Source organism: Amblyomma americanum, chromosome 11 (genome assembly GCF_052857255.1).
Source record: "Amblyomma americanum isolate KBUSLIRL-KWMA chromosome 11, ASM5285725v1, whole genome shotgun sequence".
NCBI lineage: Eukaryota > Metazoa > Arthropoda > Arachnida > Ixodida > Ixodidae > Amblyomma > Amblyomma americanum.
In genome coordinates this window covers 17,766,930-17,874,888 of record NC_135507.1, presented here as the reverse complement: position 1 = coordinate 17,874,888, position 107,959 = coordinate 17,766,930, and the positions used below count along the sequence as shown (strand labels likewise).

At 46.7% G+C, this 107,959-nt stretch overlaps 3 protein-coding genes and 1 long non-coding RNA gene across 4 annotated transcripts; 3 read left to right on the top strand and 1 right to left on the bottom strand.

The window, feature by feature from the left end:
- The first annotated feature begins 243 nt into the window (after window positions 1–243).
- On the top strand, window positions 244–39,787 carry LOC144111322 (ileal sodium/bile acid cotransporter-like). Its single transcript, XM_077644586.1, has 6 exons — window positions 244–726; window positions 8,138–8,675; window positions 17,896–18,132; window positions 35,804–35,975; window positions 36,601–36,838; window positions 38,139–39,787. Exons 1-6 carry the CDS (start codon window positions 608–610, stop codon window positions 38,620–38,622), a joined length of 1,788 nt encoding a protein of 595 aa, XP_077500712.1. The 5' UTR covers window positions 244–607; the 3' UTR covers window positions 38,623–39,787.
- Window positions 39,788–49,053: 9,266 nt separating this feature from the next.
- LOC144111504 (ileal sodium/bile acid cotransporter-like) lies at window positions 49,054–68,867 on the top strand. Its single transcript, XM_077644826.1, has 5 exons — window positions 49,054–49,933; window positions 55,187–55,423; window positions 59,555–59,726; window positions 60,157–60,394; window positions 65,585–68,867. Exons 1-5 carry the CDS (start codon window positions 49,496–49,498, stop codon window positions 65,928–65,930), a joined length of 1,431 nt encoding a protein of 476 aa, XP_077500952.1. The 5' UTR covers window positions 49,054–49,495; the 3' UTR covers window positions 65,931–68,867.
- An 11,780-nt stretch (window positions 68,868–80,647) lies between these two features.
- Window positions 80,648–82,836, bottom strand: LOC144109907 (uncharacterized). The gene is made up of 2 exons (XR_013309643.1): window positions 82,415–82,836; window positions 80,648–82,141 (listed from the first exon to the last, which is right to left on the bottom strand). It is a non-coding gene; the product is annotated as an uncharacterized LOC144109907 (long non-coding RNA).
- Window positions 82,837–84,510: 1,674 nt separating this feature from the next.
- LOC144111171 (glucoside xylosyltransferase 2-like) lies at window positions 84,511–107,322 on the top strand. The gene is made up of 6 exons (XM_077644336.1): window positions 84,511–85,101; window positions 89,012–89,159; window positions 89,679–89,810; window positions 93,861–94,053; window positions 97,855–98,168; window positions 106,335–107,322. The coding sequence occupies exons 1-6, from the start codon at window positions 84,905–84,907 to the stop codon at window positions 106,515–106,517; spliced, it is 1,167 nt and encodes a 388-aa protein (XP_077500462.1). The 5' UTR covers window positions 84,511–84,904; the 3' UTR covers window positions 106,518–107,322.
- Window positions 107,323–107,959: the final 637 nt, after the last annotated feature.

Genomic DNA, 107,959 nt, shown 5'->3' with positions numbered 1-107,959 from the left:
CCGACTGCCATTGCGACCATTTCAGTACGACACCTTCTTCGGCCACATACCGTTACGTATACAAAAGACACATTCAGAGGCGTAGTGCACACGCTCAAAGCGGGGCTAACTTCGACGACAGTGCAGGTGGGCGAGAGGGAGGCTCGGTTTTGAATAGAATGGGCGAACCCGATACGTCCATCGAAGCCCGCCACTGATGACGTAATATCCTCGGCATTCAGCAACCCAATCCTTCCCGCATTCGCTTCGGCTTTCCCCCTGCGGTGACGTCGCTCTGCCGCAAGCTGCCCAGTCGTGCGAACATCGTTCCTTCGCGAACTGTTTTCCGAGCGCAAGATGGGAGCCCCCGCAAGAGCAGCAGCAGCAGCCCGTAGACGCGTGTGCGTGAGCGATCTCGAAGCGATACGGGAAGGCGACGTGGAAGCACAACCACTTCCTAAGTGTCTATCTTCGGTCCCCCTCCACCGTGCTATCGGCCCAGTGTATGCGTGCGTCTACGCCGGAGCAAAAACGGAAATCGCGCTGCCATAACGGCCCTTCCTAACCTGCGCCCATCCTGTGCTGCCGCTAAAAGCGCCCGGACAAGTGTGTTCGCCGTTTACTGTGGATGCGACGAAGACGACGACTTCTGATACTGGATGGCTCGAGTGGGTGTCCCTCGGTCGACGTCTTCGCGCGGGTCCCAAGGGCGTCTTCGGGACACCTGTCGTCACCCCGGTGTTCTGGGTTAGTGCCAGGCTTTTCAACTTGAGAATGTTTGCTCAACGGCGCTATTAGTCGCGACCACTTCTTCTGAAGCGGCTACACGGGCGGACGAGAGGCTCAGAGATAATTACACGCGACAGACATTATGCTTGAAGATGTAGTACACCCTGGGTCAAGAATAGGTAATATACCGTGGGTTTCTAGGGGACCACTCAGTGCGGCTCTTGTGGTATCCGCCGAATCTTTAACCTGTGGGCGGTGAGGGCGAAAGTCCTGTTCGTGCTATAGAGTTTTTTTGTGTTTGTTGTTTACAGCATTGTCGTCGTAGTTGGAGCATGCGTGGTGGCTCTTGAAATGGGAAATCGAATTAGGTCATTGGTCTGAGTGGACGCGATAACTTCTTGACCAATGAGCATGCAGTATACTTGCTCTACTAGCCAGTGAAACATGCCGTCTTCGGCCTTGAGATCCAAGTTAGTAGTCTGTGGCCATATGAAAGCCCACTTTAGGGGTTGAGAAGTAGGGGGGGGGGGGCAAAGCTGTCGTTTTTACTTTCCTTTCTCCTACGCCGAGCGAAACTTTGTGATCATTTTGTGTTAAATCAAGCGAAGCAATATGGGGCGGAATTCGCGGACATCCTTTAAGCACAGTGTAGATGGTGCAGATGACCCTTGGAAATTTAATAAACGGGTATCGAAAAAGTTCTAAAATTATTTGCTGTTTGAATTACGGGAGTCTTTTTTATACACTAGATATCGATGGGACTAGAGCGTCAATTTCAGTAAACCGGAACACCGATTTAAGCGAATTTGAGTTGGCCAACTTGCACTGCATTTATTTGTGTATACAAATTCAGCTACAGTGGGCGCCGTCGTGTTAATTACGCGCTCACTCAAGGCACTGGAACCCCTGTACAGGCGATAAAACACGCTCTGGCGTGTCCGTCATAAAGGAGCAACAAAAACAAGTTCCTTCTTTTTGCAAATTAAAGCGCAAGCTTGAAGCATGACGCCAAGATTTATGACACGGAGCTGAGGGTTCTTCGGCAGCTGTGATGACATGACAGGTCACGGGAGTCTCCTGCTGACGGCTAAGGCGCAGCTGAAATGGATGAACAATTTCGCGTCCCCTACAAAACGAACACCCGCGCGCAGGCGCTCGCCGCGGTAGGTCAGTGGCTGGGGCGCTCGGATTCTGAACCCGATGATGCGAGTTCAATTAGCCGCGTTTCGATGAAGGCAAAAGGCAAGACGGTCATGTATTGTGCGTTGTCAGTGCACGTTAAAGAAGCCGAGCTGATTACAATCAAGGCCTTATACCTGTATTCCCTGCTCTAGATTATTCCGGAGCCCCCGACTCCGGCGCTTGTTTTCTTATGCCTCCTTTAACTCCTACCTTCATCTTCTCCCTCACGACGCTGTTGAGGTGGCCACCGAGAAGTGAGACAGCTACTCCGCATGTAATTTTGTCAAGAGTAAATTTTTTTCGCTGCCGAATACAATTACGATTAATTCGTCTGAAATGTAAATGGTTTCAGTGGTAAGCTACAGCCCACCAAAAGTAGCCGAACAATTACAGAAGAGTAGTCTAATATTATTACGTTAATTTCTTTGCCGCTTTTATTAGCTTAAACTAAATGCTGCTTGACGGGGGTTCGATCCCGGCCATGGCTGCCGAATTTCGATGTACGCGAAATGTAAGAGGCTCGTGTACTGTGCGATGTCAGTGCACGTTAAAAACTCCAGGTGGCCGAAGTTCCCCTGGCGGGCGTATGATCAGTGAGTTATGCACGCAGAGCATAACGGTAGGTCTTAAAACTAACATACAGAAAACCAAAGTAATGGTCAACAGTCTCGCAAGGAAACAGCAGTTCACAATTGGTAGCGAGGTGCTGGAAGTGTAGAAGGAATACTTAGGGCAGGTATTGGCCGCTGATCCGGATCATGGAAGGGAAATAACTAGAAGGATAAGAATGGGCTGGAGGGCTTATGGCATGTTCTCTCAGCGCATATGGCAGGTTCTCTAGATCATGAATGGCAGATTACCAATATCCCTCAAGAGAAAAGTATACAACAGCTGTATCTTACCGGTACTCACCTATGCGGCAGAAACATGGAGGCTAACGGAATGGGTTCAGCTTAAGAAAGAGGTGCCGTAGCGGAGGGCTCCGGAATAATTTCGACCACCTGGGCTGGCGATCTTTAACGTGCACTGACATCGCACAGCACACGGGCGTCTTTGCGTTTTGCCTCCATCGAAACGCGGCAGCCGTGGTCGGGTTCGAACTCGGTCACTCCGTCTCTCTAGCCGAGCGCCCCAACCACTGAGCCACCTCTGCGGGTATGCACTTTCAGATCTGTTTGTGGAGTAAAAGCTACAAGCCTGAGGCAGTGACTTCCTCGAATGGGCTGTTCTCACGCGCTTGCGAGCCAACCTCAGATCAGGTGTTTGGGATGTTGAGATCGAATCCAGGTGGCGGTGGCTACATTTCTGTGGATGCGAAACGAGACAAAGTCCGTGTGCTGTGGTATACTGGCGCACGTGGTCGAAATAATTCGCCAGTTCTCCACTACGGCAGTTCTTTCTCCCTTTCTTCTCTCAGTCTATACTTTAACAATTCCATCACGGCGCCGTTGATGTGCCCACCGAGAAGTGAGAGTTACTGCGCCCTCTCCTTTGTTCATGGCTTTTGAACGCACTTTTATTCGAAAGAAGGGCATACGTTATTCTTACCTGTGTGTGTGCGTGTGCGTGCATGTTTCGTGGGTTCCAACAAATGAGTAACATTCCGCTTTTGTAAATTGATAGCTTTAAAAATTCGCTATCCTGTACTACAGAAAATTATCTTTAGCATGCAATTCCATTAACTCCTAAGCATTTAACAACCTCATGTGTAAACAGTCAGCGGTGACTGAGAAACACAACTCTGCGATCGGCTCTGAAAGGAATTCATGGAGGATGTAAGAAAAGTTACAGCACTGTTTCGCAGTCGTTCGATGAAAAAGCTGAAGGCGGGGGGGGGGGGGGGGGTACGCTGAAGCTTTGCCTTTAATAGTGGAATGCGATAGCGTTAATGGATTATTGCCCATACTTTTCATTCATAGATCCCTGGGAGTCCTTGTATCACTCCCGGCGCAATATTTAAGTGATGCGCCACTTCCCTGCGATGGCAGGTGCTGCCAACAGGGTACGTCATAACAACCTACCCATCGGACTGTGACCATACTGCCCTCCGTGGCAGATGGCTGTTACATAAATCACTGGTTGCGAGAGGTAGGCGGCCCACTGAAGACTCAGGCGACGACGACGACGCATGGTTTTCCGCTGGAGGAGCCCCTAACACTATCGCTTTAAAAACTAGCGGCAAATACGGGCCGGAAATGCAGATAAACGATAAAAAAGTGCCAACGGGGGTAAGCCGGAGGCCACTTGGCACATGTGTTGAGTCCCGGCGGTGGTTGCCCAGAAGAGCGCAACTCGGTGTGTATATACGCACTGATACGGCGTGGTTTGCCGTAGCATCTTCTGACAGGACTTTCCGCGACGCAATCAGTTTACCGAGGTCGGCCATTGTCACGGCTGAGACTGTTGCTTTTGAGGCGAGGTAGAAAAAAATGGCGTCACGGTGGGCGCTACCTTGACATGTCATCCTCCCGCAGGTTAGGGAAATTGTGCTGCCTGATTATTTGTTTTGCCTTGAGGATATGTACACCCTTGATAAAAAGAATTCATTCCATGCGGTTTGGTTTTCAGTTTTGTTGTGGGAGTGTAGGGCACCCCTGCGGCTCTAAATCTCGGCAGGGTGAGAATGACCTTTGTCCTCACCTATCGAGACATTTTGATTTCTAGGGCCTTGTTAGGGCTACTCTATAGGAATCATAAGCAAGCCACGCCACCCGAGGATTTTTGAACTAGGCGTTGCATTACATTGGCAAACTACGAGTAAACATTAGAAAGATAAATTTCTTTCTACTTGAACAAAAAGTTGCAAGAAAATGTGCAATCACACGACTCAAAGCAAATCAGTAAGAAAGGTTTTAAAACTAGCGACACCGGCGATCGATGAAAGTAGTAACAGATTTCTACGGAAGGTCATGGAAGGGTCCTCATATGAAATAAATTCGCGGAAATATATCGCAGTTTTCTATCGAGGGACATCATGCATTTTTCTGTAACTGTAGACCATATGGGTGATGCATCATATGGCTCATATAGATGCATCATATAGATCATATGGCTTAATCCACAGCTCGCGAAGGAGGCTATTTTGATAGTAGATTTTATTCAAGAGATGGAAGGGGATGGCGGTGGTTGCTAGGTTACCGAAGACAAAGTCGACTTCATCGTTCTGAACCTACGATGCGATTATAATTGAGTGAGGTGAAGTGAGTGCAGCCGTTTTGCAGCGCTCCCAAATGACTTATTTAGTTTTTACGGCGTTTCACACAGTGCTAGCTGTGCATCTGAAAGAGCCGGACGGATGGAGAGCGGCATGTAACGCCTTGGACGACTAAATTCGTTACAGAATCCAGGATACGGCTTTGCCGCGTGTTAACTAGAAGCCTGTTGTGCCATAGAAAATCGGCGCCGATGATTGACGAGCGCACGTCCGCGATGAGAAAAACCGAGCGGCGGAGCCCGCTGTCGAGAGTCACCGACTTCTGACCATATATATGTCCGTATGGTCGATCCGTTGACTGCGGTCAGAGGAGGCGAGTTTGAAGGCCGGCATCGGTCGGCCAACGTAGGAGGATTCACACAGATGTCGGCGCCAGTGTCGATGAGGTAGCGAACCTTGGTAACAAGATCGGTAACGTTGCAAGAGGCGACTGGATCTTGGGCAAAGAACATCGGTCGCCTTCAGTGTTCGGCCCGACAGTTTCCTGCGTATAGGCGCAGGGCTGGCGGCATTGGCATGTGCGAGAGCTGGAGCGACGGTGGTACCAACAAAGGGCCCTGGGGACGGAGAAAGGTTTGCCAGGAGGACTGCACAGGGCACGGCGGGGTGGGGACGAGAAATTCGGCCGGCGCGTCCGAAGGGCGGCAACATCAGCTGTAAGCCGCGCTACATGCCGCGCCAGTTCCTCGTTAGCAGCGATGAGACGCGCATAGCAGTCGTCAGCTGCTGCGCCGGGAAACTAAGGGGCAGGAGGGCGATGAACTGTGGCCATGGAGTGGAAACCGAGGTCCATAATCTTGTCGGCCAGCTAGGCCAAAGATTCTAGGGTCTGAGACGAATATGCGCTATAGGAATAATGCGCACCTGCGGAGGCAGGCGCTGCAGGAACAGTTCCCGCAGAGGTGCGCTGTCGTGTGAAGTAGCCAGATCTCCAGCCAGGGCGTTCATGCAACAGAACAGCTCGGTAGGCTTGCGATCTCCGAACTCCTTCGAGGTAAGGAGCTGCTGCAGAATACGTTTTTCCGTTTCAGAAGTGCGCTGGTTGAGCGTCGCCTTAAGATGACCATATGGGCTATCGGCAGGCGGAGAACGTAGGACGTCGCGAACAACCGCAGCAGTTGTAGGCGTGAGCGCACCAATGACGTGGTCGAACATGGTCATCTGCGAAGTGACACGGTGCCGACGGAACAAGGCCTCGATGGTCAGGAACCAAAGTTCCGAATCTGATGACCAGAAGACGGGGAGCTTGAGGGCGGAGACCGTGGGCTCACGAGGCGGTGGCGTAAGAGGCGACGGAGACGGTACATGAGCGGAGGAATCCATGGCTATGGCTTACACGATGGATGGCAGGCAGGCGAATGCAGTGGGGTCTCAGGCTCCGGGCGGCGGTAGGCCTAGCGAAGCGGCTGAGGCAAGTGCAGGTGAGGAGCAGAGAGCGAAGAAACGAGAAGGAGAAATGAGCGGGGGGGGGGGGGGGGGGAGGCGGTGTTGTATTATGCAAAGACAACAAAATCGATGGCCGTTAAGGGCCATCGATTATCGAGTGGGCGGATGAGATTAGGAAGTTTGCCCGAATAAGGTGGCCGAGCCTAGCCCAGGACGGGGTCAAAGTGGCGGGACAAGGGAGAAGTATTTGTGCGGCAGTGGACGTGAGTGGTCTTCTGCTGATGGTGATAATGAAACACAAGAGGCTGCCGTCTGTCAAGAGTTTGCCACTGCTGAACCATGTTTTCCCTCGTAAAACTCAGCGTCATTACACTCTGATAACATAATAAGGTTATACATGAACGAACAAGGGGACAAACAGACAAAGGTCTTGACACGCGAAATGAACATACACGACTCAGGCGAATCATGTTTACTGCCAGATACTGGACACAATATGTCATTGGACATGAAATGCACCAGGTTTCTCAAGGAAGAATATGACGCCTTAAGGGTATGACGCGATAGCGTTAATGAGCTAATGCCCATATATGCGGAATTGATCATTCTCTACTTTACATTCACATGTCGCTGGGAGTGCTCATACCACCCCTGGCGCAGTGGAGCAGCAGTTAAGCGATGCGCCGCTGCCATGCGATGGCAGGTGTTGCCACCGACTGGGCTTGTGAGACTCAGGTTTCTCTTCCCGAGCAACCCATCGCGACTTATCATTAACTGAAATAATTTAACTGTCATGTGCCATGGTGGGCGGTTTGTTCAAAATCCGGTCGGCAGGTTTGATGGCCTCACAAGGTGACGTGATTTAGGTAGCCCACCTGCCAACTAGAGGGGCCACGTAGGTCAAGTCAGAAAGATGGTGAAATTGATCAGAGCGGGTCTTAAAGCTAGCGTACGAAAACATCGCGTCATCCCAGCAGCCCACTTAGGCATGAGTTCAAGAGCTGTACGCTGAAGTAGGCACTGCTCCTTTTAAAGTGTCCTGACTTCACAAAGGCTAGCAACGAGCGTAGCTATTTCTCACCATTTTTCAATAGTCCAGCCGATCAACAGCAGTGAACTGGACAGTCAGTCCTTTTTCTTTCCACTGGGGGAGCAGTCATGACACGAGAACACTTATTTGTTACAATATAAGACAGCACAACGAAAAGCACTGTGAAAGCAAAATAGCGAAATTACACGATGAGCTTTCACTGAAGAATGAATACTTTACATTTCATTCGAAGATTTCTAGCAAAAAAAAAAAATCTGATGCCTTCTTCACATGGTACGGTGAGCAAACTTCGCACTTTGACTTGAATTGAAGCACCACTATAACTTTTAGCACGAAAAAAAGGTGGCAGAAAATTTTATATTAAGGCTCATTGCATATACTAGAAAACGTAATTCCAGAAAATCGCTGCTTTAGAGTGTACGTGCAGCTATGCTAAATGTACACGTGTTAAAAGTTTGAGCAACAATAGATGGCCTCGCGCTCTTGGACCCGCAAGTACGCACGCTTCGGTTTTCCGTGATGGCGATATCTTCCGAAGCTGATAAGGTCAATGGGCGCGTCGTATGGAAGCGCTCGCCGCCTATCGTCCCTTTCAGGCTCCAACGCCTCCGGAAGCCAACGGGGGCTCCCGAGACAATCAGTTCCCTTGCCGAACGGCGGAGGGACAGACCACGCACTCCTTCATCCGCAATGCACGTCTGCCATTGCTCCGCCGCCGTCCTGTGCCTGCTGTCCTGGACCGCGCTTCTGGTCTTGGCTTCTAGTCTTGACGTCAACAGGACTCACGACTTATTCATCATAAACAGTGACGCCGCGCCAAGCAAGCAGGCTGTTGAAGTCCAAAAAGAAGGGCTTGCCAACGGGGGCGGCTCCTACGGGAGCAATGCCGGGAACAACGACACCATTGTGCTCTTCACACCGCCACAGCGCATTGACGTCGAAGAAGAGCGGGAAGTCGTGGTGCAGGTGACGTTCGCGACGCCCGCGAACCGCACGATCACGGTGAAGAGCGCTGACACCGAGGTGGCCACAGTGGAGGTGTCCAAGGTGTACCTGGATGCCGAGACCAATGGCACCGGTTCCAACGTCACCGTCCATGGAGTGTTCGTGGGCTACACCAAGCTCTACTTCAAGGTGGGTGATTCTTCTTTCATCAACGCAGCAGAAGTAAGGTAAATGAAAGTGAAAATTGCTTTTGGGGGAAAGGAAATGGCGCAGCAACTGTCTCGCATCTCGGTGGGCACCCGAACAGCGCCCCAAGGGAAGGGATACAGGAGGGACTGACAGAAGAAAGGAAGAAAGAGGTGCCGTAGTGGAGGATTCCGGAATAATTTTGATTACCTGGGGATCTTAAAGTTCACTGACATCGCACACCTCACGGGCGCCTTTTGCGTTCCATCTCGATCGAAACGCGGCCGCCGCGACCGGGTTCGAACCCAGGAACTCCGGCTCAGTAGCCGAGCGACCTAACCGCTGAGCCACCGCACCGGGAGCAGTAAGGTATAAGAAAACGTGTCTGGCTGGATACCTGTGTTCAGCTTCTGTTTCCATGAGCGTACTCCCATGTTTGGACATGCATGTGTCATGCATGGTCACACCACTGATCCTACATTTTTCTGGCGCTAAATAGGGTGTCACTGTGCTGTCCGCGTAGCTTAGTTATCTGTTTGTGTGTCTCTGCGGTTCACTTTGTAGGGTATTCTTCAAATGCTTCAACGTTTCAGCCCTGAATATTTTTAGCCTATGCGCGAGTAATATTGTTTTCATTGAAGGGTTTGTCGTGCGGTGCATCGAAAAACTGAAGCGGAGCATTAAGTAGTTCTTGGCTCTCATTGCAAGCGAAGCTTGACTGGAGGTGTGAAAACATATACCCAGAAGCAGAAACATAGGCCACAAGCGAACAAATGCAGAGATACTGGGGAAGACCTGTCCACCTCTTTGCATGCAAGAATAGCTCTTATGTGCATAGCGAAAATGGAACGCAGGATTCCTCTTAACTTTCTTTTGTTCCATATACGGTATCAGCGACGATGGCCGTTCGGCTGATGTGCAGATTAGAAACCAAGTGCTGTGAACAGGAGTGTGGCGAAATAAACGAGGAAAAGATAAACACACGAATAATGTTCTATCGCTGCATCAACTTTAAGAGATTGAACTCTGCAGCATTTCGGCGCACCTTAAAGTTGATTTGATTTGGGCCGTCAGCCAAATTTTTGACAAATCTTAACCCCGTGGTTATTTTTTCAATCGTCCTTGCTTACTGGCTTGGAACAAGTCTTTATTTCGTCCTCGTGGCGTGCACCCACGTAATGGTGCATTGGCCAGCCGTGCGAAATATATTCCCGAGGCAGCAGGTTTAGCCCAAGCTGCATTGAAGCCACGAGAAGTAAGGTTTGAATGACGTCTTGTACTCTGCCACATCGGTGTGAATTTAAAATAATTACATTCCCGATTACGCACTGCTGCAATGACGCCAAGGACAATTAACAGGACATGGGTTTCATGGATTCAGTCAATATCCAGCAAGGTTGTGCGTTTACTGTTTGTTTTAATATGGCGCTAGTTATTCAAAGCAATTAAAAAATAAGGCGTCCATACCCTTCCCACTGAAGTATAAATAGCTTAAAACAAATTAAAAGAAAGGGGATGGCTAGAAAAATGAATTTCTCGCATAAGAAGATAAATAAGCAGATAAAAGAAATCATTACCAGACAATGCAGAGACAAAGCCAGTTAAGAGAATGTAACGGAATCGCCAATAGTGGCACGGAGCCCAGATTCTTCTCGGCTTGGCCAAAACGGCGTAGTGTTTAGGCGAAATTGTTTTGGGCTCCAATGTTTCTTTCGCGCAGTGCTTCATGATGTTTGTTATTTTTTACCATTTCCTTGTTCTTTAGGCGTTCTCTCTGCAAACTGCGAAACTGAAGAATTCGCGGTATAACCGCACGAAAGAAGGAACTAAATGGGTGCGGGGGTTGGGAAAATGGTTTTCAAGTATTGTGAAACGAGGATCTTCCACAGCCTCCTAGATTTCAAGTTATGCGAGATTAGATCAGCATGGTTTCGTCACCATGATGCGCCGTAGTTCACCGGAAAGCAAGTTATCGTCCAACTGAGGAGAGTCGTCGAACTGGCTCTCTGCCTGGGCCGACGCTCGGTCAGTCACCGTCAAACCGCTTCAGAGCGCGCTACGCGCGCTTTTGCTGACTGCGCAGCGATATGCAAAGTGTGCTTACGTGACACAACTTAGGTGCAGAAGAACGAGAATTTAGAGACTACCGTATTTTAGCCATTATAAGCATTCCTCCTGCTCTTTTAAAATTCGTTCCAAGAGCAACGTGTCCCCTTTGCTCATTTGTGAAAAACCCTGAGATACTCTATATAAATTACGCACAGCTTTACAAAGTTCGCAGCTAATTTCGATGAAGTCAGACTGCTTGGTCCCTTGTGTGAAATTGCGACGCTGGTTTATTTGCATTTTCTCTTGCTTAAAATGGACAGTACGCTTACAGTAACGTTACTCGTATCGTGGCGCTTTTACTAAATATTATTTCGAAGCACTCTTAGTGAAATTTCGTCGAAAAAGAGTGCAGTGAGGTAGCGGGAAAGTAATGGCCGATGAAAATAAATTTCCCTGTGCAAACACAAGTAGTCCTTGGAAACAGACAACAATGGAGATGGAATAGTCAGTAGGAACTGCCATGCTTTTTTCGCGTTAGCTTTTGTTTTCTGCTTGCGGGTTCCCGAAGGTTCGGAGGCAGTTTTTTCTATGACCATACCAAGCGCACACGGGCATCCGTAACTCTCCACTACGGCGCTTTTCATAGGCCACGTGGAGCCGCAGGATAAACTCCCAATACCATTACGCACAGTACCACGGCATACCATACCTTAGCATATCGCATCATACCTTACCGCAACAAAGCGTAACCTACCGAGCTAAAACATACCATACCAGATTCAGGTATCATAACGTGCCATACCATGCCACCTATACTGTATAGCAACAAACACTAACGTACTGTGGCGTACCATACCACACCATACCATACTGCAACAAATCTTAACGTACCATACTAAAACGTACAGTAGCACATTATATTATACCATACCGTATCAACACAAGCCATAATATACCATACACACAGCGTAACCTACCATACCATAACATATACCATACCGCGCCATGCCGTTCCACCCACCGCGGTAGCTCAGTAGTTACGGCGCTCGGCTGCTGACCACGGCGCTCGGCTGCTGACACGAAAGACGCGGGTTCGATCCCGGCCGCGGCGATGGAATTTCTATGAAGGCGAAATTCTAGAGGCCCGTGTACTGCGCGATGTCAGTGCACGTTAAATAACCCCAGGTGATCGAAATTTCCGGAGCCCTTCACTACGGCGTCCCTCATAGCCGGAGTCGCTTTGGGACGTTAAGCCCCATAAACCACAAACCATGCCGTTCCACAACAAACCTTAACGTACCATGCCGTATCATATCACACCATACCATATCGCACCGCACCGCACCATACCGTAGCGTTGCACAATGAACCGTAACGTACAAAACCACAACATACCGTACTTTACTCGAACAAATATTAGTTTTAGCGCAGCCGGACAGCGGTGCAGCAAATACGGAAACGCGTTGCCGTTGATACCGTTACCTGGTTTGCCTAGCCACATTTGCCGCACGCTAACAGTTAGCGTAGCTTCCACGTTTACCGTACGGCGGTGCTAAAACTCGCTAGCAAGGTACTGTACAACATGCCTTACCACAACAAACCGCAAAATGCCATGCCACAGCATAGCGTACCATACCATACTGTAATATACAATACCACAGGATACTTACTCTACCGTACCATAATATACTAAAATACACAAGAGACGACCGACACTCTAGTGTCGAGCAGTGTACTGGAAACGTAAACACGACACGATTTAATACGGTTGTCTTTATGTGGCTTCTCGTGGGAACAGCTTCGCGACCAGGGTCAGTGGCCAGGGACATTGAGCTGGCACGTCAGAGGTCACAGGTTTGGCGCGTGACCACTCTCAACAATGAGTAGGCGTTCGCTTTGCAGAATCTGGCGCTGTGTTCTGGCTACTGGAGTCCACCGTGAGTGCACCCGCCATGATAATCTTTCTATGTGGCTACCAGCCGACTCCACTTAAATGTCTATACTCAGCTTGCAAGCGTCTATTCAACATTTAAACGAGTACCCAATGTGCATTTAGACATGGGCTCTAATGTTTAGGTCAATTCATGAGTCGGGCATCTCTCCACTCAAAATTCAGGCTAGTAAATATTTAAACCTCTACTCAACAATTACTTTGCTACCAACATATTTAAAAATTCTCGTAATACTTTAATGCGCATTCACGGTAAAACGTACACTTAAACACTAAACACGCACTGAAGTTAAAATGGGCACACTGATTTCAAAACTTCTGCTCCAGATTCAAGCGTGCACTGTACATTCGAAAGTGCACTGAATACCAGAAGCGTCCGCTAAACATTAACCCGCTCTTTTACACTACTCACTGAACACGATCAAAGAGCTAGGTCATCGGGGGAGCGCCATATCCGCTTATTTGTATCGGTGCTTACGCCCTTCGTACTCAAAGCCGTAGGACTGTTAGGCGCATTCAACCGGATGCCCACTCCCATGGGCAGTTGTCGGTGTGCGCAGAGTCCACTGCGGTTGCACATTGCTTGCGACGTTGAAGCGCCACTGCGAAAGTAACACTTGAAAGCAAATGAGAAAACCTCGCGGAGATAACGCCTGTTGAACGTAACGTAAGGTGAGAGGACGCAAGACAAAGCACTGATAAGAGCCGCGGGCCCGAAGGGCCTCGCCAATGATAACATTCAAACAATTCCAGTGGAAAGAGAGGGGGAGGCAGACGTTGGATTCCTGTAGTTTGGGTGTTATCGCCGATCGATTGTCTGCTGTTAGGAAGGGCCGGAAAGGCTGCTGCCAGGTGTCTCCTGCAGAATCCGCCGAAGGGTTTCGTGAGAGGTCTTCGTTATACAGGCTCAGCCGCCATGGCTTCCTTGAAATGACGCCATGCCCCCAGAGCAGCAGGGCGTCACATCCATTGCTAAACCACAGCTCGGGGCCACATGGTCGATACCCAGAGCCGGAGTTTTTCTTGGTCTCTATAGATAACTCATCTTAACGACAAAGCGGCTCCTCTCACTGAAAACAGTTTTTGTAAGCTAGAAGAGGCCGAAAGTTAAATACAGGTGTCGCTGTCAACTGCTGTTTTCTCAAGCTAACCGCGACGTCAAAAGTTTTTGTTGTTGTTTTTTTGCTCGCGGATGCTAGAAGTAAAACTACTCGCCCACTTCTTTCCATACGGGTATCAGAGTTCTTTTCGCTCGTGCGTCACAAGGTTTAATTGAGAAGCGGAATAAAAAAGAATGTTCGTTTTGAAGTGCAATTTTATACCGCAATACATAAGCATTTTTTCTACCGAACATCTACGTAGCACGTGCTAGCAGGCTGGTAACTAATACTGAGAGCCACCACTGTGGCTCAGTGGTTATCGTGCTCGGATACTCACCCGAAAGACGCGGGTTCGATCCGGCCGTGCCGGTTGCATTTCGATGAAGGTGCAATGTTAGAGGCCCGTGCACTGTGCGATTTCAGTGCACGTGAAAGTACCCCAGGTGGGCGAGATTACCCGAAGCCCTGTACTACTGCGTCCCTCATAGCCTGGATTACTTTGGGGCGCCACCGCGGTGGCTCAGTGGTTATGGCACTCAGCTGCTGACCCGGAAGACGCGGGTTAGATCCCGGCCGCGGCTGTCGAATTTCGATGGAGGCGAAATTCTAGAGGCCCGTGCACTGTGCGGTGTCAGTGCACGTTAAAGAACCCCAGTTGGTAAGAAATTTCCGGAGCCCTTCAGCGTCCCTTATAGCCTGAATCGCTTTGGGACGTAAACACCATAAACCAAACTTTGGGACGTTAAACCTCATAAATACAAAACAATAACTAATATTGAATAGTCAACTTTTCAAGTGTTACCGTTAGGCTCCTTGTTTATTGAAAGGATTATAGCCAACGTAAGTAATATCAATATCACTTTTCGAAAATCAGGTTTTCGAAAAATCCATTTTCGTCGCCGCAGTAGCGCAAGCAATTTCGGGGTCGCACATGGCCAAACCCGAAACCGTGGAGCCAGAAAGGGCACTAGCCGCACCAAAGAGTGAGCGTCACACATCGGCGTGCCTGTCACGTGCACGCGTTAAATGGCAGCAAAAGGTCAGTAATTCATTCGGCGAAATTATTATTTGCCGAAAAAAACAACAAAAACCTGGGTTATAAAATAAACACGGAAAAAAGTGCGCCGAATTTTCAAAAATTGAAAACCAAAAAGTCCAACCCCTGGTTGCAGCCCCTTAGACACCATGGCTTTTCTGATATCAGCCATGATCTAGGGGCAACTTGCGATGCACTGTTGAAAAACGCGCCCCCAAGACAACTTGTAGTCTGTTGCCAATCTTCGAGTGTGCAAAAAGCAAAACAGCGACACATACTCCACATGCTAATCGCATGTCCCCTTTCTAAACAATGACGGGAAACCATATCTCACTGCCTAAATGTGGAGTCTGTATCGCCAACCGCAGTGGTGGCGTGCTTCCAATAACAAATTGCGGGCTAAGGACATCCGATCTCTCTGTACTGAACGCAGACTCCAGTGGCTTGGCAAAGAAAACTTGTTTTAAAGGATTCTTGTCATTGTGCCTCCGCTCGCGCATCAGTCATCTGCTCACCTTATCAATATTTTCAAATAATCTGCTTGGTACGATCAGAGTACCTGGGCCCACAACGACCCTACAGGTACTTTCGAAACAAGGGCAGATTGCTGTTATCAGCGGTACACAGAAACCAAGAAACCGCAAAGAAAATACAGTAGCAATCACAGCGGCTGAACCTCGCACGCGTAGAGTGAAGATAAGTGCCATGCTCTTGCACCACGATGTCACGTCGTAGGCGTGGCGGCAGCGTGGCAAATGATACGGGCGTTCTCGAAGCACCGATATCTCGGCGACGAGCGACTGACGAACTCGAGGGTCTCGGGTAAAACCACTTTGTGTGGCCGCTTTCCAGCCACTGCCACCATTAGCACTCTGGAAGAGAGCATACTGCTGCTTCCGATGACCTCGCCTTATAGAAAGGCTACGGTGCGGACGTCGACCTTTCAACACGAGCGTCGCGTTCAAACAGCACGCAAAGCTTGTTTGCGCTCGGAGTTCTTACGAATGCTCCTGGCTCTGTACAGATCTGCGTTCAGTTAGTTTGGACAGCCAAACAAGAAAGACAGGGAGCGTCGACCTCGTGGTTTGAACGCTACCTCCTAACATTGAGGGAGAGGATACGATCCTCAGTGCCACCTTGCACTTCGAGGTTTTCGAATAGGTACAGCTGGGCTTTCCCGTAAGTTGGTGTTCGGTTGCTCTGGGGAGGATAATTTGAAAACTTGACGTCGTGAAAACCAAGAACGTAACTGATGGCGGTCTTTGGCAAAACTGTCCTTGCGCCGTTAAACTCAAATAGTGATCAGAGCTGCGAAGAAATCGTGACGTATTTGTGCGTTATCAGTGCGTGGCAGTGGTGGCAGTGGGCATCGCGAAGTAGTTGCTGCTGTAGGATAGCGGTGAAATATGCGCGTTCTTTTGTTTAAATTTCGAAATAATGTCAGTCCTTATAGGGATTTTTACACCAGTGGCACAAGAATATGTACTAGAGTACAATTTCATTGGCTTCGATCACTTTGGGTAACTCATCGATAACTCCTCGATCACTCTCTACCACTCACGATAACTCCTCGATCACTCTCTACCACTCACGATAACTCCTAGATCATTCTCGATAAATCCTCAATCACTCTCGATAACTCCTCGATCACTCTCGATAACTCCTCGATCACTCTCGATAACTCCTCGATCACTCTCGATAACACCTCGATCACTCTCGATGAATCCTCGATCACTCTCGATGAATCCTCGATCACTCTCGATGAATCCTCGATCACTCTCGATCACTCTCGATCACTCTCGATCACTCCTCGATAACTCCTCGATAACTCCTCGACAACTCCTCGATAACTCCTCGACAACTCCTCGACAACTCCTCGATCAGTCAAGATAACTCTTTGAAAACTTATCGATCACCTTCTCTCTAAGCGTACTGACTCTAGTCGCTACACATTTTTAGTATTTTTATCTGCTAAGAGTTTTACACGAGGGCACTGAAGCATGAAAACAAATAATTTTATGCTTATAAATGTTTTACAGTTGACACACTAGGAGCGTGAAATATGAACAAAAATCATTCGAGACATCCCTTTTTTTCAGAGCTTTCTGGCTGATACCTTACCTTGTCCACATAAAACTTCCCGCGAACCGAGAGGCAAGGCAATCCATTGAAGTGGCCGTTTAAGAGCTACCCCACTTTAAGAGAATAGATATTTGCCTAGCAAGTCAAGCCCCCACAAAGACGGCACTTGCTTCACAAGGAGTTCCGTGAGACAATAAGAAGCCCTCGTGTGCCTGCCGGCGAAACTAAGAACACGTAGAGCGCACTCGATTTCAAGCACGGCGGTGCTTGTGGCCCTCTCAAGGTGGAAAAGAACCTGCTTTGTGTATTTTCCCAGAAAGCGAGATAAGCAGTCAGCGTTACGCGATCTGGAAGCTGTGCGGGTAAACACGGCCTTGCCATTGCCGTCGCAGAGGAGCGCCGTACATGTGAGGCGTAAGGCGCGTCCGCGGCACAGGCCACGGTGAAGACGTATCTCTGGAGTGTTTTCAAGCACAGTTCGAGAACGTCCTATCTTGCGCTGTCTGTCGGCGACCCAAAACAAAGCGCCCCTGCAGTGTGTCGAGAAAACGGAGACAGCGATAAGCATGTCTTGGTTGCATCAGCAGCAATGTTAGGCTTGAAACACATGGGTCAGGGCCAAATTGAAAGGACACGGTAACTTAAAACGGTTTGTTGAGAACAGCGAAATCTAGAAAGAAAATTTGGGCGCTATAGAAACGTACAGCATGTTTCACCTGAGACTTCGCATTGTCAGTGATGTAATTCCTCAAAATACAGCTAAGATGTGCTACTAGCAGGCTGTGCCCCCATAGCACAGGTGAAAACGTTTAAAAAGAACGCTTGTTAGTTTGCAGCGAGCAATTGCTGCCAAAGTGACATGCGTACTCTTATTTCTAGCCAGTTACCTCTCCGGATCACCCTTTTTAGCGCCTTTTTCTGTTTTCACGAAGCAGCAGTAATGAATTTGTTTACTGAGTACAAACTAAGCATACTTCTTATGCATCTCACATGGTACTTTCGCAGGTATGCCTGCTGGAAGGCGACAGCGAAACAAACTGCACGGAGAACAGTTACCTGGTCGCTGTGCACCGTGTCCCTACGGCGCTTCAGAGCTCATTTCCCTTCCTTATCGCCACCATCGTGTCCATCAACTACATCAGCATGGGCTGCCAGATCGACCTTGGACTCATCTGGAAAACTCTCAAGAAACCGCTCCCGCCGCTCCTGGGCTGCGCCTGCCAATTCCTTTTTATGCCCCTCGTGAGTACTTGTTTCACGCTTGCTTGCTTGCCTGCCCCCACTCCCGTACAAAGGACACTTAGTTGCTGTCAGGCTCTCGACTTATCAGGCCGGAGTCTAAGCATGTAATTTATAGAAACGTCTCCCCCCCCCCCCCTCTTTCTGAGCACTCTTGCCGTGGTCTCGGTAGTGCGACAAATTCCTGTTGTTTAGGGCTGAAGCAGAGCATGACAAGTATTGGCTTGTTTTAGTCAAATGCATTCAATCCAAGGTATGAAGAAATCGCCGAAGGTAGAGTAGATTACAATCAACAAAGCAATCGCACCCGTTTCGTTGAATGAATTGCTACTTAGGGCGATTCACCATATACCTTGAACGAAGTCCGTTTCCACTTGGAGTTACTGATCAATCGGTCTCGCCGGGTTATCTGCTAGCTTTCGTGGTTATCTTAGTTGCTAGAGTGACTAGCACGAGAAGTCGGTGGTCCCAGCGTTCAGCAACGGACATGGACGAATATTTCTACAATTACGAAGGTTGTGAGCTCCCACCTTTCCTTTGTAGCCATATTGCCGCGATCAGCTGGATTAAGAGTGATTCCTCTACTGATGGGCTTTACCACAGCTTAAAAACTGCTGTCAAGATTTAGCTCAGTTTGTTCACTTGTCCTCGATGGCACACCTGAAAGGGCTTTGAACCAGCTGGTGATCGCTGGAGCAACTGTAGGCACTAAGACGTCCTGTGCACCTAGCGTCCAATGGCCTAGATGCTTCAGCGTACGCCGAATGCCTTGAAGAAGGCCAACATGCCGCGACAAATGTTAAGCAGAGGTAAGCGCAGTCATACCACAAAGAATGAACTCATAGCACCGAGCTCATTTCTATTCCAGAACCTGCGGCTGACTGAACAGCAGAAAACGCAGCTGCTTACAACATTGATATTTCCTTTCCCTCTCCTGCCAATGGAACCTGTTCCGTTTTCTTTGCAGCAACTTTTCAGTTCGCGAATCATCAATGAACATAAAGAGTGGCCAATAATTAATTCCGATCAGTTTGACCGGCAGGACTTCGGCTCACAAACTCGACGGAAAATAGCACAATGTAGCGCACTAAGCTCTTCTTAGGATGACATTTGGTTTCCCTGCACATTAGTTGGTGAAAGAAAGGCTTTCGATGGGCTAGGGCGATAGCGTAAGCAAAGTCCTCTCGTGTTTTCTACATGGCAACGTCATTTTGAACAAGATACACGTTATAAAACACACACTAGACGTTCCTGCATCCAGCACTATTGTGACACCTGTGTCGCATTTCAGATCACGTGTAACACAGGATAAGTGACGTGTTCATTGAAAGGATGCTGCATCCGCTCGCCCTATCTTCTTGTTGACTTCCTGTGCACGATAGGTAAGCGTCTATTTGCACGCGATACTTTGCAGAAAAGCAGAGACGGAAAGCCAACAAGTTCATAAATTTCCCTGCAGTCAAAACACGACAAAAGGGATTTTGTTTCAGCATAGATTACGAGCAGACATACACTTGATACACCACATTCGCACGTCACAAACAGGGGCAGTAGGGTTATCTAGCGGACGGAAAAACCCCTCGGAGAAAACAAAGTGAAGAGTGAAAGTTTGCCGGGGAAGAGAACAACGCCATCGTTGCGCTTGAACTGCACCGATGGCAACATGCACTGACATCCCGTGGAACTTTTTGCATGATCCAATGTTTAATGTGTTTAAAAAATGTTTCTTTGCCACCTCGAGATCGTTGGCTGCCGGCGCTCCTCACTCTTAATGCACACAATAGGTACACAGAAGTGTGAAGAGGTGAAGCTGGGATATCTATTTCGCCATTCTTTATCGTGATGTCGCCGGAGGCGCTTATCACATGCCCTTTGCCTAAGCCACCCTTCGAGTGACAAGGTTTACCTTCTTTGCGACTCTGGTCAAGCAGTGCGAAAAAGCTCGACAGGCAATCACTTCTATCGGTGTCAGGCTGGTCTCTTGGGGGATCGTACAAAAAACCACCGTTGATTATCATCGATCACGTGCACGTCTAACGATAGACACGCGTGCAGGCGCACTGGCAGTTAAGTTGTCTCGCAGGAAGAGATAAGTTCCGTCTCTTTCAGGGAATCGAGAGCATTTTCTGCGCGCTGTAGACAGGCCGCGCTATGCCATGATCATGGAAGATTACCCAACTGGAGCTAGTAGTCATGGCGGAGATTTTGAGCAGTCGCGATCGTTGCGCATGACGCCGTCAAAAAACTGAATTTGCAAATTGAAGCGAATACAAGCCAACGTGCGCCGCCATGGTTGTGCCTTTCTAGATGCAACAACGAGGTGTCATAGCTGTGGCCGGAACGATGAAGAGCATTTGACTGGTGGTGTGCATCACTCTACACGTGCATGTACGCTATAGGTGCTGGTCAATACCAGCTACAAGACTTCTGAAGTCGTTTCAATGGAAAAGACCACTTTGTGCCGCTCTATAGGTGCGCCGTAAACGTACTTGCATGCCCACAATGCCACAGCGAGCAAACAAACATGCCCGCGCAACGTTGTGGCGCACTCGACAGGACTCCATATAAAAACAGTAAATGCGTGCTCGAACAGACTCGTGATTACTAACTCATTCTACGTTGATAGCTATTAGAGCGAATGCTTCAATCGCCGCCACGTACATAACGACTATATGAAAGTGGTCACACATCCCATCTTGCGAACAAAAAGCGTCCACCCCGAGTACACTTGAGGCTGGAAAATAACTGCCTTATTTTTTATGTCCAGGGTTATACACAAACATCAATGCTTCGGTCATTCTAATTGTATGATTGGCGAATCGCCGTGTGGTACAGCATGGGTTTCTTTAAAAGATTGCAAGCGGTAAATGACGGCCTCGTTTGCTTGCCAGCAACCCGAAGTACGGGCAAAGTTGACCGTATGTCAGAGGTACCACTCGTTGCATTCAGGCTGCCGAAACCTTGGAGTTGAAAGTACGCGTCGGAGAAAAGAGCCTCCGTTCCCACAGGGCGACAATGCGGTGTCTAATCTCCGACCCCGCCACTAAGCGCGCGTGACACCTGGAGTATGTGTGCACCCGTGTCTTTCGCCATCGAACCTGTCAGTTGTGATGGGGCCGGTGGACGTGACTTATCTTGTTTTTGTTTTTTTCGGGGATGAATGTTTGTTTTCCCTCATCGAGTGCTCCTACGCGCCGCCTGGGGAATCGCAATCCATGCCTGTTTCGGGTCGTTCTAGGCTTTCAGTCTTTCTGTTTCTCTCTCTCTCTCGCTCTTGGTGACTAGCCGGGCTACAACTGCGTGCTGTATTGGGTATAGCCTGGATAAAGGATAGCTTCAGTGACGCAGCCGTGGCCGCGTGGTTGAGCATCCGCCTGGCATGCGGGAGGTGCGGGGTTCGATGCCCAGTGCCACCGGGCACCCACCGGTGATGCAATGGTACACGCTTTCCCCTTGTCTGGTGCTCGGCTAATTTAGGGTGAAATGCCTGGGAAATGGATCTATGACCCCACCTTGAGAAGTCGAAAATACATTGTGCCATGGCGCTCTTTGGCCATAGGTGCCCTTGCGCCATAAAAAAAATTCATAACCATCATCAACCATCAAAGGATAGCTTTATGAATCGCAGGAAGCACTGCTCACGAAATTTCTTGTTAAGACAGGCCGCGTAAGAAGTTTTCATGCGAGATATGCAGACGGTGATTGCACTTCTACGCAGCAGATTCAGCTGCTTCACTATTTTTGAGGACTCCGGGATAGCCTTGCCAAATGTGTCGTGATCAAGGTGGGAAGAAAATTTCGCGCACATCATGATTAAGAGTAGAAAGGGAAATTTCAGGACGTTTTCGAGAAAAATTCGATATTGGAGCAGTTTTACTAGGAATGAAAAAATTCCTCCGCTTCTGAATTTTAACTTGAAATCTCAGTTAAACGTTCAAAAGAATTCACTCGAGCCCGGGGAGTACGTATTACTTGTAGAATAACTGATTTGGCGTGCAGATGGAGTAGTATGCAACGCCACGTCAGGATCGAGGCAAGCGGTCCGCGTCCGCTGCTGATGGGCGCTGGTCAAAAAATCATTGCTTTTCGCTTTTGGAAGCTGGTGACCGATGGACATAAATATGCTATAAAAAAATGGCAGCCAATTTGCGTAGTTAGGCCAAATATGAATGGGCTCTAGCATGGTGTGTTCCGCAATTTACCGCAATAGGTTACCACCTGATTACCACACCAGGTTTGTACCCGGTTACCTCATGGCTATCACTTGATATCATTCCGGGTTACAGCCTGGTCACCACCAGACACCACCGGTTACTACCAGGTTAACACACGACCGCCACATGGTTACCACCGGATATCACATCAAGTTGCCGCCTGGTTACCTAGTCACACTTGTTTGTGCTTGGTTTCACTGCGGCCGGCGCAGGCTTCCGACAAACACAAAGGCTAAATGTGGGCAATGGCGACTAAAAGTGCCAGACCACTAAAGCGCAAGACTGCCGGAAGGAGAAATGTTTGCCTCTCTGTTTGGGGGTGTACGAAAATCGGCAGAAACTCTTCATAAACAGGAACGCTTCATACATGCCGAAAGAACAGGCCAGACACGTGTACCGTGGCTAACCGTAGATCCCGGCAGTGACCTGGCTGACAAGAATTAGTCCCTTCTCTCCTCTCCTGCTCTAATCCAACGGGCGAAGGTTCAGAGCTTGTTGGCCGGAGATTTTAAATGTTTGTCACGAAACACGCGACCAAAATCTAGGTATTATGTTCTACGACCCTTTTTTGGACTTACAGACGAAGACGCCACTCTGGAGCGGCGCAGTTAACTACTGATGACTACGACCTGCGTTTGTTTGTCAACAGTATCCATGTTTTAAGCAACTCTAAGTAGCCCATCTGAATACCTGACAGGACATGACATTCACATGCTCCATGCGATGCATGAGCCCTACGGGGTGTATACCCAAATAGCATTATGGTCAGAAAGATCTGTCGGTTGATTTATCATGGTGTTGGGGTTTCGCCCAGCTAATCCAAGATTTGTGCTTACATGACCAACCACGTTATAAAATCCGCTATATAGGCACAGACGATGGCCAGAGATCCGTCGTATCCTCTTCTACGCGGATTGTATGTTGAAACGTTTAGCACCAAAAAAAAAGAAAAGGGAATGGGAGTAGAAGGTTGGTACAAGGAGGTCAGGGTGGCATCCCAAGTCCAGGACACCGCTGGTTAACGCTGATTCACCTACTATATCCGGACTAGCTAGAGCTGTTTGTCCGGCTCTTCGCTGGTCATGGTCGCCTCCCACTGCTCGTATGACTGGTTTGTCACCGCGAGTGCATGGGTTCGGCATAATGCGGGTGCATAGCCAAACCCTCTACGTGGCTTGGTAACGTCCTCTTCGCGCTTGTGTTGAGTAGTTGTAAGAATACAGATCTCGAAATTAAACCGGCCCGACATTCCCTGCATGCACTAAAGTAGTGGACACAGCTTCTATACACGTTACAGAAGAGCCGCACCGCAGGGGTCCAGTGGTCATGGTGCACGGCTGCTGACCCGAAAGATGCGGGTTCGATCCCAGCTGCGGCGGCCGAATTTCGATCGAGGCGAAGTTCTAGAGGCCGGTGTACTGTGCGATGTCAGTGCACGTTAAAGAACCCCAGGTGGTAGAAATTTCCGGAGCCCTTCACTGAGTCGCTTTGGGACGTTAAACCCCCCATAAACCATAAACATGTTACAGAACAATCGGCATCAGTAAACTAAATTTACTTGATCAGTACGAATTTCTCAAAACGCACGAAAGGTCTGTCCGGCCCTGCTCACCACCTAATTTAGTAGAGTGGAGAGCTGGGCGAGTCGGTACATTATTGAAGAAGGAAACCAGCGCAAAAGACGAAGACACAGGAACAAGGAACACAGGACAACGCTGGACTATCGGCTGTATTTATTTGAGAAACGTTTCTCAAATAAATACAGCCGATAGTCCAGCGTTGTCCTGTGTTCCTTGTTCCTGTGTCTTCGTCTTTTGCGCTGGTTTCCTTCTTCAATCATCACCTAAGCGAGAAACCGTAGGCTTCTAGGTTTCGCTCGAACGTTCAGCAAAGAAGTGAAATGCTGCTCTGATAAACGTGAGTTTATTTTTAAGAATTGACGACTGAAAACTGTGCGGCCAGCTTTGATTTTGTGCATGCTATGGGTATATTACACTTCAAGAAGTGCCTGGTGCGTTTCCACTGAATTTCGTCAGTAAAGTGGCCGCCACAGAGACGAAACACTCCAAGGTGGGTGCTATCTATGACAGCCGCTGATATCACTAGCGATACAACAAACAGTACCGTGACAAGTCTGTCACGTTATCGGGAAGCAGTCTTGAAGCTTAAGGGAGTGTCCCAGACGATGTCTCGCTGGCTCTGCAGACGCTATACAGGAGCAAGAACAGCTGTACAGTTCCGTGCGTTACCTTGAATGATTTTGACGAGAGTTCGATGTTCACGCTTGGTTTTTATGCGATTCCTTGTAACCACTTTGTCCGTAGTGGCAGAGCTCGTTTTCGTTTAGATAAATGCAGGGTACATTAACGTACATGGTACATTCGCGAGCAAAGAAGATTAGCACAATGACGTCACCGGATTGGTAAAAATCGCACTGTCCGGCTCACGCTGCGTCGTGCTTTGCGAACAAACCTAGCACTTTTTTTTATCGGCATATTCGTAACCGCAGCGCCGAGCGCTGCTATCTGCAGCTCCTGTGGCGCGTCAGCAGTGCTAATCTGTTTTACTCGCGACTGTATGCGCAATAATGGGCCGATTTTTGTCCTTTAAAACATTTTTAAAAACTTCGCCAGCGTCAACAGTTAGCACATCGGTGCTCAGTGATGTACTGAGAAGATGTATTCACAAAAGGGGCAAAAATATGTACAGAGGGAGGCAGCCAAAGAGCAGAATAGCAAGGGGCAAGCGGCACCGGACACTAACATGCACTTCGCTGTTGTCATCGTACTCGTTGACCTCTCACGAGCAATGGACTTCGTCTCCTCATTGTTCACGCTTATACGGCCGTGCCAAATCCCTCGGAGGCGAAAGCAGCGTCCTAAGTGGCAAATAGCAATTTTCCTTAGCGTACTGCATGACGGCCATAGAGATGATATATTAACTTACTGGTTTAAAATAGATAGCTCTTGGGCTAGTTGTTAGTCTGACTTCATATTTATGATTTAGCGCGATTGGAGAGGACAGCAGAAAGAAGACGCTGTGTTGGGTTTAATGGCACATAGGCAGCTAAGGCCACTACTCACAACTAATTTATTAAAGTTTGAAGCATATATACCCACATGTCTGCACAGGCGCAACCGTACAAGGCACTCAAAAACGTGTCATCTAAAATGTATCGGGCAAAGCGCCGAAGCAGGGCAATCTCGGTGCTATAAAGAACAATTGATGCGCCCCTCGCACAATCTTGTCCCGCTTTTATGATATAAAATGCCTACGAGATTTAATGAAGTTTTTCTCGTTTCTGTACATAATTTTCACGTGATAGCAATGGTTTACAATGGGCGCAAACTATGCAGTGCTCAGAGATGTGCGCTTTCATTACTGTCTTGTTTATCGCACATCGGCCAGACGGGGCGTTGCGCTAATGACACGCAAGAAATCCATAGGTGTTAATAAGGCACACATTTTTCTGACCACTGCATAGATTGCACCGATTGCTGCATATACGGAAATTAACCTATCGCTTCATACCCTTACGGCGGAGCTAACTGTCCCCTCCAATTTATTTACTTCTACCTAAGAATAAGTGGCAGGTTGCATGAGACGAACAAACAACAAACTACATTCTATAAAACCTGTTTTGGGAGAATGGAGATCATGTAAACATCAGGAGCGTTTTACAGAAGTTATTTTGTGTCGACTACGCATTGGAGACACACACCTTAATCACAACTTCTTACTGACAAAAAAAGACAAACCTCTCTGCGAAATGTGTGGCGATGAACTCACGGTAAACCACAATTTAATTTTATGCATAAAACTGGAACAACAGAGGAAAAAAAATTTCACAACATTCTACAATGAATACATCCCACTACACCCCATGTTATTTTTAGGAGATCAAGCACTGGTTGATTTTTCAAGCATTTTTAAGTTTCTCAGAGAAGCCAATGTTTTAAACAAACTTTAGATATAAAAAGCGTAACCTTTAAGAAAAGCTCTAACCGTGTGTTTGGCGCATCATAGCCTCAGTTGCTTTTGCGCCATTAAAATCAATATAACTATAACTAACTAAGAATGAAGAAGCTTTCGTCACACATAAGACAGGGTTGCACCTAAAATGCATCAGTAGAATGGCTATTTAGCATGGCGAAGGGTGGCCTATCTTCAAAGCAGGGCAAAAATCTTTGACGCCCGCTTTGAGGCTCAGGTGCTCCTGCCATGCCGCAAATTGAGAATCCTGAAATGGTTGTAGGATCTGCACCAGTATACTGTTTGCGTCTGAGAAAATTAAAAATAAATATAAAATAAATTTAGATTTTAAATTTAAAAATAATTGCAATTACTGTCTAAAAGTAACCGTAATTTAATTCCTTTTCTGAGAAGTGATTGGTAATACAATATAATTAGAATTTGGCATTCATGAAGATAATCAGTAATGTAGTTCAATTTCTTTTCAACAGTAATTTTTCCATGTACCTATGATAGAAAGCATATTGGTCATTGTAAGTTGAGGAGTTCGGTAAGCCCACTAGACTGGGGTGATAGGCTGTAGTGAACTTGCGGTGGGCGGATTGGTACGTAGGATATCGTCGACGACTATTGACAGAAAGTAACAGCCTCGGTGAGCGAGTAGTTGTCGTGGACTGCCATGGTGAAGAACTACGTCTCGCAGAAGAACGTCCTCGGCATCTGTAGGGCAACTAGTTGGTAACGGACTCGCGATTACATACCTTGTCGCATAGTTAGATGCAACAGCATTCCAGTTATTTCTTGAACGCGACGTCAGAATAAGGTAAAGAAGGTGGAAACCAATGCGATAGAAAATGTCATAAAGGATTTTATTAGATTGAATGTGACCAACAGGCAACAATGTTCACCTATGAGACTGCTTGCAGGTGGTGGCGTATAGCCGGGCGGTTTGGTATAGTCCAGGCCAAAAGAAACTGCTGGATACCCGGTCGTACGAGCGGGAAAATATTAGAACAACAGGGTTAATCAAGCTAGCATTGAGTATGGGGACAACATCATAGATAAGACAATCAGTGAATGCTAATACAAGCAGGTAAAACGTCGTTCAAGCCGTGGCTGCGGCCAAAAGTACTTAAACATAATTACCCGTGATATGAATCAATTGACCTCGTTGTTTTTAATATTTTAAGAAGCGTCGGTTATTCTGAAGACGTTATTCTGATGCGCGTGGGTCTCAGTAAGTACAGAGACCAAAAAGAGTCAGTAGTTATTGCCAAAACAAGAAAGGTTGAAACTGAATCCACTCGTTCAAACTCCAAATAAAAGCTGATAAAAATATCAGGAAACAATTTTTTGAGCCTCAGTATGCGGAAAATTTCTGCAAGAGTAGTTGCGATTTTACTAAAGCGTTCCTGCGTCAAGTGTCTGCTTGCAATGTATTAGCCAATAACACGGCTCTGACAAGTTTGCTTTGAATTCGGCACTTTTTTCTAACAGCTTGAAGATCGTAACCGTAAAGACCAATATATTTGATTTACTTTAGGTTCTTATCTAAATCCGCCACCGTGAACAAGCTTGACTTCAAAACACTCTTTGAGGAGGACCTTGGACATCAGTCCCAAAGGTCGATAGTGCGTGGAGTCTTCTGAAGTGTAACTCTTCGTGTTGGGGTCGTCACAGTTGTAGGACATACGGTTGTGGTGTCCCGTCTCCATCTTGGTGGCAGTGTTCTCACAGTTGTCTTTCCCTTTCTTTCCCTTCCTATACTTGTTTTTGTGGCGGAATGTTCGGGCTCTGTCAAGCTGACGTTGATCCTTCTTCAAAGAGAACCCATGTCTTGCCACAGACCACTCAACTGTCGCATGGCAAAACATTGCGTTTTTTTATCGTATGGGTTCTACACGGCAAATTGCATCATGGCACCTGCACGCTCAAATTTTGTTGCCAAATGAAACAGTGGTATCCTGATTTGTATGCCGTATACTAAAACGGTTTGTCTCGTAGGCGTAAGTACCAAAAGCGTCACATTCGTGGGCATAATTTTGCCATTAAAGTGACCTAGCAGCCAGAAAGCCCACTCCATAGCTTATTACCCGCGCTTTCTTCGTGCAGTGGGGGATTTAATGTGAAGCAAACTACTGAGGACAAGCGCACCTGCGCAGGTTAGTTCGTAGACGACAGGCCGACCTTCGAACCTCTTGATTTGCAACTGAGGAGCAAATAGGTTTTGGCTATCTCCCCCCTGTGTTGTGCGAGCATCGTATTGTCTGATAAAAGGGGAATGTGCTTTAGTTTTAACGGCGGACTGTCTCGTCGCTAGGGAAAACACTTTTAGGCACCTTTCCCTGTCGTGCCGCGTTGCAGTCCATTCGGTACCTGGTTTGTGGCTGGAAGGCGTTACTGCTTCCTGCTAGAGGTAAGCTAACAGCTGGTCAGCATTACCTTTTGCCACTTTTCCCCTGTATATGTAATTTATATTTGTTCTGCTGATTTAAGCGCATTAGGATACAGGATAAGGCCTGTATGATCGCTGCACAGCGTCCCTGGTGTGTTTGGCTAGGTTTTCCAAAGCAAACACATTCACAGATAGACGTTAGTAAACAGCGACAGGTTATCTGATGGTTACCAGGGTCCTCCTGTCAACAGACCCGATAGCCTGTTTTTCTAGAGTCAATCATGACGCAGCGGTGACAGATAACTCGACCAACACTGCAACGTCCGACCAATAGGAGAAAATATGTTCACTGCACCGCAAAGTGGACAAGCACGTCGGGTTTAGCAAGGCTTCCCCCAAAAGAAACACAATGATAGACGTTTGCAAACATCGGAAGATTATCTGCGGTTACCGGGGTCGTCTTGCCAAAGAGCCCGGTAACCGGTTTTCAGACAGTAAATCTTGACGTAGTTGTCTGCCAACTACAGCAACACCCGACCGATCGGAGAACAATAGCGGTGGTCGTTACTCTGCGAAATCTACGTCCGACGTGGAAACAAACTGGGACAATACATATCTGACGATGCACGAATGGCATGACATGCGCCATAATAGGCCTATGTAGTAATAGGCTAAGACAAGTCCTCATGAAAAAAAAAAGTATCTGCCTGTCAAGTCCACGAATCTGAACTGTTCGAAAATGTCGGTCACATGAAAATAGTTTTAATCATGCTGTCATTCATGTGGAAGTACTATTAATTCATGCAAGAAGGTTCCAGGCAAGCCTAGAACATCGCGGAACGAATTGGTTGGAAGGTAAACACGGCTACAATGGGGACTGTTTCATTTTAAGCTCGTTACCGTGTTTTCAGTCATCAGCTAATGAAAGGCGGCAACTCGCCTGCGTGGTCCTCGGCAAATTCTGCTCCGTTGTGAAGCGTACGTGATTTGGCAGACATCCAAAAATGTGGAAGCACCCAGTGTGTCCTTCCAAATTTTTTTCAAGCCATTGCATTCATAGAAGACAACTCCAACAGAACGTCCATAGCTTCAATACACTGAGCCTGTGCTTCCAGAATGTAGTGCTTCCTTCATGGACAATGCTACAAGGCAGAGCAAACATGCGTATTCAACAGTGCAACATGGGTGAAACTCCTAACGTCAATAATATACTCATGGGCAATTTACGCCCTGTGAAGGCTGATTCATTACCCGCAGCGTGATTGCACAGCAGTAATGGTCATGCACTTACCATGCAAGTCAACTGTTATGTTTTTTCGACTGTTACGCTCGACACTGGTTCTGGCAAAAAAATGTAAATTACGGAAAAAGAAAGAATTTTCTGTCTTTCTGGTCAAGGCTGGAACATGTGATTAGTGCAGGGTGAAATTCCAGGCTAAAATTTTTAAAGTTATCGTGCCATTAAACCTCGCAGTGCACATCACGAAGTGCCGGGAAATCTGATGCTGTGGCGATTTCTTCGTGGAGACTCGTAACTTGCATGCTTTTGGGGGAAACCAGAACAGCTCCCTTTAGACTATACTGGACCGTGGTCTGCAACGCCAATTTTGGGTCTCTGAAGCCTAGACTCCTGAGGCAGCCCCAAGGAAATGAAATTAAGTGTCTGTTATGAAAACCATTACCATTTGTTACGGTATCTTATTATATAGTTTACAAAAATATTGGTTGCGTCCAGCATTATGAATTAATGAAACGAACTCAAATGTTCAGTGGGGAACCAGCTTGAATGTCTTGAATAATAATAATAATAATAATAATTGGTTTTTGGCGAAAGGAAATGGCGCAGTATCTGTCTCATATATCTTTGGACACCTGAACCGCGCCGTAAGGGAAGGGATAAAGGATGGAGTGAAAGAAAGGAAGAATAGGTGCCGTAGTGGAGGGCTCCGGAATAATTTCGACCACCTGGGGATCTTTAACGTGCACTGACATCGCACAGCACACGGGTGCCTTAGCGTTTTTCCTCCATAAAAACGCAGCCGCCGCGGTCGGGTTCGAACCCGGGTACTCCGGATCAGTAGTCGAGCGCCCTAACCACTGAGCCACCGCGGCGGGGTTTGAATGTCTTGAATCAAGAAATTCAGTTTCTACCCAGACTGGACGGTCAGATTAGCTCTTATATTTGCACGTGTATACAGATAATCACGTAGTCTCACTAACATCCGGTAGTGGCGACCTTCAGGTCACTGTCTGGCGGTCGGGCAAACAGGTGTGCCGCCAAAGCGCAAGCCTTTTATGTAATATCCGCAGATTGCAAAACCACTCTATATCGTCATGAGATGAGTCCGTCCTTTTCATGGCTGAGGGAACGATTCCGGTCGATGATAGCGCGCGGATTCATCGCAAGGCTTGGCAAGCGCACCTGTTTGTTCAGGCGGCGCTCCAAGCAAGCACCATCTTCTCGGATAGCATTGTTCACGCTTGCAGGCTCCTGTACGCGTGTGCAGACATCGCATACATCTTTGACACTGCGCGGGCTGTAGCGAACCGGATACACTGGTAGCGAACAAACAGCACCTTGTAATTTTATCGTTGGAAGGAGCCCAAAAAGGAGCCTTCCCCTATCTCTGCGATGCCTGCACGCTGAAAGGTAAATGTGAACCTACTTTCACGTGACTTCTTTGGCATACGGCGAGATCGCTGGCAGCCATCTAGCTGCCTAAGCTACTGTGTGACCTATACAGTGATACTGGGTAAAACTTTGGAGGCACTGCAGTCTGCTGCCTTTATATAGTTTCTTACCATTAACTAGAGGGAAAGCTGGCGCCGCGCCTATGGGAGTTTGCATGGAGCTTCCTCGAGACCACCTGTACCACCATGGGCGCTCTAAGCATCATGGGGCGCAGAGTTACCGACTGCAGAACTACAACTTTTGGCCAAAAAAATAATGAAAAAACAAACATTGTTCGATAATCAAGAAGCTCCTGTCATTCAATATATAGTCTATAAATTGCAACAAACGAGCAGAAAAGCATGTAAATGCAAAGTTTGCTCGAAATAAGCGCTGGCTTGCTCTTCTATCGGCCAAGCATTTCAGACTACAAAAGCCAATATTTTGTGCTTAACAGGCGCACTTTTAAAAAGAGATGTTGTTGAAAAAAATGTCGCTTCAACATTTTAAAAGGTTTTTCCACAGCATTTCGGAAAACAAAAACCTTTTATTGGAATCGTGTGCTGTTGCGTTCTCGCTACTATGGCTTTTGCGCACTACTTTTGCGCCGAAGTGGTCTGCGCGCGGAGCGCGCCGTGGATACGGAATGGGATATCTCTGTAGCGCCACTCTGTGTTCCTCAAAAAAAAAAAAAAAACCTACTGTCCTGCACCAAGTAGCTCATCGCCCCATGATGCTTTGCGCACCCATGGAGGTACAGGTACAGTGCCGCCAGCTTTCCTTCTAGTTAATAGTAAGAAACTCTATGGCTGCATTGGAGAAATGCGAAAGCATTGTATTGTTGCTGCTGTTGCGGTGGCTAAATGCTTGGTTTGTGCTACTAGGTATTATCACATGACTTAGAATGACGTTGCAAGTTTCTCAAGTGTATTGTCGCGGGACACTGTCGCATCATTCTTCAGTAATTATTGTCAAGTGACATCACATTACCATTGGACGACGTCACTCTTTTTTTTTTTCATTTTCACAAATCATCGCTAATAACATGGCACTTCTCACATGACCCTTAGATGACGTCATCACTTCTTTACGCAACTCATGGTCCGTCACATGACACTTCATTATAACCATTTATTCTCATTTGCGTTACCAAAACTACACCGACATCACCCAATACTTCCTGCGGACAAGCCGCCGCGGTGGCTGAGTAGTTATGGCGCTCGGCTGCTGGCCCGAAAGACGCGGGTTCGATCCCGGCCGCGGCGGTCGAATTTCGATGGAGGCGAAACTCTAGAGGCCCGTGTACTGTGCGATGTCCGTGCACGTTAAAGAACCCCGGGCGGTCGAAATTCCCGGAGCCCTTCACTACGGCGTCTCCCATAGCCTTAGTCGCTTTGGGACGTTAAACCCCCATAAACTAACTAAACTAACTTCCTGCGGACACATTTTGCGGACACGGTCTGCGGGCAACTTTCGGTGACGGCTTTTCGCTCTCATGAGCCATATTATGCGTTCGCATTAATCACAAGTTCAACTGCTGGCTGCTGCGTTATGACAATTTCATCACTGCCATTGTTACCGGACATCCCAATGCTGGATAATAGTAACTGCGAGCGGTTCACGGTTGACCATCCGTACACCTTCCGCCGTAAAGGCTATTTTAGTAACTTTTCCTAAGTACAGGACTTCACGGGAGCCTGTGACTTCCGTGATCCTTGGTATCCACCTTCTCACTCTAAAACCCCGCCGTTCGTGCGTTCTGCGCAGTGCATGCTGTGTCCCAATCTATATTCATCATTTATGAAGGGATTGAACTAGGTAGCGGAATCTAAAAGCTTTTTTTGGCGGGATAGTGACGAAGAACCGTGAAAACATCGTTTGGTGCACTGATTTAAGCCTATTCATCCGGATTTCTTAGGTAACTCAATCAGGAAGGTATCCACGTTCACACCTCGTTTCCTAATGCCACCGGCCTCATGAATTGTCTAAAATGTCACAAGCGGCCTCTATCAAAATGGCTGCCCGAAGAACTTTGCTCTTAAGGTCACCAATGAAGGAAAAAAGGTTGCACACACAGTGATGAGAAGCCAGTAAGAGCCACAGAGGAAAACCACTTTCCAATTTTGTTTATACCAGAGATAAGCGACCATTTTCCGCGCGTCCTTTTAAAACATGGCGCGCATATTGAATATGCGCCAGCGAGCAGGGAACGCTTGCCGCCGATAAACGTCAAGGGATTTCTCCCTGCTGCGAAGTTCTATAAAGTAATCCATTAAACACTACGCTCCGATTGTGAAGTTGCCTGCCTCGGGGAAACAGACAATTCCGCCCTATTAGTAAACTAACGCTAGACAGAGCATGTGCAGGCCACCCGATACTAAATAGGCTGAGTGTAAACGTGAATAATGGCAAAAGAACACACCAGTCCTTCTTTCTCTTAAATCCGGAATTACCAGGAAACGTCCCACACCCTGATTACGATTGACAGCCATATAACCAGGTATATGACAAGCCATTACCAGGGGTTCAAAGGTTTGAACAAGCTAACTGATCCCACAGGGCTGGTAAGTGACGACTGTAAACGTCTGTGAGAAAAGCAATGACGTCCGATACCCCAAGCAGCCGCGCGTGATGGATCGCCAGCGTTCGAATCATCGTCTTCGTGCGTGTCATTGAGCGAACGTATCCAGAGCAGTAAGAAACAAAGACAAGTTTATAAAAAGGAATCATTTAAAATGAAAGGCAGAGAAGTCAGCATGAACAATGGCTATCTAGCCTGCTACTGTGTACTGAAGAAACTAGGAAGCACTCACTGTTAATGGGCGATAATGTGCTCAAGCGTTACTGTGAATACGTGCAACCACGTCACAGCCGCAAATTGAGACTGGCGCCAAGTAATACAAGAGGGCTTAATAATGACGTGAAACACTCCCCAACTTCGAAGAAACGAACGAGATTGATGTTCACCGGAATGGCTCGTTTATCGATAAAAACGGGCCAAAGAATTTGACAAGGTTGGTTGGTCGCGCACGTGTCATGCTGTTACGGTGCTTGCGTGGACTGCTGCTTAAGGGCGTACGACGCGAAGTGACTCCTCTAGAGTCCAGACGTCGAATATTATTAAGACGCTCTTGATTGGAAGCCGTGCTCATATCTAACTGCGTGAATGATTGGCGTAGATTTCAGCATCTTATTCCAAGCTATTAGGAACTTACGCGTAAGGTCATTGTTATACTGGACGAACAGAGGGGAAAAAATAGAGAACGACAGCTTTCATATACCTTTTCCATACAGGCATAATGTCACAAAAGATTACGTTAGACCCGCTGCCAGTCATATACTGCTTTTTGAGAACAGGCAGTGTCTAGGAGCTTGTCTCCGTTCTTTAAAGTAAATGTGAATGTACAGTGTGCAGTAGTGTGCATTGATTCCCATGCGCCGCCGCGGTGGCTCAGTGGTCATAGCGCTCGGCTGCTGACCCGAAAGACGCGGGTTCAATCCCGAGCGCGGCGGTGGATTATTGGAGGCGAAATTCTAGAGGCCCGTGTAGTGTACGATGTCAGTGCACGTTAAAGAACCCCAGGTGGTCGAAATTTCCGGAGTCCTTCACTACGGCGTCCCTCATAGCCTGAGTTGCTTTGCGACGTTAAATCCCCATAAACCAAACCAAAATCCCCATGCGATTTATCGAAAATTTTACTAGAAGTTAACCTACCAGCCTGCTGCTGAATATGTAGTGTGAAGTAGCGTGCATTGATTCCCATGCGACTGATCGAAAATTGCACTGGAAGTCAACCTACCAGCCTGCTGCTATTTCGAGTCTGTTTTGAATGGTTAGGAAACATACTCTTGGCATTTTGTTTTTTAATAAGTGAAAAACCAGGACCTTTGCCAATTATATCGCCGTTTCTATTGTCCGACACCAGTTTCACTGTTCTAACACTGTTCTAATAAAACCCTGTTTTAGATAGAACATATCCAAGTGGCATATCATCAAGTTAATTTATAGATGCAGACTTCTTTCACTTTGACGTTTTCTTCTTTTTAATACATTTATTCTGGTATAAACAGTCCTGAGATGACCACTAGCATCGGTCAGTCAGCAAATGTGTATTTCCGCGTGCTTTCATATAAATCAGCGCTTCTCTCTGGAAGTCAACTCCGCTACTATACGGGCCAAACTTGCTAGTTTCGTGACATAGATCAACAAAGAAAGGCCCTTCAAAAAGTTCCACGCATTGTCATAAAACCATATTGGAACAAGACAGTTTTTTTTTATAAACTGTCGCGAATGGCGAACAAACCTGTCACTACAGGTCCCGTTCAAACTATCATATTGTGTTACCGTTGCGCCAGCCAGTGACTGTCATGCACTTTGATACCGTTGGAAAAGAGTCCTTACGTTGCTGCTTCACTCTGCAGGTCTCCTATGGCATCGGTCTGCTTCTGCTGGAGAACGCTCTCATGCGTTTTGGCATCTTCATGCTGGGCTGCTCGCCTGGTGGGAACTCCAGCAACCTCTGGACGCTCATCTTTAACGGCGACGTCACTCTCAGCATCACAATGACGTTCATCAGCACTATTGCCAGCATAGGTGAGCACCAAAGAATCTAGTGCTACCACGGTGTTACCACGGTGTCACCTCGGTATCACAACGGTACCTTCACGGAGCCTTCAAGCTAAACCACAATCCCGGTGATATCGGCTCAATAACTATGCTTTTGCTGCGCACTAAATTACAGCCAATTTTTTGCAATGCTCTTGTTATTATTGCCACGTTTATTTCAAGCTAACTTGTACATGAGAAACTTCCCCTTTGCATAAGCTTTTATGACCTGCTTGCCAGATTACCTCGAAGTATTCGTGGTATCTGTAGATACAGCAATTGTCAGTGCGAACGTGATTACTGCGGCGCGCCTATGTTTTCGATCCGACGCCTCGACGAGCTGTGCGACCCGCGCATGCGCAGTAACGATGACATAGCACATTTTGGAGGTGCTGTTGACGCATGCGCTGCTCCGGCAGCAGCTCAGCATGTAGGCACCAGGGGGAGACTGAGAGCTTCGCTAGAGACCTCTTACGATCACCTCCGTGTCCTCCCTTTGTCGTTGAGGTCACTCGCGCCGCGCCGACTATGGGAGTTAAAAGCATTTCATGCTTATTACTGGTCACAACTGTGAACTAAATGTTTGCTTATGTACTCAATATTTTGAATGCAGGTATGATGCCATTGTGGGTGTTTGTCCTCGGACGGCACATGTCTCCCGAGACCGGTGTCCTCAACATTCCTTTCAGCAACATCATCACCAGTCTTGTGGGTCTTGCTGTGCCCTTGGCCATCGGCATGGCCATCAAGAGGTTCAAGCCCAACTGGGCCCTGTCTCTAACAAAGTACATTAAGCCAGTTACTATCATCGTGCTGCTCGCCATCTTAGTGTTGAGCGTCACTGTCAACAAGTGAGTGGCTGTCTTGGGTGCTCTTGATGTTCATCTATATAAAGGCACAGAGGAATTATGAAAGTAGGTAGTATCAGATAAACCAGTGGGAAAAACTACACTTACGCAATAACAAAAGGTGACGCCATTTCCCTTACGACTTTGGTAGGATAGCAGAGGGAGCAGAAAGATTTGATTCTGATTGTAGAGTGGCACTGGTGCTACTATACATAAAGATATAAGCAAATTCATTGTCATTGAAGACGAAAACATTGGAGGCAAACAGAAAAATGGCAGGTCAAAGGACAGCATATTTACTAATGGATGTAAAGATGTGGACATATGTAATCATTTGATCTGTACATTGCCTTATGACTTGAAGTAGAGTGTATATAACCGAAAATGCTAATACAAAAACCGATAAAAAACGCTACGTCGAAGATATGAAAGGTTCTTGACCCATTGTGTACCTATCGTGGCTTCTTATACGAAAGACAGTTGCTACCCTTTTATAAGGTAGCTGTTATAATTATATGAACACTTAATTTCAACCAATCCACCTAAAATTGCATTTTTAGGAAGGCTAGTGCACAATAAACAACCACACCATTGCAAATGCACAGTCTAACGAATTCATATACCTATAAAAGCTGTAAACTTAAAGCTTAATGCAATATACCTTCACTTAGCTTGATATCTGCAAGATCTTTAAGAGCATCTAGCTGCAGTTGTGTGGCACAGATCGTGAAATATTTAAAACACCGTAGGTTTGTCTAGAGAGGACGGCCATGACCGCTCTTCGTTCACTAGAGCGAGGAAGCGACAGACCCAAAATTCATAAGACTCGTTTTCGCGCTGCTGAGAGCGAGCGCAACTTTTACTTTTTGCCGCCGCACAGAAGAGGGCAAATCCTATCGCAGTTCCTTCTTGCATGAGAAAGAGAGCGATAAGTTCGGCTGTTTTTTACTCTGTGCATACGCCACAAAGACACTATCTAAATATAGCCTTAAGTACACACGTGTGTTTTTGCAGGCTGGTTTTTCTGTGCGCTGTGGGTAGACATGATGTAACTGCAGCAGTAGGGCTTGTCAGCGTGTGATAGAACTTCAGCTTGTCTTAGCAAAAGATTGAAAGCACTTGAACTACGCTGACCTTAGACACAGCTGTAACACAACACAATGTTGTTGTGGTTTGACATGGCCTTTCACCTGCTTCATCAGCAATCAAGCTGCAAATGTGATGTGTCGCCAGATTTAATACAAAGCCTAGCGTGTGGTTCTTCGACTGTTTCACGCGATAACTTTCTTCGCACCACTCCCAGGTACATCTTTCTCTTGATGACATGGCAAGCCCTGCTGTGCGGTGCACTCGTTTCCTGGAGCGCCTACGTCTTCGGCGCCCTTGCAGCATTTGTAGGCCGCCTCAGCCGGCCGCAGATCATAGCTGTGGCCATCGAGATCGCTTTCCAGAACAGCGGCATCGCAGCCGTCATCCTGTTCTCGTCACTTCCTCAACCCGACGCCGACCTAGTCATCGTGCCGGTCGTGTGTCAGACGATTCTGCAGGGCGTCCCTCTGTACTTCATCTACACAGGGATGCGGATCAAGACATGCATTTCCAAGCGTCTGCACCCGGAAGAGAAGGTGCCTCCGGAATCCAGTTCCGAACCGGAAGTCGAGAGCGGCGTCTTCTCAGCGAAGGCTCTCGAAGCCAGCGGCAGCCCATCCACAGAGTCTTGTCCCAGGGAAATCCTGGAGCTCGACGCTGTGGTCACCGACTATGAAGAGAAGAAATCTCGGCTGTGATAACGGGCGATAGCGGGTTCCCCATCTTGGGAGCGCCGTGCTTTCGGACTACAAAGAATCTTCACGGTTCACCGTAGCATATTGAAGTACGCCCGATCCGAGCGCAAAGTAGGGCGCTGGTTCTGTGGCGCGCGCTGTCTTGATGGTGCTTTCACGATGTAATATATATGTTCACGCACTGGTGGAGAGGCTGCTCCAAAATAAGTGTTGGGTAACAGAGCATACCCACACTCGCGCCGTCTTTTCATACAACCTGCTCTTCGTTTGAACTCTTTGCCCTTTGTTCGATTGGCGTTCCTTTGGTGGAACACGTGTCGCTTGGAAGACCCTGAAAAATATTGATGGTTTTAGACTTTTCAAGTTGTTTTGGCTGTAAGTGATTTGGTGACGTGGAAAAGAGTACGCAGCATTATGTCTGGAAGTTTTACTGTTTGCTTAGACTGGGCTCATAACCTGTTTTTGAAAGACGCCGAAGTCCCAACTCTTACCTGCGTTGCACAGTGTCGTTTCAGGAGGTCGAAAGCCGATCACAAGAAGAGCTGTTTTCGAGTAGCTTGTTTTCGAACTGGTCGGAGTTCTTCGTCTTGTTGAATGCATTGCCATTTTCTGTTGCTTTCAGCATCTCATGCACAATGTTTTTTTGAGCGTGTTACTGCTACACCACCTCGGAGCTTAATGCCACCCTTGCTTCTGGGAGCACTGTGAATATTTTTACACGCGGTAACATGTACAGTATTTTTCTCGCCGAAATGTTCTTCCGACGCCGTACCTTTCATACGGGACCAACTTATCCAGAAGGTGGTTTTTGTTATGTGGTTTGGACTTTTTATCGTTGTTTTAATGAATAAGTATAAAATACGCGAAAAAAAATGTACCCAATAACTTTTAAGATTCCAAGCATTTTATTAAGAAGAGTTGCTTGTTGCGTATGTTTTTCCTTTATTGTTTTATCCATGTTGAATTATAAGTGCATTGGTGTGTGTTAAATGTTGCATAGTTCATAACGTTTAACACGCAATATGTTAACCGTGCTTTAAATGCGTATCAAGATTTGAAAATCCCTGTGAGCTCTGTTACAGCGTGCGTTTTGACGATTCGCGGTTAACACAGACGCCAAGACGAAATATATTATGCTTGCGCAATAAAGAGCATTGTATGACAGAAATTGCTGCGTGAAGCTGCGGCGAGAAACAGCGTTTTCATCCAACTCGTCTGGTGCCGTGCTTGGAGGCATCCCTTACGGCTTCTATTGCGTTATGGACAATGCCTCTGCAACTTTAAAGCTTCATGTACTGGCTTTGCCAGAAGTGACCGAGCAGCTGCGCCGGCCGCCGGAGTGGGCTTGCAGCCGAGCCATGGCACTGCTGTCTTCTTGCTGTCAGCGTTCCGGCTGCGAGTGTTGACTGGCTGACGTAACCTGCGCCCTCGTTCAGTATGGCAGCACTCCAAAGGGGCGAAATTACTCGCCGCAAACACTACGTGCTTACTTCTTATCGTCCAAGGAAGGAGGGCGAGAGTTCTGGCTTACGTCATCCAGTTTGCATTCGAAGCCGGGGAGCAGCAGCCAGCGCCGGGTACCGCAGCGCCGCCGCTCGGCAGAGATCCCGCTCCAGCTGCCGTCTCGGCTGCTCGGTTACTTCTGACAAAAACTGTACCTTTAAGGCGATATCCTGTAAATTTGTGTTTAGTTTTAGGGCGAGGACAAGCTGGGCAAGGCACTGCGGGTTCGACAAACAAAGGTGAGTCGTAGCCAACGGCACTGCATCAATTCTATGAAAACGGATCGCATCGTTCCAAGCTGCGTGTGTATGCGGGCGTACGAAAGCAACACACCGTCAAGGAAACTAGGAAAGCATAGGAAAATATCAGTTTTCTTGCAGTTAAGAAAACGAATTCAATCCTTTCAAATAGAAAATAATTAAACAAGCTAGAAGTAAAGAGTAAATCATAACAATCGCTGTGCTATTCGAAATGAAGCCGGGCGATATTGCTAAAACAGCTCGCCACGACATTTTATTGCAGAAATATATTGTCAGCTAACATCTTCCTACAGCTTATTCCCATTTTAAATGTACTTACGTTCATTTCTATGTAGGCTAGCCTTCATAGTGATCACCAGCACTAATTACACCAAACGTAAAAAATAAAACCTGTAATGACGCGTTTCACGGGTATCTGCCTTGAAGAGATCACCACTACCCATAGAAGCAGAAATAGAGGATATTCACAGTTGGTTCCAATATCTTTTTTAGAGACCCGTGAAACATTCGTGCGAGTATTCGGAGATCATCTGTTATTAGACATCCACTTTACTTGTATTTTGTGGTATGGTAAAAAAAATTGTATATCCGTTTTTGGGGAAAGGAAATGGCACAGTATCTGTTTCACATATCGGCGGACACCTGAACCGCACCGTAAGGGAAGGGATAAAGGAAGGACAGAGAAGGGAAGAAAAAGCTGCCGTAGTGGAGGGCTCCGGAATAATTTCGACCGCCTGGGGATCTTTAACGTGCACTGACATCGCACAACACACTGGCGCCTCAGCGTTTCGCCTCCATTGAGACGCGGCCACCGCAGTCGGGTTCGAACCCGGGTACTCGGGATCAGTAGCCGAGCGCCTAACTACTGAGCCACCGCGGCGCGTTTGTGGTATGGTCATAATAATTGGTTTTGGGGGAAAGGAAATGGCGCAGTATCTGTCTCATATATCGTTGGACACCCGAACCGCGCCGTAAGGGAAGGGATAAAGCAGGGAGTGAAAGAAGGAAGAAAGAAAAAGAGGTGCCGTAGTGGAGGGCCCCGGAATAATTTTGACCACCTGGGGATCTTCGTGTACTGACATCGCACAGCACACGGGCGCCTTAGCGTTTTTCCCCATAAAAACGCATCCGCCGCGGTCGGGTTTGAACCCGGGAACTCCGGATCAGTAGTCGAGCGCCCTAACCACTGTGCCACCGCGGCGGGGGATTGATATGGTCAGCATGTCATTTTGCGAACGTCGCTGCGACTCCAACAGGTGACTTTCTGTGAACTTTCACGATTAGATACAATGTAGTTAGGTTCTGTACATATACAAAAAACTCAACTGCATGTGGCTGGTAAAGCTTTTCAAATGTTTTATGCTGGAGTATACGCTCCAAAGGAGCCCCAAAAGTGCTGTCTTGAGAAGCACACTTGTTTCTGCATTAAGCACTTGCATAATGTTCGTGGATAGACAGCCTATCATATCAATATTACCACAATGCTCGCACAATGTGAGCAGTATAGCACTGCCCTCCTCCTTTCAAGAGGCATCGCCTCGATGCCTCCGGCAAGGGGGAGAAACAGTATGGAGGCATCGAAAGTGTGGAAGCGCGCGTGGCGTCGGCACTGAATATGAACCCCAGCAATGGCTAATGGGCGTAATACAGATTCATGCGCGACACGTGGACGACTTCAGACTTTGTTAAATAAAGGGTGTTGGCAACATGATGTGCTCACTAGGATTTCTTGCTTTTGCAGTCAAGTTCAAAAACGATAAATATAACTTCGATCGATCAGCAAGATTCTAAAAGCGGGGCGTGTTGTGGGCGATATAACCGGTGTTTCATCTCCGATGTTCTGAAATTTTTAAATACAGGCTTTTTGAGTTAGGGCGCTTTTTTCATTCATAGCATTTAAGTCGTGTAGGGAGTCAGAATGCACCTAAGACGTGTTTCAATGTTGTTCTCTACCGGAGAGGGATTTGATTGAGGCTTATCATATTGCGAAGGCTGGTAAGTCGTGCGTTAGTACACCCTGAGTTTCACTGCAGGAAGCAGAAGTTTTTCCTGGACTGTGCCTAAATTTTTTTTTTCTATTTTCTCGACCTTGCGCTCACTTACGCCGTTGCAGTTCCTCTTCCCTCGATGAGCATGACCAGGGCACTTGCTTCTTTTAAAAGATTAGTTACTGCATCTTCCATATCTAATGTGCCCAACATGTTTCACAAATCCTCTTGAATTACACTGCAATATGCTCCCTTGATATCCAGATTTGCTGGAAATAGGGGCCTATGGTCCTTTTCTGAAACAACGATGCACTTCGTCAGTGAGAACAGATTGTCCTCTAAAGCATCTTTTGTTTCCGAAACTCATTTTGTAACTTGTCTTGCTGCATCCCCTCGTCCTCCACCCATGCGTGCAGTCTAGCCTTTATGATCTGCATCACCGCCCTGTAAACCACTTTTGTCACTGCTATGGGACGGTAGCTGTTTATGTCAGCTTTATACCCCATTCCGGCCGTTATATATCATGTTCATCAACCCTACTTAGTCTACACCCATCGGGGGATTTCCCATCCATTATAATTTTAAGCCGCCGAGGTGGCTGAGTGGTTATGGCGCTCTGCTGCTGACCCGAATGAAGCGGATTCAATCCCGGCCGCGGCGGTCGAATTTCGAAAAAGGCGAAGTGCTAGAGGCCCGGTGCACAGTGCGATGTCAGTGCACGTTAAAGAACCCCAGGTGGCCGATATTTCCGGAGCCCTTCACTACGGCGTCCCTCATAGCCACAGTCGCTTTGGGACGTTAAACTGAATAAACTAGACCAAACTATTATAATTTTGCTCACAACCTCTCAGTGTTTGCTCAGATTTTGGGACCAGTTTATTAACATATGTGGAATGCCACCCGGTCTATCTGGTCCTGTCGACGTGCTACTAGAAACCTTTTTATCTGCCATTTCCCACTTCCTTTGTCCACACAATGTACACGCAATATTTTTTTAAATATAAAAATGGTACTGGCAGTGCCATCTCGCAACCGAGGAGGCTGCTGCGTTTGAGTGCTCGTTGCTCTAATAGGCGCGAGATGGTGTTACCTGTACCACTGCTGCCTGTGCGTTAGCTCAAACTTTTACGGCGCGTTCTTCGCAGTTTTATAGTCCCTTGTGCGATATTTCACAACGGGGCAGTGTTTTGTTGCCGCGCAAAGGAATTTTAAAATTTCCCATTCCGTGGCACCAGCCGGGGAGAATTCTAAGGGCATCCTTGTGTGTGCGACGTCATTGGACCCACGGCCAACGATATTCGCTCTGCGTTTGCTCAAGGGAAAAATTTCGAGCTGGCTTTTGGTCACTTCAGACGTATAATGACAGCTCTCACGGTCGTTGGTTTGGCCAATCAACACGCGCACGATAGGTTTTGTGAGAGTACGTGTCATGTCATAAAGCGGTAAGTCGTGACGTCAAAGATTGGTCGAAACTCAGTTTGGGTTTCGATGGGCTTGTTTTAAGTACTTGGTATATTGAACACTTTTTTTTTTCACTGGAGCGAGGGCTCTAAGGAATCTGATGCGATTATAAACTTGAAATGTGCAACAACAAAAACCCCCTGGAGATGGCCTTTAACGAGTGGTTGTCACGGAATCAGCAAAGTACCCCACCAAACTTAGTATATAACAAACTGACTACCAAATGTCACCTTTGTGCGTAATTTGAGCCTGAACAAGCCAGTAATTAAGCCAAGATCATTTTTTTCTCTATTCTCTCTCAGCGACGCGACACTCAATAGATTTCTCTAACCTTGTACTTGGATCTTGTGTCAGATTTGTGTGAGAAGACTGGCAGAACGGAAGCGCATTTGTTCTAGCCAGTTTTCTGAAGTCGCGGTAATGGAGCTTTGGTACGGAAACATATTGTCGTTTTGCAAACACACTTATGGTTGACGGCAACAGCGCTAAAGTTCATAATGGGTTCAACGTGTTCACTACGGCAGAGGCTTTAGTATAATGTGGATTCAGTAATGAGCGCTCATGCCGGCCGTATGGTAACACTGTGCGGAATGGGCAGCCGTTGTGTGAAGTGGCGATATCGGCTCGACGCTAGGCACACCATCTAAGCAAGGATGGCGGTACGTAATGCTAGTTTATTTTAAAGCGAAGCGCCCGTTCCCGTGCTGACCGTAGTGTCTCGCCGCCGATCTAACCGAGCGCGGTGCGCAGCTGAGGATGAAAGACGACCATAGCGAGGAGAGCGCGAATAGGAAAGGGGAGGAGGAGGGTTACTGCGGTAACGCCAAGGCATATTGCGCGGCGACTACCCGCGGCATCAGAGTAACGCGCGCCGTCATCTACTCGCCGGTGACGTCATCGGTAAGGTATGCATCGCTAGTCTGAGATGGCGCCCAGAGTAGCGCGCTCTAAACGCGCTGGCCGTTTGCCCGAGGCGAGACTCATCGGCAGCGGTGAGCTCATCGGCAGAGGTGAACATGACCACCATACGGTGTAACGGGTTCTAGTGCACGAACTGTGGAGACGCGCCCTCTACGTTCGACCCCTTCCGACTAAGATGAACAAGGAGGACCACAATGGCCGGCGCCAGGCGCGGGCGGATGCCCTGCACCGCCACTATGGCTTAAATAAACACGTCTTCTACGTCGACATTGCAGGCCCCTACCACCACTCCAGGGGGGAATGGTACACGGCTGCAGTCATACGCGAAGGAAAACAGGTGGACGGCCTCTCGCTCAAGGCGCCCAGCTCAACACATGCGGAGGAGGTAGCGATCGCCATCGCAGCCTCCCATCCCGACTCTAAATTCATCCTCACAGACTCTCGCGGAGCCAGTCGTAACTTTGAGTTCGGTTACCAAACTCTTCACCACAGTACTCGTGACTGCGATCCAACTCATCGCTCAATCATATGGGTCCCCGGCCACCAAGACATGCCAGGTAACGAAGCCGCTCATGAGGCAGCCTGCGCACTCACCGGGCACCAGGCGTTCCTTGGGAGGACCTTAACCCAGATCACAGCCCTCTTCTTTCTTTTAAAGACATTACTGATCACTATCGTGCCGAACTCCGGTGCTACCCGGTTCCTATGAAGGGACTCGGTAAAGCTGGCGAACCAACTCTCCTTAGGCTCTTTACAAACATCCTGCTGTGCCAGGCGGTTCTCAAACACTTTGACTCTTCTTTTGACGGCCGCTGCTCATTCTGTGGGAAGGTGGCCGACATCTTTCACATAATTTGGGCATGCAGGCAAAATCGTTCTCTCCCCCCCCCTCCCACATCACCCCTTCCCCTACCCGAAAGGACTCGGAGGCGGCTCTTCTCGGCTGCCAGGAACTATCGGCCCAACAGGCCCTGGTTCGGCCGACCTGCGCAGCGGTCAGGACCAACGGGGTCCCGGAATGAGTTATTCCGCCTTCTATTGTAAGGGGCGAGACCCACTAGGGGCCTCTCCGCGAGTACCTCTTTGTACGTATAGATGAATGAATGCTTTTCACCACCACCACTGTGCGCGCTGCCCAAGCCGAAACCCAAAGCCGCCTCCGTTCGGCACTGCGTGTTTCCTATGCGTCGCCTAAGGTTGCAGTACCGCAGCAGCTGCCGGAAGGAGAAACCGCGCGCTTCGGTTGAGCTTTTCGTAACTTCTAAGCAGTCTATCGAAAAAATGGCTAGCAGGAAGGGGTTATTAAGGCCTAGCGAAATTTCAGGATCGCTCACCTCGCGGCAGACAGTGTTGCGAAAAATTGCGCCGGTCATGACGACACCATTGTAAGGTGTTGGAAGCACACTGCGCGAGTTATTCCGCGCGCTGCGAAATATGAGGAAGTGGAAAAGACGACAAATAGAACGCGAACAGCGGGTTAGCAGGAGTTATTGAAAGAAACTCATTTCGACGCGGTTTCGGCGAAGAACCTGAATAAGCGCGGATTCTCGCAGCTTGCAAAATGGCCAAATAGATGACCACAGGAACATGGGCTCTGGTGGTACGCGTTATAAAGGCTTCCTTGGACTCAGATGCTGGCGGGCAGAGTGTCCTCCGTCGCCAAGTTGTCAAGCTAGGTAGGTGCGGCTATTTCTGAGAGATTTTATGGAGGCGATGAAGATCAGACGGCCGAAAGCCCTTGTGCCGCTTCAGCTTCCCTAGCTCAGGTGACCGTCCTGTCTTGAGCGGTGGCTTCGGAGCTGCACAACAGTGCCTCCCACTGTCCAGTTGTGGAGGTTGTTGGGTGGTGAAGGGTAGATGTTAACATTTGATGTTGCAAAAACAAATTTTAAGAGCGTTAGCTCACCCCGCCGCGGTGGCTCAGTGGTTAGGGCGCTCGACTACTGATCCGGAGTTCCCGGGTTCGAACCCGACCGCGGCGGCTGCATTTTTATGGAGGAAAAACGCTAAGGCGCCCGTGTGCTGTGCGATGTCAGTGCACGTTAAAGATCCCCATGTGGTCGAAATTATTCCGGAGCCCTCCACTACGGCACGTCTTCTTCCTTTCGTCTTTCACTCCCTTCTTTATCCGTTCCCTTACGGCGCGGTTCAGGTGTCCAAAGATATATGAGACAGATACTGCGCCATTTCCTTTCCCCCAAAACCAATTATTAAATTATTAAGAGCGTTAGCTCTTATTCATCACGTTTCTCGATTTCTTGGGGTCTGCGCCGACCTCCCTTCGTCATGAAATTTTCCAAGTCCGAGGAATTCAAGATGGCGGCCCCCTAGTAAATTGATATAGCAACCCAACTGGTGATTTATTGGTGACGCCTGCAGTATATCGAATTATTGATTGACTGGTGATGTCACTGATTTTGTGACGTCATAACTAGTCATGCGACTATAATCGCTTATAACTCAGTTATTAATGAGGTCATCATAAAACGAATTAGATATTTGGAATCCTCTAGATGAATAGAATACATAAGATACGTACCAATATAAAAACTAATAAAGTTAAAGTTTAGTTATCGTTAGGCTTAAATTTAACTGCTTGTAATTATTTCACCAAAGACGTCGTGATCTAAGGGCATATTCGTAACGGTCTCGATCAGTAGAACATATTAAACACAAATATCGTCTAATTAGGTTAATATTTAGTTATGGCTAGGCTTAACATGGCTGCCGTGACGTCAGCACTCGGCAGCTCACAAGGCGGTAGGTGTCCGCTCACCGTGAGGTATGGAAAAGTAGCCTAATAACGTGGTAATACATCTCATGGACGATAGACTGCGCTACCAAACAGCCAACGCGCGTTAGTTCAACGTCTTCCAGACTGTGACGGAATAAATTTTTTGTTAGTTTTAAAGCCACTCTCGCCTTTTTGCTACCTTGTCATGAGCAGAACCCTGCTGAAAGACTGCGCTCCTGGCCGCTGCCAGGTCACTCGAGCGGACCAAGTCCGCGAGTCCTGAGCATGCTCGAAAAGAACTTCCCCTTATCCCAGCAATCCACTGCTTCGACGTTTCAAGTGTTGTACATACACCACAGTAGTCAGTGCTCATTTTAAAGTGCCCAGAAACCACACAGATTTACGACCGGTGGTGCAACTGTGTCCATAATAAATTAGGCCAACTGATAAGCAGCTGTGAACTTCTCAGCCAAACACTTTTCCCAGCACACTGCGAGCAGACTTGCCCTAAGAACACTTCTTTTGCTGCAATGAAGCGCAGCTTAGAAGTGTTAGCGAAGAAAGAGCAAGTTGATCGAATAAATCTTACTAAATAAAAACACAATTTTGCACAAGGATCTTTAAAAGAAACAAAGTGGGCATTATCGGTGTGGATGAGCAAGGAGCTTGTGCACGTCACATTGTAGCTACCAACCACTTGTAGAAAGCACGACGTCCATGGGTACTGAACTACGGGGCGGTCGTCGGTGACTTTTGAAACTTCATGGCTATCTTATTCGATTTGACGCCAATTACCGTGATTTCCGCTATACAGTCGGAATCTGGTGTGTAGTCCCCAAGGCTGAATTTCTGCTGAAAAATGTTTTTTGCCACACTTTCTGCACTCGAGCAAAGTGTTCCACCAGCATTTAAAAGCATTATGTATGCGTGCACAACGCAAGTATCACAAAACCTTGGAGAAATTACGTTAGTGCTTAGACATGTATAGTCCACGGACAGTATACCGAAAAGTACCGGTTTATCAGCCTAAACGTTTTCAGAAGCCAGAAATATTTAGCAGAAAATTTTAGATTAAGCTGCAGCTGACAAATAAGAATATAAAATACAGAAAGATCGCACTCACGGAGTGCATGAGCATACATGCTCAATACACGTGTGTTTTTTATGATCAAAAACCCCGAGCATTTCACCCTGAATAAACCGGGCACTAGGCCAGAGGAAAGCTTGTACCCATTGTATCACCGGTGGGTGCCTGGCGGCACTGGGGATCGAGCCCAGCACCTCCTGCATGCGAGGCGAATGCTCAACCACTCGGCCACCGCTACATGTTTCTGCCCCATTCGTACTGTCTAAGCTGCGCTATGTTTATAGCTGTTCGCCATGCAGAAAGCGCCGTGTTAATGGTCTATGTTTCAACGGATGGCTTCGCATTTTTGACCCCGCAAATAGGCATATTTAGGTCTTCCCCGATGGCGATATCTACCGAAGCTGATAAGATCGACGTAGTCACCGAAGTGTTCGAAGCGTTCACCGTCTCTCGGCCTTCCAACGGCGCCGGAAGCAGAAGGCGGTTCCTGAGCATAGCCTCCTATACTATGAATGCCCGGTCATCCGCTCTGGCTCGGCCGTGCAGCCAATCTTATCTACCCTTTCTTGGATGCGCTCGCCTCTTGCGGGAAGATTCGCGCAGGTCAGGAGAGGGCATTTCACCGCGCACCTAAAGGAGCGTGTTAATAGTTCGCGCACATTTCTGACACTTTGCCAGGACCTGCGCTGCGGACCATACGCAAACGCACAGCGTGTAGTGAGGTGCTAGTTCAGACACTCGCCACGATGGCGCGCTTGCATCCCAGACCACTCACTCACCCATACTACCTAGGTGCAGCGGTCGGCATCCTTTGATTTCGACGTCGATGAGGGGACGTGGATAATGTAGGAGGCTATATACTGAAGGAGTCATTTCCTTTTCTGAAAGGCGTACGGACGGACTGCACGCTCCTTCCTCCGCAATGCATGTCCATCGTTTCTCCGCCGCCATCCTGTGCATACTGTCCTGGACCGTGCTTCTGGACTTGGCTTCTAGTCTTCACGCAACTGACGAGTCACTCTTCATAAACACTGCCGCCGCACCAAACAAGCAGGCTATCGAGTTCCGGAAAGACGGGCTCGCCAACAGAGGCGGCGTCTACGGCGGCGATGTCTCAGACAACGACACCATTATGTTCTTCATGCCGCCACAGCGCATTGACGTGGAAGAAGATCGGGACGTCGTGGTCAAGGTGACGTTCGCGACGCCTGCAAACCGCACGATCACGGTGACTAGCGCTGACACTGAGGTGGCCACAGTGGATGTCTTCAAAGTGTACCTGAACGCCGAGACCAATGGCACCGGCTTCAATGTCACCGTCCACGGAGTGTTTGTGAGTTACACCAAACTCTTCTTCAAGGTGGGTGTCTGCTATGTGATATGTCGTGCGAAGCATTATTCTGGAACTTAACAGCAAGGCCTAAGAAAGTGTTTTTGGCAGGATACCTGTGATCGGTTTGTGTTCCTATGAATATACTCCGATGTTTGAACGCACAAGCCTCACTTGGCGTTTTGTTGTCACCGCACCCGTCTGGCTACGGTTTTCTGGCGGTAAATAGGATGCCACTGGGCTGCCGGCATATCTTCTTGGATTGTGGGGGATCTGGCTGCCTGTTTCTCTGTACTACTTGCTTTATGGCGTGTGCTTCCAGCAGTTCAGTGTTTCAGCGCAGGGTTTTTTATACGTCATGCCCACTGATGGGTTTGTCGTGCGATGTGTCGTAATCTAAAGCGGGTCATCAAGACATTCTTGGCTCTCATTGAAAAATCGAGGCCGGTCTGTACTAGTGAAAACGTTTGTCCGGAGAAGAAACATAGGCCGCAAATGCAAAGTTTCTAAAATACCTCGAAAATTGTGTCCATCTCTGCCTACAATAATAGTATTTGTGAGTACCAGGTAGAGAAAGCAGCAGAAATGGAACGCATGATGTCTTTCGCTTTATTTTGTTCCATATACGGTATCATAGATGATGGCAATTCGGCTGATGTGCAGGGTAGAAAGAAAGTGCTGTGAACAAAGGTGTGGCGAAATAAACAAGGGAAAGATAAATGCGCTAACATTATCCCCTAGCTGCAATCATCTTCAAAGATAGAAGCAGAATGATTTCGGTTGCATTTCAGTGCCATTCGTCGATGCTGTGGTTTTCAGCCTTCATACAAAGGCTCGGCAAATCTTGCCATCACGTCGTCGATCATTTAGTGCGGAAATGGAATCGATGATTTGCATCTTTATTTCGTTCTCTTGATTTGCAACTGCCTAATCGTACATATCCTAGCCGTTCAATATATATTCCCGAAGCATCAGCTTTGACATAAGCAGCATAGACTCCCGCCACATAAGCGTGTACATAGCTATGCATGTTACAGATTACGCATTGCTGCATATACGCCAAGCGTAAGCTACAGTACAGAGTCGATCACACTTGCCTATAGATTGCTCGAGAGGTGCCATTCGGGGGAAATAAAACAGAATTCTAAAGCAGGTATTCACTTTCACCGATATTGGTTGCCTTGGAGAGCAGCAGAATATACACGTGAACCGCACAGGCACCAGCACCTTACCGCTACCAAAGCAGCTGAGAAAAGATTTCACTTCATTTGTTCCGCAGCACACCACCCGATCGCTCTAGACAAGTGTGATCGACTCTGTACACAGATGTCAGAGATGCAGTTAGGTTATGTGTTTACTCTAACCGAAATCGCTAAGATTGGCAGTGTCGAGTGGCCGATGCGCGCCGTCTTAGGTCAAAACGGCACGTTTGTAGACTAAAATATTCTGGGTGCCATCAGACAACGCAGTGAAAAGAGGTGCTCATTATGACGTCATATTTGGGCGGCATCGTCACCTTTACGCAATTCTTCATGATATTTGTTATTAATGTGTGAGCATTAGAACGCTTATGGGAAAATCCAGTGGTGGCCACCTGTCATTGACCAGTCACCAAGAAAGCAGACTAAAATTTTCCAGTAGTTATGGCATCGAGCGGGATTTGAACCCGCGGCGGCGCAAACAGATCATCTTCACGCCACCGCTATAGAACACTCGGCCACCGGCGCAGCCTTTTGACCCACGTGGTATGCTGCGGAGGAAAGATAACAGATGGTCCTTTAAGGTAACGTAGTCGATTCCAAGAGAAGGCAAGCGTAGCAGGGGGCGGCAGAAGGTTAGGTGGGCGGATGAGATTAAGAAATTTGCGAGGACAAGAAGGCCGCAGCTGGCAAAGGACAGGGTTATTTGGAGAGGTATGGGAGAGGCGTTTGCCCTGCAGTGGACGTAGGCTGATGATGATGTTATACTGCCAGCATGTTGAGCTTTGGACATGGTTGTCTTCATCAATTTGCACCGGTGCCATTGGCACTGTGGTTTGCAATGATTGTCTTAATTAACATCCACTTCCAAACGCTGCATGCATCAAGTCACACGGCACGGCGGTAGACTTGGACCACCAGTGCTATTTGACGAGGGAGCAAGTCACACGGAATGGCGGGAATATAAGCACGCTAGCAAGCTTGGGTTTTGCTCACTTTTTCAGCTGTGTACACTTTGAGGATATGTTGCTGTCTTGTGATGGGGCATATGTTACGTGGTATTTTTGTGTGTGTGTGCAATATTTACTCAAACCACTTCTCGATCACCGTCTTTCTCTAAACGTGGTGACGATAGTCTCTTCAATAGTTTTGATATTTTTATCTACCAAGAGAATTCAGCAGAAGGGGACTGAAGTATGAGCACAAATCCTTCTAGGCATCTCTTTACGTCAGTGTTGTCTGGACAATGTTGTAATAACGTGAAGTATGCAGGTGCAAGTGCGTATGACCCTACCTTGTTCCCATATGACTTCTCGGCCAACTGAGAGAAAAGGCAATTAATTGAAGTGGCCACTTAAGAGCCAGAACACCTTTAGATAATAAGTATTAGCAAAGCATAAGCTAAAAGCCCGCAAGGACGGCCCTTGTTTCGCAAAGAGTTCGGTGAGACAATAAGGAGCCCCCGTGTGCTTGCCTGCACAGGAAAGAGGTTACGTAGTGCGCACTCAATTTCAAGCACGGCGGCGACTGCGACTGTCTCAAGGAGGTACGCTGCCTTATGTTTGAATTTTTCCTGAACGCCAGATAAGCGGTCAACGCCACGCTATCGCTAAGCTCTCTGGGAAGTAACTGCCTTGGCATTTCCGTTGCGCTAGAGCTAACGGAGTGTGCCGTACATGTGATGTATGCGGCGAGGACTCCGTGCAGGCACCGACGAAGACGCATACATGTCTGGAGTGTTTTCAAGCACAGTTCGAGAGCACCCTATCTTCGGCTCTCTACTGGCGGCCCAAAACATAGAGCCCCTATAGGTTACCCAGAAAACGGGGACAGCGATAAGAACGTCTTGGTTGTGTTAGCACACGTGTTGCGCTTGAGATGTGCGCGACGGGATAACATGAAATAAAAAGGCAACGTAACCCCTTACTGCCAAGCGCGGCAGATTTTCAACATAGCGTTCGCATGCCGTGTACTCATTGCTACGTGGAGCTTGGATATGAAGCTTGATTCAACATGTTCTCGGAAGCGAGCACTTTCCTGCCAGAATGTTCGACGCCCCTGTAAGCAAGCTGTGCGTAAAAAAAAAAAGGCAGCGTGAATTGCGGTTGGCGACAGGTGTTCTAAAATTCCTCGTCTCTGATTTTCTCGGAAATGTTTCGGAGAATACAGGAGGACAGTAGATCGATAAAAAAGTGTTTAATGTCTCTAGGCCTTCGAGTCGGTTCGCGGCCTGGATTTTCATTTTATCTTTGTGACATGCAATTATTTTATACAACTACAAGCTGCCTAAAATGGGCCAAGTACTATAATTCCTCGTAATTGGAGATGTACCGATATCGCCATGTTTAGCTGCGCTACAAAAATATTGGTGTTGACTTTTGAATGTGGGAGCATTAGCTATGATAATGTAAGGGTAATGACTTTAATGCTACAGCAATGAAAGCCTTACCGGTTAAAAAATGGGTTATTGATCATAAAAATTCGTTCATCCATGGTTTGCAGAGAACTGACGTCACCTGACCGGCAAAAGCGTTATTCCCGGTAAAGGCGTCAGCACTTTCTAATGCTATCGCAATGCCAATAGATAAGGTAATTTGGTGTCCCAGTTATTTTTTTCCTTTGACTCCTTAATATCTGCATTGAAGGGCTGAAGGAAATAAAGGTGTCGACTGGGTTAGCGGCGCAGAAGTGGACAACAGAGAACTAAGTAAAGGGTTCACTAGAGAAAATTTGGGGTCGATGCGAATATATACGTCCGCATATTCAGACACCGAGGTAACATCATGCCTTGTGAAGCTGTTCTGTATTGTGCGTAATTGGTACGGCATTTCCAGACACAGAGCAAACTGACCCGACAGCCAGAAAATGGCATGCCCCATGCCCCCCGCCCCTCAAACAACCTTGTGTATGTTTCGTTTCACTACTGTCGCGTGTGTGCGCGCTGCTTGCTTGACGGCGAGGAAACAACAGGGCCATACTTCTACACAAGCACTGGAAACAAATTTCATTGTCTATTTCATTTTCTGTCATGTATAGTATGCTCGAGCACTATTCAAGCTGCTTGAAAAAGCTCGTTTGCAGTGAGCTGCTGATAACCCAGCGGTGGTCCCGCTGAATTTTTCTCTCGTGTTTTCTCTAGTTGGCTGACATCGCTTTGCCGAGCGAAAGCTGCTTGAACAGCCTCAGGCTGTTTGACGTTACTCTAACCCTTCTTGCTAACCATTTCTTGTTATGCACAGCGGAGGTTCGAGCGTAAAAAAGGGCCCTCATTAGTATTGAGTCAGGAATTACTGCCAAATGAATATTCGTTTCTAGAGGTAATCTCTTCGCCTTATAACTCTGGCGCCCTTTTCAAGTTTCACGCAAAGGAAATAATAAAAGTGTCTTAAATGCCAAAAACTAATACTTTTTTTTAAAAGGCAACTGCACCGCTTTTTGATAATTCCGCGCTATACAAGGATTCAGATCTATATAGGCCGCAGGTAAAGCACGTAAAGTGTTTTTGGGCTTGAATTTAAAATAGTGACGTAATAGACGATTAAATTTTAGGCTTCTTTTTACCGCCCCACAGGAATGCAGAGGAGTTTGGTGTGAAGGTATGATTCCAAATTTCCGCTGCCGCCAACCGAAGCCTGCCGTGTCTTGTTGGATGCCGCCAAACAACACTCGAAGGCCTTTGCTTTCGGTGGCGTAGGTTTTTTTTTCTTTAAAATCAAGTGTTCAGTCGAGTGTTTGACGGAATCCCGTCTGGCGAGGAGGGAACATAATAGCAGAAAAAGAGGGGCACTCGCCAAAAGAGGAGCACTCCTCTTTTTCTGCTATTAAATCAAGTGTTTATACGTTGCAAGTGCACTGTTGCATTCAATGGCGTCATGACGATCCCCCATTTGTAGTTGTGCGCTGCAGAGAAGCATGGTGGTCATCTCGATTTAAATCGCCGATTACGTCACCATTTCAAATGCTAGCCCAAAAGGACTTCCCATGGTTTAGCTGCAAGTTTCATGAGTTCGACCCCTTGAAGCTCGTCGACTTGTAAAACCTACGCAGTTATCCGTTAATACTTCCTGCATGTGTACATTCGCAGGTATGCCTGCTGGAAGGCGACAGCGAAACAAACTGCACGGAGCACGACTACCTGATTGCCGTGCTTCGTGTGCCCATGGCGTTTCAAAAGGCATTCCCAATCCTTATTGGCGTCATCGTGTTCTTCAACTACGTAAGCATGGGCTGCCAGATCGACCTAGGACTCATCTGGAACACGCTCAAGAAGCCGCTCCCGCCGCTCCTGGGCTGCTCGTGCAAATTTCTCTTCATGCCCCTCGTGAGTACTTGCTTCAGGCATGCTTGCTTGCTGACACGTGTGTGCACAGGATACCTAGTTGCCGGCAGGATCTTCACTTATCAGCGAGACCTCTCGGCCTGTCAGTTCAATAAACATCATCGCCCCCTTTCTGAGTACTCTTGCTGCGATATGGGCAGTGCGGCAAATGTTTGATGTCGGAGACTGAACTGCAACATATCATACATAGGCTGGTAAGTGTCAGCTATTCAGGGGAATATCCTAAGGTAGAGTTAATTTCAATTGATAAAGTAACTTCTCCCTTCTTGATTAAATAACTGCTTAGGAGGATTGTTCTATCTTGGACTAATACTGATCCCGTTTTGAGTTCTAGATAAACAGAGCCTTGACCCGTTGTGTGCTAGCCATCGTGGGTGGCTTAGTTTCTAAACCGACTGCCCCGAAATGTCGCTGGTCCTGGTCTCGAACCCCGGATAAGAATTTTTCGTCGATTACGAAGGTCTTCGGAACTCTGTATAGCTTTCGTTTGTGGCTACAAGGCTGTATTCAGTTTGATAGTAATGAGTGATTACACCATTAATTGGCTTATGCACCACGGCTTTTAAAATTGGCGTGTTATGTTTGAGCAGGATCTGTTTACCTGAACACCTGTACGGTAACATTGCTGAGAGGGCTTAGAGCCGAGATTTGGTCGCTGGACTAACAGTAGGGATTACGACACCTCTACACATAGTGGCCGACATCCTTCACGTTTCAGCTTGCCTCGCAGGCTTCGAAGAAGCCCAATGTTCCGTGACACATGGTAAGAAGGAGGCAAGCAAAGCCATATGCCACGAAGCACCAAGTGTATTCTCTACCCCCGTATCTCCTACTGACTGAGCAACGAAACAGGCAGCTGTAAACCATAAACATGTGTAAGCCACAACATTTCCTTTCCCGCTCTTTCTATTTTAACATTTTCTGGCGTCTTTGCAGCAAACGTTCAGTTCGCGAATCTTCAGAGCAACACTAAGAGCAGACAAGGATCAGTACAGGTATTTTTGAGTGGCAGGACATGGGGTCGCTAACTCGACGAAAAAAAAAAGTCAGAATGCAGCGCACTCAGATCTTAGGGCGACTGTATTCGTTGTGATTACACATGACGGACTTTAAATAAAGTCATCTGGACGGACTATCACGATAGGGTACGCTCAACTGTCCCCTTGTTAATTTCATGGCTTCGTCATTTCGAGACAGGTACTTTATGTGAAACGGGAAATAAACGTTCTTGCATCAAACACTATCACTTCTTAATGGATGGATGCTGCATCTACTCGCACTATATTGCTCTGTATTCCTGCACGCGATAGTTAGGCGTCCACTTGTAGGCGGTACATTGCAGGGAAGCGCAGTCATAAGGTCAGTCAGTCCACAAACCTTCCTGCAGTCAAAGCAAGACCAAGGGAATTTGTTCCAGCGGAGAATACGGACCGATACGTGGTAGCATTAGAAGGGGTTGACATCGTTACCGGAAAGGGCATCACTTCCGGTCTGGTGACGTCACTTCCTTCCAACCAATGGGTGAACTTTATGATCTGCGACAAGTTTTTTTTCCCCCGTTGAGGATTTTAATGTGTTGACAAAGAAAATAGAAAGTTCGCAAGAAAAAAGAGCAATGTCATCGTTGCACGTGAATTGCAGTGACGGCATCATGCCCCGAGATCCCATGTAATCTGATGAAATGCCTTATTTCATCTCTATGAGAGCGTTGGCGGCTGGCAGTCCTTGCTCTTAACGCACACTATGGGTACACAGAAGTATGAGGAGGGGAAGCTGGGATCTCCTCTGTGCAATTTTTTTAATCGTGACTTAACTGAGGCGCTTTATGCCCCTTACCTAAACCCTGCTTCCAGCGACAAAGTTTACTTTCCTTGCCAGTCTGGTAAGACAGTGTGAAGGCGCTTGGACAGGCAACTATTTCTATCAGTGGCAGGCTGTTCCCGTACGGAAATCGTACAGTTCAGCGTCGTGGTCCATCATCACGCACATGTAACGATGGATAGGCACAAACTTCCAATCAAGTTTCCAACTAAGGGAGCAGAGGAGTTCCTTGTCCTTGAGGGAGTCAGAAGCCGTTGTTGCACGCTGTGGAAAGACCGCATTGTGCAAAGATCCCAGCAGATTACTGAACTGAGGCAATAATCGTGACATGATTTTAACGCGATAGCGGGCATGGTGGTCTCCAGAGAGCAACCTAGGAGGCGGGTGAGTCATTTAGGGCACGTTACCTAAACATCGCAACCATCACAACTGCGCATCTAATAGTGATTAAACAACTCACCGTGACAGGTGGCAGTTAGATTAATGATTGGTTTACGGGCGCAACCTGAGTCGCACTAGGCCGATCCCTGGGAGCACCTGCTATCGCAAGGCATCCCAAATTACCCTAACTCGCATAGCAGAAGAATGTATGGTGAGGCCCCACGGGCATTTCATGTTCAATCTAGAATAGATCTAAAAAAACGCTGTTTCTGGTAAAATATATTTAGGAGCCATATCCTGAAGATACTTTATAGATGCACACTATTTACAGATTAGCGGGTTGGTCCCTTCTAATAATTCATTCTTGTATAAATATGATGCAGTTTTATGGAGAAAAAACGCTAAGGCGCCCGTGTGCTGTGCGATGGCCGTGCACGTTAAAGATCTCCAGGTGGTTGAAATTATTCCGGAGCCCTCCACTACGGCACTTATTCCTTTCTTCTTTCACTCCCTCCTTTATTCCTTCCCTTATGGCGCGGTTCAGGTGTCCAACGATATATGAGACAGATACTGCGTCATTTCCTTTCCCCAAAACCAATTATTATTGTTATTATTATTATTATTATTATTATTATTATTATTATTATTATTATTATTATTATTATTATTATTATTATTATTATTATTATTATTATTATTATTATTTATAATTCCATTAGTTATACCAGGGGGAACCGCGGTATTACCGCGTGTTTTCTTTTAAATCAATGCTTCCGTCAGCAAATAGACGACGTAGTTATACGCGTCAAGCTATCTATAGTTTCTTGAAACATGTCAGCAGCGAAAGGTGCTTTGAATATTTTCACGCGTGAACATAAAAGCATATTGCAACAATAGACAAATTCTTTTATTATTGCCTTGCGCAAGTAAGAAAACATTCGCAGACTATCGCATGAAATGCACTGCAAAAAAATTCTAAAATGGCTCATCGGTACCGATAGCGGCACACTATTCTTGGAGAGAGTCCCTAATCAGCGGCTTCGCTTGATTTAGCTTTTCTTCACGAGCCCGGCCCCGGCTTTCTTTGCCGCTTTCTATGCGTGACGCCCAGCGCTCGCCGCGTGCTTGGTGGCTTGGTTGGGTGGTTGGGGTAACAATGGGGTTATGGATGCGGTATTTGGCTGCCCTCTAGGGGGACACTGCACAGCACCCGGGAGAAGGGATTGGGAGTAAGGGTGGGGATAGAGGGTCGCCACACGCCAAAGAAGAGGGGACGTGCCAATTCGTGCTTCACAGAACGTTGGGATTTGGCTGGACGCCGCCGTTACAGTCTCCGCCGACCGATCAGTAAATCAAAGATGGTTACTTTTCGTGCTGATAGATGGCGCCACGGGTCCTGTGTTGTATTTGCGCGTATTATGTGATGACGGCAACTCGCGCGGCATAGTCGCCTCGCTTGCCAAGTGCCGCCAGAACTGCGCGTGCGCATCTAGGACTATTGTTTCTTTATATGGAGGAGCATATACAGGAACACTATCTCGGGCTGCTGGGCAGAACATCGGCTTCTCCGCGCCGCGCGGTGGTTTCGCCCACCGCGGGACCACGAAGACGCTGTTGACGCAAGTGCTGCTACGCCGGCTGCATACGACGAAGGCACCAGTGGGAGAAACTGAAAGGTTCGCTAAAATTCGTTGCGAATCGCCTCCATGTTCTCCCACCGTCCTGGCGCTATGGTCACCCCCGGCGCACCCACCGACAAGAGGAGCTAAAAGCATTTCGTGCTTAAAACAAACCTGCAACTACATGTCCGGTTCAAAATACCATATTGTGTGACCATTGTGCCAGCCAGTGACTGTCATGCACTTTGATACTGCTGGCAAAGAGGCCTTAGGGGTCTACTTCACTCTGCAGGTGGCCTATGGTGTCGGTCTGCTTCTTCTGGAGGACCCTCTCATGCGTTTCGGCATGTTCATGCTCACCTGCTCACCTAGCGGGACCACTAGCAACCTCTGGACACTCCTCTTTAATGGCGACGTCACTCTCAGCGTCACAATGACGTTCATCGGCACTATAGCCAGCTTAGGTGAGAAAGGGAGTCTGCTCCCTTCATGTTGCTGTCACAATCTCTTCACGGTCCCTTCACTGTGCAAACATGGTCCATTCAGTGTGCCATCACGGTATCTTCACTGTGCCAACGTGATCCCTTCACTGTGCCAATACGGTCCCTACACGGTCCTTTCACTGTGCAATCACGGTACCATCGCGGTGCCATCACGACGCGATCACGGCGAAATCACGATGTCTGCATGGTGAGACGATGCCCTTATGGGGAAATCAGCGTTATCACGGTGAAATTACGGTGCAAGTACACTGTGACCACGACCAAAAAGAGTTACAGCAACAGAGCCTAATTCCTGCCTTCAGAGACATTTAAGATGCATTGTATCTTTTCATAGATACTGGTTTTAGATGTTCTCCCTTGTTTGCTTATATAATCTTTGTTTTCTATGCAGGTTTGATGCCACTTTGGATGTTTATCCTGGGACGCCATATGTCTCCCGAGACTGGCGTCCTCAACATCCCTTTCGGCAACATGGTTGCTAGCCTTGTGGGTCTCGCCGTGCCCTTGGGCATCGGTATGGCCACCCAGAGGTTCAAGCCCAACTGGGCCCTGGCTCTCAAGAAGTACATTAAGCCAATTACTATGATCGTGCTGATCGCCATCTTAGTGTTAAGCGTCACTGTGAACAAGTGAGTGGCTGCTTTGAGTGAAGTTTATTTTATTTACTCTTCAGGGAGAGAGGTCATCGGGAGTTAAAAGCTCCTGGCAGCTTGACAAGCTCTCCAGCCCTAAAAAGTGTGGCAGCACTCCAACCATATATATACGTAAAGAAAACATGAAAAACACAGCAGAAGGGACGCAGGGGTGCAGTAAATATACCGGAACACAAGGTTTATTGACATAATTGAGCGGAAAAAGTAAGTTGGTTGATGAATAAGGAACACAGTGTTATGCTTAACAGATTTTGACAAATCAGGATGTCTAAATTAATACAGGGGTGTGATAACAACGTGGTATACAACATTTAAAAGGCAAGAAATGGAAGTGTCCGGCAAAAAGAAGCAAAATGAACACTGAATTTCTCACAATAACAGGTGACCACACACTATTGAACAAATATGATGAAACAAACTGTATTGTCTATGAGCGGAAATGCTCAGCCCAGCATCTGTGATATCATTGAGAAAGGAGGGAAGGCAATGTCTCAGCATCTGCAAACCATAGTTTGTTCGAGGTGTACTGGTGCAAAACGGCTTTGTGCGGCGTAAAGTATAAAGACTTTCGCAGTTTACAAGTCCGGTAATGTTGGAGAAATACGTTATTTCTTAATTCACGCTTGTAACGAAAGGATAATCTTAAGTTATGAAGATGGTACATTTTGGGCGTCTTAGTGGGATTGAAGAGCTCATACTTGGTATGGTCCCAAGGCAGATTATATATTATCCTTACTACTTTCTTTTGATAGAGCTAGGTTGAGCTCTTGAAGATTTGTTTAAGTAGTATTTCCCCATACGAAGTGATAGTAATATAATTGAGATATAAATAGGGATTTAAATAATGCAAGTTTAATTCCACTCGGAAGAAGGCTACTGTGGGGCAGAAGGAGACCTACCAGGCGAGCAACCTTTAAGTCTATGAAATCTACATATTTGTCCCAAAAGTTACTTTTCTGTAAAACAGACACCGAGGGTTTTGAAAGCTGACACGACTTCAATTTGATGATCAGCATAAATCATAAGGCGGTCAAGGCTCAAAACTTTACCCTTAGGATGGAAAAACATAGCTTTTGCTTTAGAGAAGTTAATCAATAATGCATTGAAATTTGATCAGTGTGCAAGATTCGACAGTGTTCGGTTTGCTTCTTCCATGAATTCTGTAGGGTCACTACCACCAAACATATACTGCTGTTGTCTGCATGCATGACGAAAAATGCATTCTTATTTATATTGGCGGCATGCTGACATCATTAATATACAAATTAAACAAGAACGGGCGCAGAATGCTACCTTGTGGTCCACCACGAGATATTTGCGATGTACATGAACGGTAGCCATTGACATCCACTTCTGGGTTTGCTTAGAAAGATAGGAACGTATGACGTTTAGGGCATGACCTCTAATACCATATGCAGAAATTTTTGAAACAATAATATCATAGTGTATGCAGTCAAATGCTTCATTAAACTCCACAAAAAGATTCTAATACTAAATTTTTTGGCCTCCAAATTACGTTAAATGAACCCCTTTGGGCCAGCAATGCAGTTTCCATTGAAAACTGTTTCTTTAAGCCGTGTTGAGCACTTGTAATAATATTATGCTTATCAGCAGATCGTGAAAACCACGAAAAAATATTTTCCAGAACTTTAGAAAAAAGCGGAAGCAGAAATGTAGACCTGTAGTTAATAATAATAATAATAATTGGTTTTTGGGGAAAGGAAATGGCGCAGTATCTGTCTCATATATCGTTGGACACCTGAACCGCGCCGTACAGGAAGGGACAAGGGAGGGAGTGAAAGAAGAAAGGAAGAAGGAGGTGCCGTAGTGGAGGGCTCCGGAATAATTTCGACCACCTGGGGATCTTTAACGTGCACTGACATCGCACAGCACACGGGCGCCTTACCGTTTTTCCTCCATAAAAACGCAGCCGCCGCGGTCGGGTTCGAACCCGGGAACTCCGGATCAGTAGTCGAGCGCCCTAACCACTGAGCCACCGCGGCGGGTAGACCTGTAGTTACTGTTATCATTTTTATGATAACAGAATTGTAGTTACTGTTATCATTTTTATCACCGTTTGCTTTAAAAACAACAAAGGATAACTGTTGCAATTTGCATTAAAGCAGGGAAAATAGCCGACGTCAAATATAGATGAAATATATGGGCCCTTGACATTCGTCAAACTGAAGGCACAAAGGAATCTTGAAAGTAACTAGAATGGCATTGCCCACTGGAAGAACTTACACTTTCGCAGTGGGAAAAGATGTCATTTCCTTGAGTATTTTGGCAGTATAGAACAGGCACCGCGAACATTTCATTCGCATTTGTAAAATAGCCAGTGAATTGCGGGGCTATTCTTAGAAAGGTAGATAAAACATTCCATTGTAACTAGAGAAGAAAACGTAGAACACAACACAAAAACGGAAAAACGACAGGAGATCAAAGGACAGAAGGTTTACTAAAGAACGAATAAATGTGCTGGGAAGCCTTGCTATCACTTATATAGTGTCTTAAGTCGTGTCGCGTAGATAGCCAAAAAAATCTGACGAGATACTAACCAATAAAAAAAGACCTGCTAAGCTTATGGCTTGGGCTGACTTGTCTTCGTATAGGCGAGAAGTCCAGACGAAGCCTAGTCCTCTTGTGGAAACGTTGGCAAGCTCGCTGAGATTGTCTTTGTCTGGGGGAGAAGTCCAGACTAAGGCTACAGTGCTCTATAACCTTGGGTTCTAGAGCACTGTACTAAGGCGCTCAGACCAAGACAAGTCCTCGTGTCGAAACGTTGGCAAACTCCCTGAGGCCTCCACCGCCCTTGTTCGCTTTTTGTTTACCTCCACTGTCTCGTTAAAATGAATGGTAAAAGGCGCACAAGAACTCGTGCAGGGTTATGTGGTAGCTCTTGAAAACTGTCGATTTAATAATGTTTTTTACTTCTTTCTTTCTGGCTGCCGATTCGGTCCGAACGTATTAACAAACCTATCCGAATGCATTAACAAACCTATCGAGGAGTAATGTGGGGACACCTTTGATGAAATCCAAGGTTCGGCGATATTTCTCCTGGACGAGTGTAAGTTCATTTCAATATTAAAGAAAAGGAAATGCCGATCAATGGTTTGGATGAAAAATAGACGGACGTTTCGGCTTCAGTACGGAAGCCTAAACGCTTGACGGTCCATAAGGAATGTCAATCTTCCTTTGTCCCAACCCAATAGTCGGCACTTGCTTTTTTTCTCTTGAAAGAAAGCCTGTATGCATGTTGTGAGTGCTTAGCACTGAAGAAAATTTACAATTGAACGTGTACGCGCACGTGAAAGCAAGCTTGTTGCCCAAATCCTATTTCTGAGGCCGCTGATATCCTGGCTTTGGAAGGAAGACAACACACGTTTCTAAATGCCGCACTCTGCGGCGTTCGCCTATGGTCTTCGGAAATATTAGTGCGGTAATTTTTCAGTACAGTTTGGGCGGCTCTAAATTCATAGTATAGCTGGAATTATCTGAAATATAAAGAACCCTGTAATGTGCAGTCTCACCAGTGTACGGCATACTCACGTCGTTCTACAAGCATCACTTATTCATGCACTGTATCGATGACCTCGAAAGCGACCTAAGTACGTCATGCGCTTTGTGACCTGCCTTCTTCGAGTGACGAATTCAATATTTCGGCGCTCGAAATAATGACTTCAGCAAGTTCTTTAATAAACACTGAGCGACAACGCTGCGACGTAAGCAGTAATATATCTGTGCTCTTTAGATTACCAACTCGTTAATTCCCATAGCTACTGCCGGCTCTGAATTTCCCGTCTTATGCAAATGGTGGGATAAACCTGGAACCTCCCGACAACGTTTAGACCAGAAAATTCCTCCCAACGAAACGTTGGCCAACGGACTGAGGCTTGTCTAGAAATATTGTTCATATTTCTTTATTTAAGAAGTTAATCTTCCCTGATTTCTCTCTGCTGTCAAAAACAAAGCCATGCAAGAGAGTCCTCGGAAAGCGAATGCCTGTGCCTGTGCCCGGATGTCAGGAGCACCTTCGGTCTTTGCCCTAACTGGCCAAATCAACATTGTATAGTTATTTTATTCGCAGGTGCTTCAATAATACACTTGACAACCTTACGTAAGCAACTGAACAGCTGTTCGCACTCCGTGCAGATACTGCGAACGATGGTTCAGGAGGTGGCATATGGCGACGGTACTAGGTACTAGTGGCGCCACCTGTCAAGCAAAGCCTGAACTGCTGCTTGTAAAGGGTCTGCAGCGTCGCCGCAGTAGGTTGTCTATAGAGAGGATGCCCATGGCTGCTCGTCCTTTACCGGAGCGAAAAACGAAAGCTCCATTCACTCTGCAGAGGAGGCTGAAACTTTTTCTTCGTCGCATGAAGTGCAAATCTTAACCAGTTGAAATCAGTTGCCGGGCGAGTTGGTATTTCTTGATTTTAATCACACAACGCGATGACGAACACAAGAGGGTAGACACAGTTAATTCTTCGATGCGAAAGAGGGCGGTAAGTGTGGCTGTTGTTTTGCTATGTGCATAAGGCAAAAAGAACGGCATAAAAATCGGCTCAATTAGACACACACGAGTTTTTCAAGACTTGTTTTTATGACACCGTGGATAGACGAGGAGACTGCCGCGGAAGTGCTTGTCAGCGTGAGATAGTCGGAACATCAATTTATACCGCAGCAGTAGCCCTGTCGTTTAAGCATCCGCCTTGCACGTGGGCGGTCCGGGTTTCTATACCCAGTGCCGCTGGGTACCCACTTACTTTCCTACGATAAAAAGCTTTCTCTTGGCCTGGTGCTCGGCTTCTGTGAGGTGTCAAGTGGTTGTGTAATGGGTGCCTGACTTCATCTGGAGTAGACCAAAATATCATGTACTATGGTGCTCTTTGGCTAATGCTGTCCTTGCACCATTAAAACCGATAATCAACACCTTCAGCTTATATTAGTACAGAATTAAAAACTCTTGGACTACGCAGACCTGTGACACATTTGCATATTACCGGCCTTGTGTTTTGACTCCCTTAATTCTCCGATCTTGACTTCGTTCCTTATGCGCATATTTTCAAGCAAGCTACAAGTGTGATGTGTCGCGAGGTTTAATACAGAGCCTGGCGTATTCGTTTTCCCGAGTTTCACCACATAACTTTTTCCGCACCCCTCTCAGGTACATCTTCCTGTTGATGACATGGCAAAGCTTGGTTTGCGGTGCGGTAATTCCCTGGAGCGCCTACGTCTTCGGACCCCTTGCAGCGTTTGTGGCCCGCCTCACCCGGCCACAGTTCATAGCAGTGGTCCTCGAGATCGCCTTACAGAACAGCGGAATCGCCGTAGTCATCGTGTACACGTCACTTCCGCTCCCCGACGCCGACTTAGTTATCGTGCCGGTCGTATGCCAGGCTCTTCTGCAGGGCTTGCCTCTGTACGTTCTCTACACGGTGATGCGGATCAAGAAGTGCATTTCCAAGCGCCTGCACCCGAAAGAGGAGGTGCCTTCGGAATCCAGTTCCTAACCGGAAGTCGAGAATGACCTCATCCCAACGAAGGCACCCAAAGCAGGCAGCAGTCCATCCACCGAGCCTTGCCCCAAGGAAGTCCTGGAGCTCGACCCTGTGGTCTCCGACCACGAAGAGAAGTCTCGGCTGTGGTAATGGGGGTTAAGCGATGATAAACGGTGGCCTTATAATAGAGCATCCGCCTGCAATTCGGTAAAAGGGTGGGGCACTGAGTTCGATTCCCACTGCCGAAGGGTGCCTACCAATTTTCCCATGGGTACAATATATCCTCCGCTCTGGTGCTGAGCTCCTACGGAAGGAAATGCTTGGAAAGGGCCTTTGGGCAACCACTCCCCTCCCTCGAAGGAAAATCAATACTCGAGAGACCGAAGTACGCCTTGTGTGGTAAAGCCCAATGTGGCCCTTTTTCACAAGGTGGGGTCAGAGAGCATTTCTGAAGCAGTCATCCTAAAGAAGCCGTACACCAGGCAACGAGAAAGCTTGTATCCTTTATCACCGGTCGGTTCCCGTGGGCACTTGGGCGCAGGGGCACAACGCCGCAGTCTGCATGTGGTATTCACCGTTCCTGCACTTAAACGCAGCCATCCTTTGTGGTCTTCAGTGCTGCGCTGGAGAACCAGTTGCGTAGCCAGAAATATTTTTCGAGGGGTGTTATACGCTCCGGTAAAAACATAAAAAGAAAGAGAACCAGTGCCCAAACAATATCTTAGCCATCTTTCTGCTGTAATAAAGCTGAAGGGTTTGTTGTTTTGTTTACTGCAATATATTCATAATACCAATACACACAGGACTCCGAGGACTTGATTCGTAAAGAGCATTTATTTTCTCACAAAAAAAAAATTCTCGTATCAAAAATCGCAGATATTTGCAATATTTTCACATAATATACAAAAACAGAAAAACTTCTGATCGAAAACAAGGTCAACAACTTCGAACGATTAGCATTTGTCAAAACTTCTACCCCATGCATGTGAAGGAGGAGGGGAGGAGGAGGGACTTCAATGGAACAGGAACCTGCGCCAGGACGCAGAGGCGCTTAAAAAAATCACTATTTTCGCGATAGTTTATTATTATTTGAGGTCAATGCAAAGCATGAGAAAGTAGGCTGACGTCAAAGGTATGTTTATTTGGGTGAACCGTGCCTATAATTCAAAGGAGCGTCATACGTCGTGCGATGGCGAAGAAGGGTGACTGTTTTCTGCAAAATCTTCCGCTTCCTATTAGAACAGGAACTGTTTTTGTCTACAAACTGACACTCTTCTTATTTTCGTTTTTTACATTTTAATATATCGATGCGGTGGGTATATCATGGGCGACAAAAAGGCCGAAATGAAGGGTGGAGGGGGAATGCAGCACTCAGAAAAACTGCGGGAGGTATTCCGACACCGAAACACCCCCTGGCTACTCCCCTGTGAAGAATCGTGGCTTCCCGGTATGGACGACCTCGTCCGGCATAGAGGCAGGCCAATGCCACATGGTATGAGGTGGCCGAAACAGCGGGGTAATATAAGGGATAAAAGTACCGACGTTTAAGCAGTGGGAGTAAATGCTTTCCAGCTCACAGACGAAAGTACAACGGGGGCAAGATCCAATAGACACCCGGGGTAGGGGGACCAACCACCAATTTTATTCCCAATTAAAGTGCTGTAATCACCCATCATCCACCTTCATTGATGTGTGTTGGCTGGATTTGACCGCTCCGGATGCATTCGTCTGGCCCCGAGGGACCCTATCTCGGATGCAACCGGTGGGGTATATAAACTTTCACCATATGAACCACTCTACCGTAAAGGAAGGACTAAGGAAAGTGTCATAAAGATATGACGATGCTGAGAATCGACTGTGACGGACTAAGCTCCGGTTCTTCGACTTCGAACACGACAGTAAAGAGGACCGGGCTTCGTCCGAAAAGAAAATGGAGACTCCACTCGGGAAAGCTCGGCGCCTCAATGACTAGCATTCAATTTGAGCGTGCTCACGGCCTTTGTAGCTTTTCACCACATAAATGCAGGCTATATGAAGCAAAATTTACGTACTTTAAAGTTAAAGAAAACGATCTGGCCTTGGCCCACATGTTTAGAGGTATTTCGTTTTAGATCGGCGAAGACTTTCTGGTGCCCACGCGACAGGCTAGCAAAAAATATATTTTGTCATGGTATGTATTTATTTTTGGGCTTATGCTGTTAATGTGTGTAGGAGCCTATAAGTTGCATTGAACAAGGAAATAAATAAATAAACAAATAAATAAAGATCGTCGACTCCCCATGTTGTATGGGCCATGCTTTGTGGCAGAGCTAGAATCTTTACGGTTCACCACATATCGTAAAGAAGTACACCCGATCCGGGCGCAAAATATGGCGCAGCTTCCTTGTCGCGTGTTTTCTTGTTGTTGCCTCCACAAGGTAATATACATGTTTGTCTCTTCACGCAAACTTATCTTCATCTGAACTCTTTGCTGTTTCATATCGATGGGTGTTTATTTTGTGAAACAGGTATCAGTACAGGAAGACCCTGTTAATTATTGTTTTAGACGTTTCAAGTTGCTTTTGTTATCCGTGATTTGACGACGAGGTGAAGGGAACGTAGGATTACGTTTCGAAAGTTTTATTTGCCTAAACTGGGCACAACATCCCTTGTTGAAAGACATCTAAGTCTCGGCTCTTTACTGAAGTCAGCAATGTGATATACTTTGTGCCTTATTTCGAAGCCTTTGCTTTGAGTCAGGGAATAATTAATACTGGTCCTTTATAAGTAAAATATTCAAGAAAAATGAAAAAATGAGCTAATCCAGGATATACAAAGGGAAAGCTATCAGTGTTCATTGTGTTGATTGGCGTTGGCGTTGACATTGTTCTAGACGCCGATGATTTTGAAAAAATAAAAGGCGCATAACCGGCCCCTGGGACAGTGGACACATCAGTCACGCTTAACCTACATGGCGGCGGTAGTGTCATCTGCGCTGCATGCGTTGGCATTCACAACGTTGTAGCAGAAACGTGGCACTCAAGCTGTAGACCGTCGTTCATTTTGAGGAAATGAAGGCGCATAACTGGTTTTCTAATACAGTGGAAATTAAAATCTGTTTTTTTTGGGAAAGGAAATGGCGCAGTATCTGTCTGACATATCGGCGGACACCTGAACCACGCCGTAAAGGAAGGGATGAAGGGGGGAGTGAAAGAAGAAAAATTCCTCAATCGCGCTTTGAGGTACGTGGTGGTGGTGAGAGATAGAGAGAGAGAGAGATGTGGGCTGCATGTATTAGCGCTGACAGCGTTGTGGCAGACACGCGGCACTGCAGAAATAGGCCGCAGTGCTCATTGCTTGACCAACTTCTCGCGATCAATCATTAATTTAATTGGAACCTACCAGGGTAACAGGGTGGACGCACTGCCTATCGAGTGTGCGGAACACACATCCTCTCTTCCTGCCCCTCACCTCTTTCATTTCATTTCTCCATTCTGCCTGATATCCTTATTTCCGCTGCCCCAGCTCAGGTGCTTCAGTATCGATGGCAGATGCCGGGGCTAGCAAAAATCTTTTCCTTCCTTTTTACTATTATTTTTAATAAAAGCACTACCACTGCCACATACACAACGTTACAGACGCCAAGCCGGGGCTGCTCGGCTAGATCACGCGGTCAGGCAGCAGCCGCTCCGCGGCTGTAGTTTGGTTTTGGTTGATTTTTGGGTCGGAAAAGAAATGGCGCAGTATCTCTCTCACATCTCGGCGGACACCTGAACCGCGCCGTAAGGGAAGGGATAAATGAGGGACTGAAAGAAGAAACGATGGGCAGAGGCGCCGTAGTGGAGGGCTCCGGAATAATTTCGACCATCTGGGGATCTTTAACGTGCGCTTTCATCGCACTGCACACGGGCGCATTTGCGTTTTGTCTCCATCGAAACGCGGCTGCCGCGGTCGGGTTCGAACCCGGGTACTGCGGCTGTGGAGCCCCGGCTCAGCGATGGCGAAGACTCGACTCGGCGGCGCAGATCAATGGATGCTGTGGGTCCACGTTGTTCGTGCTCTCCGATTTTAGCGCTGTTGAATCATGCTTGTACGTTTAAGTCATATTTGTAAGCTGCAGTGGATGGTGTCACAGAGTTTCTTTTCATGCGGTTGAAAGCTGATCACATGAACTGCTGTTTTCGAATGGCGTGCATTTAAGATGTTTTGGAGTTAATACAGCCTTGTTTGAATACGTTGGCTTTTCTGTTTCTTTCGGGATCTCTCGCACACACATTTGCTTTGAGCAAGTTGGTGCTGTGTTTTCCCGGAGCTGAATGCCACCCTTGCTTCTGGGAGCACTGTGAAGTATTTTTCCGAAGAGTGGGGTGCTATACGGCACCTTTTTATCCTGTACTGTGTGACGTCCGTGCGCGTTAAAGAACCCCAGGTGGTCGAAATTTCCGGAGCCCTTCACTACGGCGTCTCTCATAGTCTGAGTCGCTTTGGGACGTTAAATCCCCATAAACCAAACCAACCCTTTTTATCCATTTAAACTGCGCGCGATGTCTTCCAGTCATCGCTCCGGGGTGCAGCGCAACTGCGCATGACAAAGCTACTGCTTGCGAGATGCAGCGTGTGATAGCTGTGCGCTGACTCGATAAGGGCGGGGAAAGCAGCGCGCGGTTGATTCTGGAGAGAGTGCTGCTGAGGCGCAGTCACGCTTTTGGCGGCCGGCGCGAGCTGTCGCGATGTGGTACACGGAGGACGGCACGACACCTTACCAGGAAGACGGAATCGGCGTTTTCGACGATGGAGTAGCTGTTTGGCGTGAGTGGTTACTACGCGAGCAGCCTGGTTTCTTATACCGCTTCGAGCCCCCCTTTGTCTGTGGTGCTTAAACTTGTCCCATTCGCGCCTCAGCGTGTTATAGTTTTGGTAGAGCTCAGGCCTTAGCATCCGTTTTGTTGTATTCCGAGCACTGCGCTCTCGAGAGACTATAGACAGCATGTTCTGCTTCACCGCTACGTTCGTTGTTGTGTCCGTTGAAAGCGTTGGTTTGGTCCGGAATAAACCGGTGTCTTTTATGCTGACTGAGGGTGCGTCACTAGCGAGCGAGACCACGGCTCGCGAAACCCGTTCTCTAGAAGGCGAGGCCTTCAGCAGTAAGCATGTACGTACTGTCGTGAGCTCGGCGCGTGGTGGAGCGAGCGAAAACTGCATCGCAATGCCATATACAGGCGACGTCTGTGGTCGAGACAGGCGATCAGGAACCCTTCCTAATCTGCAGGCATGTCGCCTGACTCGCTTGGTTGCAACGCCCTGCAGCACGCCGAAATGCCGAGCATCGCCGCTGTAGGAGCGATTCAAGGATCTTCCGCTTAGTTTTTGTTTTCGCTGCTGTTTCGGTAGATATGTGCTGGCGCGCCGCTCCATGACTGCACAAAATTTGCGCCCTGGATCGCTCCTACAGCGGCGATGCTCGGCGTGCTGCAGGGCGTTGCAAACAAACGAGTCAGGCGACATGCCTGCAGATTAGGCAAGGTTCCTGATCGCCTGTCTCGACCACAGACGTCGCCTGTAGATGGCATTGCGGTGCAGTTTTCGCTCGCTTCGTCACGCGCCGAGCGGAGTATACCACTTTTGCTCACGACAGTACATACATACAGTACTTTCTTAGCGTAACCTTTTTCCGGCATCGTACCTTTCACACGGCACATCAATAGACCTGTCCAGAGGGTGTGTTTGTTAAGTAGGTTGAACTTTTTATGGTGATGCAAGAGAGGGAGAGGGAAATACGAACAGAAAGGCAGGGAGGTTAACTAGGCAACGCGCGGTATGCTACCCTGCACGTGGGAGGGAGAATGGAGGGAGAGAGCAAAGTAATAATAATAATAATTGGTTTTTTGGGGGAAAGGAAATGGCGCAGTATCTGTCTCATATATCGTTGGACACCTGAACTGCGCCGTATGGGAAGGGATAAGGGAGGGAGTGAAAGAAGAAAGGAAGAAATAGGTGCCGTAGTGGAGGGCTCCGGAATAATTTCGACCACCCGGGGATCTTTAACGTGCACTGACATCGCACAGCACACGGGCGCCTTAGCGTTTTTCCTCCATAAAACGCAGCCGCCGCTGCGTTTTTATGGAGGAAAAACGCTAAGGGAGATCACTTTTCCACATGTCCCTTGGCCATTATTTGCTGGGTACACAGAGCACACACTGATAGATCACAACCTTGCACTCAGTCCTGAGTCCTTTAAGAACTTGAAAAGTGCCTTCAAAGATGGTGATGCAAAGTACGTGAAAAACGTGGAGGCTAGCGAAAAGGGTTCAGCTTAAGTTAAGGACAACGCAGCAAGCCATGGAAAAAAAATGATAGGTGTAACGCTCAGAGACCGGAAGCGCGCAGAGTGGTTGAGGGAACAAACACGAGTTAATTGCATCCTTATCGAAATCAAGAGGAAGAAATTGGCTTGGGCAGGGTATGTAATGCGAAGGCAAGATAACGATTGCTCCTCAAGGGTAACTGAGTGGATTCCAAGAGAAGGCAAGCGTAGCAGGGTGCGGCATAAGTTAGGTGGGCGGATGAGATTAAGAAGTTTGCAGGCTTAGGGTGGGCGCAGCTGGCAAAGAAAAGGGTTAATTGGAGAGACATGGGAGAGTCCTTTGCCTTGCATTGGGAATAGTCAGGCTGATGATGATGAAATACTTCTAAAATTAGAGGCATTTTAGTCGGGAGATTCGCTTCTTGTATGTTTTCTTGCCTTGTTTTGTCAATGTTGAAGTAATTTAATTTGTGTGCGTTAAATATGAGAAGTTCATAAAATTTTAACACGAAAAAAGTTCACTCTGCTTCAAACGAGTATGAGGAAATTGAATTCCCTGTCAGCTCTGTACTAGCATGCGTTTTGCCGATGCCAAGATGATAGTGTGCGAAAAAAGGGCATTATATTGCAGAAGTTGCTGTTGCCTGAATCTTAAGTGGGGAATGGCGTCGTCATCCTCTTGAAGGCAACCTCTCCGCTCTTAACGCGCTATGAACAATTCCGCTGTCGCAGTCAACCTTTTTGTTTGTTTTCGTGGGAAGTACCATCGTCAGCACGCTTAGCACGAAAGCTCCGCAGCGTGGCTTGGACCAGCTTGTACTGACGCCAGCGCCTCTAGTGTCGGGCGCTGTTAATAATAATAATAATAATAATAATAATAATAATAATAATAATAATAATAATAATAATAATAATTGGTTTTGGGGGAAAGGAAGTGGCGCAGTATCTGTCTCATATATCGTTGGACACCTGAACCACGCCGTAAGAGAAGGGATAAAGGAGGGAGTGAAAGAAGAAAGGAAGAGGTGCCGTAGTGGAGGGCTCCGGAATAATTTCGACCACCTGAGGATCTTTAACGTGCACTGACATCGCACAGCACACGGGCGCTTTAGCGTTTTTCCTCCATAAAAACGCAGCCGCCGCGGTCGGGTTCGAACCCGGGAACTCCGGATCAGTAGTCGAGCGCCCTAACCACTGAGCCACCGTGGCTGGTCGGGCGCTGTTGCCGAGATAATGTTTGCGGCGGCTGACGATAGCTGAAGCGCAGCTCTATTTGATTGGTCAGATTGTCGATCTTTCGCATGTGTCTGGCTGGCAGGGTGAGTGCGCACACTTCCGTCACGTTTCACTCGTGGCTGCGGTCTTACGCAGGCCCAGAAAACTCGTTGCGGTTTCTTTTCTCAACAAAGCGGCATGGCATGCGACAACTTGCGCTCCTTTCGAGGTTGGACTCAATGCTGCCGCTTGACAGAAATGAAGATTTGAAGAGCAAACGCGGGTTTGTGGCCGTTCTAAAGGGTGGACAATACATATGCAAATTCGATGGCATCGTTGTGCAGGTTCTTCATTCTTTATATTCTCGAACAGCGCGCAGCGGTGAGTTCTCGAGGGTTAGTGTCTGGCTTCTTGCTTAGTCTACACTGCACTGGAGATCCAGTGCAAGGGCTGTCCGTGTCCTGAGCAAGAAATACGCATGGATCTGATTCAAATAAAGCTTTTCATGCCTAATGCCTGGTCATAAGCGAAAAGTGCTAAGTGGCATTGTCAGATAAGAAACAGGCTTTTTAAGTCACTTGAATGACTCTGGTCACAGATGCATTGTATCGAAAGCAAGCAGCTTATAAGTGCACATAAGGTGCTTCGACGCCCGGTCGCATCTTGGTGCTTTAAACACCGGGTTCCCGATCTTATTCACAGCGGAATTCTTGAGACTTGAATATAAGGTTAAAGGTAACAACACGAATAAAATTTTGCAATGCGCGTTTTCTATATGGTTTTTTGCTAGTTTTAAAAAAGGCAAGCTGCAGTTAATATTTTAATAGCGGAGATAAGAAGCTTCTGAACGGTTGCATTGTGTACTTGGCAAGCCCTCATATTGAACTTAACCATTTCAGTAATGCACGTTACAACAGCCGGCAAAGGAGATTGCGCAGTAAGAAGGCCTTCGGTCCATTCCGTGATCCCCTTGAAAAGTTTCTCATACGACTTCAGCATACTCATTACTTCAGCACTGGGGTAATGTAGGTTGTCGCCGTTCAGGATGTATCACAGTATACCACTGCGATAGAAGTTCTATAAAACATGCTGTGGTTTCGGCTTCCTGCTTCAGTATTTTTTCTTTCACCAAGTACTGGAATGCAGCGGGGGTCTCTGAAAAACTACACTGCAAGTCCCCCTTTCATCTTTGTGAAATGTTCTGAGGAAATTTAACGTGTGTTTTAGAAAGCTTCGGCACGATCTTTAGCTCCCCTTTTTTCGTCCAAATCTAGGACCGCACGTATATGTTCTAGTTTCGCGAGCAAAGTGGTATGAGGCTTAAAATAGTGGAATACATGGGCTAGATTACGCAAATGTGACAAATTCTGTCAGAAGTTATTGACAGTGACGTCAAAATGACGTCGCGATGAGACATCACCACGTGACGCAACGAGGAATCAGTCAATTACAGCAGTGCGGTGCCCCGAAAGCATTCGAGGGACCGTCTGCTTAATTTTTTTGTAATAAAAAATAAGCCACCATGAAAATAACTATTATTTTATTTTGTCAAAACATTGCGTTTAAAGTTCGAAAATATTAAGCAAAACAAAAAGCGTTCGAAATTGTGCTATTAAATTGACTGGTGGGTAACTTTCGGTGCCGCGGGGATGTGCTGACGGCAGTAAAATGGCCGCTCTGCACTAAAGCAGCTGTTTCAGGCCGTGTTAGTTTTTTTTTTTTTTGTGCGCGGCGTCTTGAATCGAGCTACTGTGCGGTTGACCTAAGTGCGCAGAAAAGTTTCAACGAATGCAGTGAATCTACGTGACTACCGAGCGAACTTGCAAGAAGCGCTCGGTACGAAATCGACGAAGACAACTTGGTCTGTGTTGTTCGGCTCTTTCGATCGATGCCAAAAATGCCCAAAGGTCAGGTGTTGCAGTATGTGATGCGTGGTGGTTTCCCCCTTGGAAAACAGAAGACGACCACGAAGTGCCATTTTCTGGGAAAAATAAAGTGCTTTGCTAGCTTATAAGCGTGTCTTATTTATATGTAGCTGTGTGTCAGAGGTAACGACGGAACCCGCCCCTTCTGCGCACTAACTTTACAAATTGCCTCCAATACGTGCCGCACGCATTTGCTCACCGTCGGTTGTGCGATGCCGACGTGCGCCTCGCTACCAACGGCAGCCTAAAAGCCGCCCGTGGCAAAGAACCGCAGTGCACACAGCACCTGCCGCCGCACCGACAGCGCACTCGCACGCAAACCTCCCAGTTCATCGGCGACTTCGTCGCACAGCCTCCACACTGCCTGTTTCTCCAGTCGAAAAAGGCGTCGAAACAGCTCGTCCGGCAAGTCAAACGCGTCTTCGTGCGCCCTCCTTCGCTGTCGATCGCGCCAGCGCATCCGCCTCAGTCGTATCGCTGCGTACACCGCCGCCATTTTCTGTCACAAACTCAACGGTCAGATTGACAGCCTCAAAACTGTGACAAAAACTGTCAATAACCGCCTGCATAATTAGGTGTGCAAAGTCTTCACTTGTGACGTCATCAGCAGCCACCCACGACGCAGAAAAGCAATATGGCTGCTGGCCACAACCGACCAATAGGAACGAGGCTTATTGACACCTTTGTGACAAGTTTTTGACAATTTTCCTAATTGACAGTTACGTAATCTAGCCCCAGAGCTGCACCCAACTTCTAGGCCGGGCCGCCGTGGTGAAGGGAGATTGCTGTACAGGAAGGTTGGCTTTCGGAATTTTGCAAATGGTGTATAAAACAATCACTGTCTAGTATTCTACTAATCCCCACACAGGAAGTAAAAATCAACAGCTAGAAATATTTGGATGCCATTATACTGGTACTCAACAAATGGAATATTAAACTTGAATCAATTTGCCAAGCAGCCTTTACCTGTTTTCTTCAGAACCTCGGATAAAACCTACGGCGTAACGATCCCTGATGGGTTCTCTTGTCCATTTTAAATCAGTCACGAGACATTTGCTGGTTTACGCAAACAGATTACGAGCGACAGACGGCTAGAGCGTAAACGTCCAGGCGCCACTGCAGCCCACACATGCATTTCAAGTGTTCTGTTAAGATCTTCACTTCACTTCACTTTATTCACCTTAAAGACCCCCTTCAGGGGGTATTACATAAGGGGTGGGTTAATATGTTTATCAACAAGTACAAGTCATTTCTTTGTAATAATTGCTTAGCGTATCTGAAAATGCAGACAGGTGTGTGATGGCAGCGATATCGGTGGGGAGGCCATTCCAGTCCACAACAGTTCGGAGAAAAAATGAACCTGAAAAAGTTGCAGTACGCGACACAGGGCGGGCGATCTGAAACGGATGGGCAGTGCGGTGAGATATGCGGTTCGGATGAGTAATGTAGGGTGGTTGATTTAGAGAACTATGGAAAAACTTGTGGAGCAAATAGAGGCTGGCAATGCGGCGGCGGTCTGCGAGGCTTTCAAGAGCGGGATTCTTCTTCAGAGCTGAAACGCTGGTGGTATATGAATATGCAGAGTGAAGGCGCGGTATTCAGAGGCGCGGTTCTGAACTGATTCGAGTGCATTTGTTAGGTATGCATGGTGTGGGCTCCAGATGGGGCTGGCGTACTCAAGTTTGGGTCTGATGAGGATTTTATAAGCGAGAAGCTTCACGTGTTGCGGCGCATGACGAAGATGACGCTTCATGAATCCTAGAGATCTGTTAGCAGATGATATGATTGTGGTAATGTGTGTTCGCCAAGAAAGATCGCTGCAGAGGGTGACACCAAGATACCTAAACGATTGGACGCTTTCTATAAACGAGTTAGCAACTGCATAGGAAAAAATAAGAGCGTTGTGTTGTCGATGAAAGGAAATGAGTTTGCATTTGTTAGCATTTAGCGTCATTAGCCAGAGGTCACACCATTTATGGACGCTGTTAAGGTCGTTTTGAAGGGCCATTTGATCAGAAATGTTAGTGACAGTGCGATAGATTACGCAGTCATCAGCGAAAATACGAATTTTACATGACACATGTGAAGCTAGATCATTAATATATATTAGAAACAAGAGTGGGCCGAGCACAGATCCCTGAGGGACGCCAGATTTAACAGGGAGAGCGCTTGAGCGGTGGTTGTTAATAGAAACGAACTGAGATCGGTTAGCTAGAAATTCTTTAATCCATTGCAGGATATTAGGGTGTCAAGGGACATCAAGGTCCCTTATTCCTTGCAACTTAGTCTCTACAGTAAATATGCGATTCATAACCGCCGCTGCGCGTCCTGGAGTGTACGTTGGCTAAGCATTTTAAACACAATGCCCGATTCTGCGGTATATGTTGGCATAAACGATCGTACCCAGTATCATGCATGAAATAGAAATGTCTACATAAACTCTAACGCCGGTTTTAGCTCATACGCTGAGTATTAATTTAAAGCAGTGCACGTAACTAGTACACGTAGCAAAAAAACGAAACACTGCATAGGCGTGAAGTGTTGGCCGGCTGCCACTCGTGACGTTTCACCTTTTACAGTCCACAGAAGCCTTTTTTTTTTTCGGATCTCTCCGAAATACAAACATTCTCCAGCCAGTTCAGGAGTGATTCGTGCACGCAGTACCCCGGCATGTCTTCCCCGTCTTGCGGCTAAGAAAAATTGCAATCGACGAGAAACAGGCGGCCGCACATGCAACTAAAGCAGGCGGGAGTGGGCACAAACATGGCGCGCGCCTTCACCGAAGCAGACCCTTTCAAAGGATGTCCGCACTCTCCACAAAAAGGGTTGTTGGTAGTAGTAGCCATAGAGCTACTACTCTATGTGGTGGAGGGGGCGCACATCGAGGCACCTTACTTTTCTTTTGATTGAACAGTTATTTATAGAAGTTAGTGATCAGGGCCCGGATTACGGAACTCGCTCCGACCGCTCTACAATTGAGAGCGCTCTAAAATGCCCGCTCCTATTGGTCGCCGGCGCCATTTTGAAAAGTTGCGTCACGGGAAGCTGCAATGGCGTCACGGACAAGAAAAAACGCATGACGTTGAACACCTAATTATGCCCGCGGTTTTAGACTGTTTTTTGCGACCGCGAAGAGTCGGTCTACAGAGTTTTAGAGGGAAAATGGCGGCGGCGTCGTCTGCTGTTTATTGGTGGCGGAGGCGGCAACGTCGGCGCCAGCAACGACGAAGGACGGTGTACGAGGACGAGCTGTTCCGTCGGTTATTTCGACTCGATAAGGAGAAATTGGAGTGGTTGTGCGGCGAACTTGCAGACGAACTGCGAGGCGTACGGACGAGCGTTTTGTCGGTGCGGCGGCAGGTGCTGTGCGCTCCGTTTTTTTTTGCCTCCGGGGGCTTTCAAGTGTGCGTCGGCAACGAGCAGACCGTCGGCCTCGCACAACCGACGGTGAGCAAGTGCGTGCGGCGTGTGGCTGAGGCCATCTGCAAAGTCGGCGCACAGAAGGGATGGGTGCGTTTCCCGGCGCACCCCGAGGAAAAAGCGGCAGCGAAGGCGACCTTCCTTCCCCGCGGCACCATCCCAGGCGTCGTCGGCCCGCTGATTGCCATAAAAGCGCCGCGGGGAGACCCAGCAAACCGGGCAGCATTCTGGAGCCGCAAAGGATACTATGCGATGAACACCATGATCGTGAGTAGACTGGCTTTCTGACCGCATGGGTTCGAAAGCCGCGACCTCGACAGTGGAAGTTCACGTCCAAGATTGTCTGCCTGTGTTTCTCGCAGATCTGCGACGCAGACATGAAGATCCTTGCGGTCGACCCTCGCTGCCCGGGGTCTTGTCACGATGCCTTTTCTTGGCGCTACTCACGGCTGCGTCGGAAGGTGGAGCACGGGCTGCTGGAGGATGGAGAGTTTCTTCTGGGTAAGCAGCACTTCGACAGCACGTATTAAGCTACAGCAGTGGCTCATACCTAAAAGAGGCGGGTTATAACATGGATGACATGCAACAATATGATGTATCGTATTTATTTTTGTGTATTTACTGTTACTGCTGGTGCAGAGGCACAAGAAACATTGTTATAAAGTGAATCGTATTTCAAGCGTAAAACATCAAGGCAGAAGAGGTGTGCACATCGTTATTGTCGTGTAAGATATCACAGTACATCATTAACCTAGAAGGCTGTGCTTACAGAGGTACCCCTTAGTCATGAATATTCTGCATGCCTATGAATTCTGGTTCAGCATACTGGCTTTGAGCTGCTTGATATGAATCATTTATTACATAGGCAACAACACACTTCACTGCAAATTTTGGTCGTGCAGGAGACAGTGGATATCCACTGGAGCCGTGGCTGCTCACACCAATGTCAGGGCATCCTGGTGCAAACACTGCAGAAGGGCAGTACAACGCAGCACACGCCTCAATGCGATGTGTTGTGGAACGCTGCATTGGTGTTCTCAAAAGCCGCTTCCGGTGCCTTCAAAGGTACCGGACACTCCACTACGAGCCGGAGCGGGCGGTGGTCATCATTGCAGCGTGTGCTGCGTTGCACAACATCTGTCTTGAAGAAGCCCTGGCTGCAGACGAAGACGACACTACTGATGACCCTGACAACAATGGACCACCTCTGCTTGCCGGGTACTTGGCGGGGACAGGATCCCGCATGACCTACCTGCGTGGTAGAGCCATGCGAGACCGTATAATTGGCCTCTTTGGCACAACCCGTCCGCAGAGGCAAGCACACCTGCAGATGGTGCGGCGACAGCAGCAGCGGCAGCAGCAGCAGCAACAGCAGCACCACCGGCAGTAAGCCCTAGACCATCTGGCAGCTGTGGCTGCAATGACTCGCCGTGCTGGCGTGGCGAGTTGTCGTAGCCACTCTTGCTACGGGCAGTGCCATTGCCCTCTGTTAGTGCGCGAGCCCCTGTGTGATATGATGCCCTTGGCCACTGGTAGCCACATTCCAGCATTTGTAAATTACTTTTTCTTACGTGTGCTTGAAAGCCTCCAGTGTCAAGATATGAAGTGCACACACCAACTGCTGCTCCACCGGCAGTGGTCACCAGTACGCCTTTCAGTGCATCAGCAAGCTTGCCGCACAGCTACTGCACTTTCTCCTTCTCAAGTCGAAATACACGCCGAAACAGCTCGTCCAACAAGTGAAATGCATCCTTGTACACCGTCTTTCGCCGTTGCTTACGTCGACCTGCCCACTTAGGCAAACAGTTGCTTGCTGTAACTATGTGTTTGATGAATGTGCACGAGGGAAAAGTGTGGTGTGGAGACTGCTAGGAACCAGTAAAGCGTTTGTTTTTGCACCACGTTTATTCATTGGTCACAATAATTTTTTTCGCCACAGCTGTTCATACTAGTTTGCCAACTGTAACACACAGCAGGGAAACAAAAGCATGCAGCATCAACAGTGATTTGCATATGCCTTGTCGAGTGCTGAGCAGAGATTGCACAAGAACAGTTGTATCTTACACTCTGGCCAAACGGGCGAGTTGGCTGTACATTTTTAAGGCGAACAGTGCGAAAGACATAGCCGGAAAGCACAGGAAACACAGGATAAGCACTCGTCCTATGTTTTCTTTGCTTTCCGTCTAAGTCTTACACGCTGTTTGCCCCTTAAAAAAAAAGCTTCATCTTGACTGCCAGCTTGAATGCTAGTAATCACAGGTTTGGCATGTTGTGCAGACTTGTAGGCTCGATGCAGCCCCGGTTTGCAGTTTTCTGAAACACATTGCATAACTGGTGGAATGCACAGCAAGTGCTACACAAGACATTGCTCTTCGTAGATTTTACTGGACTAAAAAATCATGTTACGTGTAAAAGACACACGAGTATCACAGACGATGATGCCAACATGGCTGCGTTTGAAGTTGTAAAGGGATCCACAAACGAGAGATATTAACATTGTTGCATCATACCTTTAAAGGCGGAGCTCAAGCATCCGCCAAATTTTTTTTTGCCTGCATTCAACACTAGTTCAGAAGCGACTTTGGACGAATGCTGGCAAGCCTCATTTTTCCTCGGGTCTACTGAGGATAGAACATGTTACAATGCACACAATGGACACTTTACGGAAAAGCAGGAAAAGTAATGCGAAAAAAAAACGACTCAGGAACATGCAAACAACCTTAACAGACACAAAATCGAAGTGTTCAAAATTTATCCAGAATCCCCATATTATGGTGCCCTTCATAACTACAGTCACTTCAGAACAACTTTGCCCCACATATTGCAATGAAAGAAAACAAGCACTAGAAATTGCACCTTGTGCACCTGCCACAGCTGCAGGTAAACATTTGAAAGGAATGGAAAATAAAAGAGTATAGGAGGCTTTCACACCTGGCAGAGCTTAAATTACATAACTGGAAGAAAATAAACAGTGTGAAGCATCCGGGCCTGCAGAGCTTACAAGAAATAAAAAAATGATGCTATGGCACATGACAGAGATGATCTTGAATAAATACAAAAACAGAAACCTGACAGAGAAGCAGACAATGTAAATAAACAAACACATAAAACAGAAATTTTAACAAGCAAACTAAAAATAGTTCAATGAGTCTGCACCTGGCAGAGAAGTAAATAATGTTCTTGAATAAATATAAACATATGAAGAGGTTCTTTCATAAAAATAAAAACAAGCAAACAATGACATAAATATGAACAATTCAATGTGGTGCAGGTGGCTCAAGCTGCTTTTGTAAGATTAGCGTCAGTAGGTTCACATTCTGGATGAGCAGCTCTTGCTGACCATTTGACGCCTGCACAGCATCTGTCACCTCCCATATGGCCTGCATGTAAAAATACTTCCAATTACAAATTATTACTGACAACCAATTTTGAGATCTCGCTTAAGCTCTATGTAAAATTTCAGGTGCTGAGATATTTTGGACAAAGTATGGCTGTAGAAGACTCGTGTCAGTTTCATAAACTCAGCTGTCCCAACCACCTCCCACAAGAGGCGTCAAAACAGAAGTAGAGGTGCTCAAAAGAGAGCACTGATATTTATGCTTCAGGTGACGGCTTCGACTCTTCAAAGTGCAGTGTGCGCAGCGAGTACACACCTCCAGCATGCTTTGCTGAAAAGCAGCGTCCTGGCGGTTCCGGGCGTCAGTAAGGGAATCCAAACGATGCGATTCATACAGCATCTGGCGCAGCACCTTATTGGCCCCATCGTCTCGCCGTCACTTCCCAAGAAGGCTAGGCGTGGCACGTGTTGAGGGCTGCAGTGGGGGCTCTGGTGTGTGCTGCTGTGAGGGCTGCGGCGAGGGCACCGGTGTAGCTGTCGGGAAAGAAAATGTGCTCATCACGTGGTGGAATACGCAAAACATTTGGTACAATGTGTTAGAGGACTTGACATAAATATACAGGACAGCAATCTTGGGCAGCATTGTAGTAGCATATTTCATGTGCACATTTGCTAGACTGCTAGGAGATGTCACAGCCTCACTGCAAGAGAAATAAACATTCTGCACTGCGTGGCAAAGCCAGAGAGAGATAGTTTTGTATGTACTGTAGAATCTCTGCAGTATTTTGGCTACTGCTGCAAATGCTGCCAGAGAGTATAGTGCTATTACTTTCAATCAGCTGCCAGAAAGGGTAGTATGGAGCTTGAATAATGGAAAGCCAACTCATGGTCTGTGGGGCTCCGTGTGTCTTGTCGACAACTTGCTGAGGCTCCCCGTTCATCTCCTCTGCTGTAACAGGGTAAAAGGTGCGGCTGATTGGTACTGGCAGACCATGAAACTAAAAGAGCACTAGCAAAAGAGAAGCAATCAATAATGCTCAACCACTTGTCTATGCATTCCTGCACCTCCTCCGAGACTAAAATACACCACAGATGGAATAAACAGTGCTAGCAAGGCGCAAGGCAAAGACATCATGTTTTTAAACGGCCGACCCCTTGTTGTTGAGAATCGACGCAAGCTGGACCCACAGCTCGCGCTTTTCAACAGCTGTGTATGAGTTTGTTAGGTCGGCAGAAGCCCGAGCCAAGAGCGGATGGCTCTTCATAGACTCTATTACGATTAGCTCTTGCTCGCTCGGCATTCTTCGTGTTGGCGCCATTTCGAGACTATAATTCCCGCTTAGAGAATTGCAGCAGCGAACACAGCGGGGAAAACAAACAGGGAATAGTTTCTGTTCCGCTTTTCGAAAGCAGGGAATAACAGGGAAAAACCTTTGCTCTGAGTTCGGGCTAATATGTTTTTACAGGAACATATGCGTGTGCTGCGCTGCAGCAACTTATAGCACAGCCAAGAACGACCGAAAACGAGCAAGGTTGTTAGCGTGCGCCCAACCGCCTTGCTTGGTTCTTGCTCCTTCCCAACTGAATCATTTGTGCCAGACGTTTATGAAGCCAAAAAAGTTGATTTTATCCAACAAGCCGTGCTTCGTGGACGTCTTGTATTTGCTAAAGTGAAAGAAACAGAACCCAAATCATATGCTTGGCATGTGGCATATTTAAACCAATAACACAGGCTTACCTCAAGTTGTCTTCGTCGATTTTCGGGCCCGACGTTTCGTGCAGGTTCCTTTCTGGAGGCCCGTGACCTTCACTGGCTTCGATAATTGTTATCCGCTCACTTTGGACAACCAAATAGAACCTTGATTTCAGACGACGCCTAAAAAAGCAGGAACTAGCCGTGGGATCAGCTGTTTTTTAGAAGGCCGCCATGTTCAGTGTTTACATCTGCCAGCGCGCCCTCATGGCAACAAAACTTACCCACGAAAGCAGTTATTTGCAAAAGTGAATGTCCTTCTTGTTTTACTTCATGGCAGTGAGAGTGAAGTACACTTTTATGAAAGAATAAAACAATGTTTATTTTATTCACTGCGTATTCTTATAAAAAAGTTAGCATACGGCCCCTTGCCGTGCAAATTGGCCTCTTGTCGTTCAAATAAGCGCTTCCGGGGCGGCACCCTACTAGCCATTGGTTGATTCCGCGTTCCGTCACGCGTTGACGTCTAGCCCTGTCGTCATGCTGTCGTCATTTTGACGTAACGCTCTACAACTTTAGAGCGAGTTCCGTAATTCGGGCCCAGACTAGTAAAAAACTCTATGTATTAATATCGCCTCAAATTGCAAACTCTGTCTCAACGTGACGCTAGCTTGTCTCCGGACCTAAACCGGAAGAACGTCATATTATTAAAAATTCACGTTTCTGGGCCTATCCGGACGGCGACCGCGTCTCCGCGTCGTCTGGGGGATCCGTACTGCTAGTGCGATAATGATATCTGCTCCGTTCTGGACTTGCACCCTGTTTGCCTCATGAATGGTACATTGGTACGCTTGTGGGGCAAGACAGGATGAATATGGATCACATTTTTGTGCAGACATCGCTGCAGCTGGGCTCCAGCGTAGACCGCGCGTCTCGGAACAACGTAACCGGGGAGAGTCAACGGTGCAGTGCCCCCTTCTCGTGGGAAGTGTCATTGCAGAAAGAGCGCCTAGTCCAATCTTCCGATGAAGTCTCAAGTTCATCTTATTGATACACTGCAGACTCCGAGGGCTGAAGCCCCGTGCTTTCGGCTTCCCGCATCTACGCTCTCCCATGGCGGTGCAACGGAAGGTGTATTTTGTGCGGTGCCTGTTCGTCGTTTCGGTGTTGGGAGCGGCGTGCCTGTTAAAATATGAGTACACCAACCTCAGCAGGGTTACGACAGTGGAGAGCTTTCCGAAAGCAAAGGCACTGCAAAGCACCGCTCAACCCGAGCCCCAGCCCTCGTCTGGCGTCGAAGAGCGCCCTACGTAAGCATGCTTGGATACGTCCGCTTGCCGCGCGGCCTGCGTGCTACATGCCTCATGTTCAGTAATTCAGTATCGCAGTTTAGTATTCAGTAATCGGATATCGGTTCAGCATCGCTGTTAAGCCGCCTTTCGTACCTTTTGGTTCACGCACGCACGCAAACCCAACTCTCCGTGCCTAGTGCCGAGAGCTTTAAAGCAGCGCGCAGAGAACGGGCTTCATCTTTTGTATGAGACATAAATTCAGTGACCTGCTTTTTCATACTTGCTTTATTGTAATTGCATTGTATTTGTAACATGACGGCAAAACGCCTCTTGAGAGAAAAAGTCTGCGGGTCTGTAGTGGCTGTCATCATTGCTAGACTTAATTTGCATGACCGGAACGGTACCCTAGATTCCTTAGCTTGCCATACTGTGAATTGCTTCGGCTGCTTACATTTGCCCCCGCGCAGGAACCACGCATATGCCGGGTTGAAAATGGCAGCATTCTATTCAGTGACTTCTTGTGTGATTTAAAATATGCTTAAACTCCTCCAGCTTTGGTTGCCGTACCACTGTAGCTTACAACGATGAAAACTGTGTTGTATAGCACGAACGACAGGAATGCAGCAGAATATAGAAAAAGTCAGAGAAATGCAAAGAGGTAATGAAGGAGTCTAAGAAAGGTGGCTAGCATAGACATAAAGTGCATGCTGACATGAGCAGTGCTACTTATTGCCTGATAATTGTATGTAACAGTTCTTATGTCGTTTGTTGACCTTTCCACATCCTATTTGCGCTACCTGCTTATTTACTATAGTGATGAACTGATTAGCCCAACAACAAGTATTATAATGTTGAATATTCCATGGAGTCTCAAAAAGCTGCCCATGCTACGGTGGCTTTCAACTATAGCGCACACATGTGCAGTGGTGCAGTCTGACGCTCTGGACTTTTAGCATGATGGGCTGCCATAACTCCTTTCAGAAGATATACGGAAAAGGCTTTTAGCATAGCATGTATCGCTGCTGATTACCGTGTACCGTGTACATGCGATCATTGGTTCCAATGCAGCAGCCATGCGTGCAGCTCGCTGGTGCCTTGCGCCATGTGTAGTCCTCAAGGTGATCTGTGCATATACAATATGGCACACGCTACGTGGTAAGTGATAGCAGTATGTGCTATGCTAGAAGTCTCCATTGGTGCTTGTGCTGAGGGAGGGAGTTTGTGCACTGGCTGCTGTATTCATAGGCTGCACACTGCTAAGCACAGCCACATTAGTTGTGTAAGTTGAGGCTGTTTCACTGATAGAAGCTTTGAAAATGTGTGGAGAAACGCTTGCTATCAATTGAACGCATGGGGCAGTACAGAGTCGATCACACTTGTCTAGAGCGCTCGAGCGGTGCAGTCCGGTGGAAATAAAGCGAAATTTTAAAGTAGGTATTGGCATTCATTGATAATACTTGCACTGAAGAGGAGCCTAATATTCATGTGAAACGCACGAGCACTAGCACCTTGCTGTCAGCAAAGCAGCTGCGATAAGATTTAACTTCATGTGCTCCGCAGTACATCATTCGAGTGCTCTAGACAAGTGTGATCGATTCTGTACATTTAGTAGCATATGCTGTGCAGGATGGAATGAAGAGAGATGTCCACACCTATAAGTGGAGGGAGACAGGAAGAGAGATGGCCTACTGTCTCAAATCTGCAGTGGCAGTGGCTATGGAAATAAATCACAAATACCGCTTTTGCTTCGGCAGTTAGAAGGATTGCGATGTGGAGGAAACAACGTTTCACACACTTTTTAAGTCTCTAGCATGTAGAAGCAGAGATATATGATTCTGAGGTAAAAAGACTAAGAAAACTTGTGAAGTTTTGGCTCTCAAAGAGCAGAGATTTAAAAATGGTTAAACATATGATGATGGTTCAGGGCACTGACACCACTGTTATTCGATGCATGTGTTGCTGCTTTTGGAGAGAGTAATTTAATGAAAGTGTGCTAGAAGGGGTGGTGTGCAAACAGATGTTAAGACGGCCTCCCAACATTTTATTCATTTATTTATTTGTTTAAGCATACTGCACTTGCGCCAAGATGCTGTGGCAGGGCTTTGGGACACAATACACATCTCATACATAGTCACCATTCGCAAGTTTGAAGAACCAATGATTTGCATGACATGCACATAAGAGAATAGCGAAACCACACAAAAAAAGTCAAAAACAGTATACAACTCGCAGCAAAAAACACGGAATGAACAAAAGTCACTTACAGTGCATTAGGAATAGCGATAGTTGCCAAAAGTATGCCTAGTAGTCTTATTGGTCTTATGAAGTGATTTGCACACAAAACAATTCAAGATTAAACATTAATTTTTAAGTACCCATGTGAATTCTTCAGTGCATAACAAAGCAGTATCTGCGGCAAAACAAAATGCAATGCTACGGCGCCATACTCAATACATGAGGTCAAAAGCAATGCACTAAGAGAAGGGGTGTTTACAAAATCACCGGGTGGCTTATTCCACTGTCTTGCAGTCTGGGAAAAAGAGAATTGAAATGGACCATTGTTAAATCTGTATTCTGTGAGGTGTGTAGTGTGTTTGAGTCTTGGGGGTCTAGTATTAGACGGGCTCGATTGGTTGCATTTATTTGGAAAGCATTGTTCAATAAACCTATTATGGTCGCTCTCTACATATGGACTGTCACTTCGTTTGACATGCTTTGTTGGTGTGTGCTCTGCCAGGGAGGCCTGCAACGTAGAGAGATCGGCATCAGCCATTACCCTAGCCTTCTGCTCTGCATGGGGGAAGCAGAAGTAGTAAGGAAGGAGTATTTTGATGAGTAATGGCGTGGACAGAAGAGAGTGAATATTTGTAAATACAGCAGGATATCTAGCACCACATCAAGCACCTGATCACAGCTGCGAGCTAAGGCCTGTGTTGCACCTGAAACGAGGAACAAACGAATAATTGAAATACTTGGATAGCAATGAAACAACTCATGGAATTGCACTGGGGGCCCGTGCTTTGTAAGGGGAAAGCACTCTAATGATTCTTGGAGGTAGCATTAGTAAGACTTTGCTAATGTGGGTGTTGGCATTGAAAGCATGTCTGACCATTTCTCGGATGTAAAGCATGCCAGGCGGCAGATTTACTGGCTGTTTTAACGCGACAGCATTTGTACCCCCATGTTTTAAAAAATTATCCGGCGTTGGTGCGTCAGTGTCGAACGTTTGAAGCCTTGCAACAGGAGAGGCCAGAGTAACTGGCCACTCTGGCAACTTAGATGGGTCACCTAGATCAGGTGACCTTGTGGCGTCACACAAACTGCCTACCAAATTGTGAGCAAGCTTAGCACCGTTGTAGGTAGCAGTTAAACTAATGATTGTCTTCGAGAGGTTTCTCGGGAACAGAAACCCGGGTCGCACAATCCCCCACCAGTGGCAGCACCTGCCATCACCGGGCAGTGGCGGATCGCTTAACCGCTGCACCGCAGTGCCAGGGGTGATATAAGGACTCCCAGGGATCTACAAATGTAAACTTGAGAATTAGCAATGCCGCATGTATGGGCATTTACCTATTAATGCTATCTCGTCATACCCTTAAGGCGGAGCTTAAGTGTTTCCTACAATTTTTTTACATCTCACCCTGCTAGGGCTTAAGCGGTTGAGCAGAGTTGAACATTGCTATTGATAGTTTTCAGTCTTGAACTTATGTGATGTCACTTATTAGTGACATCACATTCGCTCAATCTTCTCTCTCAAGTTCAGCACCTCTTGTATAATGTCAGTGGACCATTGCAAATCACTCAGCTATGATGTGAGCGGCACAAGTAATTTATTGGAGTTATGTTCAGTGCTTATGTAAAGTTCAGTGCAGAACATGGCCTCCGTGCTTTATCTCCATGACCTTTGAGGAGAAATTTTCTTTTCCAGCGAGCCCATCAAGCTAGTGGTGGTCACATGCAACAGCCTACTCAACATGACTCTTGTCAACCTCAAGTCTGCGGTGGCCTTCACGACGGTTCCTATTGAGCTCTTGCTGTTTGCCGATGATGACAACAGAGAGCTTCTATTGAAAGCGGTTGGTGCATTTATCCTTCCATGCACTCCGGACTTGCCAAGAAGGAGCTCGTGTGTTTTGACTGCTATGTATGCAACGAGGTATAATGATAACTGTGCCCTAGGCTTTCTTTGACACAACCTAGTCACTCTCTTTCTGCAAAGCAACTAGTATATGCAACTCTCGTGAGGCCCAAACTAGAGTACAGCTGTGTGTAATGTGATTTGCATCATCATAACCTTATCACTATCACTGAGTCAGTCAAGCGAGACTTATCTTTTCTGGACACTACTGTGATGCAAGTATTGGTCATTTAAAAGCTACAGCCAGTCTACCCATCCTGCAAGTGCTGCACGTTGCAGTTTTTCACAAATTTGATTATGCATGTTGTCTCCTAAACAGCCTTTGATCGTATTAAGTTATACAATTTTCAGCCTCTGTGGTCACTTGATAGTTACAACAATTTTGAAAACAGTTCCTTGTGTTAACTTTGCTCACTTTCTTCTTTTTATTTTTATGTCTATCACTCTTTGTGGGCAGATCTCTTCATGGCCTCCAAGCGTCTTGAAGCGCGTTCGATACCAGGTACAACCTGTGGAATTTCCTGAGCCGGATGCCAAAAAGTGGCGGACCCTCTTCAAGCCATGTGCATCTCAGCGCCTGTTTCTCCCCGTGAGTGAAGAATGCTTTTCCATGTCGTTACCTTGACTTTCCTGAACTGCACTTAACTGAAGGCTCACAGATACTACTTGCAACACTATGCAAGGCTTACTGAAAGGTAAATAGAGGAACAACTGTTGGGGGCATTTGTAGTACCCTGTGTATTTTGGGAACATTCATTTGCTTGCAGTTATATCTTTAACTGTGCATAGCTTGGGTTAGAATAGGTGACATAATAGCGTGGTTATCTGCAGCTGTCTTGTAATTTGTGGCAGGGATTTGTGGCAGCTCTCTTGTGAATTGTGGTAGCAATGGAAGGAAAGAAATAATTCTGATGTCAGAAATTTTTTTAAAGGGAATGCTTTACTAGTGGAAGCACAACATGATGCTTCTTCTACTTTGAACTAATTCTCGGGGCATTTAGAAATGACAAAATAATTGTTTGTAAGTATATTGACGGTGTACTGGGCCTGATATGAAAAAAACTCAAAATGATGTTTGCATTGCAAAGCAATGTTGTGTAACTCAGTAGATAGCTTTGTTAGTGACTTGTTACCATAATGAGGAAATTGGGACCACATGATTGAATTGGTGCAGTTCCAAGCCGAAAGACAGCATAAAATCTCTGTGACTGCAAACACAAAATCCTGAAAGGACAGCCTGGCACATGTTATGTATGATCGAATTTGAAGTCTTGTTACTTTTTTTTTTTAAGCATGAAATACCTTTAGATGTTCTCAGCGAGCTTAGGGAAACATCGTCTAGGTACCGCGGCAAATCAGGGAAAGAACATGAAGTGAACTTTCTGAAACTTTTAGTCCAAACGGATGCATGCCATGTGGTCATTCGAAGGCTCTGCAATTACAGTGACAATGAGAACTGGGTTTCCGGCGACAGCGTGGAACAGTGTTTTGAGTGATCCCATCTCGTTGCTTGCCAGCCACGAAGCCCGCCGGTCTGGAAGTGACACAAATGATAAGGTAGAGTTTACGTGCTCCCCAGCTTGGGGATAAACAGCAGGCACGGAAAGCCATAAAGAAGAACGGAGGGTGGCGATAAGGGGGTGCTTTGGGGTGCACGTTGTCACGCCCAAGCAGTGCCACACTTGTGATTGGTGTGTTTGGCAGAGACAAGGCCTTGAAACTCGCGACACATTACACTGTTGTTGACTCGTGAGCGCGTTGTCGTAAGCATGTGCATTTCTCGCTTCTCCTCTCCAGCGATGTTGGCGGCCGAAGTGGGTTGTGCTGTAGCATAGCTTGACATGAACGACAAACATTTCAATAACGCAGCTAACACGGTACTGCTAAGCATTTCATGCTTCCATCTGCTCTCAACAACAAGGGACGCTGCAGTTTTTTTTCACTTTGTGGTACTACATTGTTATGAGAATAATGCATTGCAAAGCAGATTTATCAGACCATGTTTCACCTCAGCTGTGCTGAGGTTCACCTGGATGGCAGTAAAAACCTCACACATCTTTGTTAGTGAACGCTGCATAAATGACCACATAAATGATGCAGTAGCAGACGAAGAAACGAAGAAGATGGCCTAAATTTAATGGAGGGCCCTTCAGGGGCAGTCAGTGGAAATGCATTTCTGTGGCAGTCTCGCTGAGTGTTTCTCATGTGTTTTTCCAGATTGTTTCTTTTTTTTTAGAACTCTTTTTCATGTGCAATTCAAAACAAGTGTCGGGGAACCCTTTCACAATGACAGGAAGGTGTAGCAACTAGGATTTTTTGCACTACCAGTATCTTTTGGACGATGAAATCTGTGCTGTCCTCTGAGAGCCAGTTTAACATTGATAGTAACCCAAATTCCTCTATTCTTTACCATAATTTGTTCTCCATTTCAATTCCCTTGGTTCAGCTGGCTGAGTACAATGTCTTTAAAATTTCTATCCTGCTCAGACAGATTAATGAATGTACATAGTGTATTGATTCTTACCTAGCCTTAATTGTTGACATACTATTTGAAAATCTAAGAATTTCAATAGCTTCCTTAAAGATGCCAGTTACAGGGAAAATAACTAATTATCCATAGAAGGGTCAGGGTTCGGGCTAGTGGGTAATCAGCATGAGGATTCATAGCGCACAGAATACACAGGACACAACACAAGCACTTACTTCCACTGAATGGTCTTTATTTGGCGCTGACAGCCTTATAAAGGTCAGGTATTGCGCACGTACAAACAACTAACAATGATTATCTTGTCAAGGTCATGATGTGTCAAGGAAAGAAGAAAACCAAAACAATAAAAACATAAAAAAATAAAGACCATTCAGTGGAAGTAAGCGCTTGTGTTGTGTCCTGTGTATTCTGTGCGCTATGAATCCTCATGATAATTATCCATGTAGTCATCTTCTTCAGTGTTCAGTTTTCAGGTGTTTCTAATGCTGTTGTCTTGCATTATTTAATGTTGTTTTTATTGAGCTTGCACAGTGTCAATTCTGCTAGCACTCTTCGTTTTTGAGTAAAGTGTGGTTTCACTTCATTCGTGCAGTCTGACAGTTTTACACCTGAAATGCGCCTTTAAAAAATGGAATCCGCCAGGGAAGAAAGCTGAAGGTGCCATACGGAAACTGGCAGATATATTGTGTTTATTCTAGAGTGGTGTTTTTGCATAATTGCTGATGATATTTATGCAACCCTTGTTATTCATGGGTTGGCTTGACCTAAAGGTGAGCTTAAAAGGTATCTTTCAAAAGCTTCAGGCCAGCACACAGGAGTTTACCGAAGTTTCTTGGCATCATTATATGAAGTGCGACACACGTTTATAGTGGCCTGCTGCAAGGCTGTTGCAAGTTTAAAATCACTGCTCTGTTGCTGAATATTTTTGAGTGTACAGGCGAAGACTTGTCCAAGAGAAACACAGTACTGCTTCACATGGGAGTGGCATTGCACATGATGAAATTGTTGCAAATGAAAGGAAAACAAATATACGTAATTTGGTCAGCAGTTCTTCTGCATCCGGCCATTTCTGCATTGTTTATGAAAGTTATGGGCAAAAATATAATGCTCTATGTGCCCTCATGAGCTGTAATAATTTATTCCTGTTGGAAGAAATAATGCACAAAAAACCCAAATTGCTGAAATTTTTTTAATTAACCTGGTTTATACTTGAATTTGAGCTCCAAGATTGCTGTGTGATTTTTGCCTCCTGAATTCAGTCAGTTGCGAGACAGCGCTCGTGTGTGTCTTTCCATATGTCCTTTTTATTTCACGCTGAGTTCTAACTTCATTGTCAAGGGGGTACTAAATACGTACACACAAATTTTCAGCTTTTTATCACGATGATTGAATATAATGTGTGTCTTAAAGGATTAGGGCCCTCAGTGTCATTTACGAAGATGTGAGGTAGGCTTTTTCTCCAATGTTCTCTTACAAATTTATCAATCATTTATCAGATATTTTTGTGTCTTGAGCTCACTACCTGTGTGATACGTATCTCTTTTAGGTTATCTCTTTTAGATCAGCCCATGAGATATTTTGGGCATGTGTGCTGAATAATATGATTTTAGGCCTCATGGCTCTACAAGCTGCAGTTGGTGAATACGCAACAGGTGGATAGGGCTGTTTGCTTCACTCATTCCCGCTTGTGCTCTGCCGGGCTGTCATTTTTGCTTACCCTTTTGCTGACGGCCCTGTTAACTTGTTTTCACTTGCCAGATTTGAAAACCAGTAGTTAGCCGATATTTCATAGTATGATAGTGTTGTGAGCTGCTGAGAGTTTATTATATTTAATAGATTCTTGCCTAATCTTAGTAATTAGTGGGACACAATATAAAAATATTGTCTTACACAGCACAGCCCCGAGCAGTGGACAGCTAGTTTTGTCAGTGTGCGCGATGTTTTATTCTGAGGTATGCTTGGAGTAATGTAGAACTTACTGCACGTCTACCGGCCACGTAGTTATGTGCGACTTTAAATACTTCATATTGGGGTCGCGCGCATTACCAGGAAAATGCGATAGGTGATCTAGGAGTGATCTGGGATCCTAGAAGGTCACAGTGGAAAAGTCATGCTTGTGTTGGCGTTCATTCGGTTCTTACCCTGTCGCAGAGTATGCTCCCAGAAGTGGATGCAGTCATCTATGTGGATGCCGATGTCCTCTTCTTGAGCCCCATTGAGAAGCTGTGGGAGCATTTTGCACTCATGAATGGCTCGCACTTGGCAGCGTTGGCACCAGAAAGTGAAGACTATGCCACCAACTGGTACCGGCGCTTTGCCCGGCACCCCTTCTACCAGCCACTCGGTGAGTGTATTGCAGACTGTTGCGGAACAAGTGTGGCGTAACTGAAAAGGACACAGAGCGCACCAGATTCCAAAATGAATAGCTGACAGTGTAATAATGTGGCATGCTGCACTGAAGCTCCGGTATGCATGTTTTTATCAAGCTGCTCTGCAGAACTCTAGAAAACCTAATTTGTGCGTCGTCTTATGAAGGTCTGCAGATGATGCCGCTGCATACCAATTTATTGTATACGCTATGTTACCATGTGCTGTGTGGGTCAACACTGACAGCTGTTGGTTGTGAATCTGAAGAAGAATGGAAAGTTGGGCGAGTTGGTAACAGTTCATGGTGGGTGGAACAGAGTGAACAGACGGGAGAAGAGAAGAGAAAAACAGACAAGTGCTGACTCGCAATTAGTTGTTTTTATTGACAAGAACATACATTTTATACCCCAAAAAAAACATGATTTGTAGATGATTTTCTGGTGAGGATAGTGGACACCTTGAAGCTCTTTCACGTGTCATTCACGTTTGAGGTTCCAACAAACGATGCTGTCCAGTTTTTAAGCCTCAAATTGTTTCTCAAAAACGACCACGTGTGTTGGGAGTATTCACAAAGGTCCCAGAAACCCGTTTCAAACTATTCATCCGGGCACTCGAAAATTGTAAAAAGTGGAATTGTTTTGTCTTGCATTCGCTCTGGCCTTCGGAACTCGTGTCATCATCTCCACATAGTGTGCTGTCACAAGTCCATAGGCTAGAAAGCGCAGGTTTTCCAGACAGTGTTATTTCATCAACTTGTGAAAAGCTTTTGCGATTGGTAAGGGCGGAATTTGTGAAACCAAAAAGTGAAAAGTTACATAAGAAACTCGCTGTTATTCCTTGTGTACACAAGATAGCACACAGTTTGAAAAATGTGGCTGGACGTTTCGAAGTAGACGTCGTTTTTCTTGGTGCCGTGTAAGTTGAGTGGGCTATACCGAGCCATTAGCAATCGCCATGAAGAAATAGTGTTAGCCCGTTCCAATGCCGAGTGGCACACAGGTCACGGTTGGTCGATTGTGCCTGCTCAGTTGTTTTAGCTTCCACTCTCTTGTAAGAAAGTTTACATAGGCCACACCAGCTGTTGCATTAATATTCGTTTGCGGGAACACATGAATTCACTCTTGGATTCAAGTTATTCCCATCTGAAAGATCACTGCTGCGAGTGCGGAAAACAGGAAAAGAAAAAGAAAAAATGCCACCCCTTGGTCACCAAAACAAAGATTTTGTTTCGCCACAGAGATAAAACAACCAGGGAAATAATGGACGCATATTTCATTCAAAAAAGATAAGCAGAGTGTGTTAGCCAGCCTTCCTTGTTTCTTGTTGATAAGGAGGTAGGGAGGTTTCGTTTTTAGATAATTCATGAACTGAAAGTAAAGGGGGGGGGGGGGGCAAGCTCGTTGTTGATGAGAGTGTACCTTGCGGCTGGTTGCTATGTTACTGATATGTCATGTGTTTTTTGGGTATAAAATGTATGTTCTTGTCAATAAAAACTTTAGTTGTGAGTCAGCGCTTGTCTGTGTCTTTCCCTTCTCGTCTCTCGTCTGTTCGCTCTGTTCCAACCCTCCATGATGGGTTGTGAATCTGCATTAAATTACATCTCTTGTTTTCGTATCATAAACTTCATGTAACGTGTGTCTACAGCATTTTATTCTAAGCTGCAGAGCAGTTTCTTAGCTTTTTGAGCTACAATAGAGGCGGTAACGGCTGGTGTCATTGTCAGACGGCGGCACCCTGCATTTTTCTTTAAGTTGATACTGCACTTTTAACCACTTGATGTAGCCACTCAGAGATGGGAAATTTAAATTTTACAGTTGTGTTGATGATGCCTCTGCCCTAAGGAATGAAAAAATTTGTAGTCTGTCTCATTGTCACAACATAGGTGCCAGCATGAATTACTTGAGAGTAGCATAGCTGTTTCTAGTATGGGTTATAAGAGCTGTTTCTTGCACTCTTTCAGTCTGTCTCAGCATATGTATGTGTTTAGCACAGTGGTTTTTGTTCTTTAGCATTTGCGATGCATTCGGCTGCCTTCTCGTATTTGTGTGCTGTTATACAGAAAGACTGCTCGTCAATCAAGCTCTGCTGTGCTCCGATGTAGAATCCACATCGCGTTAATTTTGATGGCACTTGCTGGCTCTTTTGAAGCCATCAAGCTTCATCAAGTATGTATATGGACCTAATATGTGGACATACAGGATGGCCATTACACGCATGAAGGATGACCATCAATGACAGTGATGAATGCCCTTCCCTTTTGTGTTTGCATGATATGCATCCCTATCTGTGATTTCACATTGTCACTACCAGCACCATCACACGTTATCATTGCAATGACATGCACACTTTCATGTAGCATGTTCTGTGTATCCGCATTCAATCTGACCATCTAAAGTCTTGCAGGTGTAGTTTACGTATGGAACTCTCTTAAAAACGCTATTTTCAAATCTTGAGCAATGGCTGAGTGGACTTAGGCATGGCATGAGCAAGCTACTAGGTTGGCGCTGATGTCGCTTTGAATCTGGCTGAAGGCACTTGGGAATTTTTGTCTCATGCATCACTACCTTTTGGATGGAAAGTCATTTAAGTTTCATAATAAATTTTACTGGAGTTCAGGAGGGTGTCCTCAACTTGCCGAGAATGGCAACTTAAGAATTTCTTACTTAAGTTTGCTTCAGCACTCTTTCTGCTCACAGATGGATTTGCAGAGTTCAAAATTCACGATCATAAAACCGTTGTTAAAATGTGCACTCATTAAGTTGATTGCATTCAAGGGAATTTTTGCACATTAAGTTCTGTGGGGGCTCAGCAGCAAGCAGAAAACACTCTATTGGGGTGAAAATTTCGTTAAAGCATGTTTTGTTATGATGGCACCCAACTGCTATGTGATTGAGTGCTTATTAAAGGTGCACTGAGGATAACTCCATCAGGTTCTCATCTGTAGCTAAATCCGATGGCAGGGTCCTTCATCACCATTTATTATTATTTTTTTTTGAGTTTTGTTTGGGAGCAAAAGATGCTTTTGTTGCTGAAAAGTATGGAGGCGAAATATTGTTCCTTGCCACTCTGATCCATACATACAATACTGATGAAGTCGTTGAGGGTTATGGGTCATTTTCCATGTTAACTGGTTTTCTGTCTTTCTTAATAATAGTTGCAACACAAAATGGTTTTCCTGATATATTCGGATACATAATATTTTGCTATTTCACAGCTTACATTCAGACAGGAATGCGATGAAAAGACATTGAGGTCAATTCAAGCCAATTTTTGCTCTTGGTGAAAACTGATCCTGTGCCTACACGAGAGGCGTGTTGATATTTGTCCAACAGCAAAAGATGCATTTATTGCTGAGAAAATTGGATTTAGAAAATTTTGCTGCCACCTGATTCAAACTTGTTTCAAACTGATGATGTCTGCTAGCCTCTGGGATTTGTGCCCTAAAGACTGTGTCAACGCACTGCAGGTTACTTCTGAAATTGGCTGGCGAGTGTGACACGTATGTTTAATTTTTTTTGGCATTTTCTACTCTATAAAAGCTTTGTTTTAGTTAATGTAGTGTCTTCATTATTGGAATGCAGTAATGTATCGATACAGGCCAACTTCAATTTTTCAATCTCCCTTCACATCACCAAAAGTGTAATGTGTGATCGTCCTCATGATTAAAATCTACTCCACTTAGTGGGGTCCTGGTGCATGGTTAAGGCACTTTAATGCAGCTGTCACTGCACAAAGGCATTTCTCACACCACGTTCATACCCTGTCCTCTATGATGCAGGTGTCAACTCTGGTGTGATGCTGATGAACCTGACGCGCATGCGTGACTTTGGCTGGGAGAGCCGCCTGGGGCCGCTGCTGCACAACTATAGCCATGCCATCTCCTGGGGTGACCAGGACCTTCTCAACATTCTCTTCAGTGCACACCCCGAGCGACTACTCTTATTTTCATGCCAATGGAACTACCGGCCCGACCACTGTATGTACGGAGCCCACTGCACTCGCGGGCCTCCTGCTGTGGTTCACGGGTCGCGCAGGGCCTTTATCAAGGACTCGGAGCCGGCATTCCGAGCCCTTTACCAAGCAATGGGCCAGGTAAAGAAAGCCCCGTGAACCTCTCGGAAATTTCTCTCACATTGATGATTTGTTTCTCATATTGATGCACACTCTCTGCACCCGGAAATTGGTAGATGCTTTTGCTTTGGGCACAAAGACAAGCCATACGAAATTGTTTTGTGTTCTCTTATTACATCGTCACAGCAGTTTAGTAGTCCTTCTTTACTGATGAAGTCAACTTTGGTATGAGCTTGTGACTGAGAATCAGTTTTACTGCATTCTCTAAGCAAGGAAGTCTAACTGTGTACCATTTAAATGAGTATGCTAGTTGTTCGCGATGCCATGCTTTGCCAGACGTTCCTTATTACATATGCTAATTTACAACCACACTTTTCTTACATTGTGCTCATGCAAAATGTTAACTGCAATCTTGTAGTTTATGGTGGCTTCTTTTGTGGTGAAGTAGCTCTTCAGATGTGCAAATTTATCAACCCCTGACAGCTTTGTTGCAAAATATTGAAGCTTTGTACTTATCCCAGATGACCACCTACCATGGATGTCTCGTCAAACTTGCTGACTTTTACCTAGGGAGTTTCGCACGTACCGCTTTCCTCGCGACACGGTTGTGATGCAGGGAGGCCACCGTAACCGGCGCTTAACCTGCACTTGCGGTGCTGTGCTGGAAAGCAAACCTAACTGGTGTTCGGTTTTTTGCTGCCTTCGGAATAACCGCGGGTGCCTTCGAAATGCCGCCAAAACCTAGGAAAACATCTCTCCGTTTCTCTAGTAAGGGTTGCCAGAAATTGCTGTCTTCAACTACTAAATTGCGCCACTCTTGCGTGCATTTCTGATGGGGGTTTTTTATTTCGGATTCCAGGTATGGCAAGCTATTTTACGATTTTTTACTTGTTCGCTATAGCGAGGTTTGTGGCACACTCAGCAAAATCACGGCATTGACGTCGGTGTCGATGTCGGTGCTTTAGCATAGAGGCCAGCTATGTTGGGATGGACAGGGTTCCTCGAAATAGGTTCTACAGAATCCGTGTTTGTTCGAATGCTTTTTGGGGTTCCCCAAGCACCTAAATCAATGCATGCCTCAACCTTTACCTTTTCTTTACCTACTTTTTGTTAGCATTAACCGTGCTGTAATTGTTCATTGCAGACTGTTTCTTTGTACAGGCGTGGCCAAAGTATTACGGAGCACGGTTTTGCATTTAAAATTTTCTCACGCATTGCATAGAGAAGATATGGTGTCTTGGGCTAATACTCATGGGAACCAGTGGCATATGCTGACATATGTACAAAGTTCTTCCTAATTTTCACCAGGTAGCCACCGCGGTGGCTCAGTTGTTATGGTGCTCTGCTGCTGATCCGAAAGATGCATGTTTGATGCCAGCCGCGGCAGTCAAATTTCGATGCAGGTGATATTCTACAGGCCCGTGTACTATGTGATGTGAGTGCACTTTAAAGAGCCCCAGGTGGTCGAATTTTCCGGAGCCCTTCACTATGGCGTCCCTCATAGCCTGTATTGCTTCGAGGCGTTAAACCAAAAAAAAAAATTCGCCAAGTAAGACGTGACAAGAGTTTGATCTCCAAAGCATGCTCGGTAATAATATGACTGGGACTGTACATTCAGTCATTGTTAATTGAATTTGTTCATTTCTTGAGCTATGTCTCTGCACCCATGTCAGCCTGAAAGGGATGGAACCTAAGACATGTGAGGTTCCTCAGCGCCTTTTGAAAGCTGTTGGGGTTCCGTGAGAGCAACAAAAAAATTGATAAACTCTGGTCTAGGTTGTTTGGTCTTGACTGCAAGCATTGCGGTGAAAGCTCTAGGCTCTAAAGCTTCTTGGTTGCAGCTTCTTCAGTGGTCTTCAGCTTTCTGTTTGATTGCTGCGAAGGGTTGGGTTTCTACAGAATGCCTTTTGGGAAGTGCCAAAGCCTGGGACACATGACAGTGCACTAACAGTAGAGTTTATTAAATTACTAGAAGACTGCAGCTAAAAAAGAATGAAAGGTTGCGTGCCTGAATGTTCATGATGAAGAGAGCTGCATCTTTTTTGTTCTGTTCTCTGCTTGTATAATAACCTCCAGCAAATGTTATGAGGTTAGCTCTGGCCATCTCGCGCAATATTCTATGTCTACAAGTTATGCCTAAATTTCAGTATGGAATCAAGTCTCAAGAAGTCAAGATAGTGAAGGTATTTTTTTCAGTGTACAACCTTTGTCCGTAAAGTTTCCCAGAACAAATGTTGGTGTGTATGTGTAGCACCATATTTTCGGGCTAACCTGAACTATTTATTTTAATTGCTGTGGCAGCCGCTAGATGGCACTACATGTAGAAAAATACGTTGTCACTAGTCGTCTGCGCATTCTACTGTGAGTGAATGTGGAGAGATGGACGTCCACCTCGAACAGTGTGTAAACATAAAATTCTGTGTGAAGCTTGGCAAGACAGCCACACAGACGTGTGAGCTCCTTCGTGACGCTTACGGCAACAAGACATTATCGCGGGCGCGAGTTTTCGAGTGGCACAAGAGGTTCGTTTCAGGGAGAACGTTGGTGGAAGACGACACAAGGCAGGGGCGCCCTTCCACCTCACGGAATGAAAACAACGTGGCTCGGATCAGGGAAATCGTTTATCAAGTCTGCACCGTTACAGTCCACATGCTATCAGATGCTCTCGACATTAGTAAGACAACATGCCACCAAATCTTGCGTGAGAATTTGGGGAAACGAAAGCTGAATGCCAGACTTGTGCCGCACTCCCTCGCACAGGATCAGAAGGACACGTGGGCATCAGTGAGCGCTGATTTGCTCTCCGAGGCGGAGAAGGATGCTGCATTTGTCAACAGCATCATTGCTGAAAACGAAACATGGTGTTTTCAATGCAATTCTCAAACAAAGAGGCAGAGCACCGAATGGCGGTCCACAAGCTCTCCGGCGTCGAGAAAGGTGCGGCGACAGAAGACCAAAACGAAGACGATGCTGAGTTTTTTTTCGATGCCAGAGGTGTCATACACCGCGAGTTTGTCCCACAAGGGCAGGCGGTGAATCAGGAGTTTTATATCCGCATGCTCCAACACATGCGTGATGCACTGCGACGCCATCGCCTTGACTTATGAGCATCTGGACAATGGAGCCATGGAGCCTTCTCCACGATAACACAAGGCTGCACACTGTTCTCAGCGTGACAAAATTTCTCGCCAAGCACAACATTACTGTACTTCACCATCCGCCGTACTCGGTTGACCTCTCCCCATGGGATTTTTTCCTGTATCCTCGTGTGAAGAGAGCCCTAAAAGGTTGTTGGATGGGGAGTGTGAAGGCCATTCAAGACACCACAGCAAAGGAGCTGACAGCCCTGCCAAAAGAAGTGTTTTCCAACTGTTTCCAAGACCTCAAAAAGCGTTGAAAGCTGTGTATAGACTTCAAGGGAGACTGTTTCGAAGGGGTGCTGCACAAATGATTTCAATGTTACACAATTTTTTTAATGGACTCGGTCTCTGAACTTTACGGGCAAATGTTGTACTAATGTACCTGTTCACTTCATCTAAAAGCAAATCTCTTCGTATACTTCCATATGCACTGTTAGATCTGTAAATTTTTTTCTGTTAATGCTTATTTGGACTCATTTCTTTTCTACCATACTAGCCATTGCCATTGCGCTTAAATATAAGTAGACTCCTTTTAGTAGAATTCTTTTATAAGATGAGCAGTGTGAGACCGTTTGGCTGGTTTCCCATCGGACTAACTGTTTTGTGCATACTTTAAGACAAACTTTCGCAGAAACCTCTGACCATAATGACCGCGCGCTACCCCGAGCAGCGTATTCGTGGGGTGTCCGCATGCCCCCTCGATGAAAGAAAAACTATAAAATGCTCCCACGCAACAAGACTCACCCCTACAAAATAACTTCTGCGCACCTTTGCACCGAAGTGCGGGAAAGCCACCTTGCACGAGCATGTTTTCTCCCAGGGGAAGCTTTCTTGCTTGTGCGTGTGCATCACGTGCATTGTGTTGCTTCTGGCTCACGAAAAGGTGCATAGACACGGAGTGCATCTGTTCTTTGACTTGGTGTTTCAAATTTGGCGCGGTGAATTTTCACTGACGCTTCACAGCATGCATTGGGGCACCACAGAGATGGCCAGATATCGGTGCCACGTGCACATTGCCTGTGGCGGATGGAAAGGTACATGGCGCATCCGCTCTTAAAGTTAACAGCTGCGCTGCAGATGGCACAAGAGAAGGACTACGTAGAGCTACCAAACTGGGCACCTCTAATATGTTCAGTGGCAGAGGAAAAACAAACTGGGGAAAAAGATATATGGTCTTTGGAACGAGAGAGATAAAAAGCGACAGTGAAAAATTAAGCAAAAAACTAGTCAATATTGTTAAGTAAGATAATGTGAGCTTGTTTCATGCTCTCACTGTTCAGCTCACTTCATGCATTGTGCAATAAATCCTCTTGCTGAAAGGCCATTTTCTTCACTGCTGTATGTAACATATATTTGGACGCAGCATGCTCACTTATCTTGTTTAGTGACAATTCTGTTAAGGTGAACTTCTGATAAGATGAACACATTCTCATGGTCCCTTCGTGTTCATTTCAAAGGGATTCTGGTGAAAATCATGACCAGTTCAACTGGTTTATGGTACCGTTCCCCAGTTGGTTCCACTTGGCTCCAACTGGTACCAGTTGGATCTAGTTGAATCCAATTGGAACTAGTTGGCTCCATTTGGTTCTAGTTCGAATTAGCTGGGAATTGTTACTGTATATTGTCACGATGTCCTCACACATAAACATAGCGAACACCAGAAGCAGACTATGCACCACCAGCACTTGCCACCAGCGTTTGACCCTGGCTCGAGGCACCCCCTCTGCACTTCTTTCTCACTCCCAAATGCACTCCCACTTCACATCGTCCGCATTGCGTTATGGGTTGCTGGGTGCATAATCATTTTGAAGTTTGTGTCAACAAGCATTGCTGGTATATTTTTCTAAATTCAATTTTAGCTTTCAGATATCGTGTTGTAGGAACTTCTGTTGCCACAGGAATTGCAAGTTTTGTTTTGACACTTGTCACCTTGTTGTGTTTCCATCAGTTTGTGTTTGTGTGTGTTCCATCAAAGAAACTGAGAATGCCCTCAGTTGTGGCCTTAAGGGGGGACACTGGTCTTAAAGCTATTTTCATTATTTCTATGCCAATAATAATGAAATTTAACTATATTGCCCAGTTTTTTGTGCTGATTTCAAATATGCCTTTTTTTTTTTCTAAGCTAGTTATTACCCAAGTTACATCACATTAATTAGTCATTAATTAGAACCTCACTACAATGAAAATGGCTTGGCAAAAATTAATTTTTTAAACATGGCTACATAGCCTAATGAATAGAGAATGCAATGTTCAAGGCAGTTTTTCCATTTTATCCATGTGTGTAATTTAATGAAACTTTGAACATCAACGTTCAAAATGTGCTTGTCAAGCATTCAAAAGTTTGCAAAATCATTAATTTTTGAAACCTGATAGGGGAATTCTGTCTTGAACATTGCAACCCCTGCACCTTAAGCTTCCTTTAGCAAAAAAAATTACATCTCTATCTGCTCTAGATGCAGAGATATCATTGTCCCAAAACAGCCGGGTGGCAAGAATTTGCAAATTGAGAAAAATGAGAAAAACCCAAATGGGCCACAATTTATTGAATATTCATGATGATATCTGCATATTTATATTTCCTGGGGGCTAATAAGCACCAGGCATGTAGTCTGACTGCTGCTTGTGGGTAGAGTGCCGCTTTTGCAGTGCCCGTTGCACACTTGCAGAAGAGGCCCGTTTGCGCATAGACTCGGTTGTTCGTCGCCTATCCTTCTCAGCCATCCTCTTCCTGTTACTTAGGCCAAGGTTAATGTCCAGCTCGCTGAGTATTTGGGAAGACGCTTGAAGACTGCCTGCATTGAAACGGACAACAGCCTCTGCAACAGCGGCTTGAACCGCAAATAATGATGCATGGCGCTCCTTTGGTGCCAGTGACCATATTAGCGAGTGCAAACTCTCGTTGCTGTTTTGAGTTTTTCCTCGCTGGCAACGCTCCAGCAGCTTTCGGTCTGCCAAGCGCTGATATATTGGCAATAGTGCCTTGCACACATGCAATGGCAAGCTATATCTGTGCTTCGGAGTGGGCTCTCCCTTTGCTGCGGCAGCATTTTGGCGGCACCATGAGCTTGGGCCCATTGGGCACAGGCTGTGATTTGACACATTATCATTTGATGTAACATGGTGATACGTGGCCATCACTGCCTGCTGCATTGCTTCGACATCTCCGGTGTGAGACTTCAGAGCCCAGCTGTAGTATGCAGTCAACTTGTTCACAAGGTCGCCCGTGAGCTTGCCTTTGCCACTGAGGCTCTCTGTTCCCTCGCCTTTGTGCTTAGCAATCACATTGCGCAGGGCCGTGCCCATGCGCTTTTGCACATGGTTTGTGCAGTCCTCTTTCTGCACTTTTATAAAACCATACACATCAGCCTCCTGCAGTGCCAGAAATGTGCGGCTATCTCCATCACACAAAACTGTCGTGTATCGAAGGCCATGTTTCTCTAATGACCTTTGAAACATGACAAGTGCAGCCTGCACTTCCATCTCGCCAGATTTTTTTTCCGTGTTTTTCTGACACCTGTGGCTGCTCTTCCATGCCTCATACGATGGGTCACTTTCCGTAGGCCCGCGCTTGCACCCCGCACAGAAGTTGCTGAACACAACATAGTCTAGTACAAGTCCAGTGAACAGCTCAATCACTGCGGCCACACCGATGTGCGATGAATGACCCCGGGTCATCCACGAACCGTCGAACGAGACAGCGATATTTCCAGGGTTGTCCAAGTGCAACTCTGTGTAGAGCTCGCGAACGGAACGGGCGCTGTCCATCATCACTTTTTCGGCTGCGCGTGTTGTCGCGGGCGTCAGCTTGTTTTTCATGTAACCTTGCCAGGTTTTACTGTGAAGCCCTCTATGGGAGATATTCATTACTGCAAAGACATCGTTCAGTGCGGTTTGCCGATTTCCCGTACTTTGCATTGCCCGTGCAGCAAGAATATTAACAGTAAATGGACTTATTTTTTGGCTTCCTTGAGCGCGCGGCGAACTCCACGCAGATGAAATCTCGCCGCAGTTCACGCACAAGAGAGCGAGCCTCACGGCTAAACCGTATTCACGATCACCTTTAGAAACGTCCACGTTTCCGCCACACACCTTGCACTTGACGGCACTCAGCAGTTCGGTGAAAGATTCCAGATTCACAACAGTGAACGCAGTATCGTGTACACTGCCGTTGGCGTCTCGAAGCGGGCGATCGTCGCAGTTGCCGATGAAATCCTGTTTCCTCTGCGTTGCTGAAGTCGAATCGAGAGCTTGTAGCTTTTCTTTAGCTTTCGCTTCAATTTCGAGCAATTCCGAACGCTGTAGCATCCTGGTGTCGCAGCGTATGCGGCCGCTGTGCGTAGCTGTCGCCGGGCTCGTTAGGCTTACTTCGTCGTCCGCTAACGCCGCTTCACCGGCCGCTGGCTCTTGCGCATTATCGGTGCTTTCCGATGATGCAGGACGTGAAGGAAGGTTGTTGACTCGCTTATTTCTTTTCCTCTGACCGAACTTGTGCCGCGAGTGGAATTTAATCGGCGACATCGTTGTGCGTCGGTCTCGCTTCTTTCAACAAAATGGCGCCGGGGACGCGTCTGCCAGCGACCAGCAGCAAGCCTAGCAGACGAAGCATGCGAGAATCCGCCAATGGGAGGGCTCGTTTCAGTCACGTGCTCATATCAGCGAATCGGACCTCGCGCTTTTTTTGTTGTTTGTGCTTCTTTTTCTCCGCGGCCATTCAGGGCATGCAAGCACAAGGGGCGGGAAATTGAAGCGCAGAGAGTCTTCTTTCAAACGAGACCAAGATGGCTGCGATCGGCGCGCTGAGACGAGCGTTCCGCGGAGTAGAAAATGCACCGTTTTTATCGTCTGCTCATGCACAAAATCGGGTGACGCGGTGATTTACATTTCGTAATACGGCAAAAATATTGATTTCTGGGAGACAAAAATTTGTGAAACTGGAGATTAATAGTTGTAGATTCCGAAAATGCCAATTTCGAAAATTCGACTTTTTGGTCATTTTTTGGTCCCAAAGACCCGTGTCCCCCCTTAACCACCAATTTTCTCTTTGCAGTATGAGCTCGGGGAAAACTTGGAGGAAGGCTTCATTGCCACGCTCAGGCTGGGCCTGGAGGGAAGCCGCGACACACGCTGTAGGTCGGAGTTCCTCAAGCAGCTGGTCCACTGGGAGGTGGCAGCGCGCACAGTCGATTACTCCGCGAACAGGACCAGACTGTTGCGGCTGCCAGCAAAGTGACCAAGCAGTTTTGTGGCTGTCCACTGAACACTTTATTGCGCTGACAAAGCCTGATGTCTTTAAAAACAAGAACCATCCATTTTAGGTCAACACAGCCCATGGTGTCACAGGCTAGGTGTATTTTGCTTTGTGATAGATCTGGTGAGAATGTGTTCTGATAAGGGGTGAACTTTTGTGACGTTATGCCCAAGAAGATGCGTCAACCTGTAATGTAAGATTAGGTTTATGCTCCGTTGCTTGCAACTTGCTCTGTAGATGGTAAGGCATATGTACATTGTTTTTTCATTGTCATCATGCTGTATTGTGCTTGCCAGCTTAAACTGAAACAGATGAGTGTCCAGCTAGCAATATCTTGCTACGCTATTTATCAGTAGTGGCATGTGCCACCTGTGAAGCTACGTGCATGCACCTTAGAACCTTCACTGCTGCATTTCTTTGCATCATGGAAGATCTCCTTAGTGCACTTAGCACATTCCCCTCAATTAACGCTGCACATATTGAGGACGTATTGGCTAGCACATCAGCAGTAATGCTTTTCTTGGTGCTGTCGTCATGATTCAAAGCTGAAATGCTATTTCGAACAAATTTATCCACGTTAATTGCAAAAGAAAAATGCTATTGATGTTCTGTTAGTATACGAGAATGCAAGGGACGTTATTTATGTGGCCGACAGTAAATACTATAAGTTATATGTGTGAGAGTGTTGAGACGAATGTATCAGTATTGATCAGTGTTCATTTTTAATCGAACTTGAGTTCTGATGCTGCAGATTACAAATAAACAAGACTCTAATGGGTACTGGTAGCAGTAAGATGTGGATTCTTACTTCGTATTGACGCATTTCTTACATCTGTAACTTGTGTGATCAGCTGCAAATGTGTTCCCGATGAAAATGTTGCAAAGAGGTAATAGATTTTCCAAGGGCCTGAACCTGGAACATTCAATGCTAGAATCCTATCGAAAAATCCTCTGGTCCCAACATGTTTATGGAATCATTCCCAGTTGGGAACTCTGAAACCAAACAAACCCCTATGGGGTCAACAGGAGTCAATTGGTTCCTGTTGGTTCCAATAGTGAGTTGTTCCACAAACCATTTGGGACAGTTAGGATTTTCACCTAGGCCGGGGATCCTGCCAAATGCGTTCACTGTTGGCTTATGCCATATCACCTATCGCAACCATGTGGACAGAGTTGCTGCTGCCGAAGGAACCGAACCACTCTCCAAACCTGCAGATCTCTGCTGACCTGCACACATCCCGGATGGTGTATCGATGTATGAGCGATTGGCATTGCCTGCCTTGCTTGCTGAAAAAATTCGGCTGAGTGGCGCAGTGGACGGTCATCTAGTGCTGCTGAGTTTTGCGGGCCAGCCATGAAACATGCTGGTCGTGCACCGTATTTAACAGCAGCCTACGTTTCCTTTGCTTTTCGAGTAATGAAAA

What these genes read in the sequence shown, in the direction of transcription:
- LOC144111322 (XM_077644586.1), top strand. Translation starts at nt 608, where the DNA reads ATGCGACGAAGACGACGACTTCTGATACTGGATGGCTCGAGTGGGTGT. An exon ending in TCGTCACCCCGGTGTTCTGG is followed by an intron (nt 727 to 8,137) that starts GTTAGTGCCAGG and finishes CGTCCCTTTCAG; the next exon opens with GCTCCAACGCCTCCGGAAGC. An exon ending in AATTCCTTTTTATGCCCCTC is followed by an intron (nt 18,133 to 35,803) that starts GTGAGTACTTGT and finishes TTCACTCTGCAG; the next exon opens with GTCTCCTATGGCATCGGTCT.
- LOC144111504 (XM_077644826.1), top strand. Translation starts at nt 49,496, where the DNA reads ATGCATGTCCATCGTTTCTCCGCCGCCATCCTGTGCATACTGTCCTGG. An exon ending in AATTTCTCTTCATGCCCCTC is followed by an intron (nt 55,424 to 59,554) that starts GTGAGTACTTGC and finishes TTCACTCTGCAG; the next exon opens with GTGGCCTATGGTGTCGGTCT. An exon ending in TTAAGCGTCACTGTGAACAA is followed by an intron (nt 60,395 to 65,584) that starts GTGAGTGGCTGC and finishes CACCCCTCTCAG; the next exon opens with GTACATCTTCCTGTTGATGA.
- LOC144111171 (XM_077644336.1), top strand. Translation starts at nt 84,905, where the DNA reads ATGGCGGTGCAACGGAAGGTGTATTTTGTGCGGTGCCTGTTCGTCGTT. An exon ending in GGCGTCGAAGAGCGCCCTAC is followed by an intron (nt 85,102 to 89,011) that starts GTAAGCATGCTT and finishes TTTCTTTTCCAG; the next exon opens with CGAGCCCATCAAGCTAGTGG. An exon ending in CCCCTTCTACCAGCCACTCG is followed by an intron (nt 94,054 to 97,854) that starts GTGAGTGTATTG and finishes TCTATGATGCAG; the next exon opens with GTGTCAACTCTGGTGTGATG.